This window comes from Capricornis sumatraensis, chromosome 16 (genome assembly GCF_032405125.1).
Source record: "Capricornis sumatraensis isolate serow.1 chromosome 16, serow.2, whole genome shotgun sequence".
Taxonomy (NCBI): domain Eukaryota; kingdom Metazoa; phylum Chordata; class Mammalia; order Artiodactyla; family Bovidae; genus Capricornis; species Capricornis sumatraensis.
Window position 1 is genome coordinate 54,661,879 of NC_091084.1, and position 114,778 is coordinate 54,776,656.

At 40.5% G+C, this 114,778-nt stretch overlaps 1 protein-coding gene, 1 non-coding gene and 1 pseudogene across 2 annotated transcripts; all 3 read left to right on the forward strand.

Moving 5' to 3' along the window:
• Positions 1 to 21,863: 21,863 nt before the first annotated feature.
• RNF169 (ring finger protein 169) lies at positions 21,864 to 111,719 on the forward strand. The gene is made up of 6 exons (XM_068989144.1): positions 21,864 to 22,365; positions 54,647 to 54,720; positions 80,571 to 80,717; positions 86,820 to 86,938; positions 109,548 to 109,647; positions 110,093 to 111,719. The coding sequence occupies exons 1-6, from the start codon at positions 21,864 to 21,866 to the stop codon at positions 111,275 to 111,277; spliced, it is 2,127 nt and encodes a 708-aa protein (XP_068845245.1). The 3' UTR covers positions 111,278 to 111,719.
• On the forward strand, positions 60,650 to 62,198 carry LOC138092715 (glyoxalase domain-containing protein 4-like; annotated as a pseudogene).
• Positions 70,876 to 71,013, forward strand: LOC138093345 (small nucleolar RNA SNORA57). Its single transcript, XR_011146073.1, has one exon. It is a non-coding gene; the product is annotated as a small nucleolar RNA SNORA57 (small nucleolar RNA).
• Positions 111,720 to 114,778: the final 3,059 nt, after the last annotated feature.

Here is a 114,778-nt window from a genome sequence, read left to right on the forward strand (position 1 = left end):
CCGCGGGAAGCAGGCAGCCCCGGCCTGGCGCTGGCCTAGCCCTGGCGCCTCCTCTGGGGCACCGCGGGCTCGGTGGATTGGCCACCCGAGAAACAGGCCCACTTTCCCCCTCCTCTCTCGTGCCGGTCTCTGGGACAGACGCTCCAGGCGCCGCGCCGAGAGGAGGCGAGGGGGCTGGGGAGGGGGAAGGAGCCACCCGGGCCACGGGTTTTAACCCCTGACTCCCCGCGGCGCCCTGAGCCCAGGAGGACTGAACCCTGTTGGAAACTTTCGGGTGGGGAAGAGAGAGATGTCGGGGTCGGAGAGGTGAAGCGGGCTGTGGAACCGAGAGGCGCTCAGGTGAGGGAATTCGACGGTGCTTGCACAGAACCCCGCCTCTGGATGAAATCGGGACACTTGCTGTTCTTAATTGTCTTGGCCACTCCACCTGAGTCTGTTTCCCAGATCCCCATGCTAAAATGGGGACCTTAGTATCTTAAGTATCTTTTAATGTTTTTAATGTCTTCCCACAATTGTTTCGCACGTGGGATGAGCACGTCAAAGCACTCAGATCTCGAAGAGAAGGGGTCCGAATTCCAGGCGCCTGGAATGCTCGGATCAGTTATCCCCGAATCTAGAGGGACCATGCGGGATCCCTGGCCCTTCCTCTGCGAATCTTCTGCTCCCTCCCACCCCACCCTGGCACTCCAGAAGCAGGACTCAGTCTTTCCTTTGCCTCGGCAGGTAGGGCCTGCACCTTTCTGAGAGGGTTGGTCATATCAATCCTCTTGAGTAAGTGCCTTAGGTGGAAGCATTGTCTTTCTTACCTGAAATTGATGGGGTCGGGGTGGGGGCAAGGCCCTGGAGCCCCCCACCTCAGCCCATCCTTGGTGCCCCATACCTCGTGGTAAATGAGTGTATGAATTAATAGGACCTAAGAGGAGTCGGACATGACTGAGTGACTGAACTGAACCGAACTGGAGAAGAGAACCACCAGCTCTGTCCAGACAAGAAACGCTCAAACTCTGAACTCAAAAGGACAGGGCCCCTGTCCTGGCTCTCTCCCTAGCTTGCTTGAATGTCCTGGGTAAGTTCATCCATCCCCATTTTGGACCTCAACTTCCTCCCCAGGGGAACTTCTTTCAGAGCTGCTGGAAATTCAGTAAATGTTGGAGGGGAGCAGACTGGGAAGAGTAAGAGATAAGACAGAAGGGATATTGAACCACATCCTGCTCGGGTAGGGAATCACATTTCCAGGTTGAAACACTTCTGACTGTGTCTGTAAAGATAACTGGGGTCCCCACCTCCTGTGTTGCCAGTTGATGCTCTCCAAGAGCAGAGAGTGCTGGAGGAACCAGTGTTCCCAGAAACAGAGCTTCTGGGGGACCTCCCTGGCAGTCCAGTGGTTAGGACTTTGCCTTCCAGTGTGTGTAGGGGTCGGGGTGGGAAGGGTGCAGGTTCAATAGCTGGTTTGGAAGCTAAGATCCCACATGCCTTATAGTCAAAAAATAAAAACCTAAAGCAGAAGCAATATTACAACAAATTCAATAAAGACTTTAAACATGATCCACATCAATGAAATCTTAAAAAAAGAAAGAAAGAAAATAAACAGAGCCGCCCCAGAGCCCTCTGAATCAGAGACAAACATTATCTGCCGCTGGTTCCCTTTAGCTTTATTTCTTCTCCTCCAACCTGGCCACTTCCTCTCCCTTGAGTATACTTCGTTTTAACAGATGATGAGATCCTTGGGTGGGGAAAATCCCCTGGAGAAGGAAATGTCATCGTGCTTTCCTTTTTGCTTAGGATTTCAGGGCACTCAGAGTTAAGTTTAGTGTTTAATTAAAGAAATAATCTCATCCCAAGGATCTGGGACAGAGATCTTTTCCTTTCTCCATCTTTGTTTAAAGTCTGCTATATACATAGATTCAACTCAGATAAAGGAGATGGATTGACATTGCCCTACCCTATATCCTATCCATTCTACTTCAGGAAAGGTCTCTACCATAAGATCAAAAAGGTGTCAACACACCTCTCCATCCTGGCCATCATCATCTCTTACTGGACTTCGCTAGTAGCCTTTTAGCAAGTCTTCCGCCCCTAGTGTGGGCACCTCCAATCTATTTTCTTCACACTTGCCATAAAAATTATGTAGATTATTCCTACTGACAAACCTGATCACATCATCTTCCCACTTAAGACCATTATTGAAAGTAAAAAGAAAAAAAAAATTAAGTGCAGTGTGATATCCTGGCTTGGATTCTGGGATAGTAAAAGGACATGAGTGGAAAAACTGGAGAATAAAGTCTATTAATTTATAGTCATGTACGAACATTGGTTTCTTAGTCTTGACAAAGGTGCCATGGCTATGTACGGTGATAACACTGGGCAAAACTGGGTGAAAGATCCATGGTTCTTAGATAAAAACTCTGTACTACCTTTGAAACTTTTCTGTCAGTCTAAAATTCTTTCAAAATAAAAAGTTTATTAAATAAATAACAGGATAAAACATTATCGACTTCCAATTGTCGACAGATTCAGTTCAGTTCAGTTCAGTGGCACAGTCGTGTCCGACTCCTTGTGACCCCATGAATCGCAGCACGCCAGGCCTCCCTGTCCATCACTAACTCTCCAAGTTCACTCAAACTCACGTCCATCCAGTCGGTGATGCCATCCAGCCATCTCATCCTCTGCCGTCCCCTTCTCCTCCTGCTCTGAATCCCTCCAAGCATCAGGGTCTTTTCCAGTGAGGCAGCTCTGGATTCAAGGCCGCTTGCATTGTGGCACGTACTGCCACCTACCCTACTCTCACCAGCCACTTGCCTCCCCACCTGCCCACGCGCTGTCTAATCTTCATGGCTTTCTCTATGTCTCCCTTCTGTCTAGACTATCTTTCTCTTCCTTCATGTAGTGAATTCTGTTTTACTTTTCAAAAGTCAGCTCCGAGTCATTTCTCTTTCAGGGCTTCCCTGAGTCCCCCAAGCGAAGCAAATTTTTGGTAGCAAATGGTATTTTAACTATTGAAGTGTAAATATTTGCTTTTCCGCCCTGCACTCTGAGGGCAGGGTTTGTTTTTTTTCTTTTGTATCTATATTTCCAGAATTTAGCAAAGTCCCTGATACACACAGATACTGGATAGATAACTGCTTCATGATGGAGTGAGGACCTCAGTGACTTTAAAAGATACTTACTTTCTCATGGGAGACCCTTCAGCACCCCTATTGCTCTCAGTGATTGACATAAGAAACAAGCCTTTGGAAATTCCAGCAGTCCAGCAGTTAAGACTCTGCACTTCCAGTGCAGGAGATACAGGTTCCATCCCTGCTTGGGGAACCGAGGTCCCACATGCCTCTCAGTACAGCCAAAAAAATAAATAAATAAAAACAGCAAAAAGAAAAAAAAAAAAAAAAAGAAAGAAACAGCCCTTGAGGAAAGTTTCTGCGTCTTCTGTAGAAATGCTGTTCATGATGATTTTCCATGTATTATCTGTGCTTAGTTGCTCAGTTGTGTCTGACTCTTTGCGACCCCATGGACTATAGTCAGCCAAGCTTCTCTGTCCATGGAATTTTCCAGGCAAGAAAATTGCCTGGAAACTCACTCTGGAGTGGGTTGCTATTTCCTTCTCCAGGGGATCTTCCCCACCCAAAGACTAAACTCATGTCTCCTGTGTGGTCTGCCTTAGCAGGCAGATTCTTTACCACTGTGCCACCCAGGAAGCCCAAATATTATCTAATACTCTTAAAAAGGAGATTTGATCAATTCTTCCAAAATCTAATCAGGAAAAAAAAAATCTATCTACCCTTAACAATCTGTTGCACTGTTTGTCTGCCACCTGTCTGCTACCCTCTTAGAGAACTTGCTCACAGCCTTCGTAGGCTGCCCATCGCACTGTTGGACAGATCTGTTAGAAAGTTCTCTAACTAAATCTGATTTCTTTGAGTTTCCCCACATTGCTCCTAACGCTGACCTCAGGGCTGCACAGAACAAGCCAACTCCTTTGGTCTTTTTGGAGCTCTACAGAGATTTGAGGCAGAGAACTCCTCTTCTGTACTCTCATCCTTATCAGTTCTAGCCCCTGGACCCCTCATGCCACATTAAATTTAAACTTTCTCTCTCTTGAAATATGCTGAGCTCTTCCTCTTCTCTCCCCTACCCAGGTCTCTGTACGTTATGGTGGGTTTTTTTTTTTTTTAATTATTTGTTGTTTTGGCTGTGCCAGGCCTTAGTTGTGGCACAGGGGATCTGTAGGTGTGGCCTCTAAGCCCTTAGCTTCAGCCTGTGGGATCTAGTTCCCCGACCAGGGATTGAACCTAGGCCCCCAGCATTGGGAATGCGGAGTCTTAGTCACTGGACCACCAGGGAAGTCCCTGTGTTTTTCAAACACCCTGCCTCTACACTCTCTTATCTGTCTTATTTTTCCAGGATCAAGGTTAAACTCCTTCATTCATCCAATAGTTATTGATAACCAACCGTGTGTCAGGCACTGTGCAAGGTGCTAGGAACACAGTGGAGAACAAGAGAGACACTGATGCTTATAGTCCAGGTTCTCACTGAAGTCTCTCTGATGACCTTCTTTCCCCCATGCTTCTGTATCTTCATTATGGCACTTATCACATTGTATCACCAAAGGTTTTTTGTCATCTCCTCTGAAAGAACATACACTGGTATTTATCTAATATTTTCCCTAGCCTTCAGCATACATCTTTGTACATAGTAACTGATAAAGAGAGGTTTGTTGAACAAGATTCTTATTCTTTCAAATAGTTCTCTTGTGACTTGTTATTTGTGGCCAACAGGCTTCCTGGACTGCAGGCTGCTTGCTTATGTAAAATTAATATAGCAATAAGGATCATAGACTTCAGTGTCAAGGCAAGTTTTCTGAACTCAGTCCATTTAGTTCTGTAAGTAAGATTCTAAAAGCAGATTCACCATACGAGAATTAATATAAGGTGACTACATAATACATACCACAAAGCCCTGGTTTAGAGCATTTGCCAATTTCCATGGTGTAAATATTCCCATCAGGGCCAATTTCAGGCTACAAATGGACATCATTGAATATGGGGTTGCAACATACAGTTGGACACCAGTATGCAGTATTTCCATCTTACAGGGGCATGTAAATAACTTCAAGAACACTGATAGTAAAATGCAGTAAACTAATTAGCAGGCAAGAATTTGAATGTTTCAAGTATAACATTTAATTGTAAATTTATTAATTTAATGTTTAGTAATGATCAGTTTTAACCATCAGCTTGGAAAATTGCTGAAAATTTACCACTGGTCTCTCCAGCTTCCCTGACAGCTCAGTTGATAAAGAATCCACCTGCCATGCAGGAGACCCCGGTTTGATTCCTGGGTCAGGAGGATCCGCTGGAGAAGGGATAGGCTACCCACTCCAGTACTCTCGGGCTTCCCTTGTGGCTCAACTGGCAAAGAATCCGCTTGCAATGAGGGAGACCTGGGTTCGATTTCTGGCTTGGGAAGATCCCCTGGAGAAGGGAAAGGCTACGCACTCCAATATTCTGGCCTGGAGAATTCCATCGACTCTATAATCCTGTATATCTGAAAGTCGCTCAGTAGTGTCCAGTTCTTTGTGACCGCATGGACTATACAGTCCATGGAATTCTCCAGGCCAGAATATTGGAGTGCGTAGCCTTTCATGGAATTCTATAGTCCATGGGGTTGCAAAGAGTCGGACACGACTGAGCAACTTTCACTTTCTCCAGAGCCCTTATAAGCGAGTTTCAGTACACTGTCTTTACTTGATGTCCTGGAAAGGATGAATGAATTGACTCTTGAAAGTTAGATCCAATTTAGATACATTAAATAGGAGAGTCATATTTAAAAGAGCTGTTAAAGTTGATGTTATTGTAAAGTGAACAATCACCGTTCCATTTCCACCCTTCAGTCAGGTCAGAGTTATTCATCCATGTAAAAATCATTTAAGACCTACTGTTGGGACTTCCCTGACAGTCCAGTGGTTAAGACTCCACACTTCCACTGCAGGAGGTGCCGATTCAGTCCCTGGTTGGGGAACTAAGATCCCGCATGCCAGACAACACAGCCATAAAAATAATAAATAGATAGCTTTGATGCAAAATTAAAAAACTAGTTATTTTAGGACATATTCATTTGGATCTCCAGATATTGTGCATATAGTTAGCCTAAGTAAATTGCTTTTGGAATGAAAAAAGATATACTGTGCTGGGCAAAACATGGTCCCTGGCCCCATCCATATTTATTTGTATGGGTACTTGTGTGGCTATGTGAATATTCCTAAGTACTTTTTTCCTCCTTATGTCTCTTCATGGGACAGCCTGCACACAGTGATTCTGAGGAAAGCAGGATGAAGGAACACACAGCTCTTAATTTCACAGAGCCCTCAGGAGGGGCGCTGAGTGGGGACAAAGTGTCTTTAATGGAAGGCGTGGAGTGGGAGCATCCTTCATCCAGGTCCTAAGCTTAGCAACTGACCAGAGGCCTCCTTCACTGCCAGCATCAGCACTCACCAAGCACCAAGGAGAATGGACCTTCTGTTCCTCCTCCCCCAAGCTCAGGGGGACTTTCAAAAAGCAGTTTGTCCTCAGAGACTTCCTTCCATAGGTCTGTGAAGATGAAGCTAGAGCACCAGTAAACAGTGCTACATGACTTTGGATTCCACAGCCAGACAGTGGCAGGCACTGTATCCACCCAAAGGTAGAGTGAGGAGCCACCAGAGCTAGCTTTTAAAAGTATAAATCATTCAACATCACTGTCTTGCTTCAAAAGTTTCCATTGCATTTAGAGTAAAATCTAAACCCTTTGCCATATTTTGAACACCCTTCCATGATCTGGCCTCTGCCTGCCCTCTGACTATAGACCATCCTCCCAGTGCCTGCTAGGCTCTAATTTTTTCTAATTTTCTAATTTTTTCTGTCCCTAGGCTGCCTATACACTCCATAGGGTCTTTGCTCTGGAGTTTTCTGCTGCTTGGGATGTTCTTCCCCAGCTTTTCCCCCAGCTGACAGTTCGTTCAGCTCAAACGGCGCTTCCTCAGTAAGGTGTCCTTCGTGCCACCTGTCTAATGATGTCCCCCTTCAGTTATTTCCTGTCCTGTTGCCTTCTTTTACTTTCTTTGTGTCACATCATTATCTGAAAGGCATGTCTTCATTTGTTTATTATCTGCCTCCCCCATGAGCAATGACAGCTCTATAATAGCCTAGACCTCAATTCTTTGTCACTGTTATAGTCCTAGTTCATAGAACGGTGCTGAGCACATACAAAGGGCTTACTGAATATTTTTTTAATAAAAGAAGGATAGAATATTTATCTGGATTATCTGATTCCATGAGGAATGAACACTAAATTCAAGACACCAAATCCTTGGAATTAAACCACACTTTTATTTTCATCATTATTATTACTAACCTCACTTTTATTATCATCTCACAACCATCATTATGTACAACAGTGCTGCACGGCACTTGGAGGGTAGTTACTGTCTGCAGAATGAAAAGTGAATGAGTAGACATCAGCTTTGCAACTGACCTCAAGCTTCTTTACGACCCTGCAGCTACTCAGACGGAGAAGGCAATGGCACCTCACTCCAGTACTCTTGCCTGGCAAATCCCATGGATGGAGGAGCCTGGTAGGCTGCAGTCCATGAGGTCGCTGAGGGTCGGACACGACTGAGTGACTTCACTTTCATGCATTGGAGAAGGAAATGGCAACCCACTCCAGTGTTCTTGCCTGGAGAATCCCAGGGACAGGGAAGCCTGGTGGGCTGCTGTCTATGGGGTCACACAGAATCGGACACGACTGAAACGACTTAGCAGCAGCAGCAGCTACTCAGAACCAATCGCTTTCACCTGACACACCATGCCTTCATTCCTCTACGAAAGCGAAAATGAGAGTTGCTCAGTTGTGTCTGACTCTTGGCGACCCCATGGAATATACAGTCCATGGGATTCTCCAGGCCAGAATACTGAAGTGGGTAGCCTTTCCCTTCTCCAGGGGATCTTCCCAACCCAGGGATCAAACCCAAGTTTCCTGTACTGCAGGCAGATTCTCTACCAGCTGAGCCACAAGGGAAGCCCAGGAATACTGGAGTGGGTAGCTTATCATGCCTCTATATGTTGGCTTATTCTACCATTTCTTCTCTTCAGAATTCCCATTTCCTGTCGTTGATGAGTTCTCATTCTTCCCTTAGAACTCAATTTTGTATCCCATCCAGGTCACTTCCTCTTCTTGTTCTTCCACAGCACTGTCTACACCACTGTTAAAAACTCACCTCCTGGGACTTCCCTGGTGGTCCAGTGGTTAAGACTGTGTGCTCCCAATTCAGGGAGCATAAGTTCAATCCCTGGTGAGGGAACTAAGATCCCACATGCCTCACAGTGTGGCCTAAAAAAAAACCACCTCACCTCCTGAATTATAGTCATTTGTTTCCATCTCTGTGTTCTCAGGAACCATGGCTGGGCCCACCAGATAGTGGTTTCACAATGTCTGTTGAAATCCTGCATCTGGTGTTGGGCATAGGTTGTTTACAGGGCTGTATTCTAGGTCCTGAAGGAGAAGATATACAGTGCTGGGCAAACCATGGTCCCTGGGCCCAAGGACTTACAATCTAACTAGAGAGACAAGTCGTTTTTATGGAAAATACATTACTAAAAACCAGTGTATTCTAGAATAAATATGAGACAGAAGAAAGCTTGATGTGGTAGAACCTGTATAACGTTGAAATAGCCAGTACACTTGGTTTCTGGTTCCAACGTCACCATTAATTCACTACGTGGCCTTGACAAATGATTTCTCTTTTTTAGACCTTGACTTTCTTGCCTGTAAACAAAGATGTTTGATCAAAAGCCTTGGGTGATTTTTAAAGCGGATTCCGGCTGAATTTGACTCCATGGAAACTGAGTGGAAGGGATGGTGGGGAGAGCTTCGTAGTCTTGGTTTGCCCCCTGGTGGTCACTCAGCAACATCACAGTCCCAGGAGACTTGGCCGTAGGCTTTTCTCAGGGATGGAGGTAGCAGAACCCGGAGCCTAGAAAACAAAGAACTGTGGAACAATGGCCATTCTAGAGAACAAATCAGTCAGTCACTGGTGGATTGGTACAGAATCCTATCCTCCTTTAAGACAAAGGAACTAAACCCATGTCGTATCTGTTTCTGTGCAAACCAGCGAAGTCAGTCTGTATGAGGCTCTTCTGCATTCCCCCTGACTTTTTCTTCTGCCCCCATCACAGTACTCTCTTCTAAGGCAAGTTGTTTTTTTTCCCCCTGTTTTCAGAATAATTGAGGAATTGTATTCCTCCATTCTCTCTTTGTTTTTATTTCACATGAAAAGACACTGATCCTCAGTGGACCACCTCCTGTCGCCAGCTAGTTTGGGTTCAGAAGAACTAGACAGGGATAGTAGTACGAAATCCATTGTCCCTCTTGGCCAAATTCAAATCTAAAGATCGGTGAATTTGAAGTTCCACTCTTAAATCCCAGTGTCCTCCAACTCTCACCCTCCCTCTCAGGCTTTCTGATACATATTTTGTTGATGTTCAGTTGCTCAGTCGTGTCTGACTCTTTTGAGACCCCCATGGATTGTAGCCCACCAGACTCTCTGACCATGGGATTTCCCAGGCAAGAATACTTGAGTGGGTTGCCATTTCCTTCTCCAGGGGATCTTGCCAACCCAGGGATTGAACCCGCATCTTCTACATTGGCAGGCAGATTTTTTTTTACCTCTGAACCGCCAGGGAAACCCAATACATATTTTATAGGAGAGCCATTGAACATCCAGAACAAAGCTGGGGTGAATGTTTCAGTTTGGTCAGTGTTACTGTCCATCCAGACCAGACCACCTGACCTGCCTTTTGAGAAACCTGTATGCAGATCAGGAAGCAACAGTTAGAACAGGACATCGAACAACAGACTGGTTCCAAATAGGAAAAGGAGTACGTCAAGGCTGTATATTGTCACCCTGCTTATTTAACTTCTATGCAGAGTACATCATGAGAAACGCTGGACTGGAAGAAACACAAGCTGGAATCAAGATTGCCGGGAGAAGTATCAATAACCTCAGATATGCTGATGACACCACCCTTATGGCAGAAAGTGAAGAGGAGCTAAAAAGCCTCTTGATGAAAGTGAAAGAGGAGAGTGAAAAAGTTGGCTTAAAACTCAACATTCAGAAAACAAAGATCATGGCATCTGGTCCCATCACTTCATGGCAAATAGATGGGGAAACAGTGGAATCAGTGTCAGACTTTATTTCTGGGGGCTCCAAAATCACTGCAGATTGTGACTGCAGCCATGAAATTAAAAGACTCTTGCTCTTTGGAAGGAAAGTTATGACCAACCTAGACAGCATATTCAAAAGCAGAGACATTACTTTGCCAACAAAGGTCTGTCTAGTCAAGGCTATGGCTTTTCCAGTCATCATGTATGGATGTGAGAGTTGGACTCTAAAGAAAGCTGAGCATTGAATAATTGATGTTTTTGAACTGTGGTGTTGGAGAAGATTCTTGAGGGTCCCTTGAACTGCAAGGAGAGCCAACCTGTCCATTCTGAAGGAGATCAATCCTGAGTGTTCATTGGAAGGACGGATGTTGAAGCTGAAACTCCAATACTTTGGCCACCTGATGTGAAGAGCTGCCTCATTGGAAAAGACCCTGATGCTGGGAAAGATCGAAGGTGGGAGGAGAAGGGGATGACAGGACGAGATGGTTGGATGGCATCACCAACTCAATGGACATGAATTTGGGTAGACTCCAGGAGTTGGTGATGGACAGGGAGGCCTGGTGTGTTGCAGTCCATGGGGTTGCAAAGAGTCGGACATGACTGAGCGACTGAACTGAACTGACTGTCCATACATTTTTTATGACAAAATGAGGGTTTCACTCCTTCCCACTCTTCCTGGAGAAGGGCCATGAATCCCTCCTTCTGGGGTACTTGGTCCAAAAATAAAGTGAAAGTAGCAGAAGGGTTTTTTTTTTTTTTACTTTTTATTTTGTATTGGGGTATAGCTGATTAATAATGTTGTGATAGTTTCAGGTGAATAGTGAAGGGACTCACCCATACATATACATGTATCCATTCTCCCTCAAACCCCACTCCAATCCAGGCTGCCATATAACACTGAGCAGAGTTTCATGTGCTATAGAGTAGGTCCTTGTTGGTTATCCATTTAAATACAGTAGTGTGTACATGTGTGTGTATTAGCTGCTCAATTATGTCTGACTCTTTGCAACCCCTTGGACTGTAGCCTACTAGGCTCCTCTCTCCATGCAATTCTCCAGACAAGAATACTGGAGTGGGTAGCCATTCTCTTCTCCAGGGTATCTTCTGGACCCAGGGATTGAACTTTTTCTCCCTCATTGTGGGCAGATTCTTTACCATCTGAGCCACCAGGGAATGAAAGTGTGTACATGTTTATCCCAAATTCCCTAACTCTGTCTTCCTCTCAGCAACAATAATTGCAGAAGGATATTTTTTTGATGAGATGAGAAAAACAGACTAGAATAAGACATGCTATTTATATTGTAAAAGGTGATCGATACTAGCAGAGAAAAGTTTATTATATTTTAGATTCATGCTGTATTTTTTCTTCCATTTTTATTGAGATATAATTGACATACAACACTATAAATTTCAGGTGTATGGCATAGTGATTTGACTTAAATCCATCATGAAAGAGGCTTCCCTGGTGGCTCGATGGTGGAGAATAGGCCTCCCAATGCAGGAGGTGCGTGTTTGATCCCTGGGTCGGGAAGATCCCCTGGAGAAGGAAATGGCAACCCACTCCAGTATTCTTGCCTGGAGAATCCCATGGACAGAGGAGCCTGGTAGGTTACAGTCCTCGGGGTCGCAAAGAGTCGGACACGACTGAGCGACTTCACTTTCACTTTCACTTTATTCCCTAAAAAGAACGACCAAATAAAAGAGGGAATTCTTTGCTTGGTATCTTGGACCAGAGCCTGAGGGTACCGAAAGAAGGCAAGACCAAGGGGATGGGAGGGAGCAGCAGAGAGAGAAAGTGAAACAAGTTGCAGACTCAAGGTGGGGCTTTAGGTATCTAGAGGGAGACACTTAAAGAAGTCAGAGAGTTCTTTTTCTCCACCAATGTGCTTATGTGTTAAAGAGAATTTTTTTCTTTTTTGGCAATGCACTGAACTTTAAGCCTTGCTAAACACTATAGACAAAACTAAAGGAGGGAACTGTTCATGGGGTTCTCAGGGCAAGAATACTGAAGTGGTTTGCCATTCCTTTCTCCAAGTGGACCACATTCTGTCAGACCTCTCCACCATGACCCGCCCATCTTGGGTTGCCCCGCGGGCATGGCTTAGTTAAATTGAGTTAGACAAGGCTGTGGTCCTAGTGTGATTAGGTTGACTAGTTTTGTGTGAGTATGGTTTCAGTGTGTCTGCCCTCTGATGTCCTCTTGCAACACCTACCATCTTACTTGGGTTTCAATGGATGTGAGTCTGAGTGAATTCCGGGAGTTGGTGATGGACAAGGAGGCCTGGCGTGCTGCGATTCATGGGGTTGCAGTGTCGGACATGACTGAGCGACTGAACTGAACTGAACTGAGCTGAAAGGAGGGAACATACATTCATTCCATAACATCTGAAATGTGCCAGATATTGTAACTAAAGCCGGTCCCACCAAAGCTGGGTCAGCATCTACACCTCCCTGTCTTGTCCACTGCTGAATTCTCCATACCTGTATTCAGTTCAGTTCAGTTCAGTTGCTCAGTCATGTCCCACTCTTTGTGACCCCATGAACTGTGCAGCACACCAGGCCTCCGTGTCCATCACGAACTCCCGGAGTTCACTCAAACTCACATCCATCGACTCAGTGATGCCATCCAACCATCTCATCCTTTGTCTTCCCCTTCTCCTGCCCCCAATCCTTCCCAGCATCAGTCTTTTCCAATGAGTCAACGCTTCGCATGAGGTGGCCAAAGTATTGCAGTTTCAGCTTTAGCATCAATCCTTCCAAAGAACACACAGGACTGATCTTTAGAATGGACTGCTTGGATCTCCTTGCAGTCCAAAGGAAGCTCAAGAATCTTCTCCAACACCACAGTTCAAAAGCATCAATTCTTCAGTGCTCAGCTTTCTTCACAGTCCATCTCTTATATGCATACATGACCACTGGAAAAACCATAGCCTTGACTAGACGGACCTTTGTTGGCAAAGTAATGTCTCTGCTTTTTAATATGCTGTCTAGGTTGGTCATAATTTTCCTTCCAAGGCGTAAGCGTCTTTTAATTTCATGGCTGCAGTCACCATCTGCAGTGATTTTGGAGCCCAGAAAAATAAAGTCAGCCACTGCTTCCCCACTTGTTTGCCATGAAGTGATGGGACCAGATGCCATGATCCTAGATTTCTGAATGTTGAGCTTTAAGCCAACTTTTCACTCTTCTCTTTCACTTTCATCAAGAGGTTCTTTAGTTCTTCTTTGCCTTCGGCCATAAATAAGGGTGGCGTCTTCTGCATATCTGAGGTTATTGATACTTCTCCCAGCAATCTTGATTCCAGCTTGTGCTTCATCCAGCCCAGCATTTCTCATGATATACTCTGCATAGAAGTTAATTAAGTAGGGTGACAATATACAGCCTTGATGTACTCCTTTTCCTATTTGGAACCAGTCTGTTGTTTGATGTCCTGTTCTAACTGTTGCTTCCTGACCTGCATACAGGTTTCTCAAGAGGCAGATCAGGTGGTCTGGTATTCCCTTCTCTTTCAGAATTTTCCACAGTTTATTGTGATCCACACAGTCAAAGGCTTTGGCATAGTCAGTTAAAAAGAAATAGATGTCTTTCTGGAACTCTCTTCCATTTTCTATGATCCAGTGGATGTTGGCAATTTGATTTCTGGTTCCTCTGCATTTTCTAAAACCAGCTTGAACATCTGGAAGTTCACAGTTCATGTATTGCTGGAGATTTGGCTTGGAGAATTTCGAGCATTATTTATTAGCGTGTGAGATGAGTGCAATTGTGTGGTAGTTTGAGGATTCTTTGGCATTGCCTTTCTTTGGATTTGGAATGAAAACTGACCTTTTCCGGTCCTGTGGCCACTGCTGAGTTTTCCAAATTTGCTGACATATTGAGTGCAACACTTTCACAGCATCATCTTTCAGGATTTGAAATACCTCAACTGGAATTGCATCCTGTATTATCCTACCACATAGTAGGTATTTGTTAGATATTTGTTGAATATATGAATGTTACGTGCTTACTCCAGTGATATCTCAACTTCATGTGAGTGGGATGAAGTCTACTTAGATTGTTTTTATTTTTCACGGATAATTATAGGATCAAGAGGCATCCGTATAAAATACAAATCTATACCCATCACTCCCTTGTTTCAAATGCTAAACCTTCCAATGATCACACAATAGCCTGATTTTATTTCTCTGTAAAATGGAGACAATAATATACTCAGCTCACAGGGTTCAGTTCAGTTCAGTCGCTCAGTCGTGTCCGACTCTTTGCGACCCCATGAACTGCAGCACACCAGGCCTTCCTGTCCATCACCAACTCCCAAGTCCACCCAAACCCATGTCCATCGAGTCAGTGATGCCATCCAACCATCTCATTCTCTGTCGTCCCCTTCTCCTCCTGCCCTCAATCTTTCCCAGCATCTTCCAATGAGGCAGCTCTTCACATCCAGTGGCCGAAGTATTGGAGTTTCATCTTCAACATCAGTCCTTCCAATGAACACCCAGGTCTGATCTCCTTTAGGATGGACTGGTTGGATCCCCTTGCAGTCCAAAGGACTCTCAAGAGTCTTTTCCAACACCACAGTTTAAAAGCATCAATTCTTCAATGCTCAGCTTTCTTTAGAGTCCAACTCTCACATGCACACATGACCACTGGAAAAACCATAGCCTTGACTAGACGTACCTTTGTTGGCAAAGTAATGTCTCTGCTTTTTAATATGCTGTCTAGGTTGGTCAGAACTTTCCTTCCAAGGAGTAAGTGTCTTTTAATTTCATGGCTGCAATCATCATCTGCTGTGATTTTGGAGCCCAGAAAAACAAAATCAGCCACTGTTTCCCCATCTATTTGCCATGAAGTGATGGGACCAGATGCCATGATTTTCGTTTTCTGAATGTTGAGCTTTAAGCCAACTTTTTTTCACTCTCCTCTCTCACTTTCATCAACAGGCTCTTTAGTTCTTCTTCACTTTCTGCCATAAGGATGGTGTCATCTGCATATTTGAGGTTATTGATATTTCTCTTGGCAATCTTGATTCCAGCTTGTGCTTCATCCAACCCAGTGTTTCTCATGATGTACTCTGCATATAAGTTAAATAAGCAGGGTGACAATATACAGCCTTGATGTACTCCTTTTCCTATTTGGAACCAGTCTGTTGTTCCATGTCCACTTCTAACTGTTATTTGCTGACCTGCATACAGGTTTCTCAAGAGGCAGCTCAGGTGGTCTGGTATTCCCATCTCTTTCAGAATTTTCCACAGTTTATTGTGATCCACACAGTCAAAGGCTTTGGCATAGTCAATAAAGCAGAAATAGATGTTTTTCTGGAACTTTCTTTTTCCACGATCCAGCAGATGTTGGCAATTTGATCTCTGGTTCCTCTGCATTTTCTAAAACCAGCTTGAACATCTGGAAGTTTATGGTTCGTTCACGTATTACTGAAGCATGGCTTGGAGAATTTTAAGCATTACTTTACTAGCTTGTGAGAGGAGTGCAATTGTGTGGTAGTTTAAGCATTCTTTGGCATTGCCTTTCTTTGGGATTGGAATGAAAACTGACCTTTTCCAGTCCTGTGGCCACTGCTGAGTTTTCCAAATTTGCTGACATATTGAGTGCAGCACTTTCACAGCATCATCTTTTAGGATTTGAAATAGCTCAACTGGAATTCCATCACCTCCACTAGCTCTGTTGGTAGTGATGCTCCCTAAGGCCCACTTGACTTCACATTCTAGGATGTCTGGCTCTAGGTGAGTGATCACACCATCGTGATTATCTGGTTTCTTAGGTTTAAATGAGATAGATGGATTACTGCTGGGCATGTGCTTATTATGTGGTAGGTAGTTACTTAATAAATTCTAGTTCGTTTGCTTCCCAGTGTCCTAGGCTCATGTCCACCCACTGTTCTAGCCACATCTGATTCTTTACCAGTCCCACACAGATTTTGAACTTTCACACACGTGCACCTCTGCTCCTCTTTTCCCTCTGCCTGGAATGCCTTCCCTGCGTCTACCTAGTGAACTCTTCCTCACCCTCCAATCAGAGTTCACAGGTCTCCCCCTATGTGAAACCTTCTCTCCCTCCCCACCCCAACTTAGCTTTCTGCTTCCAAAGCACCTTGTATGTGTCTCAGCTTTAGAGTTTGTAGTTCTAATTGTCTTTTTCACCACCCCCGCCCCCTGATAATTATTTATGTATAATTTTGTCTCTCTGTTTAGGCTGTGACCTTGAGTGGGGCAGGGACCAAGTCTTTTCCGTGTTTGTGGAGTATTTGGAAAGAATCTGGAGGAGGCTGGAAAGATGACAGGTAGAAGGATTAGTTTTGCAAAAACTGCTTCTTCCCCTGAAACAAAAGGGAAGGCCCTGAAGATGAGTGATAGTTAGGAATGCAGCAAAAAATCTTTAAAGCAAAAGGGAAGGGGGCAAATCACAAGGGGAAATCTGGTTTGAGGGAGGAAGAGAAGAGAAGGCCACCAGGAGAGATAAGGAAGGTGAGGGAGGCGGGGGGCTGGAAGGGTCTGAGGGCCTGAGCCTTCCTAGGTGTGTGAGGCCTGTAGGAGGGACTCAGTGCCTGGGCTGGCAAGAAGGGGTTTGGGGGCTGCAGGGAAGAACAGCCTGTCTCCACCTGGAACCAAACCAATAGCCTTTAGTCTAGCAGGAAGTAGCTGGAGCCTCCACCTGGCCAGAAGAGGGAAGGTTTGCTGTGATGAGGATGTTGCTGCTGTTGCTGCTGCTAAGTTGCTTCAGTCGTGTCCGACTCTGTGCGACCCCTTAGACGGCAGCCTACCAGGCTCCCCCATCCCTGGAACTCTCCAGGCAAGAATACTGGAGTGGGTTGCCATTTCCTTCTCCAAAGCATGAAAGTGAAAAGTCAAAGTGAAGTTGCTCAGTCGTGTCCGACTCTTAGCGGCCCCATGGACTGCAGCCTACCAGGCCCCTCCATCCATAGGGTGATGAGGATGAGGAGGGCTAAAGCCAGAGCAGTGGTATGGACCACTATGAGAAGGATGGCAGTGATGCAACCCTCACGAAGTATGGCACGAGTGGCAGAGCAAAGGTAGCTGGAGAGGAAGCCCTGGTAGGTGTGGCTGCGCCACAACCTGTTCCAGCTGGCATCCTCGATGAGTGCATTAACTGTGTCACAGGTGGGAGCGTAGGGGAAAAACATCACCTGCAACCCAGCTTCTTCGGCTCCAGGCTATTGGGCTCAGCTTTTCAGATGGTTTCATAATGTAGGAAGCAGCCCTGACAACTATGATCAGGTGCCACTTTAGAAACAACCTGTTTCTAAGTTGGAGTACTTTGTTACAAACAACATACACTGTGAGCAATTTAATGGGGAAAAAAAGAATTTACTCAAAGGGTATAGAGTTGACAGGAAGGCTGGTAACCTGCATGTGGAAAAATAGGTTGTAACCTAGGAAGGCCAGGCAGCAGGCACTACAGCCAAGCTTATGCCTCAGGAGCACTCTGGCATGACCACCGTCACCATGGTAGGACACTCCCCCCTCTACCGCAACGCCCAAGGGACCCACTGTGGTTGGACACCTACTGTGTCCATGCCTGTTGTGTGTGCTCAGTTGTGTCTGACTCTGCGACCCCATGGACTGTAGCCTGCCAGCTCCTCTGTCCATTACTGTTATTCCTGGGGATCTTCCCGGCCCAGGGATCAAACCTGTGTCTGCTTTGTCTCCTGCATGGGCAAGCGTGATCTTTACCACTGTACCACCTGGGAAGTCCATCCGTTCCTGTGAATAATTCTAAACTTGTCAATATCTTTTTGTGTCATCCCCCGAAGATTTGAAGTTCAGAGAGGAGTGGCCACGTGGCTGAGCCTAGGTCATACATCATGTTCTGTCTGCCCTGGGGCAGGGAGAAGACTACCTCTGTGGTTCAGCTTCCCCAGTCTCAGCGAAACTGCATAAAACGGGGCGTTCCCCCAAACAGAAACTTCTTGACTGTTAGAGCTAGAAAGGACATTTGAATTGGTCTTCGAATAGACCACTCTATTGTAGTGGCCTGATCTAGGAGTATTCATTAGAATTCCTGTGGCGTTATAAAAAATTTACATGCTGGCATCCCATCCTCAGTTTTTTTGGTTCAGTAGATCTGAGAAGGGACTTTGGCATATGTGTGTGTGTGTGTGTCTTTCTGAAATGCTCCCCAGGTTGAGAACTGATGAACTTGAGCACTCTTGTTTTAAAGATGAGGTGACTAAGGTCCAGAGAGAGTTTATCTGTTATAAATTATATAAGTTAGGGGCTTCCCTGGTGGCTCAGTGGTAAAGAATCCTCCTGCCAATGCAGGAGACACATGTTCAATCCCTAATCCGGAAAGATCCCACACGCCATGGAGCAGCTAAGCCCAAGCACCACAACAGGTAAGCCCATGTGCCACAGCTACTGAAACTCACACATCCTGGAGCCTGTTCTCCACAAGAGAAGCCACAGCAATGAGAAGCCCATGCCCCACAACTAGAAAGTAGCCTCTGCTCTCCCCAGCAAGAGAAAGCCGTCGAAGCAGCAAAAGACCCCAGTACAGCCAAAAATAAATAAGTAATGTTTTGACCCTTTGTGACTCCATGGACCATAGCTCACCAGGCTCCTCTCTCCATGGAACTCTCCAGGCAGGAATACTGGAGTGGGTTGCCATTTCCTTTTCCAGGGGATCTTCCCAACCCAGGGATTGAACCCAGGTCTCCTGCATTACAGGCAGATTCTTTACCATTTGAGCAACCAGGGAAGACCAATGAAAGGGAGAAAGTGGTCATGACCAATTCTAGATCTCCTGGCTTTTGATCTAGTACTACTCTGAACTCTTGCTTTCTCCCACTGCAAAAAGAAATTTCTTGTCTTTATTCATATCTAAGAAGGCATGCTACACTTCTTTGGTTCAGCTTCTTCAATAGTAAACAGACTTCAGCTTAAGAGCCCCCGACTGTCAAGAGTGAACAACCCACACCAAGGGCTGCATCTCTAACGGTAATAGGCTTGATCTCTGGACCACAGCCCCCCACCCCTCCCCTTGTCACAATCTGGCTAAAGCGTCCTCAAGAACCTAAAGTGGGAAGTGTAATAAAGAGGACCTCTGGATGAAGGACAGCCTGGCTAAGCCCATACTTCTGTGTTTGGCAGGATTCTGACTGTCTGGGCCTCCGTGCACACAAGCCCTTGCTTCAGTTACTCATTGACCCTTCTTCAATTCTTCACTGTCCTGTAGCCATCTGGTTCTCATTTTGGGAATCCACGTCTTTCTTTTCTCTGCTGTCTGACTTCCACCAATCACTCTGCCTTGGACTGGTTTACTATCAGCTCAGACACTGTTTCCAGGCAATCTCATGAAAACCCAGGGCCTCTGATCCCTTCCATTACATTATGTACTTTTTTTTGTTTTGCTCTCCTTACGAAACTTGTGCTTTCCTATAAAGATTCCCAACAGGAAATGCCATTTGCTTAATGCCTTCCTGCTCCAAATCTACTTAAATTAAAAAAAAAAAAAAAAAGCAAAGGGTGGGAGAATTGCTGTAGCAGGACCATCTCTCTGTCAGAGGGAAGCCATTGTTTCTCCCACACCCTCTGCATCCAGAAAGGGCCCTGGCATCAAAGTCTGAGCACCTCATTCAGTGACTAAGCCAAGAAGGAATGGTGTGGTCAGAGCTGTTCTTCAGGAAGTAAATCTAGAGCTATGGAGGATGGATTGGAGGAAGAGTGTCTGTGGGTAGCGAGACAATTGATAGAAGCTATTGCAATAACGTAGATGAGAGAATGATGAGACTGAATTGGGCAGTGGGAATGGGATGAACAGGAGAGGATAGGTAGGAAAATGTTCATTTTGGTGGAAGAATTGACAGGACTAAGGAACTGACAGATGTGGGGAGTGAGGGAGAAGTAAAGATTAAAGATTACCAGGTTTGGAGCTTGAGGGACTGGAAGAATAGCACCTTTACTAGAAATATCCAGTCTCATCACTTCATGGCAAATAGCTGGGGAAACAGTGGCTGACTTTATTTTTTTGGACTCCAAAATCACTGCAGATGGTGATTGCAGCCATGAAATTAAAAGATGCTTACTCCTTGGAAGAAGAGTTATGACTAACCTAGACAGCATATTAAAAAGCAGAGACATTACTTTGCCAACAAAGGTCCATCTAGTCAAAGCTATGGTTTTTCCAGTAGTCATGTATGGATGTGAGAGTTGGACCATAAAGAAAGCTGAGTGCCGAAGAATTGATGCTTTTGAACTGTGGTGTTGGAGAAGACTCCTGAGAGTCCCTTGGATTGCAAGGAGATCCAAGCAGTCCATCCTAAAGGAGATCAGTCTTGGGTGTTCATTGGAAGGACTGATGTTAAAGCTGAAACTCCAATACTTTGGCCACCTGATGCGAAGAGCTGCCTCACTGGAAAAGACCCTGATGCTGGTGAAGATTGAGGGCAGGAGGAGAAGGGGACGACAGAGGATGAGATGGTTGGATGGCATCACTGACTCGATGGACATGGGTTTGGGTGGACTCCAGGAGTTGGTGATGGACAGGGAGGCCTGGCGTGCTGTGGTTCATGGGGTCGCAAAGAGTCGGACACGACTGAGCGACTGAACTGAACTAGAATGAGGCAAATCAGAAAAGCTGTTGAAAGGAGGGTGGAAGACAGTGACTTTAGTTTGGTACATGAGGGATGCAGACATCCAAAACTATGTTTCCATCAGACAGTCGACTATGCAGGGCTGGACTCAGGAGGTCTGGACTGCAAGTATCAATTCAGGAGTTTCAGCTGGAAGAAAATGTGACATAGGGTAGGGGCTGGGGGCGGGGGGCAATACACGGAAAGGAGTGAGAAGAGAAGAGGACTGAGGTCTGAGCCTCGAGGAATAACCCCACTTAAGCCCCTAAAACAAGCGGGAGGACTCAAGAAAGAGTCTGAAAAAGAGCTGAGGGCAGAAAAATAAAAATCAAGGAAACTGTGTTTTTTCCCAGCCAAGGGAGGGGAGTTTCAGGAAGGAATCTGAAGAGAGTGTATACTGAGGTGTGAACTGACAAGAAGCTGCTAGTAGGGCTAGATTCAAGTCACAACAGCTAACCTCACAATAAATGAAGCACTGAGGCAGGGTTCTGGGTAATTCACATAGTCCTCACTCTCTGTAGCCTTAGTTATCAGGATACTGCAGGATAAATGAGTGTAATAGCTTCATAAAGTTTAATATCGCTCAGTTTCCAAATAAATCCTTTCAGTTCTCAACATGATTTGGCTCAACTAAGAGGAAGTGGCAAAGACTGAAAAGCAAGGCCGAGGACCAGATATATAAAAGGTAGTGAAAGTGAACTTGCTCAGTCGTGTCCGACTCTGCGACCCCGTGGACTGTAACCTACTGGGCTCCTCTGTCCATGGAATTCTCCAGGCAAGAATACTGGAGCGGGTTGCCATTTCCTTCTCCAGGGGATCTTCCCGACCCATGGACTGAACCCATATCTCCCGCCTTGCAGGCAGACCCTTTAACCTCTGAGCCACCAGGGAAGCCCCATATAAAGGGTGACTAATAAATATTAATGAGGTTTCACCTCCCGCCAACCCGACCCGGGGAGAACGCGCCCGGGGCCCCGCCCCTCATGAATATGCATACAGGGCTGCCCACCGCCCACTGCCCCGCCCTCTACTCTTCTCCCTCGCAACGGGCTCTCCCTACAAACGGGAAACAAGATGGCGGCGGCAGGTCCGAGTACTCGGGCTTCTTCCGCGGCGGCGGCGGCAGCTCTGAGTCGGCGGGGTCGGCGGGGACGCTGTGACGAGATGGCGGCAGCCAAAACGGGGACCTCGGGCCCTGCCGCTGGCCCCGCGCTGCTGGTGTTGCCGCCACCGTTGCTGCAGCCGCCGTCACCGCCGCGGCCGGAGGAGTCGGACTGCGCCGGGTGCCTAGAGACCCCGGGGGAGGCGGCGGCCCTGCCGTGCGGCCACTCGCTGTGCCGAGGCTGCGCCCAACGCGCTGCCGACGCGGCGGGCCCGCGTTGCCCGCGCTGCCGCGCCCGCGGAGCGGGCTGGGCCCGCCGTCGGGCCCGCGACGACTGGCAGGCCGACGCGGAGGTGCTGGGCGAGCGCGCCCGCCGCGGCCCACCGGGGCGCTGCCGCCCGCGTCGGGACGGGGGCGCGGCCGCCGCGGGGCCCAGGCCGGAGCTGGAGTCGCGCGCCGCGCCCGCGGAGCCAGGTGGAGCTTTCCCTCCTCCCGTTGGGGTCCGGAGCGAGGCCGCCGCGCCCCGGCCTGGCCTGCTTAGAGGGTGGAGGGTCCCAGGCCCTGCTCGAGCGGGTGTAAAGAGTTCTCGTGGGGTTGGAACCGGGCTCTGCCCAGATTCAGTTTGTGTTTCTGAATTTTGAACTTCGGAATGAAGTACAGGCACGATAGGTTTGGAGTCAGAAGTTTGGAGGGAGTCGTAGCATTTCTTGGAACAAGTTAGGGCCAGATTGGAATTGGTGAGTGGAGAAGGGTACCAAACTTCGCAGGGGCTGTGGAGGTTCCGAGAAGTGCTTGGTTTAATGTTGGGTGAAGAGCGTGGGCTTGTGAAGATGTGACTCCTGGGCCTGAGTGGGTCTGTGAGAGGTGTGGAGTATACGAAGTTTAGGGGGCAGATTGATTTTGAGGATGTGAAGGGAGCTTTTCAGACTTGAGGGTAGAGTCGGTTGAGAGTATGAGCTCATATGTGCAATTTTCACAGAATGTTGAAAAACATATGCTTAGCAAGAGCTTGGCATGTAGAGAAATAATAAGTAACTGCTATTTATATTTATAATAATACTAATAATAAGCTCCAGTAGTGCTCTGCAAAAAAAGACGGATGGGGTTTAAAAGTTTTGAAAGTCGAGATTGGTTGGCTGTGGCTGCTTCTGTCTCCATGGCAGTGTAAGTTTCCTACTATTTTCCTGCCAGTTACAGGTCTGTTGAAGGACTGTTGTTGCCTTCGACGGCTTTGCCTCCCCTCCCCACCCCCCAGCAGCCTGCCAGTCTGGTGCTGAGCTTGACATAGAAAGTGCCCTGTTGAAAACACAAAACAAAATTATGTTATAACTTAGGACTCAGACATATCCAGTCAACACAACAGCTAGAGTTCTTTGATAAAAGCTTACCCAGGAAGAGATTTTTCGAGAAACATAATTAGGAAAAGCCAGATATTTGCATCTTTGGGGTCGGGAATTCTGCCATGTGTTATTTTCAGTAGGGAAAAAGAGGCATTGCTTGTATATGAAAGCGCAGTCCCTGAAAACTACAGGTTCCAGAATGCAGTCTGTTTTGATTCAGGCAGTCAGACACCTGCCGCTATCCTAGGATACCTTTTATTTTCTATGTCTTACTTTCTGTGTACCTTCCTATTCCTTTTAAGCTTAATAACATCCTTATGAGGTACTTTTATTGCCATTTTACACCTGGAACTGAGGCCAAGAGAGGCTGAGTAACTTGCCCAAGGATGAAAACCCAGTTCCATCTGATTGCTGCTCAGATAAGATGAAGGACTTCCCAAACATCATCTAATTTGTGAATGCGTGTGATGATCTCGTATGCTGTTTAATTTGCCTCAAATTCTGAGATTATGGTAAAAAAAAATAAGAGAATATTTCTCTGGTCTTCCTACTCGTACTATAGATTTATATGGTCAAGTAAAAAAGAAATTTGTTTCCAAAACCTGGGCTTCCTTGTGAAATAACAGGTCTGAGATTTGAACTGTAAGTGGACATATGACTTGATAATTGGTGCGAGCTTTTTCCTCGAAGAAATTTGTGTATCAGTGATTAAGAAAAATGATAGAAAATGAGATTCCATATTAGGCTGTTTTGAGGCACTGAGTGTCCACCGATTACTTTGTATGTTTGTATAAGGACCATTATGAAAAATATTTTTCCTTAAATGTTCTTACTGTTGGATCATTGAGTGTATATAATTATATACTTGTTAAGTCAAAACATTATAGAAGAATATTGCTGAACAGAGTTTGGGAATAATAATCTAGCTTTAGCAGGTTGTCTAGATCTCTTGAGTTTATGTGCAATATTTTAAAATTTTAGACTTTAATAGACGATTCACACAATTCAAACAAAAATAAAAGAAAGTATACAATGAAAAGGTTCCTATCCCTTTCTTCATTTTCCATTTTCACCAGAGATTCATGTTTATTCTTCCAATTTCTTTATGCTTATACATGGAAATTCAAATATATTTATTTTATTTTTTTGATCTTTTTACACAAAAGGTTATGTATTATAACTACTATTCTGTAACTTGCTTTTTTTTCATAAAACAATACATGATGGGTATCTTTTCATATCAGTACATAGAAGGTTTTTTCCTTTCTACTTATAGTTACAAAGAATTTCATTGAGTGGATGTAATATAATTTACTTAATCATCCACTGGGGGATATTTAGACTGTTTCCAGTGTTCTGCCATTATCAATTGTTTATAAAATTGTTATACAATGTTTATGTACAGTTTTATGAAGAGTTCACCTGTAGCTTTCATCAGATTCTCAAAGGGTTGCAGAGAAAAAGATTAAGAATTGTTGTTTTAACCCAGGCCCCTCATTCTACCGAAGAGAGAACTGAAGCCCAGAACAGAGTGACCAGGTCATTGTTGGTTAGTAGCCGATAACAAGGGCTGAAAGGCTAAACTTTACATAAGGGCTAAAACATAGCCTAACTCACAGTTAAATATTCATGATGGCTTTTATTTTATTTATTTGTTTTTAGTTGCCTTCGATCTTTGTTGCTGCGAGTGGGCTTTCTCTTACTGCATCAGGCAGGGACCGCTCTTGGTTTGGTGTGGGGGTTCTCATTGTGGTGGCTTCTCTTGTTGCAGAGCACAGGGCCTAGGCACTCAGACTTCAGTAATTGTGGTGCTTGGGCTCAGCAGTTGTGATACAGGGATTTAGTTGCCCTGTGGCATGTGGAATATTCCTGGGCCAGGGGTAGAACCTGTGTCCTCTGCATTGTCAGGCGGATTCTTATCCACTGTACTACCAGGGAAGTCCCATGATGGCTTTTAATTAAAAAAGTAAAAAACACCAGCTTCATATTTACATGACACTTTTTTGAGTGGGAAACAACAGAATTAGCAATATCGTTATACGTCAGTATATTCTGAAGTATGTTGCTTAGCAGTATTCTTTTGGCATAGTTAGGTCTGTTGATAAAAGCAAGGGCAGTCCTGCTTTGTAAAACTGGAAATGAAATTTTGTAGTAAAATCACTGCTATTTAAGTGAAATTATTAGTGGGTTTTTTTTTTTTTTTTTATTTCTTGAAGCCCTGTGGCTCTTTTGGAATTGAATCAAATTGAATTTTTTTTCCGAAAAAAAGTGCAAGAGTTTGTATGTGTTGAAAATTTTGGTTGTGCTGGTGATATATTTGTTTTTGTCAGCTTTTTGGCAGTCTTTACAGTTCAGAACCTTAAGGACTTCTGTATAAAATATTTTACTTTATTCTTGTATACATTGTCAATTTGCTTTTGGATACTATATCAGTTAATTTGTGCAGCCCTGTGTGTTGAGGGCTAAGTCAATGATCATTTCAAGATGAACCTAGACTTCAACTTTCTGTTCTTTGAGGATCTGCAGCTCATTGTTTGCCTTGACATATAAAGTATTTGGACCATCTTGAGCAATAGGCAGCAAATATGTAATGAGTGTCTGCTCTGTGCCAGACACTGTTCTAGAGCCTTGGGTGACATCAGTGAATGAAATATTCAGAAATCCTTCCCTCTTACAACTTATATTCTAAATATAGAAACAGTCCTGCTCCACTGATTTTGTTTTTAATGTTTATTTCTTTGGCTGCATTAGTTGGGCTCTGGATCACTTGGGCTCAGTAGTGCTGGTACTCGGGCTTAGTTGCTCTGTGGCATGTGGGATCTTAGTTGCCCAACCAGGGATCAAACCTGTGTCCCCTGCATTGCAAGGTAGATTCTTAACCTCTAGACCACCAGCAGGGGTCCCTGAGCCATTGATTTTTTTTTTTTTAAAGAAAATTTACCACATGGTACATAGGTAGATTTGCAAGTATTAGAACATTTATGCCTTGTTAATTAATTTTAAGAATTTATTTAGTCTTGATTTGAGATCAAGGATGATCATTCTAAATTATGCTGCCTTTGTACTTGAAACCAAGATCTTTTAGGACAGTTCTTTTTCTTTTTGCTGTGAGTAATAATTGAAGAGAAAATGTAGACAAAGGCTGATGAATCTTTCAGACTGACATTTTATTTTTTTTCTTTTGGTAGTGTTAAAATGCATTTCATAAATTGAATAAATAAAAAAATATTGAATAGTGCCCCATTTATTCCTTCCCTTTATCCCATCCAACCTCCCCGTTCACTTAGGGTTAATATTTATGCATTTAAAAAATTTCCTCTTTCTGTGAAAAGCAAGTAGTTCTGGTTTGTTAACTCAGTTGGCAGACAGTGTTTGCTATGTGTGCAACCTAAATTGCATTTAGGACTAGTGAATAATGAAATCATGTGATTGTAGTGTAAAAGGACAGGAATTTCCCTTGTCTGAAGGGATTTGTCTTAAAATGTATAAAATGACTCAACTTTTTAATCCATACTAACACATATTCCAGAATTGGAGTGTCCTTATGTGTCTTACTAATGTGGAAATATATTCTTTGTGTTTTTTAAAACTCAGGATGAGATTGCCTTGTAAACTAAGCCTTAATCACCATTAACAGAATAGCTCCATGCTATAGGCTTCAAGATTGAGGAGCAGGAATTTAGGTGGTATTTGTTTTTCATTCATATTTCCACTTTCTAACTTCCATTTAATCTTAGAAGACTTGACTGTCTTGAATTCATTTGTATTTGAGTAGTTTGCTTTAGTGTAGGATGCAGGAAAAAATCGCCAAATTTCATTTCACTGATTTAATGAGCATTTAGGGCACACACTTGTGTAAGATAATACAATAAAAAAGATGAATAAGACATAGTTCATGTCCTTTAAGACTAGAGTCTGGTTGGGGCAGCATACCTTATCAAATAATAATACCAAGTGGTAGGTAAATGGATAATGCCAGGAAGAGTAGAGCAGTGGGGTAACTGACAATCTTTTGAGGAAACTTGAGGAAGGCACTTGCACTGTGTATTGGAAAAAGTGCAGGAATTCACCAGGTGAAGGAGGAGAGGATGTCCATTCCTGGCAGAAGAACCTGCATGTGCAAAGGCACGAAGGCACCTGGCATATTCAGAGATGACAAGAAGTTAAATATAGATGGAATGTGGGGCTGCAGTGGGGAAGGAAGAGAGAAGAGACTACAGAAGTTGGTTCGTGAAGGTCATGGTATGTCATGCTGAAGGAATTTGGGACTTTATCCTGTAGACAGTGTGGAGCCCTTGAAAATATTTAAGTAATGGCATGACATTGTCATAACATGCTTTAGAAAGACAGTGTTGGTTGGAGTGTGGAGGAAACGTGAATAGAAATTGGAGGAAGGGAGTTAGGGACTATTTTAGTAGTTCAGACAATAGATGAATAAGGGCTAGACTAAAAAAGTGACTCTGGAGATGTTTCCTTCAGTTATTCATTAATTTTGTAACGATTTCAGGTGGGCCTTCTGTGTACTAGGCACTGAGGCTGCAAATAGAAATAAAACATATTTCTGCCCCTTAAGGTCAGTGTAGTTAAGAAGATTGATATATAAGCATGCAGCTGGAATGTGGGGTAATAAATGCAGTGACTGTAATGCAAGATATAATTGTAGAAGGCAGTATAGTATATGTTAATAGGGCAAGTTAATGGAGCAGGATCTGGAGACAGTGTTCAAATTCCAGGTCTGCCATTTATAGCTGTTTGTCTTTGGGCACTTGCTTAACTTCTCTGTACCTTGGTTTCCTCATTTTGAAAATGGAGATAGTAATGGTAACAAAATTGTAAGGTTGTTGTTAAGACTAACTGAATTATTTCAGTGGATTATTAACATTTAAAGAGCTTAACAAATGTTAGCTCTTTTCACAAAAAAAGAGAACCTAGCTTAGATGGGTCACCAGTGGCTTCAGTGAAAGGCAGACACTTGACCATGGGTATTTAGTAGATGGATGAAGGCAGGATAAAAGTGAGGGAAACCAATACATTTAAAAGCATTGAAGTCACCCAGTCATGTCCGACTGTTTGCGACCACATGGACTGTAGTCTACCAGGCTCCTCCTTCCATGGGATTTTCCAGGCAAGAGTACTGGAATGGCTTACCTTTTCTGTCTCCAGGGGATCTTCTCAACCCAGGGATCGAACCCAGGTCTCCCACATTGCAGACAGATGCTTTACCATCTGAGCCACTGCTGCTGCTGCTAAGTCGCTTCAGTCGTGTCCGACTCTGTGCGACCCCATAGACGGCAGCCCACCAGGCTCCCCCGTCCTTGGGATTCTCCATGCAAGAACACTGGAGTGGGTTGCCATTTCCTTCTCCAATGTGTGAAAATGAAAAGTGAAAGTGAAGTCACTCAGTCGTGTCTGACTCTTAGGGACCCCATGGACTGCAGCCTATCAGGCTCCTCCGCCCATGGGATTTTCCAGGCAAGAGTACTGGAGTGGGGTGCCATCGCCTTCTCTCTGAGCCACTAGGGAAGCCCTAATAAAAAAAACATAATATGAAACAAAAGGAGAGTTGTGGGGATTGCAAATATGGATAGTTTTTGAGCACAGAGTATGTGTGGGAGAGTGGAGGGAGGCAGAATTGCAGAAATAAGCAGTTACTGGATAATAGTGGACTCTGAATGCCATGCTAGGAAGAGTTTGAAAGAGGAGCACATCTTTGCATTTTAGAGAGATCACTCCTATAGGGAATAATGTAGCAAATGGATTGGAGATCCCGAATTTCTTTTAGCAAGATGAGTCACTGAGATTCTGTGACTCTGTTGCTACAGGTATCCAGAAAAGCTGGGTGGTAAACAACAGTTCTTTTAAATTAAATGCATTTCTGAGTTTGCAGGAAAGACAGAAAGATATCTACGTTCCCCCCCCCCCCCCCAAAAAAAAGGAACTAAAACCCAGAACTTCATTAAGCCTTTGAGCTCATGCTGTGTTGCCCTGGACAAGGATGAAGGAATGGAGTGAAGGGTTATTTCTGGCTTTTTATTTCTAGTAACTGAGTTTTAACTGTGTGGAAGAAGGAACCAAAACCAAGACTTTTTCATCAAGCTGGGATTCTTGATGTGCTGCATCCTAGGTGAAAGGTGAGATAAAGAAAAATCTTCCCACTGACACAAATATTGTTGATAAGAAATCTTGTCTTGGTTTGCCTGGACTGTATACAAAGAGAAAATGGAAAAAAGCTTCTCTGAGGAATTGAAGTACAAGGCCTATGCCTTGTTCATGTTTGGGACCTGAGTTTATATTATACGGTTCAGGTATCTCCATGCTGAGAAATTAATATAAAAGCTAGCCTCAAGCTAGTGATACCCCTGGATCATCTGGAGAAAGGAAAGACTTGAAGGAGTATTCCCATATCCTGGGCCACAAGGAATTCTCACAGAAGAAATAAACCCAGCAGAAGATAAATTTATAATTAAAAGTGACACACAAGAAAACCATTTTCTACCACAAATGAGAATCAGTAGATAAAACAAGCAGGATGGTAGCTCTAAGAACTGGAATAGTAGAATAGCAGTTTGAAAGGTAATTTAAATTAGCCTATTTTAAGTGATGAAAGACATTAAAGATTGCAGCCCAATAAATGAATAAGACATGAAACATATCTTTGAAAAGAAACATAATAAAAAAATAAAATCAGAGAGGTTAAAAAAAAACCCCTGAATATTCATTGGAAGAATTGATGCTGTAGCTCCAATACTTTGGCCACCTGATGCAAAGAGCTGACTCATTCAGAAAGACCCTGATGCTGGGAGAGACTGAAGACAAAAGAAGAGTATGGCAGAGGATAGATGTATAGATAGCAGCACCAACTCAATGGACATGAATCTGAGCAAAACTCTGGGAGATAGTGAAGGACAGGAAAGCCTGGCGTGCTGCAGTCCACGGGTTGCAAAGAATCAGACACGACTTACCAACTGAACAACAACAAATAAGCAGTGGTTTACACAGATGAAGAGAAAATAGTAAGCCTGGAGTTAGGTATGAGGAAATCCTGAGAATGCAGAATAGTAAGATGAAGGAAAATATGAAAGAGGTAGGGAAATGAAAAACGGAACAAGACCTAACATCTAACAGCAATTTCAGAAGGAGAAAAATGAGGGAGACATGGAATTAAAAGAGGTGAGAATTTTTTGGAATTAATAAAAGACAGTGAAGTTTTAAGTTTAAGGTTCATGAGAACCTCAGTTCATCAGTCATGTTCGACTCTGCGACCTCATGAACTGCAGCATGCCAGGCCTCCCTGTCCATCACCAACTCCCGGAGTTCACCCAAACCCATATCCATTGAGTTGGTGATGCCATCCAATCATCTCATCCGTGAGAACCTAGCAAGGATTAAACAAGCAAACCAAAACAACTCCCACAACTAAATACACGTGCAATGAAACTGCAGAACACCAGAGACACTTTAAAAAGCAACCAAAAAGGAAAGCCAGAGGACCAAGAACCAGACTGAGAGCAGATGTCTCTTTATAAGAGAAACCAGAAGAAGACTGACTAATATCTTCCAAGTACTGAGAGAGATCTGAATTTCATACTCAGCTGAGTTATCATTCAAGAGTGAAATCAAAAGTATTTTCAGATGAACAAAAATACGGAGAATTTACCGTACTGTTTCTGAAACAACTATTATGTGAAAGTATGCACTTCTGGAAGAAAGAAATGTAACTTAGAGGAGAGAATAGGATACAAGAAATCATGATGAACAAAGAAATTGATAGGTAAACTAAGCATTGACTGTATAAGACAAAAATAATTATGGTTGATTTGTGGGGGCTAAAACTAGAGTGGAACTAAAATACCAGATGATAAAAGTATAAGCTGGGAGGGAAAGTGGTCAGCATTAAAGAGTTATATATAGTTCAGGAGGAGGATAGAGATATTGATTAACTTTAGGCTTTCAGTCAAATGCATATTAAAAATTTAGGCATAACCACGAAAAGAAATACAATGTATGACTTGATCTACTATACATATATAGAACCATACACTTCCCAAATTAGAGACTATGCATTCTCTTTACTCAAATGTAAAATATTTATGTAACGAGACACAAAACATTTCATCAAATACCAGAGCTTAATATATAATCCATGTTTTCTGACCCTAATACAATAAAATTAGAAACTAATGACAAATATTGATATGACTGATTCCCCTCACCTCCTAAGTTGTTATTTTAAAAATTAAAAGCAAAAATAAAAAATGTATGGATTGGACTTCCCTGATGGTACAGTGGATAAGAATCTGTCTGTGAATGCAGGGTAACATGGGTTCTACCCCTGGTCTGGGATAAATTTAAGTGCCTATATCATATTTCATTAAATCTTAAGATGTCATCGTCAGCAGATGGACTGTTGCTTTCCAAATGCAGTGCTTTTCTATCACTTAGACTTTTAAACTTTATACTTACTGAAAGAACTCTTAGGTTTACTTAGAGATAGATTTAGCATATCACTCATACACATATTTATAAAAGGACATGAAGTAATAAATTAGAATATTCCTGTGACTTCATATTCACAGTCTGATTTTCTAAATCACTGATGGAGTCATAGAGGTTTGTGTTTTCCTATATAGTATTGCTCACTATGTCATTGAAAGCATTGGTGAAGAACATTTCTTAAGCGATCCCCAGCATTTTCTTCAAACTGCTGACACCCATCCAGTTTTGATTCTGATATTTTCTTGAACTGGCCAGAAGGTATCAGCAGAACATTTTCAGGTGAGACTCATAGTTCTTTCTCAGATGGTCTGTAAAGGTTTGTTGACTAACATTGAGAAATTAAGGTCTAGTCATGCCACCGGAGAGAACTACCAAATAACTGCTACTTTTGTGAGCCTATTGTTTATGTTAGTACATACATAAGCAGTGACAGTGGCACCATCACTGTTTTCTGACAGTGATTGTAAGGCTAATTGTAAGAAATATCCCAATTTCAGCAAAATTAATATGAAAAAATTGATGTCCCAGGTTTTTGAATAGAAGAAAAGCTGAAAATTACTTAGTTAAGTGGCCAACTGAAGAAGCTAGAAAAGTCACAGATTAAACCCAAAGGAAGTAGAAGATGGGAAAGAATAAAGATAAGAATAGAAATTAATAGAGTAGAAAAGAGTGAAGAGGATTCAGCTCAGTTGTGTCTGACTCTTTGCAACCCTGTGGACTGCAGCATCCCAGGCCTCCCTGTCCATCACCAACTCCCGGAGTTCACTCAAACTCATGTCCATTGAGTCGGTGATGCCATCCAACCATCTCATCCTCTGTCGTCCCCTTCTCCTCCTGCCTTCAATCTTTCCCAGCATCAGAGTCTTTTCCAATGAGTCAGCTCTTCACATCAGGTGGCCAAAGTATTGGAGTTTCAGCTTCAACATCAGACCTTCCAATGAATATTCACAACTGATTTCCTTTAGGATGGACTGGTGGGATCTCCTTGTAATCCAAGGGACTCTCAAGAGTCTTCTCCAACACCACAGTTCAAAAGCATCAATTCTTCGGTGCTCAGCTTTATAGTGCAGCTCTTACATCCATACATGATGGCTGGAAAATCCATAGCTTTAACTAGACAGACCTTTGTTGGCAAAGTAATGTCTCTGCTTTTTAATATGCTGCCTAGGTTGGTCATAACTTTTCTTCCAAGGAGCAAGCGTGTTTTAATTTCATGGCTGCAATCACCATCTGCAGTGATTTTGGAGCCCCCAAAATAAAGTCTCTCACTGTTTCTATTGTTTACCCAACTATTTACCATGAAGTGATGGGACCAGATGCCATGATCTTAGTTTTTTGAATGTTGAGTTTTAAGTCAAATTTCACTCTCCTCTTTCATTTTCATCAAGAGGCTCTTTAGTTCTTTTTCATTTTCTGCCATAAGGGTGGTGTCATCAGCATATCTGAAGTTATTGATATTTCTCCCGGCCATCTTGTGCTTGTGCTTCATCCAGCCCAGCATTTCTCATGATGTACTCTGCATATCAGTTAAATAAGCAGGGTGACAATATACAGCCTTGACATACTCCTTTCCTGATTTGGAACCAGTCCGTTGTTCCATGTCCAGTTCTAACTGTTGCTTCTTGACCTACATACAGATTTCTCAGGAGGCAGGTCAGGTGGTCTGGTATTCCCATCTCTTGAAGAATTTTCCACAGTTTGTTGTAATCCACACAGTCAAAGGCTTTGGCGTAGTCAACAAAGCAGAAGTAGATTTTTTTTGGAATCTCTTTGCTTTTTTGAAGAGGATTAATAAACCCCACATCTAATTCACTGAAAATATTAATATAGGTTCTGTATTATAGACAAATCTCAGGCAAGATTGATCAAGGAAAAAGAAAAGAAAGCATAAATAATATTAGAAATTAAGCAGGAAATATGACTGTAAATATCAGGATTTTTTAAAACCCATGTTTTGCAACAGAAGCCACCGCAATGAAAACCCACACACTGCAACAGAGTAGCTCCTGATCATCGCAACTAGAGAAAGCCCGAGCGCACCAACGAAAACCCAGTGCAGCCAAAACTGAGAAAGGAAAACCTGCTGATTAAAAGATGCCGCCAATTTAAGTGTATGGACTAATTTGGATTCTTATTTGAAAAACTATAAAAATATTCGTTGGATTTCGAATACTGACTGGATGTTGATATTAAAAGTTACCAGATTTTTAATGTGGCAGTTTTCTGGTTACATATTTTAAAGAGTCATTATTTTTAAGAGATGCTAAGTTTAGAAGTTAGATGATATGGTATCTGGGATTTCTTCAGAATAATTCATTCGAGGGGAGAGAGGACAAGCACGATTAGGGAAGTAGATGAAATAAGATTGACAGTGGATTGACTGTTGAAGCTGGGTGATGAATATGTTGGGGCTCATTGTACTGGCCTCTCTAATATTTGAGACATTTTTATAGTAAAAAGCAGGAAAAGATTCTGTCTATTAAAGGAACACAAGGCACAGATGGTTTTACAGGTTATTCAGATATAGACAGATGGATAATCCTTGTACAGACTATTCCAGAGAATAAAAAATGTTTCTAGACTCATTTCAGGGGGCTTTTACAGTGTGATATCAAAATTACACAAAGACAATATAGAAAGGAATAAAAGAGGCCAGTCCAAGTGAAATCTGCACTAGGCTAGTAGTCTAATTTTCAATCACAATCACAATCAAGTAGTAGTAGTCTGGGAATGAGAGTTCAGCTTAATATTAAGACTAGTGTAATTTACCATGTTGATAAATTAAGAGTGAAACCATATGATCATCTCAGTAGATGCTTGAAGTGAGGTGAAGTTGCTCAGTCGTGTCCGACTCTTTGCGACCCCGTGGACAGTAGCCTAACAAGCTCCTCCGTCCATAGGATTTTCCAGGCAAGAGTACTGGAGTGGGTTGCCATTTCCTTCTCCAGGAGATCTTCCCAACCCAGGGATTGAACCCGGGTCTCCCATATTGTGGGCAGACGCTTTACCGTAACAGCATTTGATAGTATTTATTGTTCATTTATTAACTGTAAAAGCTAGAACACTTGGAATAAGTGGGATTTTTTTTATTTTAATTTTTTTAGTGGAATTTGTCAATACAGATGATTAGTGGCCAAGAACACTGAACAGGCCCAAAAAAGTAGTTAACAGGCCCAAAAAAGTAATTGAAGAGTCTAGTAATATGTCCTCATATATTTGAATTTGATACATGACAGGTGGCATTACAAATCAGTGGGGCAAAGTTATTTTCAGTTGTGGATGGTTAGCTTATAGAGAATAAGAAAAAATCTTTACTTCACACCACGCACAAAAAGTTAATAGCAAATGGATAGCAAAAGGTCAAGCTATAAAACTTAGAATATACTAAGAGTATCTATAATGGGATAGGAAAAATTCTTTATACAAATAAGAAATGCAGAATAAAGGAAAAGATTAATAATTTGGTCACATTAAAAACTTCGTGTGATAAAAGATAAAGTAGGGAGATGAACCACAGCATGGGAGAAGATATTTCCAACGTAATAACCAACCAAAGATTAATGTCCAAAATATATGAAGAACTACAAATCATTATGACAAACACCTCATTAGAAAAATGGTGAGGGAATTTGAATAGACATTTCACAAAAAAGGGAATCTGAAAGACCAATAAAACATCTGGAATGATGTTCGCTATCATTAGTAATTAGGGATGAGTTCTAGAATACCAGGGGCAGATAGACCTTATACATGTATCGGGATATTTCTCCCAAACCAGTGACTCTGTACTCATTACTCTCCAGTGTTTGAAAGTTAAGTTTCCAGTGAATCAAAACATTCTTCTTTAGTTTCGGTATTCAGATATTTAAAGGCCAGGATTGTGTCCATCTAAATTTTTAGGTTAAATTTCTCAAATTCATCCCTCTGGTCTTCTATCTTCCTTTCCCATATTCTGGTCATACTACATCACTTGTCTTCCCTGGTGGCTCAGAGGTTAAAGTGTCTGCCTGCAGTGCAGGAGAGCTGGGTTCAGTCCCTGGGTCGGGAAGATCCCCTGGAGAAGGAAATGGCAACCCACTCCAGTATTCTTGCCTGAAGAATCCCATGGACAGAGGAGCCTGGTGGGTACAGTCCACGGGGTTGCAAAGAGTCGAACACGACTGAGCAGCTTCACTTTCACTACGTTACTTAGAGTTCTTGTAATATAGAATGCTTTTTGAAACCTTTTTGACCTTTTGTCTGCCTTGAGTATTCTTCCTTCCTTCTGTCAGGTTATACTCAGGTGAAACAAGTACTCTGAATTTTTTCTCATAAAGGAGTTGATTACCTTCCTTTGTGCCACCATGCAAGTATGTGTATTGGTCATGTCACTGGATTTCAGTTCCTTGTTTGTGTGTCTGTCTCTGGCATTACACTGAATTCTTTGAGGTCAGGGACTATGTCTTTTGTGTATTTGGCACTTAACATGGTACCTAGACTGTTAGATACTCAGTAAACGTTTAATACATTAAAAAGTTCTTAAAAAATCCTTTAAAATATTTTTGATTATATATCATGATTCCTTTACCCTTCTGCTCATCTTTAAAAACGCCACTCATGCTTTAAATAATGCCTGACCAGTGCAAAAGAAAAAAAGTAGTGGGGTTTACTGTTTCTCCATCTGGATGCTAAATTCTTTTTTTGGGGGGAATCAGAATTAATTTTATTTATTTATTTTTGTTTGTTTGTTTTTTTAACATAAATTTATTTATTTTAATTGGAGGTTAATTACTTTACAATATTGTATTGGTTTTGCCATACATTGACATGAATCCGCCACAGATATACACGTGTTCCCCACCCTGAACCCCCCTCCCTACTCCCTCCCTGTACCATCCCTCTGGGTCGTCCCAGTGCACCAGCCCCAAGCATCCAGTATCATGCATCGAGATTGGACTGGCGATTCGTTTCATATATGATATTATACATGTTTCAATGTCCTTCTCCCAAATCATCCCACCCTCTCCCTCTCCCAGAGTCCAAAAGACTGTTCTATACATCTGTGTCTCTTGCTGTCTCGTATACAGGGTTATCATTGACATCTTTCTAAATTCTATATATATGTGTTAGTATACTATATTGGTGTTTTTCTTTCTGGCTTACTTCACTCTGTATAATAGGCTCCAGTTTCATCCATCTCATTAGAACTGATTTAAATGTATTCTTTTTAATGGCTGGGTAATAACTCCATTAAATTCTTTTTTTAAAAAAATCATATAACAACTGGTTCTATTTTTTATTTTTAAAATAATTTTGCTTATTATATTTTTGGCTGTTTTTGGTCTTCGTTGCTGCATGAGCCTTTCTCTAGTTGTGGCAAGTGGAGGCTACTCTCTAGTTGTGGTGCCTGGGCTTCTTGTTGCCGTGGCTTCTTTTGTGGAGCACGGGCTCTAGGCTTGAGGTCACATGGGCTCAGTAGTTGCGGTGCCTGAGCTCTAGGGCACAGGTTCAGTAGTTGTGACATGCGGGCTTAGTTGCTCTGCAGCATGTGGGATCTTCACAGACCAAGGATCAAACCTGTTATCTCCTGCGTTGGCAGACAGAATCTTTACCACTGAGCCACCAGGGAAGCTCTAGGATGCTAAATTCTTATTAATACTGCCAAAAGTTGCATTGGCCTTGCATATCCTGAAATTGTAGGCAATAGAACTTCTTTTTTTTTTTTTTTCCATGAATTGCTATTAAGCCAGTCTTCCTCATCAGAGGTGTGTACAATTAAAATTTTCAGCTTGAAGACAACTTTTATCCAGTTTTGGTTTTTATTTTTCTAAATAGCAGTGGAACTATTTTCCCTTTACTGATGTCTTGCCATTTTTCTTATGTTCCATCTAGTGTTTGTTTCTGTAAAACTATTATGGTAAAACCTCAAAAGACTGAGCTCTGTTAATTTGAAGTTGACTTTGACTTTACTGAAGTTTACCTGGGCTTCCCAGGTCGCGCTGGTGGTAAAGAGAATCCACCTGCCAAAGCAGGAGACACATGAGACGCAGGTTCAAAAGTTTACCTTTGCCTTCATAATAAAGAAAAACTTTACAAGTTGATCTTCTTTCAGACAACAAATTCTTTAGAAGAACTTCGTACCAAGTGGTCCTGGCATTAAAGCACTTTATCACTGGTTCAGTCAACAACAAAAAAATTTAAATTGCTATTTTATATGTACTATACCTAGAGATCATCCCCATGGGTTCAAGAAAATCTCCTAGTTTGAGGAATCAGAGGCAGAAACAAGTAATTATAACACAGATAATAAATCCTGCCAATACTGAGTTAAGTGCAGAATGTTGCGAGGGCCTACAGAAGAGAGATCAATAAACAGGGCTTTGAACTAATTATAGTGAAAAAGAGAAAAAACACTGTGAGGAGAGAAAGTGTCATATGTACAGTCAGAGAGAGACTGGGTCTGGCATATCTGGGAACAGTGATTGTGTGAAGACTGGGAAGGGGAGACTATTGGGATGTGGAAATGTGGCTGGAGTGATAGTCTTGGTCTTGTTTATAAATCTTGGAGGCAGAGGGAAGCCAGTGAAAGTTATTAAGTAGGAGGATGATAGGGTCAGATCTCTGTAAAGAACTAGGAAAGCAGTATTGGAGATAGATAGAAAGAGTCTTAGAGACAGGTCAGTTAGAGTCTGTACCAAGAAAGTACTGGAAGATTAGATGATAAGGCAGGTATTACTGTTAGGTAGGTATTACTCCCATTTTATGGATGAAGAAACAGGCTTCATAAGGGTAAATACTGGTAGATACAAATCCAGTGGATAGTAGATTTGAATGCAGGTTGATATGGTTCCACATCCTACACTCTAAGAGTGGAAATTAAGCCCAAAGGCATGTTTACCAGTGTGGTTGTGGATATAGTGATGGAGACAGCCACATGGTCTTGATCTGCAGGACCTTCGTCTCTGCAGCATTCCTGTACCTACGTCTGCTTTTGTGGCCTCTTGCATTGTGTGCCTCATGCTCTGACTGTGCTGACCCAGTGTGGGCTGCCTTGCTCTGCGTTACTGTTTGGGCCGCTGCTGGATTCAACAAGGGATTTCACACTTTGACTCTGCTCTTCACACTTCGACTCTACTGTTACTTAATACCTGCTTTCGCAAATTCTACTCTCTTACTTTGTCTTTCTCTAATCCAGATGTGTTAATCTATGTGGGTTGTGACAACAGAATACCATGGACTAGGTGGCTTATAAACAGCAGAAATTTATTTCTTAGTCCTAGAGTGTGGCAGTCAAAAATCAAGACTGGTAAACTCAGTGTCTCTTGAGGGCCTGCCCCCTGGTTCATAGACGGCTGTCTTCTTGCTGTGTCCTTACTTGGTGGAAGGGGCAGAGGAGCTCGCTGGGGTCTCTTGTAAAAGCACCCTAACCTTTCATGAGAGCTTTTTGCCCTCATGACCTATTCACTTTTCCAGGACCTTATCACCAAACACTATCATGTTGGGGATTCGGTTTCAATGTGTGAATTTTGTGGGGGACACAGCATTGAATCTATAGCACCAGGGTTAGGAAATTACATTCAGCAGGCAAGATCCAGCCTCCTGCTTATTTTGTAAATTTTTATTGTAACACAGCCATACTTGTTTATATTGCCTATGACGGCTTTCATGCTGCACTGGTAGAATTGAGCAGGTGTCTTGGTCTGCAAAACTGGGTATTTACTATCTGGCCATGAGTCTACAAAGCCTTAGGCTGCTTAAGACTCCTTTATTATTCCTTCCAGACTGAGTTACAAATCATGTTAATTTTTTAAACTGAGGAAGCAAGATACAACTTGGAATTTGAAAATTTATTGTTAATTTTCTTTAAAAGTTAATAAGCATATATAGAGGAAAAAGTCTCTGATGCCATTTTTTTCATAAATTCCTTATACTTTCCTACAATTCTGAGAAATTGCTATCCCTGAAAAGATTAAGTAGAATTTTTCCTTTTAAGGAAGTATCTAACATTTAATAATTATCAGTTGTATATCCAACATTGTACAAAGCATTACTTTAAATCATGTCATTTAACCATTTATAACAATTTATTTGAGGAATGGGGAAACTGAGGGCTAGACAAGTTGTGTTGTGCTGAGTGCACATTGGTAAGTGTGGAGTCTGGTTGGTCTCCACAGCCTGGGATCTTTCTACTTATGGAAGTTACCAGGCAGACATGTGTGGATGGTGAAGTGCTGTAACTGTATGGGGAAGATCCTGCCCAAATTTGGCATTGTTACCCCATAAACTTAAGGAACATTGTGTTCCCCAAGCATGCTGGATAACTGAGGTTTTCTTATTTATTAATAGTTTTACTATATTAATAATATTAAACATGGTAGTATGATCCTTGTTGTTGACAGGATGAGTTTAGATTTCTTAACCTAATTTGGCCTCAACCTACCCTTTCTGGCCTATACCACTCTCCTACAAAAACTTTCTGCTCGAGTAGAACATATTTATTTACTATCCAGCTTTCATGCTTAAAAAAATTAAAATTGTGTTAATAAACACATAACTTGAAACTGACCATCTTAACCTTTCAAGTGTGCAGTTCAGTAGTGTTATCACACTCTTGGTCATGCTTTGTTGTTCACATGAATTGCTCTTCCTCCATCTTCTAACTGATCTGAGTTTTACCAGTTAGACTCAGCTTCATTCCACCTTCCCAAAGCCTTGCCTCTCCTTCCCGGGCTTTGATCTCTTGCTCCTACAGATAACTATTGCAGCGTTTGCTTGGAAGATGCGTTTGGCAGTTGTTCCATTTTGTGACTTTGCGCCTGTCATTGTCTCTATAATTATTTAAATCTCTTACAGCTTTTTATGACTTTGTCTTAGCTAATAAGCTCTATTAATAAGGGCTTTGGGGAAAGAGTCTCGTGCCTTTTGTTGGTGTATTTTCTCTTCCTACGGGACCTCCCTCTTCCTCACTGCTCACTTCCCTTTTTAACTTCCTGATCTCTGATTATGGTTTCCATTATTCTTACACACTTAACATATGATAACTTGATATGTTATCGCTAATATTTTCTTCTCCCTTTGTGACTTCTATAATTATATTGCTGTTTCTTTTCCATTTGTTATTGCTGTTTCCATATTTAATGTTCTTGTTTGAAATTATAAGGCATACTCAGTCTAGCGACTTGCATAATTAGCCTAGTCAGTCCTTCAGTATTCGATATTTAGGTTATAATCAGTCTTTGTTTTGTAATTGTGAACAATGTTGCAATGAAAATCTTCTTATGTAAAGTTTTTCTATACTTTAGATTATTTTCTTAGATTCTTAGAAATTATTCAGTTCAGTTCAGTTGCTCAGTCGTGTCTGACTCTTTGCGACCCCATGAATCGCAGCACGCCAGGCCTCCCTGTCCATCACCAACTGCCGGAGTCTAACCAGACCCAAGTCCATTGAGTCTGTGATGCCATCCAGCCATCTCATCCTCTGTCATCCCCTTCTCCTCCTGCCCTCAATCTTTCCCAGCATCAGGGTCTTTTCAAATGAGTCAGCTCTTTGCATCAGGTGGCCAAAGTATTGGAGTTTTTCAGCTTCAGCATCAGTCCTTCCAATGAACACCCAGGACTGGTCTCCTTTAGGATGGACTGGTTGGATCTCCTTGCAGTCCAAAGGACTCTCAAGAACTTCTCCAATACCACTGTTCAAAAGCATCAGTTCTTCAATGCTCAGCTTTCCTTATAGTCCAACTCTCACATCCATACATGACTACTGGAAAAACCATAGCCTTGACTAGACAGACCTTTGTTGACAAAATGAAATTATTAGGTCAAAGATTATAAACATCTTTTAACTTCTTGGTGTGTGAGCAGTGACCTTTGATCTTATTAATTCTTTGCCAAGGATAGTTTTAAAACATGGCTTTAAGTTATTAGAGTAGTGCTCTGTAGTGTTAATTGTGGTACTTAGGTAAGCAGCCTTAAAATCTGGCATGAACATTTTATTAGCTTTTAATTCTTTCTCTCTGTACTTCCTCTTCTTTCCAGGTAAACACTCTTCATATTGCCTGCTGTAAATTGTTACTGTCTTGGGCAAGTAGGTAAACAAGCAGTGGCATTAGTTTAAGACAGTTGCCACTTGACTGTCATCTGCATTCTTAGAGAGTTAGAAGAGGTAAACTGAAAATACAGATAAAATGGAAAGCACTTTAGTTTTGTTTTAGAACATGTTTGTGGTTCACTCCCCTTGTTTCCACCTTCCTACTTCTAAATGGAATGCTTAACATTACCCTCCTTATTGAGAGTAATTCAGAAGTTTGGTGGGTAGTATAAGCAGGTAACCTTGAGATTAATATGGATAATGGCCTCTTGTTTCCTGTGCATCTCTGCACTTACGTCGATTTTGTTGTAGAAGATGGATGTTGATGCATTGCCTCCTTTTGCTGTTGTGCACCTCTGCCTCATGCAGCACTTAGCTGTTCAGTTTTATAACTCTTGGACAGTCTGTAGTAGTTTCACTCACATATGTTTTTTTATTCCCTTGTAAGATTGTAAGTTTCTCTAGGACTTGCCCACATGTATTCCTACCTTTTTTGGATTCCTTTCTTGACTTTCTCTAAAGAATATTCTCTCCTTTTGTCTTCTCCCTCATCGCTTATTCCCTCTTTAGTAATGGTTTGTGGTTTCATGATAAAAACTGTCTTCTCCACTGCTTATAAAGAGTGTAGATTTTGCTTCTGGCTGTGATGGAGCAGACTGTCGCAGACCAAAACTCCTGCTGAGAATAACTAGAAAAGCCTGACTTAAAAGAAAAAGAAAAGATATATATGAAGGCATTGGTAAGTTGCCAAGGCAGCCAGGACTTCAGACTTTTGTGGATTCTTGGCAAAGGGAGAGTTGCTATTAAGAAGCAAAAAATCCAGCAGAGCTTTCTTCATGGGGCTAGGGATACAAAAATTATAGTTCAGGGCTGCCAAGTTAACCAGAACTTGAGAGGCCGAAATCCCAGACAGAAGGGGGGTGCATCTCCCCACCTCCACAGCCTCTCCACCTGCCTTTTTTCTGTTGAGGCAAAGTCTTGGTGCAGGGTAAAAGGCTAAAAAGCTCCACAGAAGGCTAACGAAAAGCAAAGCGGTCTCAGCATTTCTTCATCGTTGAGGAGAAAAGAGTTTAGGACCCTTCCAGGAAGGCAGTCTTGGTAAATACCCTAGACTGGGAGGGCTACCAACTAGGATAGATGTTTTCAAGCTTTACAAAGCCTGCAGCCAACCTTGAATCAGCTCATGTCCTGATTGGATTGTGAAGTGATTTACTCTGAGTCTGACTGCCAGTCACAGAACATGGTGAATCTTTTATAGGAGTATAATATCATCCACAGCCTTTATAGTTTTTCATTGCACAGTAGATGGCATTCTAAAAAAAATTACTATGTAAACCAAGAGACCAGACCGGGAATAAAACCAGACAGTAGAGGAGGATCCACTGTACGCCAGACACTGATAACTTAGTTAGTCTGAAACTGAAGGACATTTAGGTTGTCTCCACTCTGTAGTATTGTGATTGATCTGCAGGGGATATTCTTGTTCTATATCTTTGTACATATGTATTATCATTAAGATAATGAATACCCATGCTAACTCTGGTCTTTATCAAATTTTTTTATATGTGTGAATCTAATACACACATACATCTAATACATTTTGTTTCAGAAGTTTTTAATAGGACTTCTCTGGCAGTCCAGTGGTTAAGAATCCACCTGCCAACGCAGGGGTCTTGGGTTTGATTCCCGGTCTGGGAAGATTCCATGTGCCCTGGGGCAGCTAAACCTAAGCACCGCACCTACTGAAGCCCACACACTCTAGAGCCCATGGGCTGCAGCTACTGAAGCTTGAGCACCTTAGAGCCCGTGCTCTGCAACAGGAGAAGCTACCAGAATAAGAAGTCCACACATAGCAATTGGAGAGTAGCCCCCACGTGCAGCAGCCAAGACCCAGTGCAGCCAAAAATGCATAATAGTAAAAATGAAAAGTTTTTAATATCTTGAGTGAAATTGAGCATATTTTAATATGTCATCTGAATTAATTTTTTTCTATAAAAATACATCTACTGCCTGTACATGTCCTTTTGCCCATTGTTATATAGGATTGTTCAGCTTTTTTTCCCCATTTTCATTCTTTTTTTTTTTTTTATGTTTAAGAGGTAATGAAGAGTAATGGATAAAATCACTGATTCTGGAGCTAGATTGCCTGAGTTTAAATCATAGCTCTTTCACTTACAGCAGTGAGGCTTTGGGCAAATTATATGCTCTGTGCTTCAGTTTCTCTATCTGTAGAACAGGGATAATAGCATCTCCTCATTGGGTCATTATGAAGATTAGATGAGTTAAAAATACATAGAGTGCTTATAAATGGACCTGGCATAGTGAAAACACTACATAACTGCCAGTCATCAGAATGATGCTGGTGGTGGAGATAGAGATGGAAATTAGCAAAGAGATTTTTTTATTTGCCCAAGGACAAATAACTAGTAAGTGGGAGTGTCCAGATTAGGATCTAGATATTGGGACTCTTTAAGGCTAGAGTTCTTTTTATTCTTTTTCATTTTGCTGCATCGATAAGAAACTGAACCTACAGGGATAAAAACTCAAGCATAGGTATCTTTGGATTTGAGAGTTATTGGGGTAGTGTCTTCTGAGTATAGTTCAGAGAGGTTCTTTTTCTGATTTTGTATTGAGTGTGGATGCTTTGACAATGACACTTTATTCCTGAGGGTTTGGTACAGTTAGCAAGATACCAGTCTTACAGTTTGTTTTGTTTGTTTGCCTTTATTAATAACCAGTCACACCACCCTAGAGAAGATCCTTTTCAGGAAGGACCATCAAGGAAGTACAGCTGCTCCTACAGTTCACATTAGACCGAAAGCAGTACTCAGCTTTGGTCATTGGCCATGGGTGTCTGTCATTCTTAGGGTATTGTAGCCTTACAGAGTTTCTCTTCCTTTTATGCATGGTGCAGTTGACCCTTGAACTTTGTGAGGATTAGAGGCACCGACCCCCCTGCACAGTTGAAAATCTATATGTAGCTTTATGATGGATAAGTGGATTCAGCCAACCTTGGATTCAACCTCAGATCATATGATTCTGTAGTAGATATTTATTGAAAAAAAAAAAAATCTGTGTATAAGTGGACCTGTGCAGTTCAAGTGTGTGTTGTTCCAGGGTCAACTGTGATTGTCAGAGGACAGGCATTAAAAAGTATTTCCACCACTGGATTCATAAATACTAAGATACTCAATGTTCAGTGACACCTGAAATAGTTTCTAGTATTTCTTTTCTGTGAGATGAAGGAAGGGTGAGTGGTTGTTTCTGTGCTACTGAAACACTTGGAAAATCCCAGTAGGTTCTGGTGGAGGGATTGGTGGGATTTGGGACTAATTTCTCTGGATTAAAGAGGGTGATGTTGCCTTTTCTGGTTCTTTTGACATCTTGTTGCTGTGCTTCCCCTGCCCTCAAATTTATTTCTTAGAGCAGTTTTAGTTTTACAGCAAAAGTGAGAGGAACATGCAGAGCTATCCCATATGATCCCTGCCCCCACACATACATAGCTACCCCCATTATCACTATCACTCACCAGAATGGTAGCTTTGTTACCATGATGGATGTACAGTAACACCTCATAAATCCCTCAGATTCCTTAGTTTAACTTACTCAAGGAAGTGGATCAAAAAAAGATATTGCTGTGATTTATGTCAAAGAGCGTTCTGTCTGTATTTTCCTCTGAGAGTTTTATAGTGTCCAGCCTTATATTTAGGTCTTTAATACATTTTTAGTTTATTTTTTATATGGTGTTAGTGTTCTAATTTCATTTTTTTTAACATAGAGCTTTACAGTTTTCCCAGCACTACTTACTGAAGAGACTGTTTCCTCTATTGTATAGTCTTACCTTCTTTGTCATAGATTAGTTGGGTGTGTGAGTTTGTTTCTGGGCTTTCTGTCCCGTTCTGTTGATCTGTATTTCTGTTTTTGCAGCTGTACCAGACCGTTTTGATTACTGTAGCTTTGTAGTATAGTCTGAGGTCAGGGAGTCAGATTCCTCCAGCTCTGTTTTATTTCTCAGGATTGCTTGGATTATTTGGGATCTTTTGTGTTTCCATATAAATTTTAGAACTTTTTGTTCTAATTCTGTGAAAAAATGCCATTGGTAATTTGATAGCGATTGCACTGAATCTGTAAATTGCCTTCAGTAGTATATTATTTTGAGAGTATTGATTTCTACCAATCCAAGAACCTGGTATATCCTTCCATCTGTTAGGGTCATCTCTAATTTCTTTCATGAGTGTCTAAAGTTCATTTTTTTTCAAGCACTGAATAATATTCCATTGTCTGGATTATCAGCTTTCAAATATAATAGACAGTTATTTTACCAGCAAAAGTGAGTTTATTTGGGAATAGCCAGAAAAATTGAAATTCAAGATATGCAAACTATGGCAGACTGGAGGCAAATCCAGAGAACAAGGAAGGGGAATTTGCTTTTACAGGGAAAAGAGGGATGTTGGGAAGGGCTGTAATAGCCAAAGAGTCCATGGAGGAAGCTGGGAGTACAAAGTATGGAGGCTTCTCATCGGTTGAGCTGCTGCATGTCTGATTGGTAGAGTTGATCTTCGGTGGAAGGAAGTTTTCTTCTTGGTAGATAGTAAAGTAAGCAACACCTTTCTATCACAGATACAGGTGTATCAGTTCAGTCGCTCAGTCGTGTCCGACTCTTTGCAGCCCCATGAATCGCAGCATGCCAGGCCTCCCTGTCCATCACCAACTCCCGGAGTTCACTCAGACTCAGGTCCATCGAGTTCGTGATGCCATCCAACCATCTCATCCTGGGTTGTCCCCTTGTCCTCCTGCCCCCAATCCCTCCCAGCATCAGAGTCTTTCCCAATGAGTCAACTCTTCCCATGAGGTGGCCAAAGTACTGGAGTTTCAGCTTTAGCATCATTCCTTCCAAAGAAATCCCAGGGTTGATCTCCTTCAGAATGGACTGGTTGGATCTCCTTGCAGTCCAAGGGACTCTCAAGAGTCTTCTCCAACACCACAGTTCAAAAGCATCAGTTCTTAGGCGCTCAGCCTTCTTCACAGTCCAACTCTCGCATCCATACATGACCACTGGAAAAACCATAGCCTTGACTAGACACACCTTAGTCGGCAAAGTAATGTCTCTGCTTTTGAATATGCTATCTAGGTTGGTCATAACTTTTCTTCTAAGGAGTAAGCGTCTTTTAATTTCATGGCTGCAGTCACCATCTGCAGTGATTTTGGAGCCCCCCAAAATAAAAAGTCTGACACTGTTTCCACTGTTTCCCCATCTATTTCCCATGAAGTGATGGGACCAGATGCCATGATCTTCGTTTCTGAATGTTGAGCTTTAAGCCAACTTTTTCACTCTTCTCTATCGCTTTCATCAAGAGGCTTTTTAGTTCCTCTTCACTTTCTGCCATAAGGGTGGTGTCATCTGCATATCTGAGGTTATTGATATTTCTCCCAGCAATCTTGATTCCAGCTTGTGTTTCTTCCAGTCCAGAGTTTCTCATGATGTACTCTGCATATAAGTTAAATAAGCAGGGTGACAATATTCAGCCTTGACGTACTCCTTATAGCTCTTCCTATTTGGAGTAACTGACAGATACAGAGGGACATGAACACTCTCCCTACAGGCCTGTCCCTACTCTAATTTTGGCTGAGTTTTCTTTGATTATTAATAATTTCACAGTATGTACCTCAGTTTATTTATCCATTTACTTACTGAAGGATATTTTGGTTGCTTCCAAGCTTTGGCAGTTATGACCAAAAGTACTATCAACAGTTATTCACAGGTTTTTGTGTGGATGTAAGTTTTTAACTCATTTAGGTAGATATCAAGGAGTGCAATTGCTGGATTGTATTGCAACCCACTCCAGTATTCTTACTTGGAGAACTCCATGGGTGGAGGAGCCAGATGGGTTATAAGTCCATAGGGTCACAAAGAGTCGGATATGACTGAAGTAACCTACACACACACACACACACAAAAACACACACACGGTAAAAGTATGTTTAGTTTTGTAAGAAATTGCCAGATTGCCTTCCAAAGTGACTCTTTCATTTTGAATTCCTACCAGCAATGAATGAGAATTCTTGTTGCTCCACATCCTCACCAACATTTGGTATTGTCAGAGATTTGGATTTTAGCGCTTCTAATTAGGGATGTAGTGTGTGTATGCGGGCTTAGACTCTTTGTGACGCTTTGGACTGTGTCCGTCAGGCTCCTCAGTCCATGGGATTCTGCAGGCAAGAATACTGGAGTGGGTTGCCATTCCCTCCTCCAGGAGATCTTCCTGACCCGAGGAATTATCCTGACCTAGGGACTGAACCTGCATCTCCTGTGTCTCCAGCATTGCAGGTGGATTTTTTACCTGCTGAGGCATAACATTGTGTAGCAGCATCTTGTTTTAATTTGTAATTCCCTAATGACATATGATGTTGGGCATTTTTTTTTTTATTTGCTTGTTTGATACATCTTCTTTACATTAAACCATCTTTGATGAGGTGTCTGTTAAGGTCTTTGCCCATTAAAAAAAAATCAGGTTGTTTTCTGATTAAGTTTTGATGTTCTTTGTTTATTTTGGATAACAGTCATATCAAATACATCTGTTGCAGATGTTTTCTTCAAGTCTGTGGCTTTTCTTCTCATTGTCTGTTGCAGAGCAGAAATTTTTAATTCTAATGAAGTCTGTCTTATGAATTACTTATCTTATGAATCATGTCTTTTATATTTTATCTAAAAAGGCATCACCTTACCAGATCATGTAGATTTTCTCCTTTTGCTCTCCTTTTTTGATAGTATTGCAGGCATTGCAACCACAGTTTCAGCTTTTGGAGTGGAGGGAGTTGATATGACTCTAGAAAGGTAGAGGGAAGTAAAGAGAAAATTAAGAAAAGTTAAGTCCCACATCAGCAGATGGGAACTATTTTTTTGTTGTTAAATTAGTATTCTTTCTGTACTAAAATTCAGGGAACCTGAAAGGTTAATCATGATTGATAAATATCTTAGTATAATTAAAATGTTAAGTGTATACATGTTCTCCAGTAACCTTTAAGAGGCATTGTAAATGACTTTGATTTAAAAGAGGAGATTTTCATTTCTCTGACCTTTTTTCCTGCTTCATTTCTCATAATAGTCCAGGTGGATTGAAACCATATTTCATAAGGCTTCTAAGAAATTATTTTGATATTATAGCTACACTTAACGTAAGTTTAAATCCTAATAGCACTTTTACCCATTATATAATAGAGTGTTTCAGAATTTAGAGAAACCTATTGAGTAGTAAATGAAAATGAGATAAGAATATTATTACAGGCATACCTTGGAGATGCTGAGAATTTGGTTCCAGACCACCATAATAAAGTGAATACCGCAATAAAGCAATAAAACCAGTTTTTGGTTTTCCAGTGCCCATAAAAGTTCATTTTATACTACACTGTAGTCTGTTAAGTGGGCAGTAGCATCATGGTTTAAAAAACAATGTACATACCTTAATTTAAAAATACTGATCATCATCTGACCATAACAAGGTTGTCATAAACCTTCAATTTGTAAAAACCACGATACCTGTCAAGTGTAAGAAAGTGAAGCACCATAAAGCCAGATAAGCCTGTGCTGAATCATTCACTCTAGAAGTTAATCTCATTTCTCCAGCAGAAACTGAGATCTGACGAGATTTTAATCCATGCCTTGTGTGTATGTGTCTCAGGAGGGCTCCAAGACACCGCCCCCCTCCCCCCGCAGGCTTGATGATTCACTAGCAGTGCCCCCAGGACCCAGCATATAGTCCCAGTCGTGGCTATGATTCATTGCAGTGAAAGGATACAGATTAACATCAGCAAAGGGAAAAGGAACATTGGACAGAGTCCAGGGGAAACCAGGCTTAAGCTTCTAGAGTTCTCTCTCAGTTGAGTCTCACAGGACATGCTTATTTCCCCCAGCAACAAGTTGTGTTTGCACGTGTTAAATGGTGCGAACCAGGGAAGCTTCTTAGAGGCTTATTGCCCAAAGTTTTTATTAGGGGCTGATCATATAGGGACTGTCTGCCTAACATGTTTCAGAATTCCAGAATCCCATCAGGAAAAAAGGTATTCAGCATAACTACATAGTTTATGCAGACAGTTAGGTAACAGTGAGCCTGTACCTAATCAGGGTGCCTGAGAACTCTCCCAGAATCTTCCTAGCCACCAGTTAAGGGCTAACCCTGTACTCAAGCCTTAAGATAGGCAGTTAGGCCTGCTATTGTTGTCTTTTCTGCATTGTGTGTGTGTGTATATGTATGTAGCATTTATCATGTGATGCTCTTATTAAATGTTAGCTGCTTTTATTATAGGGATTCTTCATTGATTACTGCTGCTACTAAATGTGATCCTCTGCATTCCTGTGAAGTAGATTTGGCCAGTATTTTAATTTCCATTTGATAGATGAGACCAAGGCAAAGAGAATCTTTGATATATCTAGATACTCTCACTTAATTGACAGAGCAGGTGTCAGAACCTAATATGTTCTTGTTGCAAGTCAGTAGGGAAGAAAAAAATTATTTTTGCCTTGTTGACATTTCTAGAGGGCATTTTTAAAATAGGAAAAGGCTTAAATATTTAAGTTAATGTCACATTGGACCAGTTCATGACCTTTTATGCTTAACTGTTTTTGTATTCAAGAATTACTTTGTTGACTGTGTAGTTTTTTGAACTTTTGGGCATGATGCCAGTTAATGAAGCACAGTTCTGTTGGGAGAAGTTGCAAAAAGTGACTGTTTAGCATTTTTTATCTTTGTAAAGCATCGATTCATTAATCTTAATCCAACAGTAAGATAATCTATATCAGTACTAATCTTGGTGAGTAGAAATTAATCCTACCCTTGTCATTACCGTTTACCCTCAAATGAGTCAAGTCAAGGCATAGTAATATTTTGTCAGTATGCTGAGTTCTTACTTGGCCTTATATATGAACTTTGAGATTTCTTAGTAAGTATCCCAAAGTGAATTTAACTTTTCATATAATAAATGTATCAAAGCAGTTGGGTAATTATCTTCGTTTCTCTTAAGTTATACTTGCAAATAAACAAGACCAAACTACCATTTCTTAATCTCGTCAATATCAGAGGCAGTTTTATAGTTATTAGGTTCTACTGCATGCCACTCTACTGTCTGAAAATAGTTTACAAAGTGTTTTCACTTTCATTATATTCATTTGATCCTCATACTTGGCTGTCGTAGTACTTTTCTGATTTTTAGAAGAGGAAGTTAAGACTGACTTATCTGAGACTCTGGAAGCTTCTAAGTTTGGGATCAGGCTTTTAATTTTGTATTATTTACACTATATAATAAAGATGCTGGGCTCTCTGGACATTTTCTTCTAAATGCCGTCAAGAATTGTTTTAAAGAAAACAAATTCTCTTAACAGTAAGTAAAAATTATAATCATTTTTATTAGTCTGTCACTAAAGTATTTTTGGTCCCTTGTGTTGGATAGTAGACTTATTAAAAGCCTGAATAAGAGTATGCTCCTTATGTTGCTTCCAAATAAAAATATAGATTTAGAATTTTAAAAGTAGATATGAGAAGGCTTACACTTAGTACCAGAAGAAACTGTGATAGAATTTGTTACTATATTTTGGCCTGAGGAAGGTCTTTCCAAATATGGTGCAAAATGCAGAAGTCATAAAGGAGAAGTTTGATTAATATAACTGCACAAAAATCACCACCGTAAGCAAAGTCAAGACAGATGATAGACTGAGAAAAGTATTGCTCTTCATGTGACACAAGGGTAATTTTTCTTACATACAGTTTTAACAAATCTGGAAGAAGTTAACTCCAACAAGAGTAAAGGAAATGTATATACTTTTCATATCAAAGGAAATGTAAATTACTCAAAATATATGAAAAGTACTCAGTTTCATTCATTAAGCACATAAGGTGCAGAATTTCACCAATTAGATTGGAAAAGCTAAACAATTTCAGCACTCATTGTGCTGGCAAAGGTGTGAGGAAATTGCAGTCTCATGCATCACTGGGGGGACTATAAGTGTGTACAGGCTTTATGAAGGGGGATTTGGTATTGTCTGCCAGAATTACAGAAGCACATATTCTTTGATTTAGAGCAGTTCTGATTCCAGCAACTTAATCTATGGATATACTTGTAGATATGCAAAACAATTCATATGCAAGATCACTCATTGTAATGTTGTTTTAATAGTTACTGGAGATTTAAAGTCACTTCATACCTCTAATTTGGTCCTCATTTTTATCCTTAGAAGTGATTTGTCTTCTCTCTCTTTTTTTTCCTTAACCAGTTTTGAGTTTTGCTTCTGAATCATCTCATAGTACCATGTGAAAAATAGAGTCAGCCGGTAGTTGTTAGTTTGTTTGTTTTTAACTTTTTATCTTATATTGGCTTCCCTGGTAGCTCAGTTGGTAAAGAATCTTCCTGCAGTGCAGGAGACGAGAGTTTGATTCCTGAGTCGGGAAGATCCCTTGGAGAAGGAAACGGCAACTCACTCCAGCATTCTTGCCTGGAAAAAAATCCCGTGAATGGAGGAGCCTGGTGGGCTATAGTTCATGGGGTCGCTAGAGTTGGGCATGACATAGCGACTAAACCACTTATATTGGAGCTAATTAACAATGTTGTGGTAGTTTCAGGTGGACAGCCATACGTATACATGAATCCATTCTCTCCCAAACTCCCCTCCCAGTGGTTGTTATCAGTAGAAGTCTACTCTGGCAGAAAAGGAATTTATTGAGAAAGAATATTGGGTAAGCTAAAGTTATCAGACAGGTAGCTACAGAACTTGGCTTGGAAAATGGCAGTTAAATCCAAGAGCAAAGTCTGTATAATATGAATTCTTTGAAAATTTTTATAACTTCTTTGAGACTTAGTGTGTGTTTAATTGTTCCTTGTTGCTTTAAGGAATATATATTTTGTTCATTGAATTCATAAATACATAATCAAGTTTGTTAACTTTATTGTTCAATTTTTCTGTATTTTTATTACCTTTGCTCTGCCTGATCTGTTTTGAATTGGAATATGTTAAAATTTTTTACTGTAATTTTGGATTTATTAGTTTCTCTTATAGTCTTATTGTTTTGTTCTGTGGTAGGTTCATACAAGTTCATAATTATTGAATCTTCTTGATGAGTTCATTTTTTCATCATATATAGTTTCCATCTTTATACCTTAATTCTTTTTCTCTTAATTTTGCCATGTACTAGTTCTGTGGTCTTGGGGAAGTCATTAACCCCTCATTTTCCTTTTGCAAAATGGTTTTAATACCTGCTTTGCAAAGTTTCTGTGAAGATTCACTGAGAAAATGTATATGAAATATTGTTCAGGAATAAGTTCTTCATAAATGGATTAAAAATATTTTCCTTTTTTTTGTCTTAAGGGTTTTGCTTTTCTCTTCCCTTTCCACTGCTCTTTTAGAGCACCTGCTTTTGAATACTCTTTGCCTATAATTAGAAATGTTCTTAAGCGATCTGATTAAGATAGTCATCAGGAGTTTATTTTTTAAGTGGATGAAGGTGATGGAATGTTTTCCTCCCAAGCCCTGGGTCTAATAATTCCCTCCTGTTTGGTGCAGCTTTAAGTTCCTGTTTTCCGCATCTGCATTAGGTCCAGTGTTTCTGTCTAAGAATCTTCCACATTTCTCTGGTGTAAATGAGTCTTTCTAAAGTAGTTGAGACAACTGAAAAAGGACGAAAGTCACCTTTTTGAGGAGCCCACTTTTCTACAACAGATATTATCAACCTGAATGGATGTAGAGTTATTAGTAAAGTCTTAAATACCATGTTTAAGTCACTAAATATATACATGGGGGTGTATAGAAGTGTCATGTACATGTAAGAAGGCTGAAGTGTGTGTTTTCTCCTTCCTTTTTATAGCATTTAGGACTTACCGTTTATTTGTTCCTAAGTTGGATTTTTATTTTTTATATAACCAATGTGTATTGTGTGCCTCTTGTGGGTCTGGAATCTCGGATTTAAAACTATATATAGAGAAGAGAACAACACAGAATTTCAGCCGAGAAAGCAACATAAAAGGTTTAGAAATATGTGGCATATATATTGTAATTAGGTAGTCAAGAGTTGAGAGAGACAGTGCTTTAGAAAGATGAAGTTGTGACCAGTCTCTGGAAGACCTTCAGAGACATTGAAGAGTTTTGACTTTACTCTATAGGCTGATCAAAACTGCTGAAGGCTTTGAGGATTAAAAAAACCAGGGTATTTACTGAAAATATTTATAGGTTGTAATCTGTTGGCAATGTTGAATAAGAAGTAGAAACAGTATGAGTAAAACGTTAGCTTAAAAATGTCACTTGGTAATATTTAACTGAGAACTTTAAAAAAAAATTAAGTAAATAACTTTTTGCCGTGCCAGTGGCACAGTGTGCGGGATCTTAGTTTCTGGGTCAGGAGTCAAACCTGCACCTCCTTCAGTGGAAGCAGAGTCTTACTCACTGGACTGACAGGGAAGTCCCGAACTAAGAGCTTTAAATATAGTTTTCCTTGAGGTCTTTTACCGTGTTACTTTTATCAGTGAGACCCTTCAGACCACTCTGCGTACTGTTTTTTCCTTCCATCTTATGTTGTTTTCCTTCATAGCGCTTAGTACCATCAGCGGTATTATACACACCCACTTGTCTGTTTCCCTCCACAATTTTGTAAGCTCCACGATAGCAAGGACTTTATTTTTTCAGTGCTTCTCCCCAGTGCTTAGGACTGTGCCTGGTTTATACCCTTTAATGAGTATTGGTTAAATGAACGAATGAACTTTCAAATTGTGGGAAGATGACCACAATTTTTATGTGGTTTATGATGTAGGACAAGATCTTGGTTCCTTCCTAGAAAGTTCTGTTAAAATGCGTTTTCTTTTCTCATTTCTCCAGAGTTTATATTCAGAGCACCAATCAAATTAAGCAAGCCTGGGGAATTTCGTGAGGAATATGAAAGCCTGAGAAAGGTATAGTATACATATTATTATGCCATTCATTTTCTTAAAGTAAATTGGAATAATGACAATAAAGAGTACTTAGTGGCAGTTTAGATTTAATAGGGAATTTAAAAATTGATAACGTAGAACCTGTCTGCATTATAGCAAACAGATAATAATGTAGCTCACAGAGCGTATCATACACCTGCCACGGTAACTGGCCACCAGGAGAGAAGTTCTTGGCATTTAAATGTTAGTTAAAAGCTAACATTTAACCTTTAATAATAATAGCTTGTATTGTTTTTCATTATCTTATAAGGTTACTCTAATTACATGTGTTCTGTAAGAACTGTAACTTAGACTGATAAAGGGGTAGTGGAATAATTTTCTAGTTAGAGAACATTTACCATCGGGAAAGCTTTTAGCTGTGTCTACATCATCTTATTTTTGATGTTTTCAAGCTAATAGTCTGGGAATGATTTGGAAAATTAAGACTTCAAAAAGTCTGGTTATAAGAAGTATAAGATTTGTATTATCCTTCCCCAGCCTTTCCCTGAACCACCATCCCTTACCTAAGATCATAATGGTTAGATAATCACTCTACATGTAAATGTTTAATATTTTATAAAGACAAATAACCCACTTAATCTGAATCGGACATCATCATAAAGCAGAGGCAAGACAATAACATTATTGTGGCATTTTAGGCTGAATGAAAGGTCGTATTAAAGAGAAGAGAAGAGAAAAAAGACTGCTTAATTACTATATATTTGATCTTTTCTTTTAAATGATAGTGTCAAATGTTGACATGGACCCACTTGCTCCTTTTATATTAGGGCTGTGAGTTTTTTGTTTTTCATTTTAAATCAGTTACAAAGCTTTTTTCTACATAGAAAGTAATTGTTCTCAGGGGCTACATGAAGAGAACCACAGATTTCTTTTAAATAGGATTCCAGAATATGCAGATATTTAGTTTTAATGCAACTTTTTAGAAATTTGGAGAATATGGAAATTTTAAAGCTATCAGCTTGAATATAATGAGAAAATAAGGACTCAGAGGTAGAAAAAAGAAGTAAAGCAGAAGGCATAGTAAGTGTAGAGATTTTTTATAAACCTTAGTAGAGAGAAAGAAACCTTGGAGAACTATCCTTTTGTTCCTGTTAGGAGGGAGGGACAGAAAAAATAGTTTTAAAAGTGACTGATAGCATAATGTTGTCGAGTGAAGCCATGACAATCTCATTCTGTATAAACTGGATTGGAATTGAAAAACACTCACCTATGTCATTGTGTTGAATAAATTTAGCCATAGAGTCTCCCTGCCCCCCTTCCCCAAGTACCCAAGTTATCCTTCACCATTGTATTATCTGGAAAATGGAAATCCAAGTTGTAGAACCAAATTATAGCGGATATGCCACCATTGTGGCATAGCCATACAGTGGAATACTATTCAGCAACAAAAAGGAATGGAACATTGACACGTGCTACCAAATAGATGAACCTGGAAGAGATGCTCAGTGAAAGAAATCAGATGAAAGAAACCACATATTGTATGTTTCTATTTATAGAAAATGTATAGAATAGACAAAAGTATAGAGACAGTAGATTAATGTTGATTGAGTAGAGGTGGGAATGGGGGTTAACAGTAAATGGGCATGAAGATTTTATTGCAGCGATAAAGGTTTCTAAAACTGATTTATGGTATGTTCCACAACTTGGTAAATTTACTAAAGATCATTGAACTATATATTTGAAATGGATGAATTATATAACATGTGAAAATATGCCTCCATAAAGTAAAAAAATTAAGATACTAGTCATTTGGATGGAGAACTTGATAAAAAAGATGTCTTTTAGAATGCTTATTTTCTGAAACAAAACAAATATATAATTATCTAGATGAATCCCTAGGAAAGGGAGATATTTAAAAGTTTTTACTGAGCAAGTGATGGAAATTAATTCTACACAACTCATTACTAATTTGATGTACAATACACTTTGCTTAGTATACTTTATTATTTTGTTTAAATGACAGTAAAAACCTTTATAAAGGCTATAAAAAAGTTATCAGGAAGTTTTATTCCCCTGATTCTAGGTCTTTTAAAAGATGTTTGCTTGCTAATCATAGATCCTTCTACCCATGGTGTAGTGTTATGCTTACTGAGGTTACTATGAGTGTCTAAATTTTATGATTCTATAAATAGGTTTATATTTCTAAATATGTTTAAAATTTTCTTCCTGTCATGTGTTATAGCTAATTTTGTCTTTTTCATACAAAAAATATGCAGAGCGAACTGTGAAAGTTCTTTTTTTATTTTCCACTCTCTTCCCCAGAGATAACTAGCATCAACTGTTTAGTGTATATCCTAGATTTTTAATGTACTTACACACACACACACATGCTTTAGTCTTTTTCAGTATAAATGAGATCATGATGTATATTCATTTATTCAGCAAATATTTATTATGTCCTTACTGTGTGCCAGGTACTAGGGATATGATGCTGAAAAAGACACCCAAGGTTCTTGCTGTCAGGGAGATTCCATTCTAGTGGCAAAGATGAACAGTAAATAAGCAAAAAAGTATTTAATATATATTAATAAAGCAAGGTAGGAAGAGTTACAGGGGAGTGGAAGGGAAACTTGAGACACAAAACAACTGTTTTTAATACAGGGATCAGGGAAAATGTCAGAGAAGGCAACATTTGAGTTGCTGCCTGGAAGAGGTGAGGGAGCAAGCTGAGTAAAGTTGTGAGGAGAGAGCATTCCCGGCAAAGGAAACAGCAAGCACACAGGCCCTGAGATGGAAACAGGTTTTCCTTGTTAAAGGAACACCTTGGCTGGAATGGTAAAGCGTCTGTCTACAATGCGGGAGACCCGGGTTCGATTCCTGGGTTGGGAAGATCCCCTGGAGAAGGAAATGGCAGTCCACTCCAGCACTCTTGCCTGGAAAATCCGTGGACAGAGGAGCCTGATAGGCTACAGTCCATGGGGTCGCAAAGAGTCAGACGCAACTGAGCGACTTCTTCACTTGGCTGGAACTGAGTGTACAAGTTGTGGATGGAAGTGTGGTATGGGGATTTGGTATGATGTGAGTTGCGAGAGAGAGGAGGGCCATATCAGAGACCACCTAGTTGCCTGGTAAGGACCTTAAGTTTATTTCAAGTGTGATGGGAAGCCAGTCATATGATCTGACTTATATCTGCCTGCAATGCAGGAGACCCCAGTTCGATTCCTGGGTCAGAGAGATCCACTGGAGAAGGGATAGGCTACCCACTCCAGTATTCTTGGCTTTCCCTTGTGGCTCAGCTGGTAAATAAGCCGCCTGCAATGATGAAGACCTGGGTTCTATCCCTCAGTTGGGAAGATACCCTGGAGAAGGGAAAGGCTACCCATTCCAGTATTCTGGCCTGGAGAATCCTGTGGACCAGTCCATGGGGTCACAAAGAGTCGGACATGCCTGAGTGACTTTCACTTTCATACTTTAAAAGGTCTCTATTTGCCTTGTGGGGAATAAACTGTAATGGGCCTAGGAATTAGGAATTTTATCAATAGTAGAGACTCCAGTATTCTTGGGCTTTCCTGGTGGCTCAGATGGTAAAGAATTCACCTGCAGTGCAGGAGACCTGGGTTCGATCCTTGGGTCGGGAAGATTCCCTGGAGGAGGAAATGGCAACCCACTCCAGTATTCTTGTCTGGAGTATCCCATGGACTGAGAAGCCTGGCAGGCTGCAGTCCATGGGGTCACAAAGAGTAAGACAGGACTGAGCAACTAAGCAGAGCAGTAGAGACCCCAACATGATGACTCAAATAAGGAGTTTTATTTTTTCAAGTAACAAAAAAGCTGGAGGTAAACTGTCCAGGACTGATAGCAGCTCTAGGACATCAGAGGTTCAGGGTCCTTTTGTTTTTCTGTTTAGACATCTTTTAGTGTGCCTGTCTCCTTGTGGTGTGAGATAGTTGATCCTTCTTTAGAACTCCATCTAGACAGAAGGTAAGGCAGAAGGGCATATGTCAGCTAAGTTTGGTCTTTTAAAGAGCTTTCTCCAAAGCCCCACCCAGTGACTTCGCCTGTATTTTGTAGTTCAGTGTCACAGACTCCCTGTGGCTGTCAGGAAAGCTGGGAAACATAGTGTTTTAGCTGGGTACATTAGCTTCCTCAGTAAAATTGGGATTCTTTTAGTAAGAAATGAAAAAATGAATACTGGGTAGGCAGCTAGCTGTCTCTGCCTCATGGGACAAAAATGGAAAAACGACCAATTAGAACACGGAGTAAGCAATGGGTTGGGTTTAGCCAGGATTCGTAAGTATGCTAAGAAGCATGACAGAGGGAGTGAAGCAGTGGACCTGAAGGTGTGTACGAGGAGGTTGTAATTTTGGACTGTGGTTACTTTAAAAAGGTTGGTTGAGGAAGGAACTGAGAACATGAGGGGCATGGTGGACAGTGAGAGTGGTAGAGTTGGTGGGCTGGAAGTTTTGATGGTGATAGAGAATTATGAAAGTAGGGTGACTCGCATATTAGTGAAGCTGGAAACCTAGATGTGGTAGTCTAAATGTGAGAGGCTTAAATGGGATGCTGAGAGGTAGTTTTATTTATTGAACATGACAGTTTGGGGTATGATTATGGGAGGAGGTAACTGAAATAGGATGGAAGAAAAGATTTATCTAGAAGGAAGTGAAGAACCTGAGAGAAAATACTGCTATTGAAATCTTCAGGAATGATCACTGGAGCAGCTGGGCAGAAACTTGGGTGCTGAGGTTTTCTGTGAATAAGGGAAGTTGACAAGCAAAGTAGGTGACTACCACAGAGAAGGGTTGTGAGTATTACAGTCTAATGGTAAAGACTTCAAAGAACCTAGGAGTTTTGAGGAAAGATATGATCTATTCTGTAGCCAGTTTTTTTTTTTTTTTTTTTCTGATGCTATGTTTTTTTTGTATGTGTGGATGGGAAGCAAGTGCTTTCCTATAGGTACTTTTTTCATACCGAATGATACTTCATGGTGTGGATGAGGCGTACGTAATTCATTTAACCACTAATCATTTAAATTGTTTCCCATTTTCCCCAATTTTGAAGAGATGTTGCACTAAACATGTGTGAATATATCTGAGCAAATGTTAAGTTAGATTCCTAGAAGTGAAAGTGTGGGTCAAGTGGTATATACACTTTGTATTTTGGTGGATATTAAAAAGACTTTTTCAACCTAACTCATCAACAGTAAAAAAGAGTCGCTTTTCATTATTTTTAATATTTTGCTATCTCCTGAATGAAATATCTCATTTTTTTCATTTACATTTCCTGAATTACTAGAGAGGAGGAGCATCTTGTGCTTACTGGCCATTTCTTTTTTTGTGTGTGTGAATTGCTTATTTAGCAATTTCACACCTTTAAGTGCGAAAACTAGTTCCATCTTCTGCATATTTGTGATCTTGTTTGCTAATGGCATGTTATTTTTTTCTGTACTTTTATAGATATGTTCCATTACAGAGAAGTTTCCTGACATTTCATGTTGTTTTAAGCAGAAGGAGAATATTAGAATGTGCTCAGCCCTCCATCTTGTTGCATTGATTGGGGAAAGAATTTTGTTATCCCTGTGTTGGAGCTTCCCCTGGAGGAGGGCATGGCAACCCACTCCAGTATTCTTGTGTGGAGAATCCCATGGACAGAGGAGCCTGGCAGGTTACAGTCCTTCGGATTGCAGAGAGTGTGATCCTACTAAAGTGAATGAGCACAGGGGAAAGATTAAGGAAGCACCAAGAGGCCAGAGGTCCTACAACTCTCACAAATTATTTCTGTAGTCTACTGTCATTGGGTGGTATGCCATTTTACCAATTTAGATAAGAAAATGAGACAATTACGGATGCACAAGCTTCTAATTTTTGAAGTGCCACTGGGACTACTGTGCTGGGATCATCTGTGGGTGGTGTGGCACTGTACGTGTGAGGGGTGGGTACTGTAGGAGGTCATGGTGACTTGCAGGGTTCTGCACTTCATGTTCAAAGTGGAAAACCATTTCCTAACAGCATTTCTATCGTGATGTCCTGGGAATGAAGGCCTTAATGATGGGAAATGAAGTAAAACGATGGATGGATTTGGACCTGAGGCTGATCATTTTGTTGTAGAACTGACTTACAATTAGGGCATCAGAGACTAAAAACTTGACAATGACTTCGTGATTATCACACTCGCTTCTAGCCAGTTCAGTTCAGTCGCTCAGCCGTGTATGACTCTGCGACCCTGTGAACTGCAGCATCCCAGGCCTCCCTGTCCATCACCAACTCCTGGAGTTTACTCAAACTCATATCCATTGAGTCAGTGATGCCATCCAACCATCTCATCCTCTGTCGTCCCCTTCTCCCTCCTTCAGTCTTTCCCACCGTCAGGGTCTTTCCTGATGAGTCAGTTCTTCACATCAGGTGGCCAAAATATTGGGAGTTTCAGCTTCAGCATCAGTCCTTCCAGTGAATATTCACCACTGATTTCTTTTAGGATGGACTGGTTGGATCTCCTTGCAGTCCAAGGGACTCTCAAGAGTCTTCTCCAACACCACAGTTCAAAAGCATCAGTTCTTCGGTGCTCAGCTTTCTGTATAGTCCAACTCTCACATCCATTCATGACGACTAGAAAAACCATAGCTTTGACTCTATGGACCTTTGTTGGCAAACTAATGTCTCTGCTTTTTAATATGCTGTCTAGGTTGGTCATAACTTTCCTTCCAAGGAGCAAGTGTCTTTTAATTTCATGGCTGCAATCACCATCTGCAGTGATTTTGGAGCCTAAGAAAATAGTCTGTCACTGTTTCAATTGTTTCCCTCTCTATTTGCCATGAAGTGATGGGACTGGATTCCATGATCTTAGTTTTCTGAATGTTGAGTTTTAAGCCAACTTTTTCACTCTTCTAGCCAGGCCGTCAACAATGCCAGGAAGCTGGAGTGGCCATTCAATGAGGTTGCAGAAGGTGTTTTTGAAACCAAAGCCCCTGGAGGATATAAATTCTGTTTGCAGAACTGCAGTCCACTGCAGAGAGATCCTATATTAAAAGTAACTCTTCCAGAGTCTGATCTTGAGAAATCCTTTGGCTACTGGTATAATTGAGTAGGAATGAAAGTTTATGAAAAAGATGAAAAGAAGCAGAGGACTTTGTTGGGCTCTGCTGATAACCAGTATAAGCTGGAGCTATAGAACATCTAGGAGGCAGTGGTCTTGCAGCAGCTTTTGGACAAATTGCCTTTTCTTGCCCCTAGAAAGAGTTGTCAGAAGACTTGATAAAATGGGAGAACCGGGGGATTCTGACTCCCCTCGTGAGTCTGGACACTCTAGGGAAAGCAACAGTGCAAGAGATCATTCTGCCTGGCCCTGATGTACATGAAATTTGCTTTGTGGAAGATAAAGCATTTTGAAAACTCTAAAAGATGGATCCAGAGAGAAGCAGATTATTGGATGATGCCATGGCAGAAGATGAAAATGATGAATGGTTTGCTTCACAAAATAAAACAAGGCTTCAGGTTAACTGAAGACATCATGTGTAACAAGCATTAGTGTTTCCTGTTTCAACACTTGTGAGGTCTAATGCATGCATTATGTGATAAATGCTCTTATAACTTGGTTGTTTCCTGCACATCTAGAGAGGCTGGGGTGGTAAAGATCTGTGTATTTTAATCTTTGAAAGGTCTGATATATTTTAGAAAAATCCCATCATTATTAGTCCATTTAGAGGAGAACTCTCACTGTCATCCTTGCCATTACTGGAAGGGCACACTCTGTGTGTGACTGTATTACATTAGTAGTAAATTCTTCTCTAGCCTGAGACAGATGTATGGAACATTACCTTTGATTGAGGGAATTTTGATAAGCCTGTAACTTTAATGAGAGCAGTTACATCCAGATTTTTTTTAAAGTGCCATTGAACAGCACTCTTCCGACGAGCCCTGTGTTCATGACACCACTGCATTGATTATCTTTTACTGTGGAATTGAGAGAAGCTCCCCCAAAACGTGGGGACTGCTGTGGTCACCAAAATAGGTATAGTTTGTATTGCAGGGGATATTTGTTGGGAGAACTCTTAAAAATTGATTAGTCCAATCACATCTTTCATTTCAATCACATTCTAACAGAGTATAAGCCTCATACAAAAAACTTTGTCATTTTTGGTCAGGGCTATATCCTTAGCTCAAAGCAGTTCTTAACACATAGATTCTCATGTGCTGTAAATGTTTGTGGAATTAAACTTAGTGCATACAGGCCCTATGTCTAGTACTAAAGTGGGAGAGGAGATATCAAGGATGAATAGGACACAGTTCCAAACTGAAAGAAGTTCATATTTGTTTTATTCTAAACTCTTAAGTATGGCTAGTTAACATTTGAGGTACTATTAATAATAGGGAATAAATACTCTGGGGTAGTTACTTAGCATTTGAAAGACAGTAATCAGAACTTTCTCTATAGAGGCCCTTCAGTTATTTCTGCAATCATCCAGTGCCTGAGGTTTGTTGACTAGCATAATGAATATTATAAATGTTTTCTAAATTTTTAATTTTTGTAATGTTTAAACAAATATAAAAAGGTCAATAAAATGAATACCTGTACACCCATCACTCATATTTTGTAATTATGAAGATAAATAATTTTTCATGGTAAAATGGGCATTATTCATGACATGATTAGCTACAAATATTCTGTAGGCATCTCCACCCTTGAATGAACAGGATTGAAGAATCTAGTGAGCTCCACAGCCTGTTCCTTCAGTGAAGGCTTGCCCTATGGCTAGGAATTCCATTTGCTTTTGTGTTTAGCTGTCAGACAATTCAATTATTTGATTCTAACCTGAAGGTTAGTTGAAGCCTCCTGCTAGATGATTGCCTTGAGTGAACCTGTCATACAGGTTATTTATTTATATCTAAAAGGATACTACACTAGCTGGAACTTAATGATACTTACATAGTAAGTTATATGACACACACAAAAAACTTTTAAGTGCTGTGAGATATATCTGACATGAAATTTGTCATTTTAGCTAATTTAAGTATGCAATTCATTGGCCTTGAGTATACATTCATAGTGTTGTGCAATCATCGCTGTTCTTTCTCCAAAATATTTTTATCACTCCAAACAGGAACTCTGTACCCATTAATCGATATCGCCCCATTCCATCATACCCCCTAACCCCCGTTAACCTCTAACCTACTTTCTCTTTCCACAAATTTGCCTATTCTAGATATGTAAGTGGAATCATATCATATTTGTGCTTTTGTGACCTGGCTTATTTCACGCAGCATGTTTTCAAAGTTCATTCACATTGTAGCATGTTCCAGTAGTTCATTCCTTTTTATGGCTGGATATTCCGTTTTGTCAAGGCTTTGGTCTTCCCAGTGGTCACGTATAGTTCTGAGAGCTGGACTGTAAAGAAGATAGAGCACCAAAGAATTGGTACCTTTGAACTGTGGTGCTAGACAAGACTCCTGAAACTCTTGGGGAGCGTGGAGATCAAACCAGTCAATCTTAAGGGAAATCAACCCTGAATACTCATTGGAAGGACTGATACTGAAGCTGAAGCTCCAGTGTTTTGTTCATCTGATGTGTACAGATGACTCATTGGAAAAGTCCCTGAAGCTGGGAAAGATTGAGGGCAGAACAAGAAGAGGGCATCAGAGGATCAGATGGCTGAATGGTATCACCGATGCAATGGACATGAACTTGGGCAAACTTTGGGAGATGGTGAGGGACAGGGAGGCCTGGCGTCCTGCAGTCCACGGGGTTCCAGAGAGTCGGACATGACTGGGCAACTGAACAACAACAACGTTTCATTTAGTTAATCCTTTGGTCTCCTGATGGACTCTTTGAGTTCTCATTTTTTGGGTGTTGTGAATAATGCTTCATAAGCATTGGAATACAAGTGTCTGTTTCACTCCCTCTTTTATTTTGGGTATATAATTAGGAGTGGAATTTCCAGGTCAAGGGAATCATTAAACTGTTTTCTACAGCAGCTGTACAATTTTTCATTCTTATCGACAATGTGTGAGGGCCCCAATTACTCACATTCTTGTTAGTACTTGTTATTTTCTGATTTTTAAAAAAATAACCATTCTTTCTAGTGGGTATCTCATTAGGTTTTGATTTGCATTTCCCTAATGAATATGATGTTGAGCCTTTTTTCATGTCCTTATTGATAACTTTGTGTTTCTTCTTTGGAGAAATGTTTGTTTAGGTCTTGCTGCTCAATTTTGAGTTGCGTTTTTGTTGTTGAGTTGTAAGTTTTTTTTAAAATGAATTCTGAATATTAAATCCTTGTCAGATACATGATTTGTAAATATTTTGTCTCACTGTATAGGTTGTCTTTTCACTTTTTTGTTAGTATCCTTTGCACAAAAGTTTTTAGTTATGATGAAGTCCAATTAATGCTTTTTCTTTTTGGTCTAAATTGCTTAATGCTTTTCTGTTTCAATTTTTCAGTCAGCATAGTAATTCGGAGATTCATTCAGCTAGTTACATGTATCAATAATTTATTCTTTCTTATTGTAGAGTAGTATTTCATTGTACATGTCACAGTTTGTTTATCTGTTTGCCTCTTAATAGACATTTGCGTTGTTTTCAGTTCTTAGCTATTACAAATAAAGCTACTGTGACCATTCACTTGCAAGTCTTTGTACAAAATAATTTTTTTTCTCTTAAGTAAATACTTGACTTGAGATGGCTGGATCATATGGTATGTATGCTTCCTTTCCTAAGAAACTGCCAAACTTTTCCAAAGTGGTTTTCCCATTTTAATTCTTACCAGTAGTGTATGAATGTTCTGGTTTCTTTCAGTCTTTGCCAACATTTGGTAGTGATAGTCTTTTTAATTTTCGCACTTCTAGTTGTTATGTAGTGGTATCTCATTGTGGTTTTAATTTGCATTTCCCTTTTGAACTGTGGTGTTGGAGAAGACTCTTGAGAGTCCCTTGGACTGCAAGGAGATCCAACCAATCCATTCTGAAGGAGAATCAGCCCTGGGATTTCTTTGGAAGGACTGATGCTAAAGCTGAAACTCCAGTACTTTGGCCACCTCATGAGAAGAGTTGACTCATTGGAAAAGACTCTGATGCTGGGAGGGATTGGGGGCAGGAGGACAAGGGGACGACCCAGGATAAGATGGCTGGATGGCATCACTGACTTGATGGGTGTGAGTCTGAGTGAACTCTGGGAGTTGGTGATGGACAGGGAAGCCTGGCGTGCTGTGATTCATGGGGTTGCAAAGAGTCGGACACGACTGAGCGACTGAACTGAAGAAAGGCAGTGCCAAAGAATGCTCAAACTACCGCAAAATTGCACTAATCTCACATGCTAGTAAAGTAATGCTTAAAATTCTCCAAGCCATGCTTCAGCAATACGTGAACCGTGACTTCCAGATGTTCAAGCTGGTTTTAGAAAAGGCAGAGGAACCAGAGATCAAATTGTCAACATCTGCTGGATCATGGAAAAAGCAAGAGAGTTCCAGAAAAGCATCTATTTCTGCTTTATTGACTACGCCAAAGCCTTTGACTGTGTGGATCATGATAAACTGTGGAAAATTCTGAAAGAGATGGGAATACCAGACCACCTGACCTGCCTCTTGAGAAACCTGTGTGCAGGTCAGGAAGCAACAGTTAGAATTAGATAGGGAACAACAGACTGGTTCCAAATAGGAAAAGGAGTACGTCAAGGCTGTGTATCGTCACCCTGCTTATTTAAAGTCTATGCAGAGTACATCATGAGAAATGCTGGGCTGGAGGAAGCACAAGCTGGAATCAAGATTGTGGGAGAAATATAAAAAACCTCAGATATGCAGATGACACCACCCTTATGGCAGAAAGTGAAGAACTAAAGAGCCTCTTGAAAAAGTAAAAGAAGAGAGTGGAAAAGTTGGCTTAAAGCTCAACATTCAGAAAACTAAGATCATGGCATCTGGTCCCATCACTTCATGGCAAATAGATGGGGAAACAGTGGCTGACTTTAGTTTTTTTGGCTCCAAAATCACAGCAGATGGTGAATGCAGCCATGAGATTAAATGACGCTACTCCTTGGAAGGAAAATTATGACCAACCTAGACAGCATATTAAAAAGCAGAGACATTACTTAGCCAACAAAGGTCCGTCTAGTCAAAACCACTGGTTTTTTGCAGTGGTCATGTATGGATGTGAGAGTTGGACTGTGAAGAAAGCTGAGTGCCAAAGAATTGATGCTTTTGAACTGTGGTGTTGGAGAAGACTCTTGAGAGTCCCTTGGACTGCAAGGAGATCCAGCCAGTCCATGTTAAAGGAGATCAGTCCTGAGTGTTCATTGGAAGGACTGATGTTGAAGCTGAAACTCCAATGCTTTGGCCACCTGATGCGAAGAGCTGCCTCATTGGAAAAGACCCTGATGCTGGGAAAGATTGAGAGCGTGAGGAGAAGGGGACGACAGAGAATGAGATGGTTGGATGGCATCACTGACTCGATGGACATGGGTTTGGGTGAACTCTGGGAGTTGGTGATGGACAGGGAGGCCTGGCGTGCTGTGGTTCATGGGGTCGCAAAGAATCGGACACAACTGAGTGACTGAACTTAACTAATGACTAGTAATGTTGAGCATCTTTTCATGTGTTTATTTGTATTTTCTTACTGCTGAATTTGGAAAGATTTTTGAATACAAGTCTTATCAGGTATATGCTTTGTAAATATTTTTCTCCCTGTATCTGTCTTTTCATTTTCTTAGAGCCCTTTGAATGGTAGAAGTTTTTAACTTTCCAGAAGTACACTTTGTTTTTTTTTTTTTTCCCTTTTGTAGATTTTGCTTTTGATGTTATATCCAAGAATTCTTTTTCCAAAGTTAACAAAGATTTTCTCCTGTGGTTCTGCAAGTTTTATAGTTTTAGGCTTTACATTTAGGTCTGTGATCCATTTTGAGTTAATTTTTATATATGTTGTGCACATGGATGTCCCAATTATTCTGGCACATTTGCTGAAAAGACTGTCCTTCTCCATTGGATTGCTTTCTGCACCTTTGTCAAATATTAGTTACCTGCATATTGTGGATTTGTTTCTAAACTCTATATTGTATCTGTATCATTGATCTATTTGTTTATTATTATACCAGTACCATGCTGTTTTGATTATTGTAGCTTTCTAGTAAGAAGTTATTTTGGCTTCTTGGGTCACTGTATATCCATCTGAATTTTAGTATTGGCTTGCCAGTTTCTACAAAAACACCTGCTGGCATTCTGATTCGGATTGCCTAGAGTCTGTAGATCAATTCGGGGAGAATTGATATCTCAGTAATTGAGTCTTCAAACTCATAAACATGATATCCTTCTATTAGTTCTTCATTAGTTTCTCTCAGCAGTGGTTTGTGGTTTTCACTTTCCAGCTCTTTTATCAGATTTATCTTAAATATTTCACATTTTTGGATATTACTGTAAGTGGTATTATAATTCTTGCCAAGTATATAGAAATACTATTGGTTTTTACATTTTGATACTTTATCCTACAACTGTGCTAAACTCATTTAGTAGTTTTAGTAGCTTTTTTTGTAGATTCTAGTGAATTTTCTACATGGAGGATCATGTCTGTGAATAATGACTGTTTTTATTGAAGGACTTTTACTACCTGATTTTTAAATGATAGTCATCAAGAGAATATGGTACTGGCATAGGGAAAAGACATAGATCAATGGAATAGAATATAGTCCTGGAATAGACCCCCTCATAAATAGTCAATTGATATTCCTAAGGGCACAGAAGTAATTCAGTGGCAAAAGAACAGTCTTTTCAACAGTGATGTTGGAACAGACTTATCCTGTGAATAAATCAGTCTTGATCTGTATACCATGGATCATAGACTAAACATAAAAGCTAAAATTATGCAGAAGAAGACCTAGAAGAAAAAAATATTGCTCTTGGGGTAGGCAAAGATTTACTAGACAAGAACTCCAAAAATCCTAATCACAGAAGAAAAAAATGATATATTGAATTTTATTAAAGTTAAAATCTTCTACGCATTTAGAAAATAAACAAAGCAAATACTGGGAAAAGATATTCTCAAAATATCTAACAGCCAACTTTTATTTAGAATTTTTTTAAAAAAGAAACTTGATTGAAAACAGACACTTCACAGAAGAAGACATGCTACCGAAAATGTGAAAAGATGCTCAACATAGTTAACCAGCAGGGAGATACTCACTAAAATCACATATGGGATATCCCCTACTTTCTCTGGAATAGCTAAAATTAAAAGGCTAAGAATTCCATGTGTCCAAATGAGTGTGAGAATAAGCTGGATTTCTCATGAATTGTTAGTGGGAGTAGATCCTCCTTCCATATCTACGGGGTAATGGTTCCAGAAACCATGTGGATACCAAAATCCATGGATGTTCAAGTCCCTTATGAAAAACAGAGTACAGTTGGCCTTTGGCATCTGCAGGTTCAGTGTACACAGGTTCCACCAAAGGCAGATTGATGTTTTTAAAACACTTACTTATTTTATTTTTGGTTGCACCAGCTTTTCATCGCTGCATGCAGGCTTTCTCTAGTTGCAGAGAGCTGGGGCTGCTCTTCATTGCAGTGCGTGGGCTCCTCATTGCAGTGGCTTCTCGTTGCGGAGCACAGGCTCTAGATGCACAGGCTTCAGTAGTTGCAGCACATGGGCTCAGTAGTTGCGGCACAGGCACTCATTAACTGAGGCTCACAGGCTCTAGAGTGCGAGCTCAGAAGTTGTGGTGCACGGACTTAGTTGCTCTGCAGCACATGGAATCTTCCTGGACCAGGGACTGAACCCGTGTCCCCTGCATTGGCAGGAGGATTCTTATCCACTGCACTACCAGGGAATCTGGCAGATTGATTTTTGATTTTTGATCTGTGGTTGGTTAGATCTACTGATGTGGAACCCATGGATATGGAGGACTGATTGTATAAAATGGTATATCTCCATGGGAAACATTTTGGCAGTTTATAAGTTTAAACATACACTTAGCTACTTGATGGAAAAGGCACTGGCGACCCACTCCAGAACTCTTTGTCTGGAAAATCCCGTGGACGGAGGAGCCTGCTAGGCTGCAGTCCATGGGGTCGCAGGGTCAGACATGACTGAGTGACTTCACTTTCACTTTTCACTTTAATGCACTGGAGAAGGAAATGGCAACCTGCTCCAGTGTTCTTTCCTGGAGAATCCCAGGGACGGAGGAGCCTGGTGGGCTGCTGTCTATGGAGTCACACAGAGTCAGACACTACTGACGCGACTTAGCAGCAGCAGCAGCAGCAGCAGCAACTATTTGACGGAGCAGTTCTACTTGTAGCTGTTTAGACAAGCAAAATAAAAACATCTGTTCAGAAAAAGACATGAATGTTCATAGCATCTTTATTCATAACAGCTCCAAACTAAATGTATTTATTTAGTATAATAAATAAATGTATAATGTATAATACTTGAATGGATAAACATACTGTGGTATATTCATGCAATGGAATATAACTTATCCATAAAAAGAATATAAGGAATATAGTATTATAATGAACTTAGTAGCATGGATGAATATAAAAAATGTGCTGTGAATGAATCTTGACATAAAGGAATATATGCTGTATGATTTTATAGTAGGCAACACTAATCTGTAGTCATAGTTATAAAATTAAGTGTCAGGGAGGCCTGGCGTGCTGCAATTCATGGGGTCGCAAAGAGTCGGACACAACTGAGCGACTGAACTGAACTGAACTGAGCTGAGTAGGGTGGGAGATTGATTACTAGTGGGTTTTTTATTATTTTTGTTTTTGGCCATGCTGCATTCCATTTGTGGATTCTTAGTTCCCTGACCAGGGATCAAACTCGGGCCCTTGGCAGTAAAAGTATAGAGTCTAAGCACTGTACTGCCAGGGAATTCCCACTATTGGGTTTGAGGTGACTTTCTTGGTGTTAAAAATGTTCTGTATCTTGATTAGGGATATAGTTACTTGGATATATACATTTGTTGAAATTCGTTGAGCTATGCATTCTATATGAGATCATTTTATCATATGTAGGTTATTCCTTAACATAGTTGATTAAAAAAAGAAAAAACAACAGCTCAAGGTGGATTGTATATCTGTATGTGAAATGTCAAAAAATAATTCCTTAAAGATACTATGAGGGCGATGACTGAGTGAGTGTGACTTTGTAGACATGGGGTTCGTGCTGGGGATCTTGGGGAAGTGGGGTGGTGCCTCTGGACCCTCCTTTTCTTGGCAGGGATTCCCAATCTATGTAATTTATGGAGGTAGAAGGAATGGGCTCTGGCCTCCTTGGCATCATGTCTTCAGTACCAGCAGCTTCCAGTCCTCTGGTTCTATCCGCAAGTGCCAGGACACAGAGCCAAAAAAATAGATACTATGAGACAATTTCTTTAAAAATAATCACTAATGTTAAACTGCATTAAAACCTGGAGCTTCATGCCTTCAAAAGGCACTACCAAGAGAATGAAAAAGGCAAGCTAGTATGAGAGGGGGGAAAAGTGTGTGTGTTTCTTATATGTATGTATTTTTTCTTGAAAATTGCTGCATATCCAAAAAGTATAACTCCTATAAATTATTAGGGGAAATTCCAAATATTTGAAAGGAGAAACGGCAACAATGTGAATAGGCATGTCATAAAAAAGAATTTCCAAATAATCGATAAGCATGTGAAAAACTGCTCTAGATCTTTAGTCATCAGAGAAATACGAATTGAAGTCATAATGCAGTATCAATATGTATGCACTGAAATGGCTAAAATAGACAATTCTGAGTGTTAACAAGGTTGAGAGCAACTGTCATTCCTGCTACATGGCAGATTGGGGTGAGAGTATAATTTGTACAATGAATTTGGGGAAGCTATGGCAGCGTACCCCTACTTTATGACTAAACAGCTTCTCTTCTAGAATATATCCCACAGAATAGTATATGTATCAGGATACATTTTTAAGAATGGTCATAGTAGTTTATTTGTGAATAAAAAAATTAATAGTTACACAAGTATCTATAACAATAAAATCATTGAGTTATTTTGTAGTCAAACATTGGAATACTATAAAACAATGAGAAAGAACAAACTACTAAATACACCTACATGGACGAATCTCATAAACGGAATGTTTATTTTTAAATTGGGAGAGTAGTTGCTTTACAATGTTGTGCTAGTTTCTGCTATACAAAAAAGTGAATCAGCTATATGTGTGCATATATCCCCTCCCTCTTGGATCACAAATGAAATGTTGACTGAAGGAAGAGAGATTCAATACATACATAAAATTCCATTTATATAAAAACTCAAAAACAGGTGAAGGGATGTTTTTGGTGTTGTAAGCTGGGATCATGGATATTTTGGGGTGAGGAGTAGGCACAAGGGGTTCCTGATCTGGGTGGTAGTCACCTGGATGTGCTTATTTTGTAGAATTTTTCATGTTTTACATTTATCATTTGTACACTGTGTGTATAGTGATATGATTTTTAAAAGTTTATTTTGGGGACTTCCCTGATGGTCCAGTGGTCAAGACCCCATGCTTCCACTGTAGGACGCATGGCTTTGATCCCTGGTCGGGAAAGTAAGATCCCACATGCACAGCACAGCCTTAAAGAAAAGTTTATTTTAAAAAATTAATGACAAAGTAAAGATAGTTTGAAGAAAAATATTACATGGTATTCTTGGAGTGTGGCTGAGAATGAGATTACTATACGGAAGTCAGTAGTTGTCAGTAATAGTATCTAAAGATAGAGGCAGGGAATTCCCTCGTGGTCCAGTGATTAGGACTCACCCCTTCCACTGCAGGGGGCACAGGTTCCATCCTTGGTCAGGGAGCTAAGATCTCATGAGCTGCCCAGCATGGCCAGTAAATAAATAAACATTAAAAAAAATGGAGGCAGTAAAAAGCATTCCACTTTACAGAGGTGGGCAGCTTCACTTGGTACAGTCTGAGATCTCTTGTTTTGGCTCACACTGCTTGTTTCTTGCTTTTAGCTCTAGGGCCATGGTTGCTGTACAGTGCTTACCATGGGAACTTACTGGAGTTGTACAAGCCAGTGTGAGGGATATTTAACATCCAGTGGAGCAAACTTTGGTCAGCAGGAGGTGGGAGTCTATTTATGCAGACACACTCACACGTACATATATATGTATATAGTATTTGCTTACCCGTTTCTCACTTCAGATTTGAGTCTTGAGCTGCATTTCCTACAGTTTCTCACACTGTCCTCTGTAGGACAACCATTAGGCCAACCACTTTTATTGGCTTGCTGTCTCTTGTTATACCATTCCATCCTTAACTCCTGCTCCCCAGCAAAGTATTCCTGAAAAAGCCTTCTGCTCAGACTCTGACCTGCTCACCTTAACAAAGAACTATCTGGCCCAAAATGTCAATAGTACTGAGATTGGGAAACCCTAGTATTTGAAGCCAGTGGTTTGCTTTAAAATCTAAGCTCTTCAGTATTCAAACACAGACTTTAGGAAATAACCACTGAGTGTTAATTTTTGTGTCTATAAAATGGTGATGATAGGTACAAACAAAGCCCTTGAGGATTAAATAAGGTAAGCTCTATAAACTTCATGTCTGAAACATGGAAGAGTTCAATAAACAGCAGCTATCAATACTTCTTATTTTTTTTTTTTAGCCCTCATAGAAAAACTTTATTGGAAAGCAGGGAAAACTACCAAGATATGAATGAAGATGAAAAGTAAAAAAAGTTCAGACATAAAGTATATGACCTTGGTTTAAGTGGGAATGGAACCCTTTGGTAGTTTGTAGTTAGTGACCTATATTTTCACTTTGTGGCACTGATGCTGCTACAGCTAAGTCGCTTCAGTCATGTCTGACTCTGTGCGACCCCATAGACGGCAGCCCACCAGGCTCCTCCATCCCTGGGATTTTCCAGGCAAGAACACTGGAGTGGGGTGCCATTGCCTTCTCCTATCAATACTTCTTATTCAGGGTTATATGCTATTGCCTGACACTATCTGAGCCATTTTCCCTGAGTATAAAAACTCTTTCCTAGAGACCAAGTTCTCAAGTCCTTATAAATAACCATCAAAAGGGACCAAAAACTAGCATCTACAGAATCCAGTATAGAGAAAATACCAACATGATTCATATGAAGATTTAAACAGATATATGGGGTTTTCAATTTTGTAAATTTTTAACTTCAAGTTGATGCTGTGTTCACAGAGATTCAACATTGCAATGAAAAAGTTGTTCTGCCAATAGCACAAGTTCACTGTCAAAAACTTTGAGAGCAGCCATAAACATTATTTGGAAGCAAAGGATGGATTCTGAAACACTTAAAAAGCCAGAGAACATAGTATGTAAACACAATTAGTCACTGAACAAAGTAACACTAAAATACATAAAACAGGAAATTTTTTAGTTTTTTTTTAAATGGCAACATCTGTGTATGTATATATTATTGGAGGCTATTTTATGCATTTAGGATGTTTAGTAGCAGTTCCTGGCCTCTACCCAGTAGATACCAGTAGCAACATACACCTATCCCCTCAGTTGTGATAGCCAGAAGTGTCTTCAGACATTGCCAGGTGTAAAATCATCCTTGGCTGAGAACCACCAAGGTAAATGTAGATTTGAATTCCAGTTCAAAGGTTATGGCTCTGAATTTGAACACATTACCTAATTCTGGAATGGGTGAATTTAACTCAGATGAACATTATATCTACTACTGTGGACAAGAATCCCTTAGAAGAAATGGAGTAGCCCTCAAAGTCAAAAAAAGAGTCCAAAATGCAGTTCTTGGGTGCAGTCTCAAAAATGACAGAATGATCTCTGCTCTTTTACAAGGCAAACCATTCAGTATCACAGTAATCCAAGTCTGTGCCCCTACCATTAATGCTGAAGAAACTGAAGTTGAATGGTTCTGTGAAGACCTACAAGACCTTCTAGAACTAACACCCGCAAAAGATGTCCTTTTCACTATAGGGGACTGGAATGCAAAAGTAGGAAGTCAAGAGATACCTGGAGTAACAGGCAAGTTTGGCCTTGGAGTACAAAATGAAACAGGGCAAAGGTTAACAGAGTTTAGCCAAGAGAAAGCACTGGTCATAACAAACACCCTTTTCCAACAACATAAGAGAAGACTCTACACATGGACTCTCACCAGATGGTCAATACTGAAATCAGATTGATTCTGTTTTATGCAGCCGAAGATGGAGAAGCTCTATACAATTAGGAAAAACGACTGGGAGCTTACTGTGGCTCAGATCATGAACCCCTTATTGCCAAATTCAGGCTTAAATTGAAGAAAGTAGGGAAAACTACTAGACCATTCAGGTATAACCTAAATCAAATCCCTTATGCTTATACAGTGGAAGTGACAAATAGATTCAAGGGATTAGATCTGATAGAGAGCCTGAAGAACTGTGGATGGAGGTTCGTGACATTGTACAGGAGGCAGTGATCAAGACCATCCCCAAGAAAAAGAAATGCACAAAGGCAAAATGGTTGTCTGAGGAGGCCTTACAAATAGCTGAGAAAGGAGAAGCGAAAGCCAAAGGAGAAAAGGAAAGATAAACCCATTCGAATGCAGAGTTCCAAACAATAGCCAGGAGAGATAAGAAAGCCTTCCTTAGTGATCAATGCAAAGAAATAAAGGAAAATAATAAAGAATGAGAAATTTTTAAAAAAAGAAAATAATAAAAATAATGGGAAAGACTACAGATCTCTTCAAGAAGATTTGAGATACCAAAGGAACATTTCATGCAAAGATGAGCACAATAAAGGACAGAGATGGTATGGATCTAATGGAAGCAGAAGATACTAAGAAGAAGTGGTGAGAATACAGAGAAGAACTGTAAAAAAAAGATCTTCATGACCCAGATAACTACGATGATGTGATCACTCACCTAGAGCCAGACATCCTGGAATGGGAAGTCAAGTGGGCCATAGGAAGCATCACTACGTACAAAGCTCGTGGCGGTGATAGAATTCCAGTTGAGCTATTTCAAATCCTAAAAGATGATGCTGTGAAAGTGTTGCACTCAGTATGCCAGCAAATTTGGAAAACAGCAGTGGCCACAGGACTGGAAAAGGTCAGTTTTCATTCCAATCCCAAAGAAGGGCAATGCCAAAGAAGGCTCAAACTACTGCACAATTGCACTCATTTCACACGATAGTAAAGTAATGCTCCGAATTCTCCAAGCCAGGCTTCAACAGTACATGAACCATGAACTTCCGCATGTTCAGCTGATTTTAGAAAAGGCAGCGGAACCAGAGATCAAATTGCCACCATCTGTTGGATTATTGTAAGCAAGAGAGTTCCAGAAAAACATCTACTACTGCTTTACTGACTCCTCTAAAGCTTTTGACTGTGTAGATCACAACAAACTGGAAAATTCTTCAAGAGATGGGCATACCAGATCACCTGACCTGCCTCCTGAGAAATCTCTATGCAGGTCAAGAAGCAACCGTTAGAACTGGACGTGAAACAGCCAACTGGTTCCAAATCAGGAAAGGAGTACGACAAGGCTGTATATTGTCACTCTGCTTATTTAACTTACATGCAGAGTACTTCATGCAAAATGCTGGGCTGGACGAAACTCAAGCTGGAATCAAGATTGCCAGGAGAAATATAAGTAACCTCAGGTATGCAGATGATACCACCCTTATGGCAGAAAGTGAAGAAGAACTAAAGAGCCTCTTGATGAAAGTGAAAGAGGAGAGTGAAAAAGTTGGCTTAAAACTCAATATTTCCCTACTTTCTTCAATTTAAGCCTGAATTTGGCAAAACTAAGATCATGGCATCTGGTCTGATCACTTCATGGCAAAATATGGGGAAACACTGGAAATAGTGAGAGACTTTATTTTTTTGGGCTCCAAAATCACAGCAGATGGTGACTGCAGCCGTGAAATTAAAAGATGCTTGCTCCTTGGAAGAAAAGCTATGAAAAACCTAGACAGCATATTAAAAAGCAGAGACATTACTTTGCCAACAAAGGTCCATCTATTCAAAGCTATGGTTTTTTCAGTGGTCATGTATGGATGTGAGAGTTGGACTATAAAGAAAGCTGAGCACCGAAGAACTGATGTGTTTGAACCGTGGTATTGGAAGAGAGTTCCAGAAAAACATCTGTTTCTGCTTTATTGACTATGCTAAAGCCTCTGACTGTGTGGATCACAATAAACTGTGGAAAATTCTGAAAGAGATGGGAATACCAGACCACCTGACCTGCCTCTTGAGAAACCTGTATGCAGGTCAGGAAGCAACAGTTAGAACTGGACATGGAACAACAGACTGGTTCCAAATAGGAAAAAGAGTACGTCAAGGCTGTATATTGTCACCCTGCTTATTTAACTTATATGCAGAGTCCATTGTGAGAAATGCTGGGCTGGAGAAAGCCCAAGGTGGAATCAAGATGGCTGGGAGAAATATCAATAACCTCAGATATGAAGATGACACCACCCTTATTTATGGCAGAAGGCGAAGAAGAACTAAAGAACCTCTTGATGAAAGTGAAAGAGGAGAGTGAAAAAGTTGGTTTAAAGCTCAACATTCAGAAAACTAAGATCATGGCATCTGGTCCTATCACTTCTTGGCAAATAGATGGGGAAACAGTGGAAACAGTGAGAGACTTTATTTTTCTGGGCTCCAAAATCACTGTAGATGGTGATTGCAGCCATGAAATGAAAAGACACTTACTCCTTGGAAGAAAAGTTATGAACAATCTAGACAGCATATTAAAAAGCAGAGACATTACTTTGCCAACAAAGGTCCTGTATTTTCCAGTAGTCATGTATGGATGTGAGAGTTGGACTGTGAAGAAAGTTGAGCGCCGAAGAATTGATGCTTTTGAACTGTGGTGTTGGAGAAGACTCTTGAGAGTCCCTTGGACTGCAAAGAGATCCAGCCAGTCCATCCTCAAGGAGATCAGTCCTAGGTGTTCATTGGAAGGTCTGATGTTAAAGCTGAAAACTCCAATACTTTGGCCACCTGATGCAAAGAGCTGACTCATTTGAAAGACTGTGATGCTGGGAAAGATTGAGGGCATGAGGAAGAAGGGGACAACAGAGCATGAGATGGTTGGATGGCATCACCAATTCAATGGACATGAGTTTGGGTAGGCTCCAGGAGGTGGTGTTGGACATGGAGGCCTGGCATGCTACAGCTCATGGGGTCACAAAGAGTCGGACACGACTGAGCGACTGAACTTAACTGATTGGAGAAGACTCTTGAGAGTCCCTTTGACAGCAAGGAGATCCAAGCAATCCATCTTAAACAAAATCAATCCTGAATATTCATTGGAAGGATTGATGCTGAAGCTAAAGCTGCAATACTTTGGTGACCAGATGCGAAGAGTCGACTCATTGGAAAAGACCCTGATGCTGGGAAAGATTGAGGCAGGAGGAGAAGGGGACGACAGAGGATGAGATGGTTGGATGGCATCACTGACAACGATGGACATGAGTTTGAGTAAGCTCTGGGAGTTGGTGATGGACAGGGAACCCTGGTGTCTTGCAGTCCATGGGGTCACAAAGAGTCGTACACGACTGAGCGACTAAACTGAACTGAACCTAAGTCGTAAGCCTTAGTTGTTGTTTTTTGAGGGCCACATCTGACACACACAGTTCAGTAAGTGATAAGGTGATGCTGAAACTTGTTTTCTTTTTGCCACTCTGCCTTTCTATTCTCTTCAAGTGCAGTGCCCCTTAGTGAAGCCTGTGTTCATGTTGTTGAATGAGAATTTCTCATCTAAGATTGTTAAAAGGCTTTGATCTTTCATGTAGGCAGTTAGCATAGAATTCAGGTTTGCTTTCTCTCTAGCTATGGATCAGCTTTCATCCTCTTGTGTTCTTGTTTGACTTGAGAAGTTGGGAGTACATTATTTCATTTGAATCTCCTCCTTATATAACATTGTATTTTGTGTTCTTTACATATTCATAACCTCTTTAGTTAGACTCAGCGTGTTAAGACTAGTTCTGGCTTATTGGAATCATACCTATGGAAATTGGAAATATAAGGCTAAATCTTAATCAAAACAAGAAATTAACATGTGATATGGTATTATTAACTAAAGTACAGATTTTGTTCAAATTTCATAAAATCTCATGCCAGTGTCCATTATTTGTTTTCATACCTTTTTCAAGATTCCACATTGTATTTAAGTTACACTGAGCATTTTCAGCTGCATGCAACAAATTCTGATAAATTCTCTTTTCATTTTGATTCTGTTACAAAAATTTTCTAATTTTCCTTGTTATGGCTTCTTAGATACATCCATTATTTTAAAGTGGACATTTAATTTCCAGATGCATGGGGTTTTTAAAGTGTCTTGGATATTAATTTCTCATTTAAATGCTTTCTTCTCTGCAATCACCGTCTGTGTTTTTTTCAGTCTAACTTTATTGAGGCTTTAAATGACTAAGTCAGTGAACTCTTGGTAGATGTCATATTGCACTTAAAAATATTTGGGTTATTTTCAAATATCTCTTGATATTGATTTCTAACATAATTCCACAATGATAAGAGAACAGGCTCTGTATGATTTTAATGCCTTTAGACCGTGGAATTTTTGCACCTTGTTTTATGTCCCTGGAAATGTTCCAGTGTCTTCTAGGTTATAGTCTATAGGAACTTGAATAGAATTTGTATCCTTCTGTTGTGTGAAAATTGTATAAATCTTAATTTATCTGGAATTGGTTCATGGTACCAATTGGTTCATGTGTGTGAGCACGTGTGCTAAGTCACTTCAGTCATGTCTGACTCTTTGCGACCCTATGGACTGTAGCCTGCCGGGCTCCTCTCCATGGGATTCTCTAGGTAAGAATACTGGAGTGGGTTGCCATGTCCTCCTCCAGGGGATCTTCCTGACCAAGAGAGCCTGCACTGGCAGGCAGGTTCTTTACCACTCGCGCCACCTGGGAAGCCCTCGAGTCTACTGTATTCTTCTACTCTTCTGTCTATTCATTCTATTAATTTTTCAGTTTGATATTGAAATTCCAACTAAAAATTTTAATTTGCCTACTTAAAAAATAATAGTAATGTATAGTGGGACTATATGTAACTTTGTGTTTTCCAGGTCTTCTATAAATGAGTTATACTTTCATAACTTAAATAAAAAAGAAATATTAATTTTAAAAACTGAATATTGTTGTTTATTGTTATTGTTGTTTTATAACTCTGAGTTGATAGCCAATGAAAAAATTTGTTCTCTAGTTTTATGTTTTATAAGTATGATTAAAAATATTAGTAGCCTAAAATTGCTTTCATATACATTATGCCATTTAAATTTTATTAAAGACCCAGGCAATGAAAAGAAAATAAAGGGAGGTTAGGAAAGGAACCCTTGATATACCGTAAGTATATAGCAAGATACTACTTAATTCCAAAAGCCATCTTATTTTCATAATGCCAGGCTACCTCCCTCAAATGAGGAGCATATTAGTCTGCCTTAACTTTCTTTGTAGACCATGTACTTGACGTATTCTGTAGGTAACAAGATAACAGTAAAAACTGTAGGACATTGGGACTGTTACAAGCCATTTTTTCTGTTGCCAATAGTCCCAAAGCTCTTTCTTGCTTAGTCCAACTTCCCTGACCCTCTGTGGCATACATCTTTGCTGTTCTCCTGGCCTAGTGCAGTTATATCTGGATTATGGAAATAAAGAAAATTTTTTGGCTAAGTGAATAAACCTTAGTTCTTGATTATGTGTATTATCTTAGCTTTTGTGATTTCATATTGCTCAAGAATGCAGAGCAGTTAAATCTTAAGCCATGAAGTGGGTGTTTGGTAAGAGTCAAGTAGAAGCTGACATACTTAAAAAATAAGAGGGCTTTATATCCAATAAGGAAATAGTCTCAGAACTTTCCTGTTTGTTCTAATAGACTACTGAATAAATGGTATTTTTAAGTCTTTTGTTGCCTAAAACTACTGTCTCGATGTGATTTGTATTTTTAGCTGCGAGAAGAAAAGTTACAAGAGGAGAAAACCTCTGAAGATCAAATCCACAAGTTGTTACCAGAGGACACAGAAATAGGAAAAAGGAAAATCGATGAACAGAAAAAAAGAGATGAGCCATTAGTACTGAAGACAAATCTAGAGCATGTAAGTAGATCACTTTTTTGATGGACACTTGTCTCAAAATCAGCCATTAGCCCAGGTGACATGGATCTGAAAAACCTGTCTTGATGATCGGTAACAGTCATTGACTATGCAACTTAGGAGTATTGAAGACCCTAGCATCCAGATGGAGAGCTGGAGAAAATGATTTGTGAACAGGACAATGAGACTTGTGTGAAAAGATTAAGGGAGAGCAGTGGGGAAAAATGGTGAGTGAGAAGGAAAACCTAGTGTGGTATATGCTGCTTTGGGTAAGCTTTATACATACATTGTCATTTTGACTTAGGTGGTGTTATTTGATGGAGTTCTGTATGTGTTATATCCTCAACTAGGAGGATGAACTTTCCTTAAAGGTTGTATTTTATTTCCCTTTACTCTTTATAATAACCCAAACAGCATAGTTCTCTAGTTATAAGGTGTGTGTGTGTGTGTGTGTGTGTGTGTGTGTGTGTGTGTGTGTGTGTGTGTGTGTGTGTGTGTGTGTGTGTGTGTGTGTGTGTGTGTGTGTGTGTGTGCTCAGTTATGTCCGACTCTTTGCGACCCCATGAACTGTATGTAGTCCACCAGGCTTACAGGGTCAGTCCTCAATATTAGATGAGATATTTTGTTTAAACCTAACTTAATTAAACTTCTAATTGGACCAAATCTTGCCTGAATTCTTTTCATTACTTATTTACCAAGCATATTACTGTAAAAGGTTATAAATGGTATATTTAACTAATACAAGAAAGCCCTTTGGAGGATCCACTGATTATGGCTCAAATGTATGATTACAATTGGTTTTCTTTTTCTTTAGCAATTTATATTGGATCGGACATCTTCTATTACTTGCTGTATGTACTTAGCTAAATACCTTTAGAGTCATACCTGTTAAAATGTTTTATGATTCTGTCTTGTTCATATTTCAGGTTATATTTTTAATTAGGTGGATTAATAAAGTTTTATTATATATAAAGACAGCATAACAGAATAGAGGGAAAAAAATCTCTAGACCAGAAGTCTGCCTGTTAAACAGGTCCCAGCATTATAACAGATTGTACAACTTTGGCCATGTTACATAATTTCTCAGTGGTTTTGGTTTACTCTTTGCAAAGGTGTTTTCCCTGAACTTTAGAAACTGAGATTACATAAGCTTTCTTGAATTGATAGTATTTGCTGACTGTCAATGTGTATGTGGGGCTTTTTGATCCCAGTTATAATAATTGTTATTATTTGATTGTTAAAAATAACCATTTGTATTCCACCCTTCTGAAAAGATTCAGTTTAAAAAATATGAAATGCTTATGTACTCTTAAAACTCTGTTCACCAGGAACTACAAAAGGAAAAAGACTGCTTTTGGAGAGAATATGGTTCCTCTAGGAAGGCAAGAATAAAATACATGATAGTTTTGTGCATATAGTAGTTCTTCTGACTAATAGCCCCAAACTAATAGTTGTCTGTGGTCTCTAAAAACTGCAAACTCTGCCTCTTCACCCCAACAGGACTATCCATTATTGTTCTCATTGGAAACTGCCCGGAAAGAGATTTCTTTTCAGAACAAACCAATTTTGGTAGAGAGCTTACTCTTTACTATGGCCCTTTGATAGAAAGAACCTGTTGTTGTTGACCTTGCCAGACCCAGGTTTCCTCGAGGAAGTATCTCGAATATCCACTCATAACAAAGATGGAAATTTGCTCTAATTATTTTTTCTTTTGCCACTTCAATCTTTGAAATAGGAATTAATTACATCAACCTAAAATTTAATCTTAAAAGGAATCAGGAAGTATTAATACCAATTCTGATTGGTCGTGGCCAGTTTTGCAAAATTGCCTATACATTGAATAAAATTGGATCTATGAACACTTCAAGTTTTAGATTTTTTGATTTTACCTTTTTTCTACCTGTATTTATATTTCATATTTTTGAGACTTTTACCATAAAATATTTCTTAAGAAATTTTGGTGTAGGACAAGTAATTTCATTTAGTTTAGCCAACGATACATTCATTGGGACTGAAGAGATGTTCAAGTGGTCTCAGTGGAAGGTCAGCTAAAGGATTATTTTTAATAGAGAGTATTATGATTAGAGCTGGATTGATCATTTTACCCTCCTGAATCAAAAAGCTCAGTGGCTCCCCATTTCCTGTGAACTAAATGAGAACTCTTCATGTTTAAGTCTTTAGTATTAGTCTAGCTTCTCTTTCTATCCTTGCTTATATCCCAGAACTCTAGGGAACTGAACTGTTTGCTTTCTCCCAAACATATAACCCATGCTTTCTCTTCTGAGGATCCTTGCTCTTGCATTTCGTCTCATTGATACACCGTTAACCTTACCTGATGAAACGCTATTAATCTCTCTATATGGCCAGTTCAAAAGCTGTTGCCTTCCTGGAACTGGTAGGAATTTCTTGTTTCTCCACTTCTATTATCCATTCTCTTCCCCCTCAACTTTCCTTTCCTCAGTTTGTAACTTTTATATGACTTATTTAATTCTTCCTTATGTTATGGTTATTTGTGTGTTTGTGTTTCTCTATTTGATTTGTAAGTTTGTTGACTATAGGAAATATGTCTTAACCATTTTTAAAAATCTCTCATGGTACCTTGCACATCGCAAGAGTTTGATTCATGTTTATCAAGTTGAATTCAAATAGAGGAAGGCAAGGGCTGATTGTGGAAGCAGTTATCTGTGATTTGTTTAGAATGGAAATAAAATAGGCACAGTGTTTATTATGATCTGTTACGACAGTTAATACCAATAATAGTTCAAATTGTTGGAAAACAATTTGGTGTAACAATTATAGCCATACCAAAGATTATAAAGCTGAAAGTGGAAAATTGCTTGTCATCCCACAACCTAGAGATAACTGCTACAAACATTTTGGTGACTGTCCTTGCAGATTTCTAAGTGTGTGTGTGTGTGTGTGTGTGTGTGTGTGTATAACATATTTTGTTTTTCTTTTCAGAAAATGCAACCTAGTATACATACTGTTTTGTAATCTATTTTAATAAATTATAAATCATGGATGTCTTGCCATGTAAATAAAGAATCCCGCATCATTATTTAGAGGTCTGCTAGTTATTCTTTACTGTAGGATTTACCTAATTAATCTCCTGTTGATATTTTGTGTTTTAAACCACCACTGTGATGATATCCATGTGTCTCATTGCCTGTGTGCATGCTTAGTCTCTCAGTCATGTCCAGCGCTTTGAGACCTCATGGACTCTAGCCCACCAGGCTCCTCTGTTCATGAAATTGTCCAGGCAAGAATACTGGAGTGGTTTGCCATATTCTATTCCAGGGGATCTATGCTATAGGTTTATTTTTATGCAGTGTTAAAGATGAGAGGTAAATATTTTCCTATCTTATGGTTTTAGGTTTTTGTGGGAGTAGAAATAGAGAGGAGTTGGGGTTTGGAGTACTTTCTCTTTATGTAATTATTTATAATAATGTAAATTTATTTTCAACAATTAAAAGAAACCTGGCATATTTGTATTATAACACTAAAGTGTTTTCTTAAAAGATTAATAGTACTTAAGTTGATGTAAACAAAATCTATCTTTTGTTGACCATTTACTACTTGTGAGCTAATGCACCTTGTGTTTTTAATGGTTTATCACAATAGGTGTATTAATAGTAGAGAGATAATTCTTAATTTTATAGATGAGAAACTGAGACTCAGAAAGGTAAAGCAACAAACCTCTAGTGACAGTGGTAGCTAATAGTAGAGCTGGAATTTGAATATTCTTTTATTCGGTACTGAATTGATTGTGTAGAAAATCCTAAATAAAGAAGAATTGCCATTATTTACCCTCCCCTGTTGAGTCTATTGATGTCAAAGGTTTTTCTTGCTTCCCACAATATTTGGTAATGAGTTAGTGCTATTAACATCTCTCCAGTGAATAGTTTGTACAACAGGGTTTTAAGGAGTGATAGATACCCTACAAAACTGAAGAGCTTCTCTGTAAATTATAATCCTTCAATTCTTTCTTGCAGGCTGTTGGAAACCTAGCCTATTGTATGAATGTGCCTATCAGCCTAGAGAATAGCAAAACATTTAAGGAATACAATGTACTCTGAGCCGTAAGATGCCTTGCATGCCTCTGTCCATAACTCTAACTTTGATATTAACTTAATCATTAGAAAACTGGTTAATCATTAGATGATTAGACATTCTTTTTGTTTACCTACTGTATAGTAGTATCAGAAGTTTTAGAGAAAAGGTAATCATTTACTGTCCAAGTCAGTTGTCTAAAACAGAAGTCAGACTCCTAAAGAAGAAGCTACAGTTCAGTGTGATAGTTGCTCCCCCTGCCTGCCAATGCAGGAGGCGCAGGAGACACGGGTTCAGTCCCTGGGTTGGAGAGATCTCCTGGAGAAGGAAATAGCAACCCACTCCAGTATTCTTGCCTGGAGAATCCCAGGGACAGAGGAGCCTGGCAGGCTACAGTCTATAGGGTTGTACAGAGTCAGACATGACTTAAGTGATTTAGCCCACACATACACACTATAAAGAAGAAAAGTGAAGTCACTCAGTCATGTCCGACTCTTCGTGATCCCATGGACTGCAGCCTACCAAGCTCCTCCATCCATGGGATTTTCCAGGCAAGAGTACTGGAGTGGGTTGCCATTGCCTTCTCCAAGCCCCAAGGCGGCTGCTGCTGCTGCTGCTAAGTCGCTTCAGTCATGTCCGACTCTGTGCGACCCCATAGACAGCAGCCCACCAGGCTCCTCTGTCTCTGGGATTCTCCAGGCAAGAATACTACAGTGGGTTGCCATTTCCTTCTCCAGTGCATGAAAGTGAAAAGCGAAAGTGAAGTCGCTCAGTCATGCCCGACTCTTAGCAACCCCATGGACTGCAGCCTACTAGGCTCCTCCGTCCATGGGATTTTCCAGGCAAGAGTACTGGAGTGGGGTGCCACTGCCTGCTCCACTATAAAGAAGAAACTTATATTAAATCATGAGCAAATTCTCATATGTTGTATGTAAAAGGCACATGTAAAAGAAACATTGAATATAAATTTAAAGACTTGAAACTCAAAAATAAAGTGAAGGTAAATGAAATAGTATCAGCAAGATGGAAAAAGCTGATGGAAAAACCTGTCAAGAGAAAGTAGCATTTAAGATGCCTCTGAAAGGCTAGTGAATAGTTTATAGGCAGAAAATGTAGAAGGAGAATCTTAGGGAAAGGGACTAATAGCATGTCCGAAAGAATAGAAGTGTTGAAAGACTATGATGGTACATGTGGAGAGTTGAGAATGGTTTGATTGCTGTAGAGCTCAAGGAGTTACCTGTGTTGGAACTGCTGGGATAAAAACTTTAAAGAAGGTTGGATCTAGGTTTTGAAGGTTATTGGATCATGCTGAGGTATTTAGACTTGATCCTAAAGTCACCAACAGTTAAGCAGGGGAGTGATGGGCTCTGTGTGCTTAATAGGGTGGAGAGGATTAGAGGGAAGAAAGGCTGGAAAGAGCAAGACCTGTGAGTAGATTGTTGCCGTAATCAAGGCAGGAGATGATGAGAATGTAAGGAAAGGCAATGGTGATGAGTGTACACGAGTAGAGTGTGAGAGACAGAGTAGGGTGTTAGATCCGAGAGACATCTGAGTACAGTGGAGCAAAGTAGGAATGGCATGGAGGCAGTTTGAAAACTTGTTCTGGATCGAAGGACCAGCATTAGCTACCTGTTAACTCTAAAATCCTAGGCAAATTAACTGCTCTGAGCCTCAGTTTGCCATCTGTAAAAGATAATAGGCCTTTCTTAGTTGAACTGGTTAAAGAGTGAATGAAATAAAATATTTGGGTGTGTTGGGGTACTCAGGAGCTCTATGCAATGTTATTATGACTTTGAAAAAAGGGAAGGAGTCATGGATGACATCGAGGCTGCTAACTGGGTTCATAGTGGGACTTAGAGAAGAGAAAAAGCGAGCTTGATTTTGGATATATTCAGTTTGAGCTGTATTGGGCTTTCCAGATTGGGATCCCAGGAGGCAGCTGGCATCATCGCTTGGACTGAGGGAAGGGGCATGTATTAGAGAGGTTTGGGCTCTAGCTGTGGGGGGTCCGTGGGAACCCGCATAGACAGTGTTGTCTCCCTTGTCTCCTGCCAGTGTCCTGCACGCCTCTCAGATTCAGAGAATGAAGAGCCTTCCCGAGGCAAGATGATACAGACACACCGCTCGGCATTTGTTTCCAAGAGCAGCTCCTACTCCTTAGCTTTCCTGGCAGGGTAAGAGACTGATAATGAACTCAGTCAGGGTTCTTTCATTCTGGGGTATGAGGCAAAAGGGTCGGGGTTGCGGGTGGGGCGGGGGAGCAAAAGGATTTACTGTAGTTACTTTGGGGGAGGTGGGAGTCGGGGAAGGGGGAAACTGGTTTTCAAATATGGGTTAGAAAGAAATAAGGGACTGAACTGAATTTTTAAAGAAAAGTAAACATTATCCTTTTCTGGTATCGTCAGGATAGGATTGTACTAATTGCTCTGCTGAACAGAAGAGTTGAACTTTCTATTCTGGGAGGAAACAATAAAGCCTTATTCAGTATCCATTGATACTGAAGACGGTAGCCATGGATTTTCTTTGTGACCTTTTTTCTCTTAGTAGGAACTTGAGGCCAAAGTTGATTTTTTTTCAGTGCCTGGAAGTAAAATATATCTTGATAGGTTTCAAGAGGGAAAACTGAAAAGTTTTTAAGACCCTTGTCAAGGAATCTCTTGATACTTTGCACTTTGCAGGCCCTGGGAAGGAAAGGAAGGAGGAATTGGATGGATGTTGGGTGATGGAAGAATAATGAAGGCCTCAGTGGAAGGAAGGATGGATAGATAGATAGGAGGGAAAGGAAGGGAAGGAAAAATGAAAGAAGGGAGGAAGGCTGGAAGGAATCATTTATTCAGTGGACATTCTGGGGACAGCTACCACATGCCATACTCTGTTTTAATATGAAAATACACGATCTTTACCCCATTTGTTGTCTGTTTTGGTTTAGCTGGTGTTGCTCACTCTTACTTTTAGGGTTCTTCTCTTCCTTAACACAGCATTATGAAGTGGCCTTTCTTGTTTACTTGTGGACATACACCTGGATCCTTTTTGTCTGAATGCTCTTTATTGTTAGTCACTAATAAATAAAACCAAAAAAAATCTACCAAGTTTAAGAATGTCATAAAGTTCATACTGTTGTGATCCCTGATGTTTTTATATCTGAATCCTTTTTGTATGTGTTCTGATTTTCCTGTTCTTTTAAAAAAATTTTTATTGGAGTTGATTTAATGTTGTGTTCATTTCAAGTATACAGCAAAGTGATTCAGTTATACATATATTCATTCTTTTTCAGATTCTTTTCCCATATAGATTATTGCAGAATGTTGAGTATTTCTGTGAGTAAAATTCAGTAAACTTCTCTTTCCCTTAAATGCCTTCCTTTCTCTGGGTGATGGTGACTCCTTCCAGGAAGGCTGTTTCCTAAACTATTTATTCATTCATTTGAAATTTGTTGAACGGCCACTCTATTATGGCCACTGAAGTTTGACTGATGTAATAAGGACCCAGTATATAATGTGTAAGCCAGTGTACTTTACCATTTATGATGATGATGAAACTCTTGCTTTGTGCATATGTGCTTGAAATATAAATGCTCTGTAAAGTTAAAAAATTCAAGATTGCTTGACTAAGAATTGTCAGCTGCAGAATGTATATATAGAACTTTTTCCCATTTATAGCAGAAATATCTTAATGGTTTTTAGAGAGATTTACTGAAAAAGAGAAAAAGATCATATCATTAATTCGAATCAAGTTACAATAAATATCCCCTGAAACAAAATAATGTTGCTCTTGGCAATCTGCAATTAGTCAGTATCTCTTCATTTGAAATTACTTGGAAAAAAAGGAAATTTTATTAAACCCAAATACGATGTCGAGGCCAAATTGCCCCAATTAATTGGAGTAGACGTTGTATAGGTGAACTACTTATTCCCAATTCTGATCTCTGCCCTTGTAATTCATTCATTTAAAGTGATTAGAAGGTTAATATGTTGTTACTTAGAAATGCCTAGCAAGAACTTTGAAAATTCTTCTCTGAAGGGCAAAATGTTAAGTCTATATATACCAAGGGGAGTGCTTCTGATTATGTGTGGCTCTGGAATATCTGTAGGACATCTTCTTTTCCTGCTCCTTGGCTCATCTTTTCTCGTAGTTTGTAACATTGAGTCACAATGGGCTTAATTTATAGGAAAATATTCATTTAACATTTTATTGTTAAGAGATGTTTACAGTCATATTCTACATTTATGAATTTCAGCATTTTCCTCCAAATATACAAGGTTGTGGGCTGAGTTCAATTACTAGTACAATTGAAAAAAAATTAATTGGATTTGGTTGGTACAGTTATCTTTTTAGGAAATAATTTGTTGATGTCATGGAAACTTTAGGTTGGAAAATCTATTATGGTAATACTGTGAACTGCATCTCTTATTTAGTCAACATGTTTTATTTCTTAGTTAAGAAAACATTGTTTCAATTTTAGATGATATTTAGGAAAATAGTGTGGAGTTGTTAGTGCTGACACTGAGATGAGGTTTATGGATATATTAAAAAAGAATTAGCATGATGATGGTTGCATCACAGTGTGCCTCTGAACTTAAAATGGTTAAAATGGTAACTTTTATGTTATATGTTTTGGCACAAGTAAAAAGGAATTAGCATTGGTAATAGTTTGGGAGTATTTCAAATACATTTTTTTCTATCTGGTAAGCAACAGCTAAAGAACAGGTTTTCTCTGCAAATGTGTTTCCTAACGAGAATTCATTTGTACAAGTTTTAACGTTTTTTTTAAACATCTGTATTTAAATCAAATTAATCTGCATTTATTTTACTTATCTACTCTATAAACTTTTCTTTCTTAAGCCCAGAAGCATGGAGGTAAGAGGAAGTAGGCCTGGTAGGATGGTTATTTTGGAAGAAGTTCATCAGTAGATTCTGGCTGAATCTTGCGAGAGCAGCTCAGACTATTTGCATTTGAAACGTTCAAAACAAAGAATGTTTTGCTACACTATTAATAAAGTTCTATAGCTCTTTGAAAATGAAGCTTCTTTCAAATAGGCAGATAGAGTAATAGTTAACTCAAGGTCATCTTTAAGTTAATTATCAAATATATGTGAATTGAAAAGATTTAATAACTTGAACCATAAGATATAAATTATAAAGTTAAGGTCTTATTTTAGATATCTGAAAAACTGGTTTGTTGTTCATTTAAATTTATTTCCTTTCATTCCTCATATCCTCTTTACCACTTGAAGAATGAAAAAAAAAAAAACCTGATTGCAAGTTATACTAAAAGTTCAATCTGGAAAAACTTTTTCTGTTGAGCCAGTGTCTTTTCTAAGAGCTACATGTCCAGTTCCATTTTCCTCTGTGCTTTGACTGTCAAAAAGTTTAGGATTATGGCAGAGTTTTTAGTTCGGTCATCATCGCCTTACAACATGGCATATAATTTTTAAAAATAACATTTGGTATACTCTTCTCATATTTATTACTTAATGTGGTCTTTATTAAGGCTCTGGACATGGAACAACAGACTGGTTCCAAATAGGAAAAGGAGTATGTCAAGGCTGTATATTGTCACCCTGCTTATTTAACTTATATGCAGAGTACATCATGAGAAACGCTGGGTTGGAAGAAACACAAGCTGAAATCAAGATTGCCGGGAGAAATATCAATCACCTCAGATATGCAGATGACACCACCCTTATGGCAGAAAGTGAAGAGGACCTAAAAAGCCTCTTGATGAAAGTAAAAGAGGAGAGTGAAAAAGTTGGCTTAAAGCTCAACATTCAGAAAACAAAGATCATGGCATCTGGTCCCATCACTTCATGGGAAATAGATGGGGAAACAGTAGAAACAGTGTCAGACTTTATTTTGAGGGGCTCCAGAATCACTGCAGATGGTGACTGCAGCCATGAAATTAAAAGACGCTTACTCCTTGGAAGAAAAGTTATAACCAACCTAGATAGTATATTAAAAAACAGAGACATTACTTTGCCGACTAAGGTCTGTCTAGTCAAGGCTATGGTTTTTCCTGTGGTCATGTATGGATGTGAGAGTTGGACTGTGAAGAATGCTGAGTGCTGAAGAATTGACGCTTTTGAACTGTGGTGTTGGAGAAGACTCTTGAGAGTCCCTTGGACTGCAAGGAGATCCAACCAGTCCATTCTGAAGGAGATCAGCCCTGGGATTTCTTTGGAAGGAATGATGCTAAAGCTGAAGCTCCAGTACTTTGGCCACCTCATGTGAAGAGTTGACTCATTGGAAAAGACTCTGATGCTGGGAGAGATTGGGGGCAGGAGGAGAAGGGGACGACCGAGGATGAGATGGCTGGATGGCATCACGGACTCGACGGGCGTGAGTCTGAGTGAACTCCGAGAGATGGTAATGGGCAGGGAGGCCTGGCGTGCTGCGATTCATGGGGTCGCAAAGAGTCGGACACAACTGAGCGACTGAACTGAACTGATTAAGTCTCAGTTTTTACATATTTTTACTGTAAATCACTTAAACTTCTACTTGGGAAATAGGGTATAACCATTAAAAAAAATATAGTCAAACCGTCTATCCTCCTTCCAGTTTAAAAAATAAAAAAGGAAAGTGAGGCAGTATTGCCAGTACTGCTGTACAAAACTGTAGGTTAAGCAAATGGTGCCTAGTGAGATTTCTGGCATATGTTAAGTCTTCAGTGACTATTGCCGCCACTATTTTGTATTTTATTTTAGAATCCAGAGCTGAAAAGGATCATGAATATTGTCTTATCTAATTCCTTTGTTTCCGAGTGAAAAGACTAAAGGCCAGCAAGAAAACATGGCTTGTCAAATCTTAGACTGCTGGAATAGAAGGACGATGAGTTAGATTTCTTCTCTCTTTCCACTGTACTCTTTTGTCCCCCTTGACCTTCTTTTAGATCCCGATTTTTATAAAATCCCTTCTAAAGTCTCTTCCCCACTAGACTTTAAATCCTTTGCAAGCTGTGACAAAAATCTTGTTTGCCATTATATTCACAATATTTAGTACAGTACCTGGCACACAGGAGAGGCTCAGTAAATACTTGTGAAGTGCTTAATGATATAGGTCTTTGTGCCCGTGGGTGGGTTAAAGGAGGCTTTTTGTCAGAATTGTCAAACTTGCAGGGTCTCTAGGAAAGAGGACTCTGGGAGTTGTGGAGGAAACAGATTGACTGGTGGTTGTTGTTTAGAGTAGATTCTATAAGATTAATATGGGATTTGGGTGGGGGGGATCTAGTGACCACACTGATAAAGCCTTTATACTATATAGTTAGCTTCTCCCTTTAATGCATTAGCAGTAGCTTATGGGGATCCTTTTATAGATTCTGTAAGAGAAAAGTCTGTATTGCACCAAGTCATAATTAAACCTTAATTAAGTAGAAATTAACTACATTATTTTGTTTGCTAATGTTCCTATACTTTAAGCCTGAGTTTGTGGTTCAGAGTGGGGCTCAGCAAAAGAGCCTTGCAGTGTCTGTGCTTCCTGTAAGGTGTGTGTGTAAGAAGAGAGAGAGACAGAGAGTGATTCCTGACTCAGTCATAATAACTGCATGCCCAGTTAGTGTTGGGATGAATTAAACTATCCTGACTTGTTCCTCATTTTTAAAACAAACACATGAAAATATGAACTCTTTGAGCTGACAGATACCAGACCCATAAATGATGTGATACTGGAGGACTAACTTTAGAACTGATGAAAAGAGACAAGCCAGAGAGGTGTGAGGATGGAGAAGTCAGTCTTGGGAGGTTTTAGGGAAACAGTAGTGTGAGCTTGAGTAAAATCAGTTGACCTCATTCTATATCATTTATGTAAAATACAGGTTGTTAGACCCTACTTTTTGCCTGCTGGGCAGGGGATTTCACTGAATGATTTGATTCTTTTCACCTCTAAGATTGAAGTATCTAGAAGTGGTTTAAAGTACGGTTTTAAAGGGTGGAAGAAATGTGGCCAGGGCATGAAATGGAAGGGGTAAGGGCAGTTGGTGGGTTCTGTAAAAATCTCAGGATAGGATTTAGCAAGTTATATGTGGGGAATAGTCCAAACACAATAACTGTCAGGGAAAGGAGACTATGAAGAAAAACTGAGGTAGTGATTTAAGAGAAACCACAAGACTTAATGATGGTCTAGGGCAGATCGCGTGTGTATGTGTGCGTGTGCGCATGCGTGTGTGTGTGTTGTTCAGTTCAGTTCAGTCGCTCAGTCGTGTCCAACTCTTTGCAACCCCATGAATCGCAGCACGCCAGGCCTCCCTGTCCATCACCAACTCCCGGAGTTCGCTCAGGCTCACGTCCATCGAGTCGGTGATGCCATCCAGCCATCTCATCCTCTGTCGTCCCCTTCTCCTCCTGCCCCCAATCCCTCACAGCATCAGAGTCTTTTCCAATGAATCAACTCTTCACATGAGGTGGCCAAAGTACTGGAGTTTCAGCTTTAGCATCATTTCTTCCAAGGAAATTCCAGGACTAATCTCCTTCAGAATGGACTGCTTGGATCTCCTTGTGGTCCAAGGGACTCTCAAGAGTCTTCTTCTCCAACACCACAGTTCAAAAGCATCAATTCTTTGGTGCTCAGCCTTCCTCACAGTCCAACTCTCACATCCATACATGACCACAAGAAAAACCATAGCCTTGACTAGACAGACCTTAGTCGGCAAAGTGATGTCTCTGCTTTTGAATATGCTGTCTAGGTTGGTCATAACTTTTCTTCCAGGGAGTAAGCATCTTTTAATTTCATGGCTGCAGTCACCATCTGCAGTGATTTTGGAGCCCCCCAAAATAAAGTCTGTCACTATTTCTACTGTTTCCCCATCTATTTGCCATGAAGTGATGGAACTGGATGTCATGATCTTCGTTTTCTGAATGTTGAGCTTTAAGCCAACTTTTTCACTCTCCACTTTCACTTTCATCAAGAGGCTTTTTAGCTCCTCTTCACTTTCTGCCATAAGGGTGGTGTCATCTGCATGTCGTTGGGGGAGGGATAAAAGAACAGAAATCAAGTAGATGAACTGGTTTAGAGGACAAATCTTGCTAAAAGTGTGGATTTCATGTAGGCTTGGCAGCTACAGTTGGAAAAGAAAGATATCCTAAGGAGAAGTGATGTGGATCTTAAGTAGTAGGTTTTAGAGGTGTCCGTAATCTCTCTATCCAGAAGAAATATCAATAACCTGAGATATGCAGATGATACCACACTTATGGCAGAAAGCAAAGAACTAAATAGCCTCTTGATGAAAGTGAAAGAGGAGAGTGAAAAAGTTGGCTTAAAGCTCAACATTCATAAAACGAAGATCATGGCATCCAGTTCCATCACTTCATGGCAAACAGATGGGGAAACAGTAGAAATAGTGACAGACTTTATTTTTTTGGGCTTCAAAATCACTGCAGCCATGAAATTAAAAGACACTTACTCCTTGGAAGAAGAGTTATGATCAACCTAGATAGCATATTAAAAAGCAGAGACATTACTTTGCCAACAAAGGTCCATCTTGTCAAAGCTGTCATTTTTCCAGTAGTCATATATGGATGTAAGAGCTGGACTATAAAGAAAATTGAATGCCGAAGAATTGATGCTTTTGAACTGTGGTGTTGGAGAACTCTTGAGAGTCCCTTGGACTTCAAGGAGCTCCAACGAGTCCATCCTAAAGGAAATAAGTCCTGAATATTCATTGGAAGGACTGATGCCGAAGCTGAAACTCCAATACTTTGGCCACCTGATGCAAAGAACTGATTCCTTGGAAAAGACCCTGATGGTGGGAAAGATTGAAGGTGGGAGAAGGGGACGACAGAGGATGAGATGATTGGATGGCATCACCAACTCAGTAGACATGAGTTTGAGTAAGCGCTGGGAGTTGGTGATGGACAGGGAAGCCTGGCGTGCTGCAGTTCAAGGAGTAGCAAAGACTGGACTGAACTGAATCTCTCTGTTATACTACAATAGGAATATACTGGTGGTTTTCAGAGGGATATGGCAGGATGGTGACAAGTAGCATCAGGGAACTAGCTTTCTCCCAGGTCTCCCTACCGTATTCAGTACTTTACATACCTCATTTCCTTTAGCTTCTACATTAATCCTGTAAGATTTCTAACATTCTTATTTTTCAGCTAAGGTAAATGCAGTTCAAAGAGATTAAGCAATTCACCCTAGAACTTCTCACCTCAATAAAGTGACAGAGATGAAAGTGGAACTCAGGTCTCTCTTGACTCCACAAACCTGTGCTCTTTCTAGCAAACCATCGTCAGAATCCTGTGACAAAAGACTCTGCACTTAGAGCTTTGTCTTGAAATGATCTACCTTTGTAACAGAGAGCTTCCTTCTTTCTGTTTGTTTAAACAATTTATACATTGTCTTGTTCTAAAAAGGACTTCCCTGGTGGCTCAGATGGTAAAGTATCTGTCTACAATGTGAGAGACCTGGGTTCGATCCCTGGGTTGGGAAGATTCCCTAGAGAAGGAAGTGACAACCCACTCCAGTACTCCTGCCTTGAAAATCCCATGGACGGAGGAGCTTGGTGCAGGCTACTATCCGTGGGGTTGCAAAGAGTCGGGCACGACTTCACTTTCACTTTCACTTTCTTCTAAAAACCCACAAAGTTGTATAGAGCTGGGTAAGAAGCTGCCCAGTTATCCTGTTGTTTGAGTGAATTCAAATCCTTTTGCATTACTTTTGAAATATAGCTGTGGAAACAATGGTTCCATCCATCAGCAAACAAATACTAGTGTATGTCCATAGTAGGCAAATACATATAGACAGAAAGTGGATCAGTGGTTGCTTAGTGCTGGAGGAGAAGTGGGGTTTTAGGAGTGATAGCTAAAGGGTATGAGGTTTCTTTATGAGGTGATGGAAATGTTCTAAAATTGTGGTAATGGTTAAATAACTCTGTGAATATACTTAAACCATTAAATTGTACACTTAAAAAAAAAAAGAATGCTAGTGTACACAAGGCAGATAACCCAATAATAAATATTCAAGGGAAGGGTTGTAACAAAATCTTATCCATTTCTGGGTGCGTGGCAGCTACAGTTGGGCCCTAGGAAGCTGCTTCTGCTTTTACCTAAGTATGTATGTGTTGGGGTGAGGGGCCTCACATACCTAGGTTAGGGGCTGGGAGCAGGATCCTCTCTTGCCTTCAGCTTCTTGGTGGGACTCAGCTCTGCCAGGCCTGAGCGTCTGATTAAGAAAATAGCGTGGTGGGGCGGGGGGAACTAATGTGGTATGGGTATGTGAGGGAGAGTGATGAGTAAGCAATTAATAACATGAGCTATCTCATGTTTTATATCATGTATTACCATTTGAAAACCCTTTAAGCAGTGTTTCATAAGCATTAAGTCTTCTAGCTTTCCAGCTGCATGTTGACACTGGCTGCTCCTCCTCTTCTTTGTTAGTAAGTCAGACTCATTGTGGTTGTGGGTATTTTTAGCTTAACGAGACATCCCAGAAACCATCTGGTCCCTTGGCAGTGGAAATTTTAAGCTAGAAACCTTTCAGACAATGCTGCTTTCTCTTGTTTATGACTTCATTGTGTGTTTGGAAAAGAGAACTTCCCTAGATGTGCTGGATCTGTTCTGTGGCAGAATAGAGCAGACTGCGAGATCAGTATGCTGAGGGAGAAAGAGCACATGCCTTAGAAGTTTGGAGATTCATGTGTGACCTGGAAAAAAAATCACTTCCTCCAGTTCTTTGTCTATAAAATTGGGGATGCTGATTTACAGGGTTTCTGTATGGTTTAAATGAGATATAATATATTTAAAACATACAATACCTGAGAGATAATAGATTCCTAATAAATATTGAGGTTTTCTCTCCTTTCTTAAGGAGGTCATAGGTATTTCTGTGCATATTTTTATTTACTTATAAGAAATTTATTAAATATATCCACTGTGTTTCAGGTACTTGTTAGGGCTTGGGAATATAGAAATGGATGTGCACAAAGATGGGAGGTGTAATTACTTCTCTGGTTTTTTTTAGCAAAGGTATTGTTTGAGCTCTTAAATCTTAGGAACATTATCAAGTTCACTGCTGACTGTTCTCAGCCAGCATTGAAGCCTCTTAACCTGACCAAATACTGCAATAATAATATGTATATATTATGTTGATGGTTTCCACAATATTTTCACACTCATGATTTTTGTGACCTTCATGTGATAATAACAACATTGGGGGAGTAGAGTTATATAGGAAAAAAGCATATATATGCTACTGAAATTGAGTTGGCATTAATTTGAAATATTGTTTTCAAATAAGATATTAATTGTAATCCCTGGGACAACCACTAAGAAAATAACACATATGGGTAAAGAAATAAGAAGAAAATCAAAATGGTTATAGTAGGAGATATCTAACACAAAAGAAGGCATTATTGGAGGCATTATGGAATAAAAATGGTGTAAGACATGTAGAAAACAAATAGAAAAGTGGCAGAAGTCCTTCCTTATCGGTAATTACATTAAATGTAAATAAACTCTCTAATTAAAAGGCTCCAACTGTAGATGAAGCCCATTTCTCTTCTGCCTCAACCAGGGTACTGAATCATGAGCTCTGTGACTGAGCAAAAGGAAGAGGTTAGGAAAGCAGTAGATAGTACTCCAGAGGGTTTCAAAGAGATGAAGCTCTTACTAATTGCATTACAGACATCACCCACAAGCCACTGGGGATACCTCTCCTGTGCCTCCTCCTCATTGGCCAGTGGGCACTCCCATCGTTCCACATGCCTCATTCACAAATCCTCTGACCCTGTGGCCAGCTCCATGTGCATGCTCCCAGTGTCTGTTGAGCTGTTCCCTGTAGGTCTGCAAGCCTGTATTTGCCCTGCCTCAAGACTAAAGAAAGAGCCCAGAGGCAGTAATATAGACATCAGTAGTTTAATGGGATTAAAGAGGGATCTTCCATGTCTGAAGCAAGGTACTCGAGTGACGTCCCACTGTGTGCAGCAGACAGCGGGCAGGACACGGCAGTGATCTTCACAACCAGAGAGAGAGGGAGGTTATTAATTATAAAGAAAACTGATGTCAGGTTGGCTCATTAGTTACCAAGGGAACACCCCTCACTGCCCCTTTGATAGAACTATCATTGTAGAGATGTTCTGATCTAAACATTAGAACAGTCACTAGCTGGGAGGGGTTAGGGTTAAGAATAATAATGTAACATGGTGATGTGTTAACATTTATTGTTATTGTTTAGTCACTAATTGTGTCTGATGCTTTGTGACCCCGTGGACTGCAGCTCGCCAGGCTCCTCTGTCCATGGGATTCTCCAGGCAAGAATACTGGAGTGGGTTGCCATTTCCTTTTCCAGGGGATCTTCCTGACCCAGGGATCAAACCTGCATCTCCTGTGTTGGCAGACAGGCTGTCCTCGTTAATCACTTACCACTGAGCCACCTGGGAAGTTCTCAGTTAACCACTTAATTCTAGTATAAATGTTGAAAGGACAAGAGTGTTGAAAAATAACTATGGCTAAACTAATTTGTTAATGAATACACAATATAAAAAGACATAAAGTGTTTTGTGACATCAGAAACAAAATGGAGGAGAGTAAAAGCATAAAGTTTTGTATGTGATCAAAGATAAGTTTTTATCAAGCATAAAATAGACTCTCATATCTATGTTTTATGTAGGCCTCATGATAACCACAGAGCAAAAACCTACAGTAAATTCACAAAAAATACAAAGACATCAAAGCATACTTTTATAGAAAATTATCAGTTCACAAAGGCAGGCCACAAGAGAAGGCTAAAGGAGGAGAAGTACAGAACTACTGGGAACTGACTAAGATGGCATTGTAAATCTTTACCTATCAATAATTACTCTAACTGTAAATGCATTATATTCTCCAATCACAAGACATATAGTGGCAAGTTGAATAAAGAAACAAGACTCAACTATATACTGCCTACAAGAGGCTGATACAGGTAGGCTGTAAATGAAAAGGATGGGAAAAGATACTATATACAAATGAAAACTGAAGTGGGAAAAGAGAATGGACTTTAAGCCAAAAATGGTAGGAGTAGACAAAAAGGCATTATATAATGAAAAAGGGGTCAGTTCATCAAGAAGATAAAATAATCATAAATATATAATATATGCATCCAAAATTGGAGCACCTAAATATTTTAAGCAAATACTAACAGATCCAAAGGGAGAAACTGACAACAATACAAATATTAGTAGAGGACTCTAGCACGCTACTTTCAACAGTGGATGGCTCACCCAGACAGAAAGTCAATAAGGAAATATTGGACCTGAACTATATTTTAGACCAAATGAGCCAAACAGACATATATAGAACATTCCACCCAACAGCAGAATACACATTCTTCTCAACTGCATATGGAACATTCTGTAGGATAGATGATACAAGTCACAAAGCAGGTCAGCAAATTTAAGAAGGTCGAAATCATACGTAGTATCTTTTCTGACCAGAATGGTATGAAACTCAAAATGAGTAAGAGGAGGAAAACTGGAAAATTCATGCTCCTGAACAACCTGGTAGCCAAAGAAGAAATTAAAAGCGAAATAAAAAATACCTTGAAAGAAGCAAAAGTGGAAACACAGCATACCAAAACGCATGGGATGCACCAAAAGCAGTTCTGAGAGGGAAGTATATAGTGTGAAAGTGTTAGTCACTCAGTTGTGTCCAACTCTTTGTGAGTCTGTGGACTGTAACCCACCAGGCTCTTCTGTTCATGGAATTCTCCAGGCAAGAATACTGGGGTGGACTGCCATTTCCTTCTCCAGGGGATCTTCCCAACCCAGGCACTAAACCCTAGTCTCCCACATTGCAGGCTGACTCTTTACCGATAGAGTCTCCAGGGAAGACCTATTAAGAAAAAGAAAGAGCTCAAATAAACAATCTAACTTCATACCTCTAGGAACTAGAAAAAGAAGAGCAACTTAAGCCTAAGATTGCAGAAGAAAGGAAATAACAAAGACCAGAGCAGAAATAAATGGAGACCAGGAAAACAATTGAAAAGACCAGTGAAACCAAGAGCTGATATTTTGAAGAGAAAAAAATTACTAAACTTTTAGTTAGGCTAACTAAGGGGAAAAAGACTCAAAAAAAAAAAAAAAATCAGAAATGTGAGAGGAGACATCACACTCGATACCACAGTAGCACAAAGGATCCCAAAAAACTACTGTGAACAATTGTATGCCAACAAATTAGATTACCTAGAAGAAATGGATGAATTCTTAAAAACATGCAACCTACCAAGATTGAATTATGAAGAAATTGGAAATCTGAATAGACAAATAATGAGTAATGAAATTGAATCAGTAGTAAAATACCTCCCAACAAAGAAAAACTCAGATGGTTTCCCTGGTGAATTCTACCAAACATTTAAAGAAGAATTAATATGCTGACCCTTCTCTAACTTTTTCAAAAAACCGTAGGGGAGGGAACATTCCCTAACTCATTTTACGAACCCAGCATTACCCTGATACCAAAGCCAAATAAAGATACTATAAGAAAAGAAGACTAGAGATCAATATCCTTGATTAAATATTCCAAACAAACTATTAGCAAACTGAATTCAGCAACAAATTGGAAGAATCACACACCATGATCAACTGGTTTTACCCTTGGGTCACAAGGGTGGTTCAGCTCAGGTAAATCAATAAATGTGATATACCACATTGATAGAATGAAAGATGAAAATTGTAAGATCTTAATGCAGAAAAAGTGTTCAACAAAATACAAATATCCTTTCATGATAAAAACTCTCGACAAATTGGGCATAGAAGGAACATACTAATACAAGCCATATATGACAAGCCCACAGCTAACATCATACTCATGAATGAAAGCTTGAAAGATTTTCCTCTAAGATCAGGAGCAAAACAAGGGTGCCCACTCTCACCACTCCTATTAAGTATAGTACTGAAAGTCCCAACTGTAGCAGTCAAAGAAGAAAAACAAATAAAAGGCATCCAAATTGGAAAGGAAGAAGTAAAATTGTCCTTGTTTATGATGATATCATCTTATATCATCCTAAAGAAAAGAAAATCCTAAAGATTCCACCAAAAAACTTATTAGAGCTAACTAATGAGTTCAGTAATAAGCCCGTGCATATACAGTCAACTAATATGAGACCCCACGTCCAAGAAGCGGTGGCTGCGCGGGTGCAGGAGGGCCTAGAGGAGCTATTCCACATTCAAGGTCAGGAGGGGTGGCGGTGAGGAGTTACCCCTCATCCAAGGTAAGGAGCAGCGGCTGCACTTTGCTGGAGCAGCCGTGAAGAGATACCCCACATCCAAGGTAAGAGAAACCCAAGTAAGACGGTAGGTGTTGCAAGAGGGCATCAGAGGGCAGACACACTGAAACCATAATCACAGAAAATTAGTCAGTCTAATCACACTAGGACCACAGCCTTGTCTAACTCAATGAAACTAAGCCATACCCGTGGGGCCACCCAAGACGGGTGGGTCATGGTGAAAAGGTCTGACAGAATATGGTCCACTGGAGATGGCAATGGCAAACCACCTCAGTATTCTTGCCTTGAGAACCCCATGAACAGTATGAAAAGGCAAAATGATAGGATACTGAAAGAGGAACTCCCCAGGTCAGTAGGTACCCAACATGCTACTGGAGATCAGTGGAGAAATAACTCCAGAAAGAATGAAGGGATGGGGCCAAAGCAAAAACAATACCCAGTTGTGGACATGACTGGTGATAGAAGCAAGGTTTGATGCTGTTAAGAGCAATATTGCATAGGAACCTGGAATGTCAGGTCCATGAATCAAGGCAAATTGAAAGTGGTCACACAAGAGATGGCAAGGGTGAACATCGACATTCTAGGAATCAGCGAACTAAAATGGACTGGAATGGGTGAATTTAACTCAGATGAGTGGGTAGGAATCCCTCAGAAGAAATGGAGTAGCCATCATGGTCAACAAAAGAGTCTGAAATGCGGTACTTGGATGCAGTCTCAAAAACAACAGAATGATCTCTGTTCGTCTCCAAGGCAAACCATTCAGTATCACAGTAATCCAAGTCTATGCCCCAACCAGTAACGCTGAAGAAGCTGAAGTTGAACGGTTCTATGAAGACCTACAAGACCTTTTAGAACTAACACTCAAAAAATATGTCCTTTTCATTATAGGGGACTGGAATGCAAAAGTAGGAAATCAAGAAACACCTAGAGTAACAGACAGATTTGGTCTTGGAATACGGAATGAAGCAGGGCAAAGACTAATAGAGTTTTGCCAAGAAAATGCACTGGTCATGGCAAACACCCTCTTCCAACAACACAGGAGAAGACTCTACACATGGACATCACCAGACGGTCAACACCGAAATCAGACTGATTATATTCTTTGCAGCCAAAGATGGAGAAACTCTATACAGTCAACAAAAACAAGACCAGGAGCTGACTGTGGCTCAGATCATGAGCTCCTTATTGCCAAATTCAGGCTGAAATTGAAGTAGGGAAAACCACTAGACCATTCAGGTATGACCTAAATCAAATCCCTTATGATTATACAGTGGAAGTGAGAAATAGATTTAAGGGCCTAGATCTGATAGATAGAGTGCCTGATGAACTATGGAATGAGGTTCGTGACATTGTACAGGAGACAGGGATCAAGACCATCCCCATGGAAAAGAAATGCAAAAAAGCAAAATGGCTGTCCGGGGAGGCCTTACAAATAGCTGTGAAAAGAAGAGAAGTGAAAAGCAAAGGAGAAAAGGAAAGATATAAGCATCTTAATGCAGAGTTCCAAAGAATAGCAAGGAGAGATAAGAAAGCCTTCCTCAGCGGTCAATGCAAAGAAATAGAGGAAAAGAACAGAATGGGAAAGACTAGAGATCTCTTCAAGAAAATTAGAGATACCAAGGGAACATTTCATGCAAAGATGGGGTTGATAAAGGACAGAAATGGCATGGACCTAACAGAAGCAGAAGATATTAAGAGGAGGTGGCAAGAATACACAGAAGAACTGTACAAAAAAGATCTTCAAGACCAAGATAATCACAATGGTGTGATCACTCACCTAGAGCCAGACATCCTGGAATGTGAAGTCAAGTGGGCCTTAGAAAGCATCACTATGAGCAAAGCTAGTGGAGGTGATGGAATTCCAGTTGAGCTATTTCAAATCCTGAAAGATGATGCTGTGAAAGTGCTGCACTCAATATGTGAGCAAATTTGGAAAACTCAGCAGTGGCCACAGGACTGGAAAAGGTCAGTTTTCATTCCAATCCCCAAAAAAAGCAATGCTGAAGAATGCTCAAACTACCGCACAATTGCACTCATCTCACATGCTAGTAAAGTAATGCTCAAAATTCTCCAAGCCAGGCTTCAGCAATACGTGAACTGTGAACTTACTGATGTTCAAGTTGGTTTTAGAAAAGGCAGAGGAACCAGAGATCAAATTGCCAACATCTGCTCGATCATCAAAAAAGCAAGAGAATTCCAGAAAAACATCTCTTTCTGCTTTATTGACTATGCCAAAGCCTCTGACTGTGTGGATCACAATAAACTGGAAAATTCTTCAAGAGATGGGAATACCAGACCACCTGACCTACCTCTTGAGAAACCTGTATGCAGGTTAGGAAGCAACAATTAGAACTGGACACAGAACAACAGACTGGTTCCAATAGGGAAAGGAGTACGTCAAGGCTGTATATTGTCACCCTGCTTATTTAACTTATATGCAGAGTACATCATGAGAAATGCTGGGCTGGAAGAAGCACAAGCTGGAATCAAGATTGCTGGGAGAAATATCAATAACCTCAGATATGCAGATGACACCACCCTTATGGCAGAAAGTGAAGAGGAACTAAAAAGCCTCTTGATGAAAGTGAAAGAGGAGAGTGAAAAAGTTGGCGTAAAGCTCAACATTCAGAAAACGAAGATCATGGCTTCTGGTCCCATCACTTCATGGGAAATAGATGAGGAAACAGTGGAAACAGTGTCAGATTTTATTTTGGGGGGCTCCAGAATCACTGCAGATGGTGATTGCAGCCATTAAATTAAAAGACACTCCTTGGAAGAAAAGTTATGACCAACCTAGATAGCATATTCAAAAGCAGAGATATTACTTTGCCAACTAAGGTCCATCTAGTCAAGGCTATGGTTTTTCCAGTAGTCATGTGTGGATGTGAGAGTTGGACTGTGAAGAAAGCTGAGTGCTGAAGAATTGATGCTTTTGAACTGTGGTGTTGGAGAAGACTCTTGAGAGTCCCTTAGACTGCAAGGAGATCCAGCTAGTCCATTCTGAAGGAGATCAGCCCTGGGATTTCTTTGGAAGGAATGATGCTAAAGCTGAAGCTCCAGTACTTTGGCCACCTCATGTGAAGAGTTGACTCATTGGAAAAGACTCTGATGCTGGGAGAGATTGGGGGCAGGAGGAGAAGGGGACGACAGAGGATGAGATGGCTGGATGGCGTTACTGACTCGATGAACGTGAGTCTGAGTGAACTCCGGGAGTTGGTGATGGACAGGGAGGCCTGGCGTGCTGCGATTCATGGGGTTGCAAAGAGTTGGACACAACTGAGCGACCGAACTTAATATGAGACAAGAGAGCCTAAAAACACTCAGTGGAGAAAGGATGGTCTCTTCAGTAAATGGCGCTGGAGACAACTGGAAAATTTCAGGCAAAAAAATGAAATTGGGCCCCTATTTTATATCACTCATAAAAATTAACTTCAAATAGATTAAACTTTTAACCAATAAGACCTGAATGTGTAAAACTCCTAAAAGAAAGCCTAGAGAGAAAGCCCCTCGACATTGTCTGGCAGTCATTTTTGGAGATGACACTGAGCGACAAAAGCAAATGTCAGTGGGACTGCATCAAACTAGAAAGCTCTGCACAGCAAAAGAAACAGTCAACAAAACGAAAAGGCGACCTATAGATGGGAGAAAATATTTGCAAATCATATTTGAGAAGGGATTAATATCCAAAATAAGGTACATACATAATTCAAAAGCAAACATTCCAACTATCGTATGATCCAGCAAGTCCACTTCTGGGTATTTCATTTCAAAGAAATGAAATCAGAATCTCCAAGAGCTATCTGCACTCCCACATTCATTGCATCATTATTCATAATAGCCAAGACATGGAAACAATCTTTAAGTGTCAGTCCATGGAAGAATGGGTAAAGAAAATGTGAGATATGTAAATGTATATATAATATTACTCAGATACTAGAAATAAGAAAATTCTGCCATTTTCAACAGTGTGGATGGACCTTGAGGGCATTGCACTAAGCAAAGTTATGTCAGAGAGAAAGACAATATTGTATGTCAATTACATATGGAATCTTTAAAAGCCAAACTCATAAAAACAGAGTATAATGGTGGTTGGCAAAAGGCAGAGTAAATGGGGAAATGTTGGTCACAGGGTATAAATTTCCAATTCTAAGGTGAATAGGTTCTAGGCATCTAATGTACAGCGTGGTGACTATACTTAACAATACTGTATTTATGTGTTTGAAAGTTGCTAAGAGAGCAGGTCTTAAATGTTCTTCACCCTCAAAATAAATGGTAATTACGTAAGGTGATGGAGGTGTTAACTAACCTCACTATGGAATCCTTTCACAATATGTGTGTATCAAATGCCAACACTTTGTACACCTTAAACTTATACAATATATGTCAAACATAGCTCAGTAAAACTGTGAAAGAATAGAAAAGCATCCTGATTGCAGAGGAGCAAGTATTCTTCCTTTCACATCCTTGTTCACAGATCTTATGGTATTATTCATAGAAAATCCTAAGGAATTCATGAAAAAACTATTAGAGCTAATAAACAAATTTAGGAAAGTTGCAGGATGCAAGATCACCACACAAAAATCAGTTGCATTTTTTATATTAGCAGTGAACACTGTGAAAATATAATTAGAGCAATTTTATTTGCAGTAGCACAAACACACAAAAAAACAGAATAGTTAAATTAAACAGGAGAAGGGAATGGCAAATCACCTCAGTATTCTTGCCTTGAGAACCCCATAAACAGTATGAAAAGGCAAAAAGATGTAACACTGAAAGATGAACTCCACAGGTCAGTAGGTGCCCAATAAATAGCTCCAGAAAGAATGAAGACGCTGAGCCAAAACAAAAACAGCAGCCAATTGTGGGTGTGACTGGTGATGGAAGTTAAAGTCCAGTGCTGTAAAGAACAATATTGCATAGGGACCTGAAATGTTAGGTCCCTGAAACAAGGTAAATTGGAAGTGGTCAAACAGGAGATGGCAAGAGTGAACATCGGCGTTTTAGGAAGCAGTGCACTAAAACGGACCAGAAGGGGTGAATTTAATTCAGGTAACCATTATATCTACTACTGTGGGCAAGAATCCCTTAGAAGAAATGGAGTGGTCCTCACAGTCCACAGAAGAGTCCGAAATGCAGTACTTGGGTGCAATCTCAAAAACGACAGAATGATCTCTGTTTGTTTCCAAGGCAAACCATTCAGTATCACAGTAATTCAAGTCTATGCGCCCACCACTAATGCAAAGAAGCTGAAGTTGAATGGTTCTATGAAGACCTATAAGACCTTCTAGTTCAGTTCAGTTCAGTCGTTTGATTGTGTTCGACTCTTTGCAACCCCATGGACTGCAGCACACCAGGCCTCCCTGAAGATGTCCTTTTCATCATAGGGAACTGGAATGCAAAAGTAGGAAGTCAAGAGATACCTGGAGTAACAGGCAAGTTTGCCCTTGGAGTACAAAATGAAGCAGGGCAAAGGCTTAACAGAGTTTTGCAAAGAGAACGTACTGGTCATAGCAAACACCCTCTTCCAACAACACAAGAGAAGACTCTACACATGGACATCACCAAATGGTCAATTGCAGCCGAAGATGGAGAAGCTCTATACAATCAACGCAAACAAGACTGGGAGCTGACTGTGGCTCAGATCATGAACTCCTTATTGCAAAATTCAGGCTTAAATTAAGGAAAGTAGGGAAAACCACTAGACCATTCAGGTATGACCTAAATCAAATCCCTTACAGTTATAAAGTGGGTGACAAATAGACTCAAGGAATTAGATCTGATAGAGTGCCTGAAGAACTATGGATGGAGGTTTGTGACATTGTACAGGAGGCAGTGATCAAGACCATCCCCAAGAAAAAGAAATGCAAAAAGGCAAAATGGTTGTCTGAGGAGGCCTTGCAAATAGCTGAGAAAAGAAGCAAAAGTCAAAGGAGAAAAGGAAAGATACATACATCTGAATGCAGAGTTCCAAAGAATAGCAAGGAGAGATAAGAAAGGCTTCCTAAGTGATCAATGCAAAGAAATAGAGGAAAACAACAGAATGGGAAAGACTACAGATCTCTTCAAGAAAATTTGAGATACTAAGGGAACATTTCATGCAAAGATGGTAACGATAAAGGACAGAAATGGTATGGACCTAACAGAAACAGAAGATATTAAGAAGAGGTGGCAAGAATACAAAGAACTATACAAAAAAGATCATGACCCAGACACCCACAATGGTGTGATCACCCACCTGGAGCCAGACATTCTGGAATGTGAAGTCAAGTGGGCCATAGGAAGCATCACTACAAACAAAGCTAGTGGAGGTGATGGATTTCCAGTTGAGCTACTTCAAATCCCAAAAGATAATGCTGTGAAAGTGCTGCATTCAATACACCAGCAAATTTGGAAAGTAGTGGCCACAGGACTGGAAAAAGTCAGTTTTCATTCCAGTCCCTAAGAAAGGCAATGCCAAAGAATGCTCAGACTACTGCACAACTGTTCTCACCTCACATGCTAGCAAAGTAATGCTCAAAATTCTCCAAGCCAGGCTTTAACAGTACATGAACCAAGAACTTCGGATGTCCAAGCTGGATTTAGAAAAGGCAGAGGAATCAGAGATCAAATTGCTAACATCCATTGGATCATCGTAAAAGCAAGAGAGTTCCAGAAAAACATCTACTTTTTTATTGACTACGCCAAAGCCTTTGACTGTAGATCATAACAAACCGTGGAAAATTCTTCAAGACATGAAATATCAGACCACCTTACCTGCCTCCTGAGAAATCTGTATGCAGCTCAAGAAGCAACTGTTAGAACTAAACATGGAACAACAGACTGGTCCCAAATTGGGAGAGGACATGTACCTCATTACCTCCTTTATAAGTTTTCTCTTAACTAATCTGCTATCATAAAATTTTAAATCTTTTGCTCAAAAGAGTAGATATGACTATCCCATTCCAGAGCTAAGTAAAATCACTCAAGGAAATAATTTCTGTTTGGGATCATCTGCATGGCTATGTGTCCACCTTGTCTTCTGGTAAATTCTTATTTAGCCTTCAAAATACATATGCCACTGAAGGCTTTTCCAACCCTGTTCTCACTCCATCCCATGTAATTAATTAATAACTCTTTTATGCCATTATTAGGCAAAATTATTAGGCATAATTTTTCACTGTACCATTTAACTGTGTTATATTGAATTATTTGTCTGCTCCACTGGACTCTGATTCCTTGACGACCTAGACTGTACCTCATTCTTTTCTGTATTTCCAGTGCCCAGATAATGCTCATAGGTGACTGGCATATAGTAAGTGTATGTTAAATGCTTGTTGAGTAGAGCTGTTACCCAGTAAGATCAGTGTTATAATACAGCTACTTTGGTTTTTGGTTTGCATTGTAAAATCATAATATAATGCACAAGACAAATCTTGTGATCTTGAAAACGCTTAATCACCAGGATGTAGGCCTTTGGAAGCTTAAATGTAGTAGATTAAGGGAGAGAGCATATTTAATTTTTACTCCCTACATGGGAATCTAGTGCATTGCTAGGTGTTTTATAAGTACTTAAATATTTGTTTCATGGATGATTTAGATTGCTTGAGAAGAGGTCTGGGCCTAACCAAAGGAAAAAAAAATGTTTCTAAAGGTGATTTAATATTGTATCCACCCTATTTTTAAAATTACTATTATTTTTAAAAGTTCTTTTTTGGCTGCACTGGCTCTTCCTTGCAGTGTGTGGGCTTTCTCTAGTTGCAGCACACAGGGGCTTCTCTTGGGGAGCATGGACTTCTTGTTACATGGGCTTAGTTGCCCTGAGGCATGTGAGATCTTAGTTCCCTGAAGGGGGATCAAACCTGCATCCCCTAGACTGGCAGGCAGATTCTTATCCACTGGACCTCTATCCATTCTATGAAGGAAGGTGAGGTGTCCCTACATTTCTCTAAGCATGAGTGAAATAGCCATTGAAGGTGAAGGTGAAGTCGCTCAGTCGTGTCTGAGTCTTTGCGACCCCATGGATAGTAGCCTGCACCAAACTCCTCCGTCCATGGGATTCTCCAGGCAAGAATACTGGAGTGGATTGCCATTTCCTTCTCCAGGGGATCTTCCCAACCCAGGGATCGAACCCGGGTCTCCCGCATTGTAGGCAGACACTTTAACCTCTGAGCCTTGGTTCCAACTCTGGAAGGCCTGGATGCCCAACTCAGCAGCACACTGTATGGGTCAGAGGTCATAAGCAAGGCCTGGGGTCAGAGGTGAGTCCATGCCCAGTCCCCTCTTCTTGTCAGCTGTGAGCCTCTGGGCAAGTTGTTTAGTTAGTCTCTTTAAGACTCAGTTTCCACTGTCTGTAAGATGGGGATAGTAATAATGCCTGCTCTCATTGGTCTTGTGTTATTTAGGCAGGATCTAAGTTTGGAAACAAAGACTTAAGCCAGATGTCCTCTCTGGAGAACTCTCGCTTTGGACAGGATTTGGTCTTAGACTTATTTTGTTAATTAATGCATTTTCTGTTATAGCTGCATAGCTTTGAAAGCACAGACGAGATTGTCATCTTTTTTTTCCTTAGCAGTCATAGGCTACGGTTGACGCTTTATCTTCATTCTCTTTTAGGAACCTAAATTCCAAGATGGAAAGGAGTCAGAGCTGCAGTGACACCAGTCAGGACAGAGCAAAGAGCAGACTCCGAGCAGCCCCAGCCAGCAGAGCCAAGGTAGACCTCAGACACAGGTTTCTTCTTGGGCTCTCTCGTCCTGTCCCATAGCCTCCTGCACGTGGCCACAAGAGAACGGTTTCAGATGAGAAGAGGCACAGTGGATCCTAGGCAAACTCATTATGTTGGAGAATTTTACAAAGCAGATGTGAAGGAAGAGAGTTTGAATTAGTAGCAAGATAAGTAGAATGAGGCCTCCTAGAAAAACCTTCAAAATTCTAGATGAGGTTTTTTCATAAAGGTTTTTAATCTCATTATTTGTTTCATGTGTAGGAATTTCTCTAAATGGTGGGTGCACTCTAAATGAGGGATTTTCTACATTTCTTAGACTTGTTATCACCCTTTATCCCTTTTCTTACCCTTCTCTACCCCTCTACCATCACGAAGGAATGATGAAGAAAAAGGTTATATATGTATGTATACATAGTCTTTTCATCTCTTTCAGGCCACAGCCATGACCCCCACCTCCAACCCCATCATCGGCGTCCTGCTATCCACCCGGAACCACCGCTGCCTCTCGGCTCCCGACCTGACTGTTGAGAAGCGCCTGCCCTTCAGCTCGCTGTCAGCCTTGGCTTCCTTACATAAGCCAGAGCGCTCTGTCAGCCCTGAGAGTAACGACAGCATCTCAGAAGAGCTAAACCATTTCAAGCCCATTGTCTGCTCACCGTGTACTCCTCCCAAGAGGCTCCCTGATGGCCGCGTGCTGAGTCCCCTCATCATCAAGTCAACACCCCGCAACCTAAACAGAAGCCTGCAGAAGCAGACTTCTTATGAGGCTAGTCCCCGGATCCTCAAAAAGTGGGAGCAGATCTTTCAGGAGCGGCAGATCAAAAAGACTCTTTCAAAAGCCACCCTCACCTCCCTGGCTCCAGAAACAGGGGACGACTTATTGGTCTCTGAAGTTACGCAGTCTAGCAAGGAGAAGCCTCTTCTGGCTTTAAATACGAGACTGTCCAGTGGGGAAGTTCTCTCTGAGTGTACAGGACCTACCGCCCCTGACCTTGATTATTTTTCCTCTGTTAGCCAGACAAAAGCAGAACAGGGCAGTGACCATAAAAAGAGCACTGAGATCCCATTGGAAACCTGCTGCTCTTCAGAACTCCCAGTGGGGGCCAGTGGGACTTCTTTGGAGAGAGAGCAGTTGGAAAGGTCAGGGTCACCCCCAGATGCCAAGTTAGATAAAACCTGTATAACAGCAACTATGAAAATCTCAGCAGTTAACTCAGTGCTACCTAAAAACAGTGTTTTGGGTGGGGTCCTCAAAACAAAGAAACAGTTGAAGACAGTGAATCATTTTGATCTGCCTAATGGTGTTCTGGCAGACAATCTAGGTGATGAGCCACTTCCTTCCTTGCGTCGGGGCAGGAAAAGACGCTGTAAGACCAAGCACTTGGAACAGAATGGCTCCCTTAAGAAACTGCGACAAAGCAGTGGCGAGGTGGGTCTGGTTGCCACAGACCCAGTGCTGCGAGAGATGGAGCAGAAATTGCAGCAAGAGGAAGAGGACCGGCAGCTGGCTCTGCAGTTGCAGCGCATGTTTGACAACGAAAGGCGGACTGTGAGTCGGCGAAAAGGAAGCGTGGATCAGTATCTCCTGCGGTCCAGCAGCATGGCGGGGGCCAAGTAGCACCTGATGGACAGTGTTACCTGTTTTTCTCAGAGGTCTTGAGCTTGATCATTTACCCTGAAGAAATGAGTGTTCTCACTTTGGGTTTCTTTTAATGGCAAAACACTGTCGAATATGATTCTGAGAGGTTTGGGGGCCTTTGTAGACTATATCCAAGGGAACTCCGTCTCTGCCTCCCTGTGACCCAGGCCAGAAGCACTCCTCACTCCCTAGGGTGGCCCACCCCTTAGGGTATCTGGGCCAAATCTGGCAGCACCTGCTTGGCATGAGATTCAGGAGCAGAGTGGCCAGGGTTAGATGGCAGAGGAGAAAGGGGATGCCTTCTTACATTGATAGACCTCCTGACTTCTTTCAGCAGGTGGTGTTTCAAATCAGCCTTGCAGATAAAAATTAGTTCCATCTTTTTTTTTTCCAAAGGAGTGCAACAGTGTAGTTCTCTGGCAAATCCGAAAAGATTGTGTTCCCTCTTCTTACCTTTGCTTCAAGTAAACATACCTAATGAAATCAGTTTTTATGCTTCTACAAAAGTTAATTTACATTCCTTCTTTAAAAAAATAACAATTAATACTATATAGTTGACAGACCACATCCATAGTCATTGTTTAATTTGGTCTTTTCAGGAGACCTCATGTGTAAGTGGTATTAGCCCCAGTTTTTGATGATGAAACTGCATTGCAGATGTCCAGGTTCTCTCAACTACTAAGGGCATACACAGCCCAGACTGATTGCTGGGTCTCCTGACAACAAATCCCATGGATTTTTTTCCACACTTAAGAGGTTGCCATAATGGACAGCAATCCAAGGACATACCAGGGGAGCCTAGAGAAAGCTGGCTGGGCTTTGAATATTGATTGTGCAAAATCCACGTGCAGATAATTGAGACTGACTGGAAGTGCAAACATATACTGTATAGTTATCCACATCCCTCCAGTTTACAGCCTTCTGTTTTCCTGGGGTTCCACTCTTATATAAACTATGATTGGACCTCATTATTACTCTCCTTTTGGACAAGCGTTATCTGCAGTGTTGTTCTAAAATCCAAAAAATTTGCCCAGAAGTCAGGCAAGAATAGCACTGAGACTCCCTACTGTGGAAACACGGTGTCTAGCTGGATGCAGCTGGTCAATTCAGTCCCATGGACCTTTGGGGTTTATTTTCCTTAGCAGGTGACACCGTGTGTCTTTTGCATCTCTGGTGGTGCTTGGTGCTTCTGCCCATCTGGGCTTATTGAGAGTAGGGATTAAGATAGAATTTTAGGGAATCTCTGGTGGGCTGGCATTCCCTGTGCATGTATGAGCTGTTACTATAAAGTCATGTGACTAGCATTTTAACAAGCCTTTCAGATCTTACATATCCCAGTGTACACTGTCCCCCTGAGGTGGCCTCAGCTGGATGCTGCAGTTTTTCCAATGATGTTGTCTTTGGTGAAAACATTTCTGGAACTGTCCTCATAGTCTGGAGACATGTAGACATCTAATATTCAAACTGGAAAGGACGTTAATGGTTGTCTGTTCCAGCTTCTTCCTCTTACTAAGGCAGAAGCTAAGGTCCAGAACAATAACTCACTTATCCAGATCACGAAGGATTTACTGTATCTCCTACTTTTGATTCTTAGAAGATTTGCCTCCCTACTTCTCTTTAATCTTTGGGTTATAGGAAAGAGAATTTTAATTTGAAACTAGTCAGAAGCTATTGGAAACCTTTGGAACAGAAAGTAGGTTATCAAGAGGGTTTGGAGTCAGAAACAAGGTGCAGCTGTAAAGCAGTCAGAGTCGTTTTCTTGGGCAACTCATACACAATTCCCAGAGGAGTTCCAGAGCTGTCTGAAGTACCTGGGTAATCACTGAGATATGTGGGACTTCCTCAGTGTCTGCTTTGGTGGGGAATGTCACTCACCTGAATATGTGTGTTCTGTGTGTCTGTGCGTGCACACGTGCAGATGTGTGTTTAGAAGATATACACCAATCTCATTACTTCATCTTCACACCACTTCAGTTTTAGGTCCTCCCAGCAACATGGGCCCTCCAAAAGCTGCTGGAGGGCATATTGGTGCCCAGGATAGAAAAGCTGGCAGTAGTCTGTAGAGGACAGGGTAACTTACTAAATACCCTCAGAGATGTCAGTTACTGCCATTTCATGGAGTTCCTTTTCAATCTTAGTAAATGTTATTGGAAGGCTAGTCTCATTGGTAGTAGCAAAGACACTTATTTTTCCACTTGTCACCTTTTTCTGTATCTCCAATAATTTGAAAAACTTTTCAGTTGGAGCTAATTTAAGTTTTGGAAAAAAAAGATGAATATTTTTAATAGAAAAGATATATATTTTAAATATTTCCCCAAAGTAATACATTCATTTTAAGAAATTGCTTAGTAGTAGCAACAAGTTTCAGCATCAGGTTGCAGAGTGAAAATCTGTTACGTGAATATTCCAAAAGCTGAATCCAGTTTAGTGACCCCCTACTGTGGAGACTTGAATGGTACTGACAGTTGTTTCCAGACTTCCAGCTGAGCAGCAGTCCTTCAAACATAGGCAAAGTAGTTTAGGCTAAGGAAGGAGGAGGGTTAATCTTTCATCTCCCTGGCTTTGGAGGAGGGTAAAACCACTAAGATATTATCTGTATTTTAACAGCCTTCCCATACTTAACTACTAAAACCTGAACAATTCTGAAAGAATTCCCCTCCCCTGTTGCTTAATTGTGAAGTTGGTCACAAATGGAGTTGTTGACATGAATTCTTTAGAGCAAAAGACACGGAAGGGAAACAGAATGATGGGGAGGGTTTGTGAGCTAGAATGAAAGATACGCTATCTCCCAAAACAAACATTTCTCACAGATCATTGGAATCTGCTTCACCATAGAAATTTCCCACGTTCTGTTTACTCTGTTCCTTGTGTATATGCATTGTGTTTTTTCTTATTAAAGGCGAAGTTATGAGAGGTTGGAGGATGGAGGTCATCCTAATGGGAAATCCAAGAAACATGGTTCCTGAGAACGGGGCTCAAAGCCCTTTTTTTAAACAAGTGGGAAAGATACTTTGGGAACATGTTCATGACCCATTGATTGTATCCGCTGGAAGAAGTCATCTGGGCCTGTTGGGTTGATGTCAAGTTTGGGGATTATGTATCCAGCCCCGGGCCCCTTTCATATAATTGCCTCTTTTTAGAAGGTTGATTCTTTCTGGCTGAAGCTTCCCAAGAAAACCTTTTGTAAATGGCTTCATTTATTTTTTTAAATGGAATCTTTAAATTTTTGCCTGGAGGAAGCACTAGTGATGAATGCCTTCTGTGTTTTTTTGTTGTTCATTTTCTCTTAAAAATGCCCTTAAGAGATTAAAGCTGCTTAATTAATTGCTATGTGATTACAAACTGACTAAGATGGAAAGCTGCCAATGGCTTGACTGGTGAAGCTGATGACCGAAGGCTGTGTTGCTCATCCTTTTTGTTCCATTTGACAGGTATTTCCTGAGTTTCGAACTTTTGCCAGCCCTGTGCTGGGTCATGGAT

Bases quoted from the DNA above. Each gene is read 5' to 3' on its own strand.
- RNF169 (XM_068989144.1), top strand. From the start codon at position 21,864: ATGGCGGCGGCAGGTCCGAGTACTCGGGCTTCTTCCGCGGCGGCGGCG. The intron at 54,721-80,570 runs GTATAGTATACA...TTGTATTTTTAG, and splicing joins AATATGAAAGCCTGAGAAAG to CTGCGAGAAGAAAAGTTACA. The intron at 109,648-110,092 runs GTAGACCTCAGA...CATCTCTTTCAG, and splicing joins CCCCAGCCAGCAGAGCCAAG to GCCACAGCCATGACCCCCAC.